At 36.3% G+C, this 144,179-nt stretch overlaps 7 protein-coding genes across 7 annotated transcripts; 4 read left to right on the top strand and 3 right to left on the bottom strand.

The window, feature by feature from the left end:
- The first annotated feature begins 43,479 nt into the window (after window positions 1-43,479).
- LOC132548622 (uncharacterized) lies at window positions 43,480-44,118 on the top strand. Its single transcript, XM_060212495.1, has one exon. The coding sequence runs from the start codon at window positions 43,480-43,482 to the stop codon at window positions 44,116-44,118; it is 639 nt and encodes a 212-aa protein (XP_060068478.1).
- A 5,177-nt stretch (window positions 44,119-49,295) lies between these two features.
- Window positions 49,296-56,805, bottom strand: LOC132548621 (uncharacterized). The gene is made up of 4 exons (XM_060212494.1): window positions 56,350-56,805; window positions 54,208-54,408; window positions 53,629-53,768; window positions 49,296-53,484 (listed from the first exon to the last, which is right to left on the bottom strand). The coding sequence occupies exons 1-4, from the start codon at window positions 56,803-56,805 to the stop codon at window positions 49,296-49,298; spliced, it is 4,986 nt and encodes a 1,661-aa protein (XP_060068477.1).
- An 8,652-nt stretch (window positions 56,806-65,457) lies between these two features.
- On the top strand, window positions 65,458-81,317 carry LOC132548630 (uracil-DNA glycosylase 2-like). The gene is made up of 8 exons (XM_060212503.1): window positions 65,458-65,573; window positions 66,484-66,729; window positions 68,281-68,376; window positions 68,914-68,968; window positions 69,983-70,025; window positions 70,812-70,900; window positions 71,404-71,582; window positions 79,920-81,317. Exons 1-8 carry the CDS (start codon window positions 65,487-65,489, stop codon window positions 80,070-80,072), a joined length of 948 nt encoding a protein of 315 aa, XP_060068486.1. The 5' UTR covers window positions 65,458-65,486; the 3' UTR covers window positions 80,073-81,317.
- Window positions 81,318-84,731: 3,414 nt separating this feature from the next.
- On the bottom strand, window positions 84,732-92,054 carry LOC132548620 (putative transcription factor SOX-15). The gene is made up of 7 exons (XM_060212493.1): window positions 91,256-92,054; window positions 89,930-90,184; window positions 88,562-89,164; window positions 87,452-87,554; window positions 87,124-87,308; window positions 86,643-86,757; window positions 84,732-85,743 (listed from the first exon to the last, which is right to left on the bottom strand). Exons 1-7 carry the CDS (start codon window positions 92,052-92,054, stop codon window positions 84,732-84,734), a joined length of 3,072 nt encoding a protein of 1,023 aa, XP_060068476.1.
- A 199-nt stretch (window positions 92,055-92,253) lies between these two features.
- On the top strand, window positions 92,254-93,230 carry LOC132548619 (uncharacterized). Its single transcript, XM_060212492.1, has 2 exons — window positions 92,254-92,625; window positions 93,075-93,230. Exons 1-2 carry the CDS (start codon window positions 92,254-92,256, stop codon window positions 93,228-93,230), a joined length of 528 nt encoding a protein of 175 aa, XP_060068475.1.
- Window positions 93,231-104,582: 11,352 nt separating this feature from the next.
- Window positions 104,583-108,772, bottom strand: LOC132548611 (protein hunchback-like). The gene is made up of 3 exons (XM_060212480.1): window positions 108,749-108,772; window positions 106,348-107,018; window positions 104,583-105,982 (listed from the first exon to the last, which is right to left on the bottom strand). Exons 2-3 carry the CDS (start codon window positions 107,000-107,002, stop codon window positions 104,583-104,585), a joined length of 2,055 nt encoding a protein of 684 aa, XP_060068463.1. The 5' UTR covers window positions 107,003-107,018; window positions 108,749-108,772.
- A 7,565-nt stretch (window positions 108,773-116,337) lies between these two features.
- Window positions 116,338-129,264, top strand: LOC132548633 (ornithine aminotransferase, mitochondrial-like). Its single transcript, XM_060212507.1, has 9 exons — window positions 116,338-116,406; window positions 119,267-119,472; window positions 121,186-121,410; window positions 123,199-123,422; window positions 124,033-124,205; window positions 124,793-124,871; window positions 125,091-125,204; window positions 126,596-126,734; window positions 127,474-129,264. Exons 2-9 carry the CDS (start codon window positions 119,283-119,285, stop codon window positions 127,635-127,637), a joined length of 1,308 nt encoding a protein of 435 aa, XP_060068490.1. The 5' UTR covers window positions 116,338-116,406; window positions 119,267-119,282; the 3' UTR covers window positions 127,638-129,264.
- Window positions 129,265-144,179: the final 14,915 nt, after the last annotated feature.

The following is a 144,179-nucleotide window of genomic DNA, read 5'->3' as shown; positions in this document are numbered from 1 at the left end:
ACACCATCACACTACACTGACAGTGTCTATAACATCGGTCACTTTATACTGACAATAACTATAACACCAGTCACACTATACTGACAATGACTATAACACAAGTCACACTATACTGACAATGAGTAAAACACCAGTCACACTATACTGACAATGACTACGACACCATCACACTACACTGACAGTGTCTATAACATCGGTCACTTTATACTGACAATAACTATAACACCAGTCACAATATACTGACAATGCGTATAACACCAGTCACACTATACTGACAATGACTACGACACCAGTCACACTACACTGACATTGTCTATTACACCAGTCACATTATACTGACAATGTCTATGACACCAGTCACACTACACTGACAATGACTATAACACAAGTCACACTATACTGACAATGTCTATAACACCAGTCTTACTATACTGACAATGTTTAACAATAGTCACGCTATACTGACAATGACTATAAAACCTGTCACACTATATTGACAATGTCTACAACACAAGTCACACTATACTGACAATGATTATAACACCAGTCACACTATACTGACAATAACTATAACGCCAGTCACACTATACTGACAATGAGTATAACGCCAGTCACACTATACTGACAATGAGTATAACGCCAGTCACACTATACTGAAAATGAGTATAACACAAGTCACACTATACTGAGAATAACTATAACACCAGTCACACTATACTGACAATGACTATAACATTAGTCACACTATACTGACAATGATTATAACACCAGTCACACTATACTGACGATAACTATAACGCCAGTCACACTATACTGACAATGACGATAACAGCAGTCGCACTATACTGACAATGTCTTTAACACCAGTCACACTATACTGACAATGACTATAACATCAGTCACACTATACTGCCATTGCCTATAACACCAGTCACACTATGATGACAATGACTATAACTCCAGTCACACTATACTGACAATGTCTATAACACCAGTCACACTATACTGACAATGTCTATAACACTAGTCACACTATACTGACAATGACGATAACAGCAGTCGCACTATACTGACAATGTCTTTAACACCAGTCACACTATACTGACAATGAGTATAACACAAGTCACGCTATACTGAGAATAACTATAACACCAGTCACACTATACTGACAATGACTATAACATCAGTCACACTATACTGCCATTGCCTATAACACCAGTCACACTATGATGACAATGACTATAACTCCAGTCACACTATACTGACAATGTCTATAACACCAGTCACACTATACTGACAATGACTATAACACCATCACACTACACTGACAGTGTCTATAACATCGGTCACTTTATACTGACAATAACTATAACACCAGTCACACTATACTGACAATGACTATAACACAAGTCACACTATACTGACAATGAGTAAAACACCAGTCACACTACACTGACAGTGTCTATAACATCGGTCACTTTATACTGACAATAACTATAACACCAGTCACAATATACTGACAATGCGTATAACACCAGTCACACTATACTGACAATGACTACGACACCAGTCACACTGCACTGACATTGTCTATTACACCAGTCACATTATACTGACAATGTCTATAACACCAGTCTTACTATACTGACAATGTTTAACAATAGTCACGCTATACTGACAATGACTATAAAACCTGTCACACTATATTGACAATGTCTACAACACAAGTCACACTATACTGAAAATGATTATAACACCAGTCACACTATACTGACAATAACTATAACGCCAGTCACACTATACTGACAATGAGTATAACGCCAGTCACACTATACTGACAATAACTATAACGCCAGTCACACTATACTGACAATGAGTATAACACAAGTCACGCTATACTGAGAATGTCTATAACACTAGTCACACTATACTGACAATGTCTATAACACTAGTCACACTATACTGACAATGACGATAACAGCAGTCGCACTATACTGACAATGTCTTTAACACCAGTCACACTATACTGACAATGATTATAACACCAGCCACACTATACTGACAATGTCTATAGCACCAGTTACACTATACTGACAATGATTTACACCTGTAACACTATACTGACAATGACTATAACTCCAGTCACAGTATACTGACAATGTCTATACCACCAATCACACTATACTGACCATGTTTTGTATCACCAGTCAAACTATACTTACAATGACTATAACACCAGTCACACTATACTGACAATGTCTAACACCAGTCACACTATACTTACAATGAGTTTAACACTAGTCACACTATACTGACAATGTCTTTAACACCAGTCACACTATACTGACAATGATTATAACACCAGCCACACTATACTGACAATGTCTATAGCACCAGTTACACTACACTGACAATGACTATATCATCAGTCACACTATACTGACATTGCCTAACATCAGTCACACTATACTGACATTGATTAACACCAGTCACACTATACTCACAATGATAAACACAAGTCACACTATACTGACAATAACTATAACGCCAGTCACACTATACTGACAATGAGTATAACGCCAGTCACACAAGTCACACTATACTGACAATGTCTATAACACTAGTCACACTATACTGACAATGTCTATAACACTAGTCACACTATACTGACAATGACGATAACACCAGTCTCACTATACTGAGAATTTCTTTAACACCAGTCACACTATACTGACAATGATTATAACACCAGCCACACTATACTGACAATGTCTATAGCACCAGTTACACTATACTGACAATGATTTACACCTGTAACACTATACTGACAATGACTATAACTCCAGTCACACTATACTGGCAATGTCTATAACACTAGTCACACTATACTGACAATGACGATAACAGCAGTCGCACTATACTGACAATGTCTTTAACACCAGTCACACTATACTGACAATGATTATAACACCAGCCACACTATACTGACAATGTCTTTAACACCAGTCACACTATACTGACAATGATTATAACACCAGCCACACTATACTGACAATGTCTATAGCACCAGTTACACTACACCAATGACTATATCATCAGTCACACTATACTGACATTGCCTAACATCAGTCACACTATACTGACATTGATTAACACCAGTCACACTATACTCACAATGATAAACACAAGTAACACTATACTGAAAATGACTATAACACCAGTCACACTACACTGACAACGACTATAACATCAGTCATACTATAGTGACAATATCTAAAACACCAGTCATACCACACTAACAATGATTAACACCAGTCATACTAGACTGACAATGTCTATATCACCAGTCAAACTATACTGACAACGACTATACCACCAATCACACTATACTGACCATGTTTTATCTCACCAGTCAAACTATACTTACAATGACTATAACAACAGTCACACTATACTGACAATGTCTAACACCAGTTACACTATACTTACAATGACTATAACACCAGTCACACTATACTGACAATGTCTATATCACCAGTCAAACTAAACTTACAATGACTATAACAACAGTCACACTATACTGACAATGTCTAACACCAGTTACACTATACTTACAATGACTATAACACCAGTCACACTATACTGCCAATGATTAACACCTGTCACACTATACTGACAATGACTATAACACTAGTCACACTATACTGACAAAGACTATAACATCAGTCACACTATACTGATCATGTTTTATATCACCAGTCAAACTATACTTACAATGACTATAACATCAGTCACACTATACTGACAATGACTATATCATCAGTCACACTATACTAACATTGCCTAACATCAGTCACACTATACTGACATTGCCTAACATCAGTCACACTATACTGACATTGACTAACACCAGTCACACTATACTGACAATGATTAACACTAGTCACACTATACTGACAATGATTAACACTAGTCACACTATACTGACAATATCTATAACACCAGTCACACTCTTCTGACAATGACTATAACACCAGTCACACTACACTGACAACGCCTATAACATCAGTCATACTATAGTGACAATATCTAAAACACCAGTCATACCACACTAACAATGATTAACACCAGTCACACTATACTGACAATGTCTATTCCACCAGTCACATAATACTGACAATGCCTGACATCAGTCACACTATACTGACGATGTCTATAACACTAGTCACACTATACTGACAACGACTATAACATCAGTCACACTATACTGACAATGTCTAAAACATCAGTCACACTATACTGACAATGTCTAAAACATCAGTCACACTATACTGACAATGTCTAAAACACCAGTCACACTACACTAACAGTGATTAACACCAGTTACACTATTCTTATAACGTCTAAAATCCTACCTTTCCAACAAACATTGGATGTTAAACGCGGAGATTCGGAAAGGACAATTTTAAAAGGTGTGAAAACCGTCATTCTGCATATTCTTTCAACAGAAACCAACAGTAGAAGGTTGTCGTTAAGGTATTAGATACATAAATATAGAAGTTACATTTTCTGTCACAGATTGTTTCCAGGTAGAGGGCACAAAGCTATGGATGGGATTCCACTGTATTCCACACTTATGGAACACAGTGAATATTTCTTTGAATTCTCGGAACTGCGGGATTGTTAATTTTGGTAAACCTACGATAATTATGTCATCACAGTAAATGTTAAGTGGACTTTCCAATGTTTGTTGGTATATAAATATTTTATATAAATATCAATGATTCAATGTTTACATTTACGTGTCATTATGAGAATGCGAAAATGATGTTTACCGTGGCCCACTGATTCCATCATAATTATAGCAGTACAGGGTATGAAGGACCACTGTCACATAGCTGACACATGACCAGCAATCCTTACGGCACATTAATCCCCTAAGTTATGCTTATGTAAACAGATAGTGACACATGTACCTAGGCACTAGCCAAATTTTCAAAGAAAAGTCAACATTGGGGTTTCGTTGAATTTATCCGTGAAACAATTTTTTTATCACTTTTGAACATCATCCTGTTCTTTGATTGGCCGCTGGGGTTTCAGGAAGTAATGATGTAATGCTAGGCAACACTAGATTTAAGGATATTACTAAAACTGTGAAATCCATCAGTTGTTGAAATTTCTCGAAATAACCCATGAGCAGTGTTAAGTCAGACTAGATACAGTGTTATGTGACCTAAAACAACATTTATTATGATCACTAACAAAGTAATGTGTCGTGATTTCTATTCCTGATTCAAGTATTCCAGAATTTGAGCGTTCTTTCTGAAAAACAACGAATATGTATATACTCCAACTAATATTTACTACCGTACTGTTTGTCTACATCATGTAACTAGAAATTTAGACGTAGGATAAAGTATGAAAGTAACAGTTTAATTTTATTCACATTTAGCTGTTAGGAAACTCCGCGACTGATCTTTTGGGACACATAATACTGTCCTCGTGATTATATAGGTCAGTAAAGTTCATTCGATCTAATATCAATATTTACAAGTTGCTGGAGGTAGACTCCAATTGTTTACCTGTGACTACAGGTGAAGGTCGTCTATTTAATATTATCTCTAGTGAAAGGCATCATTAAACAGACGTTATTCTCGGATACGACAGCCTGTTCCCATCTATCGTACGCCTTATCCAGAACAATTAACATATCGTTAATCGGTACCCTATCGCTGGGTAAATTGTTTAAACCAATACTTGGACGGTATAGCCGGGGATTAGGTGTCATCGGGGCTAACCTGTACTAGTGACACAGGTTAGGTCAGAATCAGGACCGTACCAATGGAAATTCTCTAATAGGCAGTATTACTTACACAACCATCTCAAAAATAATATTGATAAAAATACATACATCAAACAATAAGTATGATTTTTACGACTCTATTTTCATAGTTTTTTAAAGTATTCCCATTTACTCAAATATTATTTTGATGTGTTGGTTTTACCATTTCCTATTTTCTATCGGAGTTTAGTTTGGAAAAATAGCACGCGATATTGTAGGTACAATATACACTTCGGTTGAACTCTTCTGTTACATGCATTCACCGTTAAACATTTTTCTTTGGACTGCATTGACCTTCTGTCAACTCGAGAACGTTTTTATCGTAACATTATATGTCTAAAATCCCTGTTTGAAACTGTTGAGATTTGTAAAATTCTACATTAACTGAAAGATGTTGGTCTATATAATAGACTATGACGTGGCATTTTAATCTTTTGTGTTAACATACCCATTTAAGATTTTTAACATTTGTCTTTTACCTTTTGGTTTGTTTAATGTTATTTCCTTTTGGATCGTTGTGTGTTTTAGCGTTTGATGGCCCTAATGACCTTTTATGTGTTGACGGGCCGTTAAAAATGTAATAATAATAATAATAATCTTCTGTTACACATGGTTTTGTTCTCCTTATACATTTGTACAATTTCAAGGATCGAGTAACACTTTCTGCTATTCATCTTTTACTCTCGTTTCACGTCGATCTTAATTTCCAATAAACATTTTGCCAACTTGTTGGTATTTTCCTGTTCTTGTTAATGTCTAGGCCTAGCAAAGATTTCGACATAGAAGCATAATCTGTACACAGCCATTTGGATCAGGGACTGGCTGCTTTCCTGGGATGTTTCGAATCCTCTCAGAACAAATATTGATCTCGTAATTCAAACATTTCCTCGTTTAACATTTTCTGACACATGTTTAAAAGTTATGAAAATAACTCGATTTGAATACAGGTATTTTGTAAAATACATAAATCGAATCATGGGGACTGTCGATTCACACCCTGAAGAACTGATAGAGAGTTTGCACTGATCGACAAACTTGCCTTAAGATATAATTGTAGTATAGATTTCTTTTTCTAAAGCCTACATTTTATAGACTGAATATCATAATAAACATTGTACTATGAATACCATCTTTTCGTGCTTTATTCTCATCTGAGATTTTCGATCCTTTCATATATATATATATATATATATATTTTTTTTTTTTTTTCTGTTGACGCCAAGGTTTCAACAATTTAATTCCTTTACGAAAGCCGGTATTCGCCTTTTAAACGACATAAGCGTACTATAAATTTGTACACCATTTTAAACATTAAAAAAATGATCATCCGGTAAGGTATCGGTTTTGAACATTTTTTCAGGTTGGTAATATCAACGGAACAAAATAAAGCTTTGATAAGAATGAAAGTGAAGTCATCGAAAGATAATACATAATCTTCTACTGACTGTATTATAAGAACATCTAATATTCTACTGACTGTATTATATAAATACATCTTATCTTCTACTGACTGTATTATATAAATACATCTAATATTCTACTGGCTGTATTATATAAATACATCTTATCTTCTACTGACTGTATTATATAAATACATCTAATATTCTACTGACTGTATTATATAAATACATCTTATCTTCTACTGACTGTATTATATAAATACATCTTATCTTCTACTGACTGTATTATATAAATACATCTTATCTTCTACTGACTGTATTATAAATACATCTAATATTCTACTGACTGTATTATATAAATACATCTTATCTTCTACTGACTGTATTATATAAATACATCTTATCTTCTACTGACTGTATTATAAATACATTTTATCTTCTACAGACTGTATCATAAATACATCTTATTTTCTACTGGCTGTATTATATAAGTATATCTAATATTCTACTGGCTGTATTATATAAGTACATTTTATCTTCTACAGACTGTATTATAGATACATCCAATATTCTACTGGCTGTATTATATAAGTACATCTTATCTTCTACTGACTGTATTATATATTTATATCTTATCTTCTACTGCCTGTATTATAAATACATCTAATATTCTACTGGCTGTATTATAAATACATCTAATATTCTGCTGGCTGTATTATATAAATACATCTTATCTTCTACTGGCTGTGTTATAAATACATCTAATATTCTGCTGGCTGTATTATATAAGTACATCTTATCTTCTACTGGCTGTATTATAAATACATCTAATATTCTGCTGGCTGTATTATAAATACATCTAATATTCTGCTGGCTGTATTATATAAGTACATCTTATCTTCTACTGGCTGTAATATAAATACATCTATCTATTTTGATAAGCTTGAATTTCCTCAGACAACTCCTTGATTTCTACTCTGTTGGCACGGACACCACTGACCCAGACATCACTGACGAGTCCTTATACGACGAGCCCTGTAGCTATTGTTGGTAGTGTAATTAATGCCTGGCTGTGTTAAACCTATAATACAACCTTAATTCTACGCTTTCGTAGGGACCCGTGGCTTAATTAATATATGAAAGAGTAATACAGACATAATTTTGAAGGAGAAAACCCACAATTTGTAAATAAAAAAATCACTGACTTTTCGTCACGAAAAGTTTAGAAAAGAGCACGTGAAGTATGACATCGTGGCTAACGGCATCGTAACTTGTATTTTGTTCGATGTCGTAATTTTACCTCAACATCAATAAAACGAGAGAAAATACTGCAATCGTGGTCCTTTCAGAGATATTAAGAGAAATCTGGTTTTCTAGAAGTTAAGTGTCTGCCGTTTCTTTGACGATACATAGGTGTTTATTGTTATCTTTTTACATGTAGTTATAGCCAAAAACAATCAGGAGAATACCTACATCCTAGTGGAATTCTAATTAATATAAACCTCATTTATATCATCACTACAAACATAACAAAGCATTAAGAAACAAGTCTTGTTACTTATATCAAATCTGTCCCCGTAAATTCTAACTCAATCACAAAATCGATAAAAAGAGGTCAAAACTTGAAGACAAGGTCTACACAAATCCTTTTGAAAAGGGAAAAAATGGTAATACGATGAGGTGTTCCGGAAGGGTAAGCGTTATCTACGACCGCCGTTTAAATCTTGATCAATCAACTAAACAGCAGGTAGACTAACGAGCATTACACATGTCCAATATTGTCATATCAGCGTGACACCCATAAAGCACCCCTAAAATTATCATCAATCTAGATCTCTCGAAACCCGGCGTTAGGAGTTTGTCCGTCAGTTGTTTACATCTTGCATGAAAATCGTGATATTGTAAACAAGCTCTTGAATATCAAATCAACAATGATATACAACACCATATTTTGGGAAAGCAGGAAGATTGCTTTCCTGGCATGGAAAATTCACAGCAGGTACACCGAAATCATCAATGTAATCTTTCCGTTTTGTGGAAATCTGATCCGGTTAGTTTCGGTTGTTGTAAAGATATAAGCAGTTGATGTAGAAGAAGCCTTCCAGTACTTAATTTACGATTCTTGTGGGTATACACATACATGATGGACAAAGTGAAATGTTATTGTTATTTAAAGACAAGAAATCATTAAGGACTTGACAAAGTCTTTGTGACCTGTTTTGATAACCTTTGATGATTGTAGTCATGACAATCAAAACTTGTCAGTGAAATATGTTTATAGTTTGTTTCCATGGTTACGTTGTAGTGTATCGACCTAGGTATTATCAACCAGATCATTTCATATTTTATCCTCTTTATATTTTGTTCTGCTTTAGACCACTTTTTCACGAAAACGCCCCAGTATTGTTCACTAAGCAATATTTGAAAAGAAATCTTTGATACCTAGAGAACGAATCCTACTTACCTTTAAGAATGGGGTATAATAGTGCACAGAGTGAAAAAATCAAATGTTCTTATTGAAGACATGTGTATCAGGAAATGATGTTCAACCTTAGTCAAAGCTCTTGTGTGGAGTTCATTAAAACCCACATAATTAATACTACGTCGAGTCAACACTATCGCAATCAAACCAAAAATCCTGATTTGATAGTGCTTAGAATGATGGTAAGAAGATTTGATTAAGGTACGGTTGAACTGGTTGAATAAGTGATCAAAGAGCTGTACATATGGAATCTTGTAAGATGAGGAATTAAATTCAATATAAACAAGGGAGGTCGGTATCTTTATCATTAATAGGCACTCTGGATAATGAAGTGTGATTAACTAGTAATTTTTCATTGGAAAAAGAAGATATTGTGTAGGTAGAGTTTCCGTCGTTATTGAACAAGCCTGGGCCATTGCATGCAGGAAATGTAATACTTGGGATGCCAGTTAGAAATTACTATTGGAATATTCATGTGATTATGTATTCGAATATTTGTTTTCGTTTTAATTCCATATGGTGCGCAACTTTCACTATTAACAGGACAGTCGTTACACATTAGGTCAACTGTACTGTAACGATAACGTTTTACCAGTACAGAACAGAATGGCACCTACAACGATACGATGTTATCAGTAGGATGAACGTAACATATAACTTACTTTAACTGAAAATGTTAGTTGTAAGAAATGAGATAAAATTAAAAGAAATATCAGTGATACTTGCAGGAAAGGATCAAGCTATGGAATTATGAAATAACGCAGAGTGTAGCTATCATGTAAAATGGAAAGCGTGATTTTTACTTGTGTTTTGATTTCATTTAGTTTTGAAGCCGTTAATCCACTCTGGAAGTGGATCCTACGTTCTCGTCTTGTCGTCAGAGAAAAGAAGTCCTTTTCATTTTCGGTAGGAAGATAAGAGTTAAGAAAAATTTGTGCCAAGAAAATATTTATTTCAGTTGTATAAACACGAAGCACGCCTTGATGTATACTACAAAAGCTGGTATAAAAATGTTGTATTTTGTTTTCTGTGATGAATTTCAATGATAAAATTTTCCCATTCTGTTTAATCTGATTTTAGAGAGGATCTGTGGAGTGCGGTTATAAAGTGTAAAACAAATCACAACAATGATATTACAAGCATCTTACAAACAGCAGCATATACATAACGATAAAACATGTTTCTGTATAGAACGCCACAAAGTCTTACAAACAACCTAACTTATTTCGGATCAAATTTGTCTGATAGCATGACAGTTGATTTCGCAATGTAAGGCGATTTTAACAAATACTGTCTGTAAGGAAATTCGGTACACGATTTGACAAAAAAGGTATTTGATTATCCATGCGGAGTGTAATGAGGAGATCTGCCTAATTAAGCAGATAGGTAGCAGGAGTTTATCAGATTGGTGCACAGATAGTACCTATTCTGGTACCTATATCGGACAAATATGCAGCACAGTCGACGTCAGCCAATCACAACATTCTGGATCGCCATTGTCTGGGTGATAACCTTAGGTAGATAGATGACCTTTTGACCTTGTGCGACCTCTCCTTCCGAATGTTAATGATACAATCGCATTAATGTTTAAATTCAAAGATAGATATACGTTGATTTTAAATATCGATCGGATTTTATTTTTAGAAATATTAATACAACTTGATTTAAACATAACGCACGAATGTAGAAACTAGAGTGACTACTACTTAGAAGTTGTTGTCTAAAGAAAATAACAGATTCCGTTTGTAGTATCATCTGCACATGACAGATACACCAGAAAAACGACAAACCTGTACAATAAGTAAATCTCGCACTATTGTTTTAATCTATAAAAAAAAGTCTAGCATTTTTATTGATGACCTCCGGAGAGTTTGTGCTCCTCATGATGTACAACAAATGTGATATTAAATGTGATTCTTTTTAACCTAAGATTTATTGTATTGACATGTAGGTAACGGTTATAAGAGTATATCAAAATTTCTTTGTACCGAATGGAATTTTTCAACATAAGTTCTTCTATTTCCTAATTGTACGTAGTTTTGTTGACACCAACATCCCCGCATTTCCAACCTATGGTGTTTAACATGTCGTAATTCATTCGTTATGTTAGGGCTTGTTTTCAGTATTTTGTGCAGAATGTCGGTATGTGATACTCAGATTGTGGGGAAGTCTTACCGTTGTCATCATGATCTCATCGAGAAATATTCTATTTCTTTGTGTGAAAGAAAGCCGGGCGTGCTTTCCGTTAGTATGCCTAATCGTTCCGTTGTTGTTGATCTTTTTCTGATTTTGGTACGTACTTTTATTTATCTAGATTAACATCACTGGTGTCGTCGATGAAGCAGAAGACGCTTACTCTTCCAGAACACATTGTGTTAAATCCCTTGCATTTTCCAGGATTATCCGTGTATGTTTCGCTTTTTGTTCATATGCTGTCCTTGTTTCATTGAATTGATGTTATCAGTTAAGATGCTGGCGGTACTTTCTTTGTTGCTGTCTATATTGTATCTGAACCTTAACAGGGATTAGTACCATTTGAGAACTGTATAGACCTTTCGTTTGGAGGAAGTATATGATACGAAAATTGTTCCTGTGCTTCATGTAATGGTGACGTTATCCTTTGTTAGCATTTAAAACGCAAATTCATTTACTTAGACCGACCAATATATACGTAGAAAGTGGCACGTATAAAGCAAACCACGCTTGCCATTCAATGCCACTTTGTCTTATTATCCAGGTTCTTTCCAAATGGTCCAGGAAATATTATAATTCTGTCAATAGTTTGTCCTCGTCGCATGAATTAAGTGTTTGAATTGATATTTCGTTGACATATCGGTATTTTCTCGTTGCTCTTACTTGTTGAGAAGTAATATGGTCTTACTATAGCTAACTACAACTGAACATGACATGGTAAGGAGTTTGCTATTATATTTATGTTGATATTAAAAGTGACATGATTGTATGTTATCTTTGTTCATCCATCAACGTCTCCTTAATAGGAAATGAATGTGATACAATTGTTACTTGACTTTCCCGTGATCGTCACATCCGTAAATTTAAAACTGCCTGTGCTAAGTTTGTACTTCAATGGTCGTCCGTTCAGAACAGACTGTGCTAAGTTTGTACTTCAACGGTCGTCCGTTCAGAACAGACTGTGCTAAGTTTGTACTTCAACGGTCGTCCGTTCAGAACAGACTGTGCTAAGTTTGTACTTCAACGGTCGTCCGTTCAGAACAGACTGTGCTAAGTTTGTACTTCAACGGTCGTCCGTTCAGAACAGACTGTGCTAAGTTTGTACTTCAACGGTCGTCCGTTCAGAACAGACTGTGCTGTTTGTACTTCAACGGTCGTCCGTTCAGAACAGACTGTGCTACGTTTGTACTTCAACGGTCGTCCGTTCAGAACAGACTGTGCTGTTTGTACTTCAACGGTCGTCCGTTCAGAACAGACTGTGCTAAGTTTGTACTTCAACGGTCGTCCGTTCAGAACAGACTGTGCTAAGTTTGTACTTCAATGGTCGTCCGTTCAGAACAGACTGTGCTAAGTTTGTACTTCAACGGTCGTCCGTTCAGAACAGACTGTGCTACGTTTGTACTTCAACGGTCGTCCGTTCAGAACAGACTGTGCTAAGTTTGTACTTCAATGGTCGTCCGTTCAGAACAGACTGTGCTAAGTTTGTACTTCAATGGTCGTCCGTTCAGAACAGACTGTGCTACGTTTGTACTTCAATGGTCGTCCGTTCAGAACAGACTGTGATAAGTTTGTACTTCAATGGTCGTCCGTTCAGAACTGACTGTGGTGTGGTTGTACTTCAATGGTCGTCCGTTCAGAACTGACTGTGGTGTGGTTGTACTTCAATGGTCGTCCGTTCAGAACAGACTGTGCTAAGTTTGTACTTCAATGGTCGTCCGTTCAGAACAGACTGTGCTAAGTTTGTACTTCAATGGTCGTCCGTTCAGAACAGACTGTGCTAAGTTTGTACTTCAATGGTCGTCCGTTCAGAACAGACTTTGATAGTTTGTACTTCAATGGTCGTCCTTTCAGAACTGACTGTGGTGTGGTTATACCTCATTTTTCGCCTTACCAGAACTGACTTTGCTAAGGTTGTACTTCAACGATTGTCTATTCAAACCTGAATATGTTATGATGTTAATACTAATAGACTTTCGCACTTCCAGAATTGACTCTGGTATGCTTGTATCACGACTTCCGCATTTCCAGAACTGAGTGTGGTGTAGTTGTATCACGACTTCCGCATTTCCAGAACTGAGTGTGGTGTAGTTGTATCACGACTTCCGCATTTCCAGAACTGAGTGTGGTGTAGTTGTATCACGACTTCCGCATTTCCAGAACTGAGTGTGGTGTAGTTGTATCACGACTTCCGCATTTCCAGAACTGAGTGTGGTGTAGTTGTATCTCGACTTTCGCATTTCCAGAACTGACTATGGTATGCTTGTATCACGACTTCCGCATTTCCAGAACTGACTATGGTATGCTTGTATCACGACTTCCGCATTTCCAGAACTGACTATGGTATGCTTGTATCACGACTTCCGCATTTCCAGAACTGACTATGGTATGCTTGTATCACGACTTCCGCATTTCCAGAACTGAGTGTGGTGTAGTTGTATCTCGACTTTCGCATTTCTGGAACTGACTATGGTATGCTTGTATCACGACTTCCGCATTTCCAGAACTGAGTGTGGTGTAGTTGTATCACGACTTCCGCATTTCCAGAACTGACTATGGTATGCTTGTATCACGACTTCCGCATTTCCAGAACTGACTATGGTATGCTTGTATCTCGACTTTCGCATTTCTGGAACTGACTATGGTATGCTTATATCTCGACCTTCGCATTTCCAGAACTGACTACGGTATGCTTGTATCTCGACTTTCGCATTTCTGGAACTGACTATGGTATGCTTATATCTCGACCTTCGCATTTCCAGAACTGACTATGGTATGCTTGTATCTCGACTTCCGCATTTCCAGAACTGAGTGTGGTGTAGTTGTATCTCGACTTTCGCATTTCCAGAACTGACTATGGTATGCTTGTATCACGACTTCCGCATTTCCAGAACTGACTATGGTATGCTTGTATCACGACTTCCGCATTTCCAGAACTGACTATGGTATGCTTGTATCACGACTTCCGCATTTCCAGAACTGACTATGGTATGCTTGTATCACGACTTCCGCATTTCCAGAACTGAGTGTGGTGTAGTTGTATCTCGACTTTCGCATTTCTGGAACTGACTATGGTATGCTTGTATCACGACTTCCGCATTTCCAGAACTGAGTGTGGTGTAGTTGTATCACGACTTCCGCATTTCCAGAACTGACTATGGTATGCTTGTATCACGACTTCCGCATTTCCAGAACTGACTATGGTATGCTTGTATCTCGACTTTCGCATTTCTGGAACTGACTATGGTATGCTTATATCTCGACCTTCGCATTTCCAGAACTGACTACGGTATGCTTGTATCTCGACTTTCGCATTTCTGGAACTGACTATGGTATGCTTATATCTCGACCTTCGCATTTCCAGAACTGACTATGGTATGCTTGTATCTCGACTTTTCGTCTCTTCAGAACTGACTTTGGCATGATTGTAGAATACTATTTTTTTTACCTTTTCAGAACAGAACGTGGTTTGATTTTGTCTTCACTTTCACTATTCAGACTTTAATGTTCTATGTCCTTGTCACATTTACCTGGATCAAGCTTTACACCTGTTCGCTGTCTAAGGACGACCTTAGCTGTGTATAGATACCAAGGTGTGCTACCTATCACCGGAAACAAGGATTATAGGCTTAACGAGGTGTAAAGTGTCCCGTTGTTGTACCTCACACAGTTACGATACCCACTCCCAGGAAAGTCTGTTGAGCTGCAGGGATTTTCTTGTCATTTTAGATGGGTACAATACACATTTCCCCTATACAAGAATTATCTAGGGGGTATATACAACAAGTAATAAAATTCATTTCAATACAAATATAGATTTCGATTTGTAAATAAGTCAGGGCGAGTTCGTTGGCAGAGGATGACTGATGAACGAGGGGAGCATGTGAGATAAGATTTTTGATTGTTTTATAAGAAGCGCCATTGTCTCCCACACAGACTTGAGAGGGGCTTTCGGGGCAAAAGTCTTGTCTCGATAAGAGGACTCAACGAGATTAGAGCACATTGTGTATCGCGTATTTGTTTTTTCAACATGTTTTAATGGAACAAAGACTTCAATTCTTTGTCACAAAGGTAGATAATGACAGACGATAGCGGTTGTCCATCCGGTGTTTTCCTCTCGAGAATCTGTGGGGTGGAGATTACCCCGGGGGATCATATCTCCCCCACAGGGGACCTTCGCGCTTCTTTTGCTGACAAAAGATCGTTTCATAAAGGGTGTATTTCTATAGTAGTCGTTCCCGGCAACAGCCTCTTGAATCTAGATAGATCGTATGTGATCCCGGTATTGACATTTTATTGAAAACTGCGATTAGGATGTGTTTCCTCCACCTTTATTGCTGGGGTTATCGTTGGTAAATTTGTTATTGTATTTTGGAGTAGTAGATAGTGCGGGGTATTGTCATTTAAGTAATTTATTACTTCTAAAACAACTAAAGCTTATGCAAACAGAAAACTGACAAAGGCTCAGGATTGAGGAAAATGGCGGTGACGTCGATGACGACGATGAAGAGCTTCTTTTGCGTTGTGAGGACGCGAGAATCTGCTAACTAGGAGACAAACAGATATTGGATGATCTTACTTGGTGTGAGACATTGAAGCTTTCAGTTTCCTACATGACAGGTTTTAAATCATTCGAATACTGAAACGATTAAGAAATTTTGAAATTATCATATATATACGGAGATTACGAAATTTATTTTATTGTTGGGCTAGTGCATCATCCCCCTGCAATTTAGGTTGTGGTATACTTTGTTCTCATTTGAGAACGTGACATTACTCATTTGAATTGACCAAGGTTTACATGGCGCGTGTTGTCGATAAAGCAGAAAACGCTTACTCTTCCAGTACACCTGGTCATATTCTCCTAGAGTCTTCGTGTAACTCTTTGTTTTGTTCATATTTTGCCGTAGTTTTGTCGAATTTAAGTTTTGATGATGATTATGTTGACATGTTGGTATTTTCTTGGATTTTTCTTACCATTCTTTCGACCGATTTTGGTTAATCTCATGCGCCTCCTATGTTTCAAAATTAGGTCCTCAACATCGCTGACGAACTCTATAAGGACGAATTTTTAGCTCTACAGTTTTGAATCAAAATTTTATTGAAAGGTGCTATTCATATGTGTGTCTGTTGTACAAGGTTGAACCGACAATCCTATGTCAACCGTCTACATATTACCATAACAGATATGAGAGTTTAAAATTACAGTTAATGATAACGAACGCGCTGTTCGAGATGACAGACTTTATAATAATAAAACAGGATGGTGTTTCTTGGGATATTATCTAGGTAATTTATAAATGTATGTTTATGTACATGTATAAATGAAAAAAAAAAAACCTTGAGGGTAACACCCAAGGTCACCTTAGCTCGGGAGCCAAGTATTGGAGATAAATAATAAGTGTTCGGAATTACAGTCCATAATGTATCTGTCAACTAAGCAGAGGACATTATAATAAAACCGAGAATTTGAAAGGTCCACACAGTTGCAACATCATTGAGCAGAATATAGAAAATCAATTTTCCTGTTTACTTCAAAGACACCAGTAATGCTATATACATGTATATGTAACTTGGAGGGTGTATGGATGTCTATGTGCAGTGACCTCCCAGGATATATTCAATATAAAGGTGTGTTTCGTAACACAAATGATCACTGTCAGAGAGAAATGATAACTGCACAAAACTGTCAAATAATTTTAATCAAGTTTTAAAAAAAACAGGCTAGATATCCTAGCATTTCTTTCTTAAATTGAAAGAAGCCAATTTCTGAATTTATAAAAACATGCATCATTGTCGGTTTACATTCAGCTGTCAAATGGAATTTCCCGATGAAAGGTGACCATACTTTATTGTTGGTACGGCCGACCCCCTGGGGTGACGGGAACGACCCCCAGGGACAGATATGTCGAGACGTATGCAGTCTGAAGAATAGCGTTGCCAGTTCAAAGATATGTCAAACATGCAATTACAACCGTGGTAATTTTACGACCCCACGTTACGTGACCTCTGCCCCAATTATATTCTCTACCATTCCTGTCCTGTTACGGCGAAATGAAACAAAAATAGGCAGAGACCATTTAAATGTGCATCGACATAATGGCATGAATAAATCACGGGAACGATATCAAAAACGAATGTGCTGTCTAACTGTTTACGATAAATTTATTTTTTAAAATGTCATTACAATTATAACCTTTGACCTTTGTCGTCATCGCTATCATCGTGGTTTAAGTGATACCCTTTTCTTCATAGATACTTACACTCAGATCTCTGTCACAACAATCAACATAAGTTTATCTTAAACAGGCCGATGTTTTTTCTTGGTGTTTTTTTCTTCTTTCCATCAACTACCTATATCAAACATAACATAGGTTTCTGATGCCATCTTAACATTTTTTTTTAAATTCGTTTCCTAATTTATAAAAAAATGTTTTTCATTTTACATGACATTTGCAACATCTTCTTAGCACGCTTTAACTGAAACCGCCAATTTACTTAAAGATGAAAACATGTGTTCTTACTGTTGGTGGTTCGTGGAGTAGAAACTCTGTTGGTCGGCTAGTGTATGTAGGTTTCCTTACAAACATGTAACTATTGTTAATTTTGTATCTATGGACAAAGAGCAATGGTAAAGAAAAGGCAGTACGGCTGTGATATTTCACCGATATCGTCAAGTGTTTTTCCTGTAGTAGACATTTTTTTAACTGTTTTAGTCCTCGCAACAGTTAGGATCATATAGGAAATGGAGACTGGATGAATAAATAAAAAAAAAATAATTGGAGTTTATGACTAAGATAAAGTCCACTGAAGTTCCATAACAAGTTACAGCCAGCTTTCTACGGAGATATATGACTTCGTTTTTGGCGATTTTCTACACTAAATCTACTTACCAGAGTGAAACTTGTGACAAATACATTAGTGAGTCTGAAACTGGTTCTCACTTGTAACGGGATGAGCATATTGTCCACTCTGATGACGGTAAAGCAACACAACACAGAGTATTTACATTATTTACAATATTTAATTACACTATACACTATTAACAATGGTTGCACTTCATACACACTCTCTCTCGTACATTCAACAAGGTCATAGATTAAAGGCATAAGATATATACAAAGTAACAGTCACACTCTATAAATGGGCAGTATTCCATTATTTCCCAAATGTTCCTGCTACAGTGACACCGTATACTGATGGGCTGATATCCACCACGGAGTAAGTGTCAGTACACATGTGATGTGGTCACCGTCACATAAAGACTGCCGGAACACAACAACCAGAAAAGTTCCAGAGCTATACATTAGCCAAATGCTGAACACAAGGTGGACAGTCTATCCTCATCATAAGTGCTGGCTGTGTCCCTCAACAGGCAACCCAGTACCCCAGACCACTTAGTAAGACATGCGTGCACCTCTGGCAGTTATCCCTCTCTACTGGGTTAAACTACAATAGATATAAATATAACCCTACATCGGTATTAAATCATCCCCAACAATTTACAGCAATAATATGGACATATATGAATATATATAATATACAGCTAAATCAACTTCAATGTAAAGTTCACTAAAGTATGCCACACGACGCCTTAATATCTGTCATGCTGGCATGCACCCGTGCATACACGTGAGTGATATAACTGTATATAGCCAAATACAACCCTTTATTATATATTATATCTATATTTACAACTACATATATGATAATAAATAATTATAATACAACCAATGTAACCTACAGGTCATGTAATGCCCTATACACCCTAAACAATACAACACGTGCACCTGTACACACCTGTGCCACGTATCGGGTGGATATCTATAAATAGACAATAATATGAAACCTCGCTGTTTATCTACACAGCAGTTGAACAACATATATAAACATATCCACATATGGGTTTGTGTGGTCGGTACTCACCGCAAGCTGCAGTTTGCGTATATTGGTCCCATAAAGGTAATATATGCCCCGGTGAGATACCGCTACCCTCACATGCTGTTTACACCGGTAGTGTCCATTGTCTCTCTCCTCTAGTATACCATGTCGCACATCCCGTGCGCGTACAACAGTCTATGCGCGCGAAATACAAATAGGGTAGTACAAAGCTATGTAACACTAGTTCCTACATGCAGTTCTGTTTAAGAAAATCGGAAGTAGGAACCAAGAAAACACGCATATGATGACCGTGTTTCTTCATGGAACTAAGAACTAGGAACCAACTTCAGGCTCCCGTCGTCTCATTTGCTTTGCAATTTCTGGCATGTAACTTTCATTGAATCTTAACTCTTTGTAAAAGAAATGCATATTTACAAAACGGTTTTTTGAACGGAAAGTTGACAAATTATACAAAGACAAAGAAATCACTCTGAAAAGGAGATACACATCGCACCCAGAAATAGAAGAACTTATACAGCAAGTAGCAAAAATGAAAAATGTTTTGGTACCTGTAAATAAACTTAACAAAGGACAAATGAGAATAAAACAGAAATAAATGCTTTGAAATGAACAAACAACAAAATATGTACTGAGATAGAGGAAATAAATTGTGTTTGTCAGGATTTAGAAAAGAAAAAGCGATGGACTGACAATTGATTACGGCAAAAATGACATCAAACAAACTCGTGAATCTGCCTCAGACTTTTAAAACATAGCAAATGAACAGACCGTAAGACCCACAACAGGTTCAGCGTGTTTGACAAAGACAGGGCAAGTGCATCATTCGACGCTTGAAACCTGTGTGCAGCTCCAGTGCTTGAATAATAATCCGACGACGGGTATAAACGGCCCCAACATACATACACCTGTACCTCTTACTGACGACCCTAGCAATGGCGTTAATACGTCGAATCTCCTCATACGAACGCGCCAGAACACACGCATCTCGTTAACAGAACGAACCTCTGCAAGTGCTAGAGAAAGTAATGTTAAGCTACGGGAGCATCACCAATACAGTGAGGTACTGTCAAATATTAGTACCATGTCCGTACAGTTCCCTACCGCAATGTACCAGACTAATTCTGGTAATATCCGGACAAATGTCGGAAGCTCAAAAGACCCCCAACGGACGGGATCAGTTTAGCAAACAGATTCGTAGGCTACAAGACTACCGCTAGGAGGAAAGTAGGTAGATTCTATGTTCACGGAAATCCACGGCCTGTGCCCGATGTACGTGTTAACGGAGGACGTTCAAATTATATCGGCTAACCAAATAACGTAAATGATTACTGACTGTACAGTATCATGAGTTGGAATATTGTGGTTATAATGTCGGGTACTCCATACCTCTTTGAATGTCTTCGGAAACACGAAATAGACATGTGTGGTCTATCGGAACATTGGATCAGCGAATTAAATCTTTTTTGATACATTCAAACAATGTGGCATTACACCTATAGTTAAACCTGTGTACGAAATTGACCCCTTTCAGTACAAATGCAACATTAGAGGTGGTGTTACGATCCTTTTTATATCGAAGTTTTAAGGAAATAAATGCCGATAGCCCAAGGGTGCGAGTGCGTAGAAACAAACTCCAAAATAAAGAATACTTACATTGCTTTTCAGATTATATGCCCGCCTCCTCTAGACCAATTATTCATTTTCGCTGAATCCACGGAAACACTGGATCCATCCATCGCAGTCAGATTTAGAGGACATAGATTTACTTCTGAAAAACAACAAAAAGTCGTCTGTCTCCCTTTCTAGATACGCTGTATGATATCTGTGAATGCCAAATGTATTAGTCCTGTGTATTTCTTTTACCCAACAACAGAAAACTGTACCACATTTGATTATATTTCACTTCAGTCTAACAGTGAAGATCATGTTAAAATACTGTGAAGTATTAGATGGTGATCCACGTAATTTATCAGAACACCATCCAGTCATATGTTCCTTATCGTTACCGGTCTCTGCCCCCTATACCACGAGATCATATCATGTCAAATATAAATGGAAGAAGGCAAATAATACAAAAGTTGTTAAGTTTATACGAATTATCTGGAAAAGCTTTTGAATTCCATATGCAAGGTAACACAACCGATGAAGAAATTGATGTGAATTGAAGTGGTATAGCATGCTCTATCAAGGAATCAGCTGATATAGCATTTCCAAAACGTGTTTGTGAAGGTTACCTAAAACCGTATAGGAATGAAGAACTAGAACAATTGTATGATATGATGACTGCTAAAAGTAAAACCTGGATTTCAAAAGATCCCAAATCAAATGACGTCAGTTTTCTGGACCAAAAAGTAAAATTATTTTTCGTAGGAACTTACGAAAGGTGTTTCCTATATATATTTCTAATATATCTTGAGAAATTGACAGGTGTGGTCAAAAACTTTTTTGGCAAATATATAAAAGCAACGCGCACAAACGACAGCATACAGTTGCTGAAATGACACATAATTTTCACAGAACTCTTAGAAATATTAGATGCTTGAGAATCCAGTTCGAAACGATTTTCTATGATAAACCAAATAATTTTTTTTCATTGCAGATTTTCAAAATTTTATAACCCAGTGTTAAAACGACAATTTCCTTACTAATGCTATTACATCAGCAGAAATATCGATGTTGTGTAAGAAACTTAACTCCGATAGAGTTGCAGGACAGGATGGTATTGTTTATGTACATCTAAAGTATAGCAGCAATTAATTGTTTGAACATATTGCTAGTCTATTTGATATAGTAATTATGAATTGATATTCCAAAGCACTGTAAAAAAGGAATAATCACATTGTATAAAGAACAGGGAAAAGTAAAAGATGATCCTTACGGCTACAGAGGTATAACGTTATTGCCAGTTTAAATTATCCGAAATGATTGTATCACGTAGAATAACATGTTCAAACACTTTTCAGGCAGCAGTCTGAATACCAAAATAATCTTGGTAGCCTCTGTACATCAATCAACTTACCGGGATGTATTAACAACAATAGAAAAAAATTGTTCAAATGTTTAGGTCGCCTTTTTGGACAGTAATACAGCGATTTACACTGTGTGGCATAAAGGTCTGCTGTTTAAAATACATCATAGGGGGCTTAGAGGCAAAATATTTGGATTATTCTAAAAGAAATGTATAACAGTGTCAAAAGTAATATATTGTTTTATAATTTAATGTCAACGAGTGTGAAGATGGAGAGAGGGATTTTACAAAGAGGAGCTCTGTCCGCAAAAATGTACTAGATTTTCATTAACGAATTACTGGATGAAATTGAGGCGTGCGGCAAAGGGGCAATGGTAATTGATTTAAAATTAAATATACCGACTCTATCGGACGATATGTCTGTCGTTAGTACGAATTTAAACAGTGTACAAGATTTGGTCAGTGTATGTGGAAATCGTAGCCGGAAGTGGCAGTTTCCGTTTTCTTCCACTTAAAGTAAAATAGGATTGTTTTCTGATTTACATAGTGTTCAAAATACCTACCTGTATAAATGTGTTTTTACCAGTCGTTGATAAAACATGTTGGAATTTTAGTAAACTGTAAAGGTAATTAATCGGAAAGAACTACCAGAGCATGTTGTAAAGTAAAAACCGGTATTATGTCTCTCCTTTGGTCTGGTGCTCTTCCTAGTGCTCTCAACCCTGTAACAGTTGCCAAATCAATCAAAATTAAACTATATCCAGCTGCTTTATTTGGATGCGAACTTTGTTTGCGTTCTGTTACTGAGGTTATGACTTTAAAGAGACCACTAAATTTTATAGTAAAATCAAAAAAAAAGGTTTTGAAAAAAGAACTAGAACTGACATGTGTGTTTCAATGCTTGGCTAGACCAGCATTGAACCCTATATCAATCAACATCAAGAAAGTGTTGTTTCTGGGAAAGGTTTGTAACTTGGATTGAAAAATGTTAGTATAAAGAATATTTCTTGGTAAATTTTATATGCTTGATATGTACATTGAAAAACAACAGAGATTTATATCCGACATGTATCTTAAGAGATACTCATTGTATGATACTTTTGGGAAATTACAATAGAAAAAGCTTGTTTATCAGTGTATATAGCACAGAAGGAAATGCATAGATATAGTGTTTGTCATGATAACGAACTTTTTTCAAATTTCAGTTTGTCCATCTTAAGTTTAAAACACATCACTTGTGGAAATTAGCAATAACGAATCCTCGATATTACACATCTATACAGTGTATTTTAAAATATATGTGTACGCTCTCGCATGTTGAACCATGAGGAATTGTGTCACTATTGTGGTATTTTATTCAATGATTCTATATCATATATTCTTTGTCACTGCGAACAAAACAATGATACTCGAGATAATATCAAGCTATCATTTAATTAATGAGTTGGGCATAAATTTCATGGCGTGGTTACATAATTTGTCAGACTTTGACTTAACGAATACTTTGTTGTTGGGGAGGGGAGGGTACTTGAAGCTACACAATGTCGAAAAAAGATGTTGAATATTTCAGTCTAGTAACATTAGGATTTATGTATCATTTTTTCAAAACTTATGAACTACACTTTTATCATTCATTTCTTAATGTCTTTTAGCCCGTAGATTTGATATGTACATCTAAACGACTTTTGTTTGAATGCTGATTGTATTTTTATTGTATTTATTCTATGTATATTATTTTTTTTAACTTTCTCAATTAAATATATAATATTCATGTCGTTTAATAAAATTCGTTAAAGATGTCAGGAATTTGGCAATGGTAACAACATCGAAACAGACGGAAACTAGGTCACGGCGATAGTACGATTTCTTAAATAAATAGATTAAGACTTTGAAAACTGCGGAAAAGAATTGACTGTTTTACATTACAAACTGATTTTGAAAGTATACAAAAAGGTCGAATGTCACATCACGACAAATCACAGGAAATCAATAATTCAGTACTTCTGAAACTTAAACGAGGATCTGAAACACAACAAAGACATAAGAATTGACAAACAAGATGTTACTCCTGAGCATGGTAAATGTACCTGTAAACATTATTTTGGTTGGTAAGTTGTTTTAACCTGGTTCCTGTTATGAGAACGTTACATCACTGAAATTGACTAATGTCTAATAATTGTCTTTTTCTTTATGCGCAAAAGTCAGTTTTCTGGTTCCTCGATATTTTCCCATGAAAAAAATAGAACAATAAAAAATAGGGGAAAAAAACCATGTACCTCCATCCACTTGATAATGATAGGAGGACTCTGTGGCAACACACCACCTATCGGCGGGTCTGTTAATGGGTATCAGTCTACGCGCACTTATTCAGCCTGCAAATAGTTTTTTCTTCCATACCCACATGAAACTAAAAAAGGTTCCAAACTTAAATGTAGTCGATGAATCAGAAGACGCTTATTCCTCCGGAGTCCATGGTCTGGTTTTCTTTTAAATTTTTGCAGGTTTTTCATCTGAATGTTACCTTCGTAGTTTACTCCCGTTTTATCATTTCGACTTTGAACTTCGATTTTGTTGACAGATAATACTTTCTTAATGTTTTGGTGGTTAGGTGACAGGTACTCCAACAAGCCAAACAGACCTTAGTATGCTTGGTTATTCCAGAAATATGATTTTATATAATAATTTTCGGGGCTGAGCAAATAGGTTTTCTCATTTCTGCAATGATCACATTCCTTTTTTTTTCAAATAATACAACCATATGTCAACAGTGAATTACATATTGTCAATTGGTAAAGTATGATTTATACATAACATGCGTGGAATGGAAGATGCCGTTCAGTATGGAAACAAAAATAATTTTTGAAGAAGGTATTGTAACAAAGGTGGTCATGTGTTTAAATTTCTAATATCATTACAAGCGTTATGAGTGAGAGACAGACTCTACCGGTAAAACTGAATCATTATCAAATTGCCTTCCGTCCTTGGTGATGATTCAGGCTCAATCGACCTTATCTGAAGTGTAGATTATTTTCCAAAGGTTATCTGCTGACCATGACAACTTGACCAGCGACGCTGTGTCATTGACGGACTTGTAAATCGCATGGCGTATCCGAGTGTCATGTCCACTCATCAGGCTATTTTGCACCTAGAGCTGACCACAACATACCAGCTGACTAGATATCAGTATATTAACTAGTCTGTGTTGGTGGTTAGATTTTACGTGCCCTCGTACGATCAGCACAAAAAGGTTTTGGTGCAATGTGCGTTACCACAACTTTATCTTGTGACAATGGGAAGCAAACCCCCAAAAACAAAATTTGTTTCGATATGAAACCAATTGGCTGCCAGGCTAATGTATAAAGTCAAACATATCAGTCACTATTTCTCATATTTATGACGATATCACAGACACAATAACGACTTTTCATGCAGACGCCATGGTTGAAGAAATAGAACTTTTTAAATCCCGGTTCTATATTTATTTAGCGGATTAGAGCAAAATAAGAAAATTAAAAAAGAGAACGAGATGAACGGTTTACAAATGTTCACAACTAGAATCATCAAATCTATTTTATATGCATGGTATGCCTGAGTGCAGATGCAATACATTTATTACTAGTTTATACACAAGGTACCATACATATTCATGATTCTAATGTTTTTAGGATATTTGTCAGGGTTTTGTGTTCCCAGTACATGTTCCAATTTTAATTTTCATGTGATTATAACGGATGTCGAATATTACGGAGTTTTCTAAAACTTTTATTTTGATCATATTGAATTTTCCTCAGTTGCCTCCTAGGTTGCAGCATTTAGGCTCTTGGCATCAATGACGAATCCAAGAAGCTGTATGTCGTAGCTTAATTGATTTCTTTCTATAAAATTATGCTGTTCACTTGTGCATGTTTTGTACACAATATTAGGGGCATTCTATCTTTTTTTTCTGTGATGAATATTGTCTCCTTCTTTTTCTCTTGCAGACAGAAAAAAAGTCAGTGACAATAACTTTGGGATAAAAAGAGTTTTTCACAATGAAATTAAATGTAGACCTGGATAACGTTATCTCTGCAATCTATCTATGGTCCTTTTACATGAGTTTAAGCTCACTTGCTCTCCTTTCATTGCTGTTACGCCATGATTTCCAAGGTTGGGGTGACAGAACTATCTAAGTTAGAGTGGGGAAGTAATCGACCAGCTTTTCAGTATTAATGTATTTCTACACTGACTCGGTCAGCATATGATAACGTTTACTAATTGTGGTTACAGTTGTCTCGGTACACAAACTTACATACATTTCATACCCACATTTCACTACAATAGAAATAAAGCTCCTGTTGAACTACATATCTGCTGTGTGTTGGGTTGGGTTTTATAGTGTATCGCTATTTTACAAGGCGCTAACGCTTTACGCAAAATATTGAAATGAAATAACTGTTATTCGTGTACAAGTAATTGTGAACAAATAGAAGATACTTTATTTTCCCCTCACGGGGGCCCGCAAGGGATGTAGTGTATGTTCACTCTTTGTAAAATTTATTTCTCGACCGATTTTAATCAACTTCACATACTGGTCAAGTATCCTGATACCTTCAACGAGTTCATGTTTCGGCGTGCCATGGTCAACCTTAAGGTAGAACGGGGGATTTGTATCGTTTCCGATGCCTTAATCTAAACTGATTTGGCACTGCTTATATATAAATTCCAGAAAGGACAGGCTCCAGTGCGTAGACTACAAGAATGGAAGAAAGGTAAAATAACAAATCAAAACGATAACATTACCAATCCTTGTCTTTAAAGATATCTAAACAAGACTGGTTAAGTCGATGAAAGCGCTTACTCTTCTGGATCACCTTGTTTTACTCTCCTTGCACTTAAACTGTAAATCTTTTTTTTTTTTTTTTTATTTTTGTTCATAATTTGCCCTAGATTTATTCAATTTTGGTTTGGATTATGATTATGTTGACATGTTGGTATTTACTTGTTGTTTTTTTACTTCTATCTCAGTTCAATTTTTTACTGGAATCCATAATTCCCTGCTAATGTCATCACCAATTCGTCCACACCCTAAAATCCTCCCTAATTTTATCTTTGTGGGCACAATGTTCTTCCTTCTCCTTTTCTCGTCCGCAGACAATCAAGCTTTCTTCTACTCTGTGTCGCCCTCACCCCACCATAAGTTCAACTGTCCCCACTTTATCAGGCAGACAGAAAGGGGCCATACCCCGGGGTCATCGGCCACTTTAGGACACAGTGACACGGACCTGGCGAGTTCGTGCAGCTCTGTTCTCCCTAATAAACAATTGGTATGTAGGTATTTCTTTTGTACCAGTTAAGTGGCGTGTTGTTTATATTCTAATCCTCCAGGAATGCGGCCTATCATGTGCGCCCCTCCAGCTGACACTAAACGTACCCCTGGTATCGCGGGGACTGAGATGTGCAACAATTAATGCGCTCATTGCTGATAACCTTGCACTGATGGGATTGTATACGTGTAACCGAAAAGGCTAAACAATTGTAGATCATACAACAACCTGTTTTTGGTTCACAGAAAGAATGTCTTTTTATGAAAGACATTTAAACAATAATCAATCTGTTTAAACTAATATTGTTTTCGAGACAGTAATTTCTATCTTTAATTAACTTTTTGTGTAATAAGTGATTTAATTAATTTTCATTATTTGTACATCTTTCTGACATATTCATTAGTAAATCAGATGTTACAATTAACATACCAACAACTTAAAAAAGCAACTACGGGTCAATAAATCCGAATTCAAACTAAAACTCGGGAAAACGATCGAAAATGAGGTGTCAAGGGTAAGAAATACGCAAAAAAAAAACCACTATAAAAATTTATAATATTATAAGATTAGATTCTTCGATAGTGTTCTATGCTTTATTGACGATACACGGTATGTAAATCTCTGTCAATCAATGTTATGACAAAGGAACATGAAGTATAAAACAAATTACTTTCAATCAATGTAGTTTTCATTTTCTGTCATGTTTTAAGTAAACTTTTTTATAGCATAACAGGTAAATTTCCTTTAAAAGTGTTCAACCAATATATACAGAGAAGGATGCTATAATCAGGAGAATAGGTCGACCTAAATTGTAAGCCTATTCTGATTAGAAACCTAAGGAAATAGTCTCGTTTGAATATAAGCCATGTCTTTTGAAATAATTACGCCTGCGCAATGCCACATTTTTCTAATTAATTGCACAGAAGCTTGATGGGTAACACATCCAATCAACGGTCTGTATAGGTATGTTTTGTTGTACGGACCATAGTGGTTCATGATTGGTTCCTGCTAGGCGTTCCTGGCATATTCAATAATATCGCAAGTAATGAGCCAATCGGATTGTTTAACTGCGTTAAATCCTGTGAAAGTAAGATTCATTCGAAAATAGAGGCATGTGCTCAGAAAGTGCTCAAATATTAGCCTATTTTCCTTATGAGTTGAAAAAAGTTGCCTGTGCTCAGAATTAAACCAATATTTCCTTACTATTGGCAAAAAAGAAGTCTGTGTTTAGAAATAAGTCTTCATGGAGAAAATAAGCCTTAGCACAGAAATAAGCCTGTTTTTCTTTACTATTTCAGAAAATAAGTTGAGCACAGAAAAAAGCCTATATCTATTTACTAATTAGAAAAATAAGCTGCATCTTCCTTTAGAGTATTTTGATTTCCGTTGGAATTCGAAATGGAAAAAGGGATTCCTTATTTTGACAAATCACTGAAACAATATGAGTGAATTTAGAGAGGCAGATAAGACTTTTTTCTGCGGCTGAACCAAAAAAGGTACGACGGAGCTTTCAAGTGTTCACCTGCTGTCACAACTCAAATATCTGAACGGTACTTGAAGGTGCAAAAGGATATATTTCGAATTAGATAAAATTATCAATGAAACTTTATCATACATGTACATCTAATTCTGAAAAGGGTGGAAAAAGAGAAGCGATTGACGAAAATCACAATTGTACCTTGAACAATCAAACTAACCCTATACTTTAATCTCAACAGAATGACAAGTACGAGGATACGCCTTCAAAAGCTTCCGTCGATAAAGCATGTAGGAATTGTACAGACTAAATAAGATTTTTAAAAAGTCCTTACAATATTTTTGTCTAGTTTTATATGCTTACAACGGTGCTGCCCTTAATATACACAGCAAAAAGAAAGGCAATCAAAAATAAGGTCCGTTGCCGGTCAAAGTCTAGGAAGACAGTTAAGACACTATTCATGACCGGTACTCTATAGAAAGGAATCTGAGAAATGTGAACGTTGTTTTATTATAGCGTGAGGGTTCCGTGAATGCCCGATAATTGATCACCTATCTTTGACTACGTGTATTGGTCGTGTTTTGCGTGCCCCTTTACGATATGAAGCATGTTTAGATCACACGTTCATGTATGTAAATAACATACCGCTGTGTCTTGAAGTGTCGTCTGATGCCAAATGTACTCGCCATGCTCCCAGCTTATCTTAATGCTATCACATCAAGTATGCTATTTGGCCAATACCTGGAATAGTTGGAGAAGGAATCATATTTTTATCATGGATATAATGTCGCTACAATAGAAAAATTGAAAGGTGAGCTGATAACTAGCTATAAATACAGAATATTAAATAAAATTTCGGGTTTATGCTCTGATACATTGAGTAATAAAACTGACTTAACACATCAATCAAAAATATATTCCGGAATGCTTGTTTGCAAATTATGATGTTTGCCTGCAGTTTATAACATTTATAACACCTTAAATGACATGTTATGACAGTTTAATGATTAAATTCAAGTGTAACCTGATAGTGGACGAATGACTATAATCTATACTTGGGTTACTTTGACAATGTGTTCGTACGTAACATAGACCTGACATAATATCAACCGTTTTATGGCAATTTGGACAAATAAGTAAGCATGTATGAACACATACATGTAGGTTTGTATGTCCATAAACCTTTGTATGAGAATGTGTCCATATATGTCTATGTGCACATATACGTGTGTTTGACAATTCACGCATTTAGGTTTGTTTGACAATGTGTAAATATACGTTTGTATGAAAATGTGTAAATATACGTTTGTTTGCCAATGTGTAAATAAATATACGTTTGTTTGCCAATGTGTAAATATACGTTTGTTTGCCAATGTGTAAATATAAGTTTGTTTGACAATGTGTAAATATACGTTTGTTTGCCAATGTGTAAATATACGTTTGTTTAACATACGTTTGTTTGCCAATGTGTAAATATCCGTTTGTTTAACAATGTGTAAATATATGTTTGTTTGACAATGTGTAAATATACGTTTGTTTAACAATGTGTAAATATGCGTTTGGTTTAACAATGTGTAAATATACGTTTGTTTGCCAATGTGTACATTTTCGTTTGTTTGACAATGTGTAAATATACGTTTGTTTAACAATGTGTAAATATACGTTTGTTTGACAATGTGTAAATATACATTTGTTTAACAATGTGTAAATATACGTTTGTTTGACAATGTGTAAATATACATTTGTTTGCAAATGCACACATAATCGTTTGTATGAAAATGTGCACACAAGTGTTTGTATGGCATTGTGTACATATACCTTTCTGTGACAATGTTTTTATGTATTTATGACAATGGGGATATATGCGTTTCTATGACGATATGTACTTGTTTGACCTTGACCTGATAACGTACCCTGTATCGTTTTTTTATTACGCGTGCTAATAGCCTTGACATTGAAGGCTATCCGCGTTTCTTTGGCCGTTGACACACAGATTTACTATTTTCTTAAATTCCCAAACTAAATATATTAAATACTATTTCAAATAATTTTTGCAATTCACTATGACAATGAAGCAAGACTGGTGTTGTTACTTTTTTAAAAACTATCTGAAAGTTGATAGATATCCTTTAGCAGACCTAATATCGTACCAAGATTACAACGAATTTAACAAGTCATTAGAACAATCCTCTCATTCACAATGTCAGGAATATTGTATTGCTTAAACATTTAAACCAAATATCACACTTATCTTGGCCTAAGGGAGTTGGACAAACCAATTTATCTCACGAATCCAAACGTAATCCAACCACCGCTTCTCGGTGTGATATCTCTAACTCGTCCAGGTGTCGTGTTTTTCTCGTGTTCGTACAACATCAGATCTGCTCTGGATGTCACCTTTAATTGAAATCTACATGTGAATTAAGACAATATGTACTTGGCTGTAGAATCGTAGATTAAGCACACAAAATAGTTCACTTAGTGTTTAGTGTTAATCATTTGTGGTGTTACTGCAACTATTGAATTCTGCCGTTGTTTTCCGATCTCGGTGTCAATTATTGAGAAATACAAAATTTTAAATTAAATCATGTGTTTGTATTTTATCAACATCTAGAAGAACAGTCAAATTAAATTGAGGCAAAAATTAGTTAATAGAAAAGGTTTTCAATCTTACTTCTGATGGATTTTTTTATTTATTTTTTTTCATTTTTTTCCAAATGTTGTCATCGATGATCGATGAAAAATTGTCAAATTTTTAGTAGTCATTATCACATTTCGAAAAGAACATATTTCTGATAAAAGTGCGTTTCATGTGTAGACAACGTTTGCGTTTTTTGTCTACACTGGCTTTTTAAGCAGAGAAGAAGGGAAATCAAAAGAAGTTATGAAAGAGAAATGTTGTGAGGCTGACCATAACGTTACGACATTAGTGTTATGGTTGTCTGCTGAGAGAGCATATAGTGTAGTCACGTTACATTAAACTCAATATAGTAAACACGTTTATGTAATATTTTTTCATATAAGCATACAAGGAGGCAGAATAAGGACCATTAGAAGTACGGGTGACCTCAATGTGTATACTGCCTCAAAGTAGCTAGAAATAATCGACATTGCGATAATCTGTGATACAATCACAGAGAAGTAAAACTGCTACATTATTTACATGTTAATGCTGATACAGAATATCATTGCACCATTGTTGATAGGACGGAAGGGGGTAGCCAGGTTGTCTCCCTTGAATTAAAATGTTTTCTCTGATAACCAAAACATGAAGAACTTGTCCTTAAAACTTTAGAAGGTACGTCATAACTTTTGATCTTGAGTACTTAGCCATGGTCACCTGGCTGCCATTTAAACATTGCAGGGTTATTGACCCTTGCTGAGAGGATCTGTACCCTGGTAACACTATTAGCCTAAAGTCTTTGGTATTACCCAGACATAACTGTGTGTTGAGAGGAAAACTTCCCTGTCACAATGAATGTCAGGCAGACACTTACAATGGGTGGCGCTCATAACATTTCACTTTGATTCCTAATTTGAATTCATTAAAAATGAACATGGCATTTGATGAGGAGTCGCCATTTCTACTTCTGATTAAAATGTTATAAAACTAACGACTAGCATTATCCATATAAGAAAAAACAAGAAAATATCAACATGTCAACACAATCATAATCCAAACTCAAATAAAACTGAAAAATGCACTAAAGAAAAATTTATACGGAGATTCCTAAAAAGGTACAAGGAGAATAAAACCAGATGTTCCGGAAGAGTAAGCGTCTTCTGCTTCATTGACGACACCCGCCATGTAAACCTTGATCAATCTGGGTAATGTCACAATCTCAGCTTCACTTAATGATATCACTATGACGACCGTTAAACTTCCCCTTAATTTACATCAACTTACATCATTTGAAACCTTGTGATACGTATTTGCCCGTCAGTTGACGATTTCATGCATGAAGATCGTGATAATGGGAAGAAACCTTTGAATATCGAATCAACTGCGACATATTAACACCATAGGTTGGGGAAACAATAAAATAAAAATTCACAATAGGGAAATTGAAATCATCAAGCTTATCAGCTCGATGGAAACTTTTTAATGTTGGTTTCGTCGTAGAAACAGATCGTTTCCCTGATTTCCAACTTTGGTGGGTATTATACGACGTGGTTAATAGATTTCTTGTAACTTGTCAAACCATCATCAATAAATATGAAAGTGAAATTAAATGACTTTGTAAGGTCTTTGTGACCTGGTTTGATAAACTCTTCGATAAATTCAGCCTCGTATGAAAAAAACAAAGTCAGCCAACAGAGAAGTGTATTTAGTTACCGCAGTCTTACCACCAAACTCGACGAATATGCTGTTAACCAGAAGTGTATTGAGAATGAAGTAAATCCTTATTGTTGTGTGCGATTATTAAGGAAATCAAGTAAAGGAGAGCTTAAAATAGACGTGTGTTACGAGATGTCGTGTGACCAGACAGTACTAGTAACATGTGTCGATGTTGGTGGGAATGTGCTGCCCACAGAGGATGACATACAGGGACGTAAGTGTGACGTAACAGTTAAAGTGACTGTGTGCCGATTAAACGGAAGTGGAAATATTTCACTTATTTTCTTAAATGTGTCAATTTAGATGGGAAATGAAAATGACATGACTTTCAGTACACTAGAGTGTTCTGTACTTCACTAAGTAGTGTCCACTGATGACTGATACGGAACTTACATAATACTGCCAATCAAGTATTCACTACATTTTGATTAGGGTGATATCATTACAGGGAAACCATTCATATCAGTCACACTAAACTCATCGGGGCGGCAATCGTTCTAACACTGCATGAATTAGTCATGTGAACCATACTCCTAACAAACACATTGTTTCAGCAATGTTCAAGTGTTCACCAAAATACATATTTATTTCGCAGGAGGACAAGAGGAAGAAAGGTCAAGGACATACAGCGACATTTGTGATCCCAGACTCACAACTTATAACGTTAGGTCATCAGTCAACCAGCACAGATCCTCTGGAACACTTGTTGTCCGTGACCACGCTTTAACCCTACAAGAAACAGGGACAACGAAATAAAAACACGTAATTGTACAAGGCACACACGGGTGTGAACAGTGAGTCTCCGTGGTCCATGAAAACGGGGATGGCAACCACGAATCCCCCACGGTCTTTCTAAACAGGGATAGGAACAATAAATCCCACCATATACTGTCTGTTACATATGGGTGGGAACCACGAATCCCCCATGATCTGTCTAAACAGGGATAGGAACAATAAATCCCACCATACACTGTCTGTTGCATATGGATGGGAACCACGAATCCCCCACGATCTGTCTAAACAGGGATAGGAACAATAAATCCCACCATATACTGTCTGTTACCTATATCGGTGGGAACCACGAGTCTTTTATATGGTTTGGGATTTTTTGATGTTATCGCAAAGATTTGGTTCATATATCTGAAATTTACTGTTGCAAACCTATAGTAATCTTGGTACAAGTGAGCTAATTATCGGTATGAGGGGACATGAAAGATAATGACTGGGAGGAAACAGATAAACAGTCATTATATGATTTAATAACATTTAACTTAAAAAACGTTAATGTTATTTAGAGTGATGGGAAATATACCGAAACTTTGACATATATACATCTTCAATTGGTTCCTCGTTAACTATTAAAGGACCAGTGTCTGACTCATCAACGAAGGTTAAAATCTGTGTATTGTCCTTCCACATGTAACACAACTACGATACTTACTGGTTCACACAGTACACCATGTTTATAACAATAGCATACATTATGTTATATATTATTTGTCATTGCGATCTGCAGATATAATTATATTTCAACAATGGCTGTCCGAAAAATGACAATAATTGCTAAATATGCTTGGTAAAATAGGTTAGTCGATTAGAAATAGAAATCGAATGACTATTTCTGAGTCACAGTAAGGGTCAGCACTAGAGACGAGACTTTCCTACTCATCCTCTCCCACGCCTCCAGAAATTACAAACGTATTCTCGCGTGATCACGGACTCGATTCTCGGGCGCTCCCGACCATGAAGTCACGAATCGGCATGCATTGTTAGGATAGCTAATTGTCTTTTTGCTGGTTATTTGTGGATAAGCTATCATCATGCATACTAAAATAGTACACCAGTGAATGGTCTGCCAAAACAACCCAGAAAAAAAATGAGATAAGTGAGGTAACATATTGGTAAATCTATCCCCAAGTCGGGAGGGACACAAATTTCAACCCGGAAGTGATCATGTTTCTGTGTAGCATGTACGATAATTAGGCCTACTCATCCACACTGTCAAAATACTCTTAATGGGAGTAAATTGATTCCTTCAATGTTTATGCCTTTCAAATAGTCCATATCTTCCCACCTACCACATGTGTTACAATTTATGATTGCCCAACCTATACCAACCTCCTGTACATGTGTTACAATGTATGATTGCCCAACCTGTACCAACCCTCTGTACATGTGTTACAATGTATGATTGCCCAACCTGTACCAACTTCCTGTACATGTGTTACAATGTATTTTTGCCCAACCTGTACCAACCTCCTGTATATGTGTTACAATGTATGACTACCCAACCTGTACCAGCCTCCAGTACATGTGTTACAATGTATGATTGCCCAACCTGTACCAAATTCCTGTTCATGTGTTACAATGTATGACTGCCCAAACTGTACCAGCCTCCAGTACATGTGTTACAATGTATTACTGCCCAACCTGTACCAACCTTCTGTACATGTGTTACAATGTATTATTGCCCAACCTGTACCAACCTCTTATAAATGTTTTACAATGTTTTATTGCCCAACCTGTACCAACCTCCTTTACATGTATTACAATGTATGACTGCCCGACCTGTACCAATCTTGTGTATATGTGTTACAATATATAATTGCCCAACCTGTACCAAGCTTGTGTGCATGTATTACAATGTATGAATGCCCAACCTGTACCAATCCCGTGTACATATGCTAAAATGTATGACTATCCACCGGATAGCTACACTATGATTAACGGGTCAGGACCGATAACTACACTATGATTAACGAGTCAGGACGGATAACTACACTATGATTAACGATTCAGGACGGATAACTACACTATGATTAACGGGTCAGGACGGATAACTACACTATGATTAACGAGTCAGGACCGATAACTACACTATGATTAACGAGTCAGGACTGATAACTACACTATGATTAACGAGTCAGGACCGATAACTACACTATGATTAACGAGTCAGGACCGATAACTACACTAAGATTAACGAGTCATGGTGGATAACTACACTATGATTAACGAGTCAGGACCGATAACTACACTATGATTAACGGGTCATGGTGGATAGCTACACTATGATTAACGAGTCAGGACCGATAACTACACTATGATTAACGAGTCAGGACGGATAGCTACACTATGATTAACGAGTCAGGACGGATAACTACACTATGATTAACGAGTCAGGACGGATAACTACACTATGATTAACGAGTCAGGACCGATAACTACACTATGATTAACGAGTCAGGACCGATAACTACACTATGATTAACGAGTCAGGACGGATAACTACACTATGATTAACGAGTCAGGACGGATAACTACACTATGATTAACGAGTCAGGACCGATAACTACACTATGATTAACGAGTCAGGACGGATAACTACACTATGATTAACGAGTCAGGACGGATAACTACACTATGATTAACGAGTCAGGACCGATAACTACACTATGATTAACGAGTCAGGACCGATAACTACACTATGATTAACGAGTCAGGACGGATAACTACACTATAATTAAAGAGTCAGGACGGATAACTACACTATGATTAACGAATCAGGACCGATAACTACACTATGATTAACGAGTCAGGACGGATAACTACACTATGATTAACGAGTCAGGACGGATAACTACACTATGATTAACGAGTCAGGACGGATAACTACACTATGATTAACGAGTCAGGACGGATAACTACACTATGATTAACGAGTCAGGACGGATAACTACACTATGATTAACGAGTCAGGACCGATAACTACACTATGATTAACGAGTCAGGACGGATAACTACACTATGATTAACGAGTCAGGACGGATAACTACACTATGATTAACGAGTCAGGACGGATAACTACACTATGATTAACGAGTCAGGACCGATAACTACACTATGATTAACGAGTCAGGACGGATAACTACACTATGATTAACGAGTCAGGACGGATAACTACACTATGATTAACGAGTCAGGACGGATAACTACACTATGATTAACGAGTCAGGACCGATAACTACACTATGATTAACGATTCAGGACGGATAACTACACTATGATTAACGGGTCATAGTGGATAAATGGATAATTATACTGTAATTAAGTTTGAAGTCCTTTTCTCGATTATAGATTTGGATATGTTATATGTGTGTGATATAGTTTATGAAATACTTGTGTCTTGATAAATGGACAGATTGTCTCTAAATTTTGACAATTCATTTGTTCGCACTTAAGCACTTCATTGATCATATATCTCTATCCCAGTAATACGCATCCAACGAACATTTGTTTGTTAGAATCCAGTCCCAATATTGGGCCATGCCGTCGATATTACTTACTAGATTATATATGTATATCTATAAGTATATATGATAATGATATGTCTTTGTGGTCGTCTAGTCATGATTGTAAATAAAATTGTATTTAAACTTGGCCAACTTGCTCAAGCTTAACTTCTTCGTGGTCGATGTTTAATGTATGATTGTTTCTCGACATATATTGTGGTACATGTCAGCGGAAATGTTGATAACAATAGCTACAGAAAAGAATGACTGTGGTTACTTATATACAAACAACACAATACCTGATTAACTGAATGTTAGGTGTGTTGATTCCTACTTTTACACAGTAAATATTACAATACTTTCAGATATTAACAAAATTTAAATATTTTAAAGTTTATATGAATCAGGATGCACGTGTTTATTGCTAATTAGAAAAGTTGCAATGTGGAAAGTCACCATACCTAGTATTTTACCTGTCGACATGTACCCACAACTATGTCCACCGATAATATCTATCTACATGACGTGTTTGATCTAGCGGAGGTTAACATACCTGTAACTAATTACAAAAAAACAGTGTTAATAACCAGGCACTAATTTATACGGGAGAGAAGTTTTCACACGTGCTCACTGAACCAGTATATTTTTCTTCATAAATCTATGGTTGGTCTAAACACTTTATATGACAATAACGTACAGGAAGTCGGGGCTAAAAACGAGTAGACAGACCTGAAGTTCTGTATTTACTAATCTAATCATAAACAAGTGTAATCATTAGTATGATATAAACATGATGTTGCGAGCTTCCATCCCTACCTTTGTATCAGTGTGGTAACATCAATTACATAGACTTATTAACACAGCTGTTGCAACACCGATAGATGAAATCTGATTTGCTGTCGATTATCATTGTTTCAATAGAGTCACGAGGTCCCAATAATAATGTGACAGTACCAACAAAGTGTTTGGAGACAAAATGTCGGTATCGTAGATTTCAAGTCAACTTGATAACCTGTTTTCAAATATTTGCCAGAAGATATTTACTTCAGAAAATCGAATTTATAAATAAAACTAAATACATGATAAAACACAGCAATAAATGAACAAACAAATAAATAAATGAAATAAATAAATCATACATCTCTTACTTTAGGTCAGACTTGAAATTTTATGAAACACTCCCTACTCCTTTGACTGACTTCCCTGAACAACCACTATTAAAAGTCGAACGGTATCGGTTTTATTTCTCTCTCATAAAGAAATGGATAAACAAAGGGCTTTGTTGTACAAAAAGCACCGGACAAGTATGTCACCATGAATGGTGTTTTGGTATGTGGTCAAGAAGAGATAGGTTCCTTTAAACTATTTTACTAAATGTTTCGCTCTGATAACGAACAAAGGGATGAAGTGTAATCAATGATAACACGTGTATTTCGCGCCCCGAGTTCCTACAGCTGCTGCTTGCTTCCTCCTGTTAACTCCATCTTTGCACGTCCGGGACCCGTGCCTCGTTAGCCTTAGATAACCGCTAGACTACACATGTACCATACCTCGTTATAGGTAGACCCTATACCATACGTATTTATCTACAAAAGCATGTGATTCGGAGGATAAGGAATAATACAATTTCTTTCTGTTTTTCGGAAAAGATAGTTTCTCTCTTTTTTTGTTCCTTTCTCTCTTCCTTTCTTCTTCTTCTTCTTCTTCTTCTTCTATTCTTCTTGTAGAATGTAGAATTACATTTACGGGAAAGTTTAGAAAAAAGTATTGAAAGGTAAAGGCTACATTGTACATGATGAAAATTATCTAAAAACAATTTGGGTCATTCAAAATTTCAATTAACAGTTTCGCATTTTGTTGTCAACCAATCACCTGCCACCTGAAGCGTGTATACAAAGTTTATTTGTTATATAATAATTGCGAAACCAGTTATCCAATCTATATTGACCGTGATTGAAGCGCGCGAGATATCTTTCTGTGGGAGGAAACCGACTTGGGCAGGTGACCCCTTACCTTTTCACGTCGAACCTCGAACGTCTTGATGAAAGGCAAGAGTGATACCAGCATGCTACCCTTCCATCCCGACAAATAAATACTGTGAATGGTATTTTGTGGTGATGATACAGGTGTTTATAACAACAATTAATGGTGTTTTATCTTATTTTGTGGCACGTAATCGCCGTAAAATCGATTCTTTAGAAGTCGAAATGATAACGCAAAAAATGACACAGCTCGTTTTCTTTCTCCATGTGATCGAAACGTCTCACTCAAACCTTTTACTGACTGTAAGAACTTGTATTATACTCTACAACACTTTTTCATTTTGTCGACGCAGCCAATCGTATTAAAATATAAACCACGTCATTTTGGCATTGTCATCGTGTTTATAAAACAGTGTTTATTAAACCATTATCTATATATCTATTATATATTTCAGCGTGTAATACTAGCCGGAATGTGTATGTTATATACGAGGTGAGATGGCTGACCTCTACTTTATACGGACAAATGAGAAGCATTACCAAATAAGTAAATTATGTCACACAGGTGTATATGGGTAAAAACTAATTAGCTATCTATAAAGTTACAAATACCTGAGCTTAACATAACTTGAATTTGGCCCTTTTTCTTGTCACAACGTACCGCCCAGGTTGTTTTATTTGTAGACTCGCGCACGTGTCCCATACTGGCCCGAACAAAGACAGTAATTTCGGGCTTACATGGACCTAAACTCCGACAAATAGTAAGAATTTTATATGATTTAACTCCACCCACTAGACGGGGGAATTCGTGTTTCTTTGATGTCGAGTAATGACTACAGCTACAGGTAGCCTATGTTAACCCTGTTTCGGTCTATTGTGAAAACTGGGCACTAATTTCGTCAACCCTGGACCTCACGTGCGTCAGATCCACAGAAATGTGCATGAACAGATGGCGAAAATTAATGGATAATGTCATTTTATAAAACGTTTTCAAATATGACATACACAATGTAATCGTCATTTTTTTACATCCAAGAATTTTGGATACACTTGGTTTATGTTTCCACACAAACCTCTAATTAAAAATATCGTCACCCCCGTAAAAGTTTATTTAATTCTTGTATACTTCATTAAGAAATTTGATATGTTTTGTATTTCAGTAGCTATTTCAAACATCTATGTCCTACATATTTCTGGGATGTTAGAGGAGTCTGTAATAGCACAAAAAGTGAAGTCTGGATTTTAAATACAAGAGGTTATTTACATTTAAATATCATTGAAATGAAGTTGTGAATACGGAATTTTTTTTCCAAAGAAATAGGAAGTACGATAAACTATTATGATAAAGTACTGAAAACGTTGAGAAAATATACTACATATGATTATATTTTCGTAACATTGTACTGAAACAGCAAGATTTATTCTGATATGTGACTGTAAGACCCATTTCGTTCAAGTTTTACCGTATAATTGACACGTGTATGTTGTCACGACAAATTGATCACTACATACATCTGTTTGTGATCGTACCAGTGATTTCAATACTTTGCTATATTTTCATTGACAAATTACACGTACGTGAATCTATCTTGAAAACGGAAGAAACGGAAAATATGACAGCACCGCAAGGTTATTGAAATATTTACATATAAAGGGGGAAATATTTCATGAGACACATTTCAGCAATGGTAGAAATGTAGTCACATTCAAAAGGACGAGGAAATATGTTTCCTATATATAGGACTCTGTGCAAAGTCCTGGACTGTGTCCTGAGATGACCCCCTAGCTGTTTGTGATACATTGAGTAGGAGGGATAGACAACATTACACCCTTCATTCGAGTTAATAAAGTGAAAATTCATTCTCAGTAGGGAACCATCCTTGTCACGTGTTGTGAACAACAATTCTGGTCTTATGGAATTTTTTATTTAGTTTTCTTCTCGATCTCGATTCATCCTTTAGTTATCTAATTATTCAGAAATCACCGTAGCACGATATCCTGGTTTTATTTCCACGACTCGTCATTATAGTCGGTTTCACACCTGACATGTTTTAATCCAAGTTTAGGATGCCGTCGCAACCCTGCCCTAGCACGAATACCACACCTGAACTCAAGTCTCAAAAATGAAAAGGAAGAAAAATATAACTAAATGAAAACGTGGTGATGGAAAATAGCCGGTGTCTATTTCAAAAACACACACAGCTTATGTACCTACCTCTCAAGCTGTCAAACTTAGTTTGCTTGCTGTGTAAAAGTTAATTAAAGTAACATGTTAGATGCCATGGCAGGCCATTGTCGGAGTCAGCCCCAGGTGTGTTCAGGTAAGGTAAAAGGCATGTAATATTTAACTAGTTAAGCAATTGGGCGGTTTTTGGAATGAGATTCCTTCGGGGAAATTTGAAAAGGGCATATAAAAGTTGAAAAACGTTATGTACGTATCTGGTCGTGACAGTATTTGGCGAAGTGCTTACTGACACCTGCATATCTTTTGACCGACATTTTTATAAACCCCAGTCCCTACGTCAACAGGGCGTATAGTAGGCGTTGTATGGGCGGGGTCTACGCGAAGTGGTGAGGTATTTGATATAAAAAGTGTGACAAATTTGAGGACGGGGAGGATGGGCGCCTAAACGAGGAAGAATATCGTTCGGCGAAGAAGGAGGGGAGCAACGAAAGGCGTTAGACTTAATAAAGAGAACAGTGAGAGACATCAGATGTGTGTGACTGTGAGGAATGACGATTAAATGTTTTCGGGAATTGTACGACTATAATGGAGTTAGGGTCCAGTAAATCGAACAGGAAAAGAACAATTCAACCTAAAATTTAAAGTTGCGGCCACCGGAAGTCGTCCAGTCGCACGAAATTGGCGCGGGATGGCGGTGGGAGGACGTTAAGAAATATGAGAAAGTTTAATAAAGAGATCGGCTATTGGGAGGCATACGTCCTTAGGTTTTAGAAAATTATATAATGGGCGTGGCACGTGAGCGAGGTGTGTAAGTAAGTTAGTAAGTAAGTTGTTGTGGTGAAGAGGAACTATAACTGGAAGTTGCACAAGGAAAGTCAGAGAGCGTGGATGTGTTGAGAGAAACATGAGAATAGAGATGAGGAGATCAAGATATTGAAATATCAGTGAGGAGGTCAAGATGAAGGAATGTCAGAGTGCGAGGTGAAGAGATGGGAGAAGGTCAAGATGTAGGAATGTCAGAGGGCGAGGTGAAGGAGATGTGAGGAGGTCAAGATGTAGAAATGTCAGAGTGCGAGGTGAAGGAGATGTGAGAAGGTCAAGATGTAGGAATGTCAGAATGCAAGGTGAAGGAGATGGGAGAAGGTCAAGATGTAGGAATGTCAGAGGGCGAGGTGAAGGAGATGGGAGAAGGTCAAGATGTAGGAATGTCAGAGTGCGAGGTGAAGGAGATGGGAGAAGGTTAAGTCACAGGAAAGTAAGAGGGCGTGGTGAAGGGCATGTGAGAAGGTCAAGATGTAGGAATGTCAGAATGCAAGGCGAAGGAGATGGGAGAAGGTCAAGATGTAGGAATGTCAGAGGGCGAGGTGAAGGAGATGGGAGAAGGTCAAGATGTAGGAATGTCAGAGTGCGAGGTGAAGGAGATGGGAGAAGGTTAAGTCACAGGAAATTAAGAGGGCGTGGTGAAGGGCATGTGAGAAGGTCAAGACACAGGAATGTCAGAGTGCGGGGTGAAGGGGGTGTGAGGAGGTCAAGATGTAGGAATGTCAGAGGGCGAGGTGAAGGAGGTGTGAGGAGGTCAAGATGTAGTAATGTCAGAGTGCGGGGTGAAGGAGGTATACGAAGGTCAAGACACAGGAATATTAGTGAGCAAGGTGAAGGAGGTGTGAGGAGGTTAAGATGTAGGAATGTCAGAATGCAAGGTGAAGGATTGACAGAGGGCACCGTGAAGAGGTTTGAGAAGGTCAAGAATAAGTAAACTTGAGACGCATGAAGTGACATGAAGAGAATGTTAAGGACCAATTGGAATATCAGAAGGAACGAAAACAGAAATATAGAAACGAAAGAGTGGTGATGTCAAAATAGGTTACATTAACTCAAAGTGTGGAAGGTGCGGGATAGATGACTGCGTGTGATAACTCAGAGTGTGGAAGGTGCGGGATAGATGACTGCGTGTGATAACTCAGAGTGTGGAAGGTGCGGGATAGATGACTGCGTGTGATAACTCAGAGTGTGGAAGGTGCGGGATAGATGACTGCGTGTGATAACTCAGAGTGTGGAAGGTGCGGGATAGATGACTGCGTGTGATAACTCAGTGTGTGGAAGGTGCGGGATAGATGACTGCGTGTGATGTCAGAGTGTGGAAGGTGCTCAGTGTGTGTGTGTGGAAGGTGCGGGATAGATGACTGCGTGTGATAACTCAGTGTGTGGAAGGTGCGGGATAGATGACTGCGTGTGATAACTCAGTGTGTGGAAGGTGCGGGATAGATGACTGCGTGTGATAACTCAGTGTGTGGAAGGTGCGGGATAGATGACTGCGTGTGATAACTCAGTGTGTGGAAGGTGCGGGATAGATGACTGCGTGTGATAACTCAGTGTACGAAGATAGATAACTCATGCTGTTACTTTCATACGGTGGTACCAACGTATACGTACATTCATTACGAACCGTCGTAACAAGGCTGGAGTAAGAGTTATAATAAAGTAAACAGAGATGATTTGCCGAGCGCTTGGGATAATTAGTATAATAGATAATACGTTTGTCCTAAATGTACCACCGTAAAAATCACTGAGGAAAGTTAGCAAAATGTGTAAGATTCCTTATACATATCTAAATATCTGTAAACTGACCTCTCATAGAACATACATAACTCAGCCTTATAACATGTAACAATGGACTCAAATTAGTACAAGTAAGCTGACATAAACTTCCTGTATAATATTTGTCCCTATTGCATTGTCAAATAGAGATGACACATTCAAACCTAAAAATCAAAATAAACTTTTCATTGGTACAGCATTAGTAATCACATACAATCATTACCGCTAAAACTGGACACCAACCGTAATAACCTCTACACATAACCTGGTAACCAACCTTGGTAACCAACCGTAATAACCTCTACACATAACCTGGTAACCAACCTTGGTAACCAACCGTAATAACCTCTACACATCACCTGGTAACCAACCGTAATAACCTCTACACATCACCAGGTAACCAACCGTTGTAACCTCTACACATCACCTGGTAACCAACCGTTATAACCTCTACACATCACCTGGTAACCAACCGTAATAACCTCTACACATCACCTGGTAACCAACCATTATAACCTCTCCTCATTACATGGTAACCAACCGTAATATCCTCTACACATCACCTGGTAACCAACCGTTAAAACTTCTACACATCACCTGGTAACCAACCATAATAACCTCTACATATCACCAGGTAACCAACCGTAATTACCTCTACAAATCACCTGGTATCCAACCGTTATAACCTCTCCTCATTACCTGGTAACTAACCGTAATAACCTCTACACATCACCTGGTAATCAACAGTAATACCCTCTACACATCACCTGGTAACCAACCATTATAACCTCTCCTCATTACCTGGTAACCAACCGTAATAACCTCTACACATCACCTGGTAACCAACCATAATAACCTCTACATATCACCAGGTAACCACCCGTAATAACCTCTACACATCACCAGGTAACCAACCGTTGTAACCTCTACACATCACCTGGTAACCAACCGTTATAACCTCTACACATCACCTGGTAACCCACCGTTATAACCTCTGCACATCACCTGGTAACCAACCGTAATAATCTCTACACATCACCAGGTAGCCAACCGTTATAACCTCATAACCACTACACATCACCAGGTAACCAACCGTAATAACCTTTACACATCACCTGGTAACCAACCGTAATAACCTCTACATCACCAGGTAGCCAACCGTTATAACCTCTACACATCACCTAGTAACCAACCGTAATAACCTCTACACATCACCTGGTAACCAATCGTTATAACCTCTACACATAACCTGGTAACCAACCGTTATAACCTCTACACATCACCTGGTAACCAACCGTAATATCCTCTACACATCACCTGGTAACCAACCGTAATAACCTCTACACATCACCTGGTAACCAATCGTTATAACCTCTACACATAACCTGGTAACCAACCGTTATAACCTCTACACATCACCTGGTAACCAACCGTAATATCCTCTACACATCACCAGGTAGCGAACCGTTATAACCTCTACACATCACCTTGTAACCAACCGTAAAAGCCTCTACACATCATTTGGTCACCGTTGAATTACCACTACACATCACCTGGTCTCCTGTAATTACCGCTACTCAGCACCTACTTACCTGTAGTTACCAATACGCGTAACCTTGTCACCATTTAGTTACCGCTATACCTCACGTGGTCACATGTAATTTACCGTTACGGTATTACCCACACCATCGTAATTACCAGAATCCGTCACCAGGTCAAGTGTAATTACCGTTACATCATCACCTACATCAACGTAATTACCAGTATCCGTCACCTAGTCACGTGTAATTACCGTTACAGTATCACCAACACCATCGTAATTACCAGTATCCGTCACCTGGACACATGTAATTACCGTTACGGTATCACCCACACCATCGTAATTACCAGAATCCGTCACCAGGTCAAGTGTAATTACCGTTACATCATCACCTACATCAACGTAATTACCAGTATCCGTCACCTAGTCACGTGTAATTACCGTTACAGTATCACCAACACCATCGTAATTACCAGTATCCGTCACCTGGACACATGTAATTACCGTTACGGTATCACCCACACCATCGTAATTACCAGTATCCGTCACCAGGTCAAGTGTAATTACCGTTACATCATCACCTACATCAACGTAATTACCAGTATCCGTCACCTAGTCACGTGTAATTACCGTTACAGTATCACCAACACCATCGTAATTACCAGTATCCGTCACCTGGACACATGTAATTACCGTTACGGTATCACCCACACCATCGTAATTACCAGTATCCGTCACCAGGTCAAGTGTAATTACCGTTACATCATCACCTACATCAACGTAATTACCAGTATCCGTCACCTAGTCACGTGTAATTACCGTTACAGTATCACCAACACCATCGTAATTACCAGTATCCGTCACCTGGACACATGTAATTACCGTTACGGTATCACCCACACCATCGTAATTACCAGTATCCGTCACCAGGTCAAGTGTAATTACCGTTACATCATCACCTACATCAACGTAATTACCAGTATCCGTCACCTAGTCACGTGTAATTACCGTTACAGTATCACCAACACCATCGTAATTACCAGTATCCGTCACCTGGACTCATGTAATTACCGTTACGGTATCACCAACACCACCGTAATTACCAGTATCCGTCACCAGGTCAAGTGTAATTACCACATGTAATTACTGTTACAGTATCACCCACACCACCGTAATTGCCAGTATCCATCACCTTGTCACATGTAATTACCGTTACAGTATCACCAACACCACCGTCATTACCAGTATCCGTCACCTAGTCACGTGTAACAACCGTTATAATATCACCCACACCATCGTAATTACCAGTATCCGTCACCTGGTCAAGTGTAATTACCGTTACATCTGTAACGTGGGACGGGCCTCTGTGCAGTATATCAGGAAATCAACACAAGAATGCAACAAATGAACATATACACAAATTTATTAACATAGAAAACATGAAAACTACAGACACCCAGTCACACTCACAATCACTCTCCATTCATACACTTTAACAGTAAAGATGGCTACAGTCTCTTCACAGACAAGGTACAAGGTGGTCTCACAATCAACATCTCCAATGTGTCGAATAGTGCACACGGAGGGTGCACGCAAAACAGCTTCCGTGGACTGACAAAGTCCGAGTTGTAAAGGAACGACTCGCTCAGTTCCCAACACCAAGACGAATTGCTGACAAAGCAACCGTATCCTGAAACTCCCTCACTGATAGGGCGGTGACTAGCTTACATATTACAGCCGAGTCGCTACATGACAGCCTGTCCCTGGAGACAATCCTTCTTTGCAGTTGACCTAGACCCTGAGTGACTGAAATGTAACGTTGGTCGGTCCCGTTACTGCACGGCGAAGACCTGGCGCTCCAGCGGTGCTGACCTTCTGTAGGCTCTATGGTGATTTACCCATCATGTGAAGCTTAAAACAAAAACAAAAGACCACTAAACGTTCATCCTTCCACCCATGACTACAATTACATATAACTCACAAAGTTTCTTACAACTAACCAGTAAATTAACATTATTTATAATCAATACTCTATTATTTGTTTGTGTAATACAATGGGAATACACGACTACATTTTACAATTCTACGGTGCGTGATAAAATACACAATATCAAAATTCAACAAAACAACCATATCGTTACGCGAAACATACACGACGCTAACGGCCTTCTATAGAATTTATACCGTGACGCTCTCACAACGGTTCATGCGCACACGACTTCCACTCACGGCTTCCATACTTTTTTTAACACGAACGTAACCACATTTCTACGTGTACTTTACGGTTTTACAACGACTAAATAACTGACAAAATAGCCACTCTAGATGTACAATAACAATTTTCAAATGTATCCAGCCTAATTCAACGTTAAATCCTAGAAAATAAACATGCATCGTAAACACTGAAAGCTACGCATGAACGAACACGCACCGACAATAGATAGCTTGACCTATAAGAAGGACATCGTAAATATGGCAATAAACAACCACATAAAACAGCATATTACGAAAGAAAGACAGAATACTTACCCCAGTCAGATGTCTGGGCTTCATTTCCACGACTAAACAAAGTCACTCACGCCATAAAATCGGCAAACAGGTGACGAAAACAGAACAAAGGCGTGCTGGTCACCTGGACAGTCAATGTCCACTGTTCCGCTCACACTCGCATACCCGCTCACGTGACCAACTCAATAACAATGCACAGGTAAACATACAGGTGTGCGTGACATCATCCCCCTTTTTCTTAGGAAGTGGTTACCACTTTCTGCCCAAATCACGAACAATGTATGTTCCTAGATCCTGCTGAGGAAATCTGCTCCAACGTTGTCTTGGCCCTTTATGGCTCGTATTCTGAGTCTGTATGGCTGCAGAAGAAGTGCCCAACGCATCAGTCTGGCATTTGCGGTCTTGGACCGGTGCAAATAAGTGAGAGGCTGATGATCTGTCTCAAGTACGAATTCCTTTCCGTAGATGTAGGGCTCAAATTTCTGTACCGCCCACACTATTGCTAAGCATTCTTTCTCAACAATTGCGTAATTCTTCTCCCTGGGTAAAAGCTTCCTGCTTGCATAAGCCACTGGCATCGTTTGACCGTTTTCCTCTTGAAGCAGAACAGCTCCCAAAGCTGTATCTGACGCATCAGTGCGTAGAATAAACTCTTGCTCGAGGTCGGGTAACTTCAAAACTGGTTTCGTTGTAAGCAACCTTTTGAGGGTTGTATATGCCTTCTCGTGACTCATATCCCATAAGACTTTGGTAGGATTGCCTTTCTTTGTCAAGTCCGTCAATGGAACGGCAATAGCAGCAAAGTTAGGGATGAAGCGCCTGTAAAAACCTGCCAGTCCCAAGAACGAACGAACCTGTTTTTTCGTTGTTGGCCTCGGTGCGTTATCTATGGCAGAAATCTTTGACTCCTCAAGACGCAGTCTTCCGTCTCCAACAATGTGACCCAAGCAAGGTAGACTGCCAAAACCAATAGAACATTTACTTGGTCTTGCAGTAAGTCCTGCCCTGCGTAGACGTCTGAAAAGCTCCCGCAACACCTCCAAATGTTCCTCCCACGTACTAGTATAGATGAGGATATCATCGATGAAGTTATCAACATGTTCCATTCCATGCAACAACTTTCTCATCAAACGGCTGAACGTTGCCGGGGCGTTCATCAACCCGAAAGGCATTACCTTGAACTGGAAAAGTCCCTGGGGAGTCGAGAATGCCGTCATCTGTTTCGCTTCCAAAGATAGGGGAACTTGCCAATAGCCTTTGCTAAGATCTAGCTTAGAGAAAAATTTAGCTCCAGCGACTCTTGTGAAGATGTCTTCGGTGTTTGGCATAGGCTCTGCGTCGAATATGGTGACTCGATTCAATCTTCGAAAATCAATACAAAAACGGTTTGTCCCATCCTTTTTCTTGATCAGCACGACAGGTGCAGAGTATGGTGATGTAGACGGCTCAATGACGCCCATTTCAAGCATCTTCTTCACCTCTTCTCCGATGACTTCCTTGGTGTTGTACGGTAACTGATATGGCTTGACATGCACAGGATCCTTGGTGGATGTATGTATTACATGTTCCGCTAAGTTTGTCCTTCCCGGAAGATCCGTAAGAACGTCCTGAAAATCAGTCATCAGCTTCTTGACTTCAGCCGTACGTACTTCAGTCAAATCAGACGAAATTTCAACGTGTTCTATGTTCTCCGTTCTGTTGTCAATTGGAACCGTTTCGAGTTCGCACGGAAACTCCATTTCATCATCAACATCCTCCTCTGACACAACCGTATTCATCACACAGGACAAAACTCCGCCTATCTCCTCCGTAATGATGCTGAGGGGCTCCAAGTACTTCTTCAATAGGTTTATGTGGAAAGTCTTCTCTTTTCCCTGCTGGTTGATTCGATAATCGAACTGTCCCACTTTCTCCAAGACTTCGAACGGCCCTTTCCATTGCATGAGGAGCTTGTTAGCCTTAGTTGGTAGAAGGACCAGCACTTTATCTCCGGGTTTCAATTCTCTAGCCTTAGCTCTTCTATTGAAATGTTTTCTCTGCATTACCTTGGCTTCTTTCAGGTGCTCCAAGGCGATCTGACATGTATCTTCCATCCTCTCCTTCAAATCAATGACGTACTGATATGTGGTCTTAATGTCGTCGTCTGGCATCTCCTTTGTCAGTAGCTCTTTAAGAATCATCATGGGGCCTCGCACAGCTCTCCCATACAACATTTCGAATGGCGAAAACCCTAGACTTTCTTGCGGTACTTCTCTGTATGCAAAAAGGAGAGCGTTGAGATATCGATCCCAATCCTTAGGTCTTTCTGTGCTCATCCTCCTCAACATCCGTTTTAAGGTTCCATTGAACCTCTCTACGAGGCCATTACACTGAGGATGGTACGGCGTTGTTGTGAGTTGACGGATTGATAGTAACCGACTGACTTCCTTCATCAAATTGGAGGTGAATTGAGCTCCTTGGTCTGTCAACATTTCGGTAGGTACTCCAACACGACTAAATACCTCCACTAGTGCCTCGGCAACTCTCTCAGTCTCTATGCCTTTTAATGCGACCGCCTCCGGATACCTGGTGGCGTAGTCAACAATAGTCAAAATATACTTGTTTCCTCGATCAGTGGCTGGCTCAAGAGGTCCCACAAGGTCGACTGCTATCCTTTTAAATGGGGTGTCTATTAACGGCATGCTTCCCAATGGTGCCTTTGGTACTCGCCCTTTTGGAAAAGTGCGCTGACACACGTCACAAGAGCGACAGAAACGAGTCAAATCTCCCTGGATTCCCGGCCAGAAGAACTCGGAGAGTACTCGGCTCGTCGTACGCTTTGCTGCTAAATGCCCGGACATAATCGACTCATGTGCAAGTCTCATGACGGTGTGACGGTACTTCTCTGGCAGTATTAGCTGTCTGAAGACCCTTCCATTCGCCACCTTAGGGCTTTGAAACTCCCGATAAAGCAGATCTTTATGGTAGAACACAGTTGACCTTCCGCCATCATCTCGAATGTAAGGTTCTGCCTTCGAAGCCAGTTTTCTGAATTTCTCCAAGGTCACATCTTTCTGTTGTTCCTCCTTAAGTTCCTGAACACTACCAATGTCTTCAATACTCTCTGGTACATGAAGAGCTCTATACGCCCACCGCTTCTTCTTCACCTGTGCCCTCGTCTCAACAGCTTGCACGGCCCCTACCATCTTCCAGTTCTCATCCGGCTGACCAACAGGGCGTGCTTCCTTTACGTTTCCAACAATCAGGTCATAAATGGGTGAGTCCAAAACAAATGCTTCCGTGTGTCCTTTGAAGTAGGGTGTGTCCACTTCAAGATTTACCAGGGGACATTTGATGAGCGTTCCATCTGCCAAGTAATAAGACTTTGTCCTCCCAGTGATCCGCTGAGGTTCCACGAGACTCCTCTTGACTCCTATTCCATCACATCCAGAATCTCTCAGAACAGTGGCAAGCTTTCCTTCTACACGCCCAAATACCACCGGCATGGCATCTGTACCTGATAACTTCAAATTACAAGGGGCACTCAAAGTCTTCGTGGTGCTTCCGTTCTGTTCTAACTCTTCGGTGTCTTTGGATTTCACCGTGCCCTGAGGTATCCTCTTTCTGTCAAAATGACTTCCTTGCGCCCGGGATATAGAGGCAACTCTATTCTCACCAGCTTTCTTCTTACGGCAATCTCTCTCTATATGACCCATCTTCTTACAGAAGAAACACTCTTTATCTCTGTAACTACCAGATGGTTTCTTCACCGATGGAGTTTCAGAAGAAGAGTTTCCAGATGCTGAGACAGATGATGTCTTGTTTCCTCCCCCTTTCTGTCCATGACCTTTGAAAGACACCAAGTTGGCTCGAGTTCCTCGTGCTGCGACAAACTGATCGGCAAGTCTAGCCATCTCGTCAATTGATGTCGGAACTCTCTCCTTCAGGAATAACGACAGGTCCTGATTACAGCAATGGAGAAGTTGGTCCCGAAGAATCAAATCCTTGAGCCCGTTGAATGACTTTTCAGTCTTTGTTAACTCTATCCATCTCTCCAGATAATTATGAAGTCGGATGGCAAACTGTGTAAATGTTTCACCTCCTTCCGGTCTTGAAGTCCTAAAACTTTTCCGAAACCCCTCATCCGTCATTTCAAACCTTTTTAGGAGTGCCGTCTTGAGTTCATCAAAGTCCAGCGACTGCTGAACTGGTAATCGTGAAAATACATCTAATGCCTTTCCTTTCAACAATGCGCTCAAGTTCGCTCCCCAGTCTTCTCTCTTCCATTGTTGCGCTGAAGCATATCTTTCAAATCGCTGTATGTAAGCGTCCATGTTGTCTTTGCTTTCATCAAAAGCTGGTAACTTAGGACCTCTATGCACAGGCAAATCTCTAGGAGTAGAAAAGGACGACTCTTCTAGAGTACCCATTCCAGCTTGAAAGAGTTCCATCTTGCGTTCATGCTCCCTTCGTGCTCTCTCTTCAGCTCTAGCCTCTCTTTCTGCTTCTATTCTAGCCTCTTCCGCGATCAGCTTCAACTTGTTGTCTACTTCACGCCTCGCTCTGGCTTCTCTCTCTGCTTCTATCTTGGCTTGCTCAGCGAGCATAGCTGTCTTCTCTTCTTCCATCTTCAAAGCAAACTCGGCCTCTCTCCTCGCTTGGCGATCCTGTCTCTCCTGCTCACGTTCCTCTCTTTCTTTCGCCTGCTCCTCTCGTATAAACTCCTGCAACTTGGTACCTTCATACCCCAAATCCTTTCCCGTTGCGATGAGTTCACGGAGCTGAGACATGATGGCAAATAATATTACTTTGAAATAGAAAATAACAAGAATAAACTGTAAAATACAACTCTTAACTAAGCAAAATTACAACCACTATCCTTGTTTGTTCTTGACATGCAAATGACGTCCGTCCGGATTAGCAACCTACTTACCTTCAAGGCTCTCTCACAGCTACCGGATCCATGGTAAAACGAAAATACAGCAAAGACGGAGAAGAAGCAACGCGAGAAATGTCAAGCAATCTATCCTAAACTATCTCCTGTGTTTCTTTCCAGAACACTTAACGTCGGTCATCCCACCGCTGCCACCAATTTTGTAACGTGGGACGGGCCTCTGTGCAGTATATCAGGAAATCAACACAAGAATGCAACAAATGAACATATACACAAATTTATTAACATAGAAAACATGAAAACTACAGACACCCAGTCACACTCACAATCACTCTCCATTCATACACTTTAACAGTAAAGATGGCTACAGTCTCTTCACAGACAAGGTACAAGGTGGTCTCACAATCAACATCTCCAATGTGTCGAATAGTGCACACGGAGGGTGCACGCAAAACAGCTTCCGTGGACTGACAAAGTCCGAGTTGTAAAGGAACGACTCGCTCAGTTCCCAACACCAAGACGAATTGCTGACAAAGCAACCGTATCCTGAAACTCCCTCACTGATAGGGCGGTGACTAGCTTATATATTACAGCCGAGTCGCTACATGACAGCCTGTCCCTGGAGACAATCCTTCTTTGCAGTTGACCTAGATCCTGAGTGACTGAAATGTAACGTTGGTCGGTCCCGTTACTGCACGGCGAAGACCTGGCGCTCCAGCGGTGCTGACCTTCTGTAGGCTCTATGGTGATTTACCCATCATGTGAAGCTTAAAACAAAAACAAAAGACCACTAAACGTTCATCCTTCCACCCATGACTACAATTACATATAACTCACAAAGTTTCTTACAACTAACCAGTAAATTAACATTATTTATAATCAATACTCTATTATTTGTTTGTGTAATACAATGGGAATACACGACTACATTTTACAATTCTACGGTGCGTGATAAAATACACAATATCAAAATTCAACAAAACAACCATATCGTTACGCGAAACATACACGACGCTAACGGCCTTCTATAGAATTTATACCGTGACGCTCTCACAACGGTTCATGCGCACACGACTTCCACTCACGGCTTCCATACTTTTTTTAACACGAACGTAACCACATTTCTACGTGTACTTTACGGTTTTACAACGACTAAATAACTGACAAAATAGCCACTCTAGATGTACAATAACAATTTTCAAATGTATCCAGCCTAATTCAACGTTAAATCCTAGAAAATAAACATGCATCGTAAACACTGAAAGCTACGCATGAACGAACACGCACCGACAATAGATAGCTTGACCTATAAGAAGGACATCGTAAATATGGCAATAAACAACCACATAAAACAGCATATTACGAAAGAAAGACAGAATACTTACCCCAGTCAGATGTCTGGGCTTCATTTCCACGACTAAACAAAGTCACTCACGCCATAAAATCGGCAAACAGGTGACGAAAACAGAACAAAGGCGTGCTGGTCACCTGGACAGTCAATGTCCACTGTTCCGCTCACACTCGCATACCCGCTCACGTGACCAACTCAATAACAATGCACAGGTAAACATACAGGTGTGCGTGACAACATCATCACCTACACCAACGTAATTACCAGTATCCGTCACCTAGTCACGTGTAACAACCGTTACAGTATCACCCACACCATCGTAATTACCAGTATCCGTCACCAGGTCAAGTGTAATTACCACATGTTATTACCGTCACAGTATCACCCACACCACCGTAATTACCAGTATCCGTCACCTGGTCAAGTGTAATTATCGTTACAGCATCACCCACACCACCGTGATTACCAGTATCTGTCACCTGGACACATGTAATTACCGTTACAGTATCACCCACACCACCATGATTACCAGCATCCGTCACCAGGTCAAGTGTAATTACCACATGTAATTACCGTCACAGTATCACCCACACCACCGTAATTACCAGTATCCATCACTTTGTCACATGTAAATACCGTTACAGTATCACCTTCACCACCGTGATTACCAGTATCCGTCACCTAGTCACTTGTAATTACTGTTACAGTATTACCAGTATCCGCCGTAATTACCAGTATCCGTCACCTGGACACATGTAATTACCGTTACGGTATCTCCCATACCATCGTAATTACCAGCATCCGTCACCAGGTCAAGTGTAATTACCACATGTAATTACCGTTACAGTATCACCCACACCACCGTAATTGCCAGTATCCATCACCATGTCACATGTAATTACCGTTACAGTATCACCAACACCACCGTCATTACCAGTATCCGTCGCCTAGTCACGTGTAACAACCGTTACAGTATCACCTTCACCACTGTAATTACCAGTATCCGTCACCAGGTCAAGTGTAATTACCACATGTAATTACCGTTACAGTATCACCCACACCACCGTGATTACCAGTATCCGTCACCAGGTCAAGTGTAATTGCCACATGTAATTACCGTCACAGTATCACCCACACCACCGTAATTACCAGTATACGTCACCTGGTCAAGTGTAATCATCGTTACAGTATCACCCACACCACCGTGATTACCAGTATCCGTCACCTGGACACATGTAATTACCGTTACAGTATCACCCATACCACCGTAATTACCAGTATCCATCACTTTGTCACATGTAAATACCATTACAGTATCACCTTCACCACCGTGATTACCAGTATCCGTCACCTGGTCAAGTGTAATTACCGTTACAGTATCACCCACACCACCGTCATTACCAGTATCCATCATCTGGTCACTTACCGTAATCATCGCTACACGATCATGTTGCCTACCGTTATTACTGAAGCAAGTCAACCCCTTGTGTCCACCATCCTTCCAGATACTGACAAGCTTATTCGATAAAAAGTATTCGCTTTGAACAAACTGTGACGCTTTCATGATCTCCATATCGGTTAACTTATGTGAAGAACGTTTCTCGTTGTTGTTTGTGTCTTTTTTAAAACAAGCATTTGTCGTTTCATTATTACGGAAGTAGATGTTGACACGTCATTAACAATAGTGTGTTGGCGGACAAGTAGTTTTCTATGTCGCCTTATTAGTCTATAAGAGGAAAATCCGGAAAGATAAAAATACATTCTAGACTTAATTAACTGGTTGTTTGATCCCATAACATCCTACATAAGACCGGGGGAGGCGGTATTAAGGTTTCGTGTTAGAGGACGGGTTCGAGTTATAACACAGAGGGTCATATATCTGGTACTTCGCGGTGTAGGTAACGAGGATATGAAATCGGACGGACGGAATGATTGCCTGAATAGGATAGGTCCGTACATGATTTGTGTGATAATTATATTTTTGACTGTACAGCATTGTATAAACAATAGTTATGTTATGTTATTAGCGAACCATGACCATATGATATAATATAGATATGATACCGGTTCATTCTCTCCTCGAGAGGCCACACCCAATCCAGTCCCTAACTCGACCCACCCTCCATGAATCCACGACCATATTACGATAATCACCTCATCTTTTATTTACATCCACTGTCCCCATCGCATTATCCTCATACTCCAACACACTTTGTTCTCATAAGGTTTTATTAACTTTTCATACTCTAATATGATCAGATAACAAGCTATGCCTATGTATGTCATTTCCAAATGAAGAATACAATGCAGACTTTTTGCATTACATTATAGCCATCCATTAGGTAAGGGGAGGCAACTCCCATTTTTTATGGAACAAAAAGTGCATTTCAAATGACTACAGTTGCAATATGTTTAGAATGATTTTATCACAATAATGTGAACCATCACGGCCCATACATACCCTTCCACGGTTTTATCACATACTGGCCCCAACGCGGTCTCATTTTATTTCACACTCCATCCCGGCTGCATTCTCAAAATATTCCATCACATCCCACTCCGAGAGCGCCCTCCCAATGTCCCATCAGATCCCATTCCGAGAGCGCCCTCTCAATGTCCCATCACATACCATTCCGAGAGCGCCCTCTCAATTTTCCATCACATCCCATTCCGAGAGCGCCCTCCCAATGTCCCTTCAGATCCCATTCCGAGAGATCCCTCTCAATGTCCCATCACATACCAATCCGAGAGCGCTCTCTCAATGTCCCATCACATCCCATTGCGAGAGCGCCCTCCCAATGTCCCATCACATCCCACTCCGAGAGAGCCCTCCCAATGTCCCATCACATCCCATTCCGAGAGCGCTCCCCCAATGTCCCATCACATCCCGTCTCCATCACGTTCTTCCTTAGTTCTATTATATCTTCTCCAAGTGATCTATCACATCCCATTCCGAGAGCGCCCTCCCAATGTCCCATCAGATCCCATTCCGAGAGCGCCCTTTCAATGTCCCATCACATACCATTCCGAGAGCGCCCTCTCAATTTTCCATCACATCCCATCCCGAGAGCGCCCTCCCAATGTCCCTTCAGATCCCATTCCGAGAGATCCCTCTCAATGTCCCATCACATACCAATCCGAGAGCGCTCTCTCAATGTCCCATCACATCCCATTGCGAGAGCGCCCTTCCAATGTCCCATCACATCCCATTCCGAGAGCGCCCTCCCAATGTCCCATCACATCCCATTCCGAGAGCGCTCCCCCAATGTCCCATCACATCCCATCTCCATCACGTTCTTCCTTAGTTCTATTATATCTTCTCCAAGTGATCTATCACATCCCATTCCCATCGTCCTTTCCCAATATTCCACCTCAGTCGTCCCCACCGTGCTCACACAACTTTCATACCGTCCTCATCCTATGCTGTATCACATCTTCTCCGAATGTTCTATCACATCCCGTTTACATCGCGCTCTGCAACTGCTCCACCGTGTTCTCGCATTTAGGTGTTCCATCACATCTCTTATTGAAATGTTCCATCACATCTCTTATTGAAGTGTTCCATGACATCTCCTATTGAAGTGTTCCATCACATTTCCTATTTAAGTGTTCCATCACATCTCTTATTGAAGTGTTCCATCACATCTCTTATTGAAGTGTTCCATCACATCTCCTATTGAAGCGTTCCATCACATCTCCTATTGAAGCGTTCCACCACATCTTCTATTGAAGCGTTCCACCACATCTTCTATTGAAGCGTTCCATCACATCTCCTATTGAAGTGTTCCATCACATCTCCTGTTGAAGTGTTCCATCACACCCTATCCTCCCCCACCACACCCTTCTGTTAAAGTGTTCTTACCTCTTGCGTCCACACCAAACTCTCCTTTTTAAGTGTTCCATCGCACCTCATCCGTCCCCACCACATTCTCCTATTATGATGTTTTATCACACCCGATCCGCCCCGATCACACTCTCCTATTTAAAATTTTTCATCACACCCTACCCGTCCTAACCACATTTCCCTATTTATGTTTCCATCTCTCCCCATCCGTCCCCACCACACTTTCCTATTGAAGTTTTCCATCTTACCCCTTTCGTCCCCAATGCACTCTCTTATTTTACTGTTCAATACCACCCTATCCGTTTCCACCACACTCTCTTATTTTACAGTTCAATACCACCCTATCCGTTTCCACCACACTCTCTTATTTTACAGTTCAATGCCACGCTATAGGTTCCCACCAAACTCTCTTATTTTACTGTTCAATACCACCCTATCCGTTTCCACCATCACGCCCCATCTGTCCCCACAACACTCTGCTTTAGTGTCTATCACACCCTATCTGTCCCCACTACACTCTCCTTTAGTGTTCCTTCACACCCTATCTGTCCCCTCCACACTCTCCTTTGTAGTGTTCCATTACACCCCATCTGTCCCCACCACGCTCTCTTTTAGTGTTCCATCACACCCCATCTGTCCCCACCACACTCTTCTTTAGTGTTCCATCACACCCTATCTGTCCCCACCACACTCTCATTTAGTGTTCCATCACACCCTATCTGTCCCCACCACACTCTCCTTTAGTGTTCCATCACACCCCATCTGTCCTCACCACACTCCCATTTAGTGTTCCATCACACCCCATCTGTCCTCACCACACTCCCATTTAATGTTCCATCACACCCTATCTGTCCCCAACACACTCTCCTTCAGTGTTCCATTACACCCTACCTGTCCCCACCACACTCTCATTTAGTGTTCTATCACACCCCATCTGTCCTCACCACACTCCCATTTAGTGTTCCATCACATCCTATCTATCCCCACCACACTCTCCTTTAGTGTTCCATCACACCCTATCTGTCCCCACCGCACTCTCCTTTAGTGTTCCATCACACCCCATCTGTCCCAACCACACTCTCCTTTGAAGTGTTCCATTACACCCCATCTATCCCCACCACACTCTCCTTTGTAGTGTTCCATTACACTATAAAGACTATTCAACTGTGTTCAGGGCGACCTATATCAAGTACAGTAATATTTTCATCTTGTTCTTAACATTGTTTCCAAGAAGCAGCAAATTCCATGAATAAAACATACCTTGAAAAGTCATAAGTGTATCGTTATTTAATATATTTACAGTAATGAATTAATTAATTGTGTTTAGATCAATAAATGTAGCACTGGACATGCTTGGGTATCAGGAACATCTCATTTGCATTTTTCCTGAAAACATAAGACATGTTTGAGATATGCAGGTATGGTGGATCGGTCTTGGGTATCAGGAACATCTAATTTGCATTTTTCCTTAAAACATAAGACATGTTTGAGATATACAGGTATAGTGGATCGGTTATGAAAAATGCACACTTATATGTATATATATTATTTATATATAAACTACATAGTAATTGTAGTAACATTAGAGAAATAAAATTGTGTAAACAAAATATTTCCCCTTGATTTTTGACTTGTGATTGCCATGGTTACCAAATAAAAAAAATGCTAAACATGCAAAAATATCACTAATTTCAACAAAAATTACAACTTCAAATAAATTTCTGAACACCTGTCTAGAAATTAACGGCACTGTCCTGGTAACTTGTACGTTTTCGCAAATTCCAACTCAAAACGCCTTTACAACATGACTACGTGTAGACACTAGGGAAATTTCACTTTTGTACACATGTATATTAGAGTATATATGTTTTACATTGATGGGTGTTGTTAGATGTAAGTGATGTGTCGATTGTATCTATTTTCGTAGTTTGCCTACAGCGTATCACTATGCGGCCGCCGCCATATTGGTTTAATTACTGTAGAACGCGGATAGAATCCAAATTCTATATTTCGCTCACGTAAGTGTAATAGACAATTACATAACTTCACACAACGACAGATTAGATCATAGTGTCAATCACACGTTTGGTTGGTACTTGTAGTCTTGGAACGGTTGTTTTTATTACATCTTCAGTCTGTTTTATTTTACTTTTAAATATTGCTTGTAAAAGAAAATTAATAATTATGTGAATTAATACAATAGAATAAATTAATATCATTAAAAAATTGCAATGTTTATATTAGGTTTTTCTGTACATTTCCATTTTCTGACACTATCTTGCAGAGCCGGTGACAGAACACGACATATGTGAGTAATTTGGTTGTTCTTGCCTTCAAATTTACTCGTATGGGAAGCTGGAGGCACTGAGAATATAAATTCCGGCAATTGTAGCATCGGATGATGGGAGATTGGTAGCGCTTTGTCAGTAGGAGTTATTTCCCTTGTATTGGTGACACGATATTTTGACCAGTTTCCATTAATAACTTACCAAGGAAAAAATTGTTTATATAAGTCTCTAGTAATATCTAGTATATTTATAACAAGGTATTTAGATGTGATCTTGTAATAGAGAAATTGGTGCATTAATCAGTTTCCATAACTTTCTGTTATTGGAACTTCAGAAAGTAACTACAAGAGTCTAGTGATCTTTGACTTATTTATAACACGGTATTTGGATGTAATCTTGTAGAGGAGTTGGTGCATTCATCAGTTTCCATCAGTCACTAGTAAAACATAAATGTATATTTATAATTCGGTACTAGAATTTACTACATAAGAGATACCATGGGTTACGTCCCCTTAGCGTTATCGAGTCGAAGGCACGAGAGACCACATGTAGAATGGGGCCAGACATGGATGAGTAATTTTATCGAATTATACTCTTTACTAGTTCGGACTTAGTATGTACTCTTTTACTCGGAAGACCGGTACAGTCATGGTGACATAGGTATCATCTGCTAGTCCGTAATAGTTCGGTACATATCGGACTCGTTTTGAATTTAAATCCGTGATAGCATAAATATCCATGTTCAAAATCACAAACAAAAAATAACCACCTTCAATGATTATTATAAAAAATCAGAGTGTTACAACTCAGTTTAACAAGATCTTTTGAATTAAAACATCACACTTTATTATATGAGTTCATAAGGTCAGTTATTTCGAAGGACGCGCCAGTAAACCTCAGTAATTTACCTGGACAGGTACAAGTGGGCTAATCTCTTATCGTCCGACTCTATGTCCTTTGTGATTTCACAGATTCAATATACGAAGAAATCATCTGACACTCCTTACTTTAGTTAAAACAACTAAAAATGCGAGAAGATCTAGAATTTGAAAATACATTTGAACAGAACAATTAAAATTTGAAGATTAACAGTTAAAAACACTTGATCAAGGATTCGGATCGGAAAGGGTCTACAACATCTACGGTTAACTATATCTTATCGTAACCACTTACACTATCGAAAAGATGAACATTGATTAGAAATTGATTATTGAACTCGTACATTTTATTCCTCACTAATATACCGATAGAAACTTGTATTAATTTTCTCTGGGATTATCAAAAAGTAGGTACATTTATGTCAGATTATATTAAACTTATTGTAAAGCGAAGATTAAAAGATCAGTTTATTAAAAAATGGGTCAAGTAATGATATTGAAAATTCCTCTCGTGGAAATACATATTCTATAATGAAGTTGAATTTCGAGATGGAAAAAAGACTTTTCGATACTAAAACCAAGAGAAAGACAGATTATTGTTAAGTTTAGAACGTCAAATACAAATCTACCAATGGAAACTGGTAGATGGATCGGAATACCTAAGGAAAACAGAACTTGTAATATATGTTGTAGTAATAATATCGGTAATGAATTTCATTATTTATTTAAACGTGAGCATACATCGATCAAAAGAATTAGAGATATATTTATCCCTAATTATTATTGTGTGAATTCTAGACTAAATAAAATGCATGGATTATTCTTAATTTGTAAAGTTAAAGTTTTATCAATTTTTTAAAAATCTTGAAAAAGCTTGAAAAACGTCTAGATGTACGTATTTTAATGTTTCATGATACTTGTCCGCCACGTGAAGAATTGCTATCAGTTTTGGCCTCCTGTAACATACCGTTTGTATGTCTGAGTGAGAAATAAAATCTGAAATCTATAAACAGCAGTCCGTCTTAATGACTCATCGATACACGTACAGTGATGCCGTGTTTACATGTACAGCGTTGGGACTATGAACTGAAATTACATGTATGTGTTATTTTCACCTAAACAATGACACAACTAATTTTTAATTCAAGTTTGTCAAGCCATATGTCAATGTGTTGGAAAGTTACTATACTTGATAGTCAGAGGCATACATTTAGAAATTTATACACAATATTGCTTTTATCTCACACTGAAGTTGTCAAAACAGTCGTTTTGTTAAAAATTGATAAGACTATGAAAGGGATTCATGTGTAAATTTCAACTAAAAAATGACACAACTAATTTTCACCTATATATATATATATAGGGGGGTTCATATCAATGCTACATATATATCTGTTATGAAGAAAACCAATGCCTTAAGAAGGTTGGAATATTTGTTAAATAGAAACAGTCTCTTAAAAATTTACAAAACTTTTATTTTACCAATTTTAGAGTATGCGTGTGAATTTTGGGACGGTTGCACTAATACTGAATCAGATAATTAAGAGAAAGCCCAAAGAGAAGCTGCTCGTATTATAACTGGCCTTCCTTCTTATGCACGTATAGAAGATTTATATTTTGAAACTGGTTTAGATACACTTTCGAATCGTCGAAAATGAAAGAAAACTTCAACTTTTATTTAAAATGCATAACAAGCTAACTCCAGATAATTTAAACACTCTCTTGCCACCTATTGTTGCAGGTAATAAGAGATACAATCTTAGAAATAACAATGATTATAGAGTTCCTCTATTTGGGCTTTCTCTTACAAACCTCTCTTTTATACCTTCTACACTTCGTAGCTGGAATTTGTTCGATTTCTCTGTACGGTCACTGCCTTCCATAAATTTGTTTAAAACCTCACTTACTTTAAATACACAACAATCCCCACCTATCTATTTTAGTTATGGTGAACGTAAGTTAAACATAATACATACTAAACTTAGACACAGTTGTAGTTCCCTTAAATACGATCTTTATCGAGTAAATTTGCTGAAAATCCAGTTTGCTCCTGTGGACATCCTTGTGAGAATGCCTTTCACTTCTTCTTTGAGTGTCAAACTTTCAGAAATGAAAGACGCATTTGTTTCATAATTTGGCTGAATTTGAAGTAGATTTGAATTTAGAACTTCTTTTGTTTGGTAGTATTGATCTTTCTGAGGACCTAAACTATTTTGTCTTTACACATGTACAAAATTTCATTAAATCCAGCAAAAGGCTTTAAAAGATTCTTATACGATGATGTATTTATGTTTGTGTGTAAATGCTTAATATGTATAATATATGTTTAAACCTATATCTTTATAAGCATGTACTCCGTGGAGAAGGAGGGCGTATAGACTATATGTAGAAGGAGGACGGAAGGGAGTTCCCTCCCTTTGACTGTCCTCCACGGAGGGGTGTCCTTCTGTCCTCCACGACATTATCCGTAAAAGGTATCTACTTGTATTTGAAAATGTATGATGGGAGAGGGCTCCAATACGTTGCAATAACTTGTGCCCAATTCCCTTGTTCAAATTTATTTTGGCAATAAAATATGTTTAAACTCAACGATATATCTATATTTTTTTTCTGAAATGCCGTTATATAATCTCAGCGACGTATATAACACGTTACATACGTCTCTGATAATCTATTGTAAAAAAATCTTCACATGGAACGAGAAATCTACGCATGCGCGGCATGTCTTCAACAACTGTATATGGTCATTTCAAGCAGACATGAAAAGTTCGCCTAATTCTAATTTGAAGGCGTTGTTTGATCTGTATTGGCGATATTTTTTCAGCTTTCAGGAATAAAACACAAGTCATTAAATTTAATATGTTGTTAATAGAAAAAAGCAGGCTCTCGGTCATTGTTTTATGAGTAAAGCGAGTTGAAAAAACATAAACCTTTATTTGAGAATGTAGCCACTTTATCAGATACATGTAAATCATGATACACAAGTAACTATGTACTTGATACTTTCAAAAACTTATATCATAGTTTACATAGATAACATGCGGTCTTTTATGCGGAAAGAAATTGTTACTCCTCCGTGCCGTTACGACCGGAAAAATGAAAGTGCCCCAGGTTGGTAACGCGCATGTGCACAGAAAGAAGCCTCATTACCATCAAGCGCGGGAGACGAATAGCGGCGATATTTATGTTTACAAGATTACAGTCTCCATTCCATCAGACAGGAAAGTTGGCAAAAATACCAGTTATGATAGGTCAATCTAAAATTTCAGCATTTTTTAAGACTGGACCAACACCCAATAAGCGTTCAACAGAAATGACACAGGACGAACAGGTATTGATGTTTACATCAGGCACACATCAGCGGCACATTGGGTCGTCGAAGTAAACACACAATAGTCAAAATAAAATCAACTTTATAATCAAACTAAGTACTGCACACACTCAAAATCGTGACTAGTTCATTCATTTGTAATATGCATTCGAAATTAGATCTATGTATTTTGTGACATAATTATTTTGCAAGTATTCTTGAAACATTTAATTGGACTGATATAAATATAATTATGTATTCTGAATTTCCTTGGTGACAACACCGTGTAGATAACTCCATGTCGCCATGACGTCATGTGTGATAACACAAAAGGATATATATATATATATGTAATAACAATATAACAGAGACGGATTCAAAATGTTGGTGTTTTCTTGGATCTTTGAAAAATAACTAGTATTTTTGCCTTACCCATATCCAAGTCCATGCCGATCACTTTCAAATTGACCAGCTTCCCTCAAACTTCCTATTTGCTTTCTTAGAAATATTTTCATACATTTCAGAGCTGCACAATAGAAAAAAAGTGACTCTAGGGCCAAAAACTCCAGGAATAAATATCAATATGACTTTAAAGGCATCTTCTATTGAAGTGGGAATGCTTCTGACCTGTCATTGATATGATTGCAGACTCCAATGGTTTAAAGAGACACTGTCCAAACATGACTCCTTTGGTGCTATGTATTCCTTTTCCATACCTTTCCTCCTCCGCAGTACTTAATTGACTTCCCTTGTCAAAGTGATCATTACTACATATAGTGGTTATTTGACAGAGTTGTCTTATAAAACAGTTGTTCATCTTTAACTTACTATAATGGCTGTTACTTCAACAAAATTTGTAAATATTTACTATATTACTTAAAATTGGATGGTTAGGTTTCTTTTGTTTGTCAATATCTTGTTCAAATTGTAGAATATTACACCATCTAAGAAGACCAAAACAGAGAAGCAAGAATTGACTCCAGAAACAAAGTCAAGTGCAGATGGTACATCCACAGCTTTGTCACCAGAACAGAAGGCCCGAATGGAACAGAATAGAATAAAAGCCATAGCAAAGCTTCATTCTAAAACTGCCAACTCTAAAGGTCTTGTCGTCAACTTTGGGGAGACCTGGAAAAATGCATTGGAGAAAGAATTTTCAAAGAATTATTTCCTAGAGGTAATACTTAATCATTTAATATCTTTTATATCTGGATGAATTAAATTTCAAGCAAATGTTACGCATGATCCTAATACAACTGTGCTGCAGATACAGTGCATACCTGATATATCTTAATGAATTAATTCCATGGCTTTCCAGATTTTTGTATGGCTTTTCAACTCTCTGAGAAAAATGAAAAATAATTATTAGCTTACCTGGTTTGTCAGCTTTTTTTTTAAACAAATTGCTACTTGTCTTGAAAAACTTAGCAGTTGTTGCCTAAATTTGACCTGAAGCATTCTTGAGGAAGGGAAGCAATTTTGTATATACGATGGGTTTCAGCCCCCTCTCGGCCAAGCGGGGCAAGTCTAAAAGGGGAAATAGAACAATTTCTGTAAGATATTACTTCTGCTATAGGAATGATTTGATTTGGCCCATATTTAGTCTAAACCATTCCTGTGTGAAGGGAATCAAATTTACATAAACGATTGGTCTTGGCCCCCTGGGGCAGGATTTTTGAGGCATTATTGGGTAAGTAGGTGCAAATTCTTTAAAATCCTTATTTTGTCTATAAGAATATCAGGTTTCTGTCCCAGTTATATCTGAAGAATTCTTTGGTGAAGGAAACTTGTATCAGTGGTTTTGTTGACACTCTGGGGTATAGGTATTGGACCCAATTAAGAAATCAATATAAACCTTAAAAAAATCCTTTTTCTTTGGATTGAATGAATTAATTTCAGTCGAACAAAGCTAGATGAGTGATAAAGGACCTGTATTTAATTGGTTGTCTGTTATTGTCTGAAAATAGTTTGAAATTCTATCAAAGGTCTGTAAACCAAAATGTATCTAAGTCAATGCACCAGCTCCAGTAATAAACATTAGTGATCTGTGTCAAGGTCAGCTGCAGAAATAAACTCTAGTGAGCTGTCCATTTCAGTTACAGTAGATAGACTCTCGGTATCAAGGTAGGCACCACAACATAAACCTTATAGTGATCAGTGTCAGGGTCAGTTCCAGTACATAGACCTCTGTGACCAGTGTCAAGGTCATCTCCAGTAATGAAACTACTACACATCCCATAGTGATCAGTTTCAAGGTCAGTTCCTGTACATTGACCCTCCTTGGAAGAATATTAATGCGTCAAATTACCTAAATTCTTTATCTGTTTCTTGTAAATTGTTGCAAAGTAGTGATAGTTTTTTCAGTTTCCTGTATTGTTTTGTCTTTTATATAAATAGAACTTTGAATTTGAAGTAACACCAGCATCATCTTGTCCCTACTAGCTTTATATGGTTATACCCTCTGTTACCTCATTAGTAAATAAAAGGCGAGTGAAGTAATCCATTTCTTGATCATTTTGGTATCAGGAGATGGATTTGACTGTTTGATGATGTATAAGTACCATACTCTAGGATAACCATCACCAAATGGGTCTGATGCATCATTTAAATCGTAACACTTTGATATTCTATGAGTTTTTTTAAGGACAATGATTGTTTAGAAAAAGTGAAACTATTCTGATACAATTTAAGTGTTTGGAACATGAATAATGAATGTGTTATATTTTAGCTGACAAAGTTTGTGGAGGCAGAGAGAGCTAAACACACAATATATCCACCTGCTAACCAAGTGTTCTCCTGGACACAGTATTGCACATTGGACTCAGTAAGTTTACATAGACGTAGAATTAGATGTCTAGGTATATTGGTGGGTTAGATATGACTTAATCTGTAAGTTTACATAGATGTAGAATTAGATGTCTAGGTATATTGGTGACTGTAAGTTTACATAGATGTAGAATTAGATGTCTAGGTATATTGGTGGGTTATATATGACTTAATCTGTAAGTTTACATAGATGTAGAATTAGATGTCTAGGTATATTTGTGGGTTAGATATGACTTAATCTGTAAGTTTACATAGATGTAGAATTAGATGTCTAGGTATATTGGTGGGTTAGATATGACTTAGTCTGTAAGTTTACATAGATGTAGAAAGAATTAGTGTATTGGTGTATTACTGGGTTATTGCTGGGTATATATGACTCATTCAGCGTTGATATTAACTTAAACTTTGGAAAACTTTTAACACATTGTTTGAAGCGAATTATCATAATCATACGTTGCCTTGTGAGCATTTCTTGGTTCAGCCATTATATGCATTGTCTGACTCTGTTTTGTCTAACACAATGTCTATATTATAGGTGAAGGTTGTGATATTGGGACAGGATCCATACCATGGACCAAAACAAGCTCATGGTAAGTCTACAGACCCACCAGACCTGATCAAAACAAGCTCATGGTAAGTCTACAGACCTCACCAAACCTGATCAAACAAGCTCATGGTAAGTCTATAGACCCCACCAGACCTAATCAAATCAAGCTCATTGTAAGTCTACAGACCAGACCTGATCAAAACAAGCTCATGGTAAGTCTATAGACCCCACCAGACCTGACAGATCAGACCTGATCAAAACAAGCTCATGGTAAGTCTACAGACCTGACAGATCAGACCTGACCAGAACATGCTCATGGTAAGTATACAGACCAGACCAGATCAGACCTGACCAGAACAAGCTCATGGTATGTCTACAGACCTAATCAGACCAGATTTGACCGGAACAAGCTCATGGTAAGTCTATAGACCTGACCCCTGACCAGACCAAACTTGACCAAAGCAAGCTCATGATTGGTCTACAGACTAGACCAGACCTGACCAAAGCAAGCTCATGATAGGTCTACAGACCCAACCCCAATAAGCTCCAAGTAAGCTATAGCTCCAACCCCAATAAGCTCACAGTAAGTTATAGATCCAACCCCAATAAGCTCACAGTAAGTTATAGATCCAACCACAATAAGCTCACAGTAAGTTATAGATTAAATCAATAAATATTTGATTTCAAATGGTTCAAATTTTTGCAGTCATACCAAAACCTTGAAGTGGTAAGAACATGTTAGGTCACCTGACTATAGGTATGTCATTGGGCATCTTGCTTTTCTTGTTAACATGACCTTAAGTTGAGTAAATAAGGATAGATTTTGATGAAACTTTAGTATGCAGCCTTCTATCAATAAGATCTCGTGTGTTTTACACAATGGGACAGATTCAATTTTAAGTTACTGAGGTATGGCCCTTCGCAATTGCCTTACTATTTGACCTTGTGAACATGAAAGTAGATAGGAAAAGATTTATATGAAACATTTTGAGCAGCTCAGTATCAATATTTCGTCAATGAAGAGTGATTTCATTCTGACATTTGTGTTATTTTACAGGTCTGTGTTTCAGTGTACAGAAAGGAGTGAAACCACCACCAAGGTGAGATAGTAGAAATTACCTCTATATATGTACAACCCTACTGACTGTAAATACCATGGTCATTCTAGGTGCCAAACCTGTGGCTTAGTAGATTTAAATACTAAAACACAGCTAAAGAGAAATTCTCTGTAATGGCTAGAATTTGATTCAATACTTCCCAAGTTCCTCCATTATATAAAAGGGAGGTAATTGATTTTCTGTGTCTTTCCTAGGTATCAGACTCTGGACCACTGCAGATTTACTAATCTTACACTCTACTGACTGGGATCAGAGCCTAGACTTTTTCAGTTCTTGCACTCTACAAATTTTGCATGAAAATTCTCTTTAGTCTCAGTAAGAAGGTTAAGTCCTTTTTATTGGTGCATTGTGTTATCCTACGACTGTGACAAAGTTTTTAAGGGATGATAAAGGACTCTACTGATTGGGATCAGACTGTGGACCACTGCAGATTTACTAATCTTACACTCTACTGATTGGGATCAGACTGTGGACCACTGCAGATTTACTAATCTTACACTCTACTGATTGGGATCAGACTGTGGACCACTGCAGGTTTACTAATCTTACACTCTACTGATTGGGATCAGACTGTGGACCACTGCAGATTTACTAATCTTACACTCTACTGATTGGGATCAGACTGTGGACCACTGCAGATTTACTATACTTACACTCTACTGATTGGGATCAGACTGTGGACCACTGCAGAACTCAACAGAACACAAACTATCCTCCCTAAGACATAGCCATCCAATCAAACTGGATAGTTTATCTTGTTTGTTACAGCTTAGAGAACATGTATAAGGAGCTAATATCTGATATAGAGGGATTCCAGCACCCTGGTCATGGTACACTGATAGGCTGGGCTGAACAAGGTAGGTGAAACAAAAGGATTCCACCAGCATGGTCACAGTACACTGATCAGGTTTTTTGCTCATCTTCTCGAATGGCAAGTGAGCTTAAGTATAAAGGAGCAGTGTCTGTCTGGTGTCAACTTTTCCCTTCAAACAACTATATCTTAATAAACATAAGGTCCTTGGTCATGATATAGGGCCCTTATCCTGCTGCAATGAAGAATTCTTAAGACTGTTAAAAGGAGCAACTTAGACTTTTCAAAGTCACAGGGGTCAAATTGTCTTTTTCATGGCTTTTTAATAACCAAGAGTTCAGAGTTCTTACTATTGGAGCAAAAGCATGCCTGGATAATGGGTACCAAGGTTGTTCACATGAATGACCTTGACCTATATACATGGTCAAAGCTGGGTCTAGGTTGCTAAAATTTTAAATATTTATATTGCTTTTCTCTTTAATCAAGAGACCCAGTTCTGGATATAACATCACTTTCTGGTACATCTGTTGTTTTGTGATTCTATTTAAGGTGTGCTTCTACTGAATTCCTGTCTGACGGTGCGTGAACACCAGGCCAACTCTCACAAAGATAAAGGCTGGGAGAAATTCACTGATGCTGTCATATCATGGCTCAACAAAAGTCAAACAGAGCTGGTGTTTATTTTGTGGGGGTCATATGCACAGAAAAAGGGAGCTTGTATAGACCAGGTAAAACCTTCATACCAAAACAGTGTTATGGCCCTTTGCAGTTTTATTACCATGGAATCTTGTAAACACAATAAATTAAATAAATATCAACAGATTTTGATGACTTTGTATACAGCCCTATATATACGAGATCTGAGGAAGAATTTGAATAAATGGAACAGATTTGATCGTAACTGACAGTTGTGACCCTTTATAATTCATTCCCAGTGGAACTTGTGAACACAATAGTTTTGAGTAAAGATGAACAGATTTTGATGAAATACGATATGCAGCCTTGTATCAATAAATTCTTGGTTGAGATCCGGTCCTAAGGGATTGATAGGTTGGGCCAAAAAGAGTTAGACTGACCCATATTTCAAGAAACTTCTCAATACCTAGATGTGGTATGATCAAATATTCTACATGGATGGAATACAGGGAAAATGTTTATCAGAAGAAACCGTTTTAATAATGATTAAAAAAAATCAGGAATGATAATTTATTTTTGCAATAATAATATTCATGTGAAATTGGAATTATATTTAATTTTATTTTTGTTATAATATTGATGTGAATTTTGTTCCATTGATTTGTTGTCTTATATTATGACATTGTACTAAACTTAGGAAATCAACATTGAACTGAAACCTAGCTAAAAACATTGAACTGAAAAATAGCAGATCAACATTGAACTAAAACCTTGCAGATCAATGTTTAACTAAAACCTTACAGATCAACATTAAATTGAAATCCTGTAACCTATCAGATCAACATTGAACTGAATAAAAATCTTAGATTGACAATGAACTGAAACATGAAACCTAACAGATCAACATTGAACTGAAACCAGAATCCTAAAATATCAACATTTAACTGAAACCAGAAACCAAAAATATCAACATTTAATTGAAACCTGAAGCCTAAAATATCAACATTTAACTGAAATCTTAAGCCTAACAGATCAACCACTCCAAGTGAACTGACCAATGATAAAAGGCTGTTGTGATAATATAAATTATTGTGGCAAGTCAGGCTTATAATGATATCATATAAATACGTTTTAGATGTGAAATAAATAATCTAGGATGTTATATTTTGCCATATACATACAAGTTAAAAGGTACTTTCACTTTGATTTGTACTTATTGAAAAACTTTTGTAAGTATATTTCATCCTCAATTACCATTTGTAACATCAGCTCTCATTTAAGAAACCAATGATACATGTGTATGCCATTAAACAGTTGCTGTTCAGGTTTTTCATCAAGTTAGAAATCTTCATTATCAATGTTTCTGGTCTATTGAAATCATGATTTGTTATCATTACTAGTGTATATGATGGGAAGGATAACATGTATATACACAACATCAACATCATCAACATCATGCAAATGGATAAGTCTTCAAATGTTTAGTCACATTTTCCTTGGTTTGACATAAACTTAATGATTATATCTAAATTAAGAAACTCCAAAAAGGGTAATTGTAATTTATCAAAAAAGTCATTAAATCTTTTTCCAATTACAAACTTCCAGAAGCAAGCTAAATTGATTAAAACTACACTGCTGTTGTGCAGTATCGAATGATAATACAATTTATACTGCTTTTTTCATAAGTTTTCCCATATAAATCCTCTTTTCACATTTTTTTACTTCTAGTTAAACATAGGTTATGAGTTAGTACCTTACAATGGATATTATCACCAATGTCAAGTTTTAGAACCTTAAGCCCGTGTTTTATAATAAAAGACACGAAAACATTTTGGTCAAATTGATAATGCAAAGGTCATTTAATCAGGCAGCCAACTCCATGTTAAGAATTCCTTATCGGAGAGTAAATGTATTGGAGATTTGATACGCTACAATGATTCTTATATTAGATCTGATGGACAATGGATACAAGTGGATGTTGAATTTGACATCAACAGGTTCAACCACATCCTTAAAAGTCCCATAATACACAATGTCTCCATCACAGTAACTTATTACACATTGAGAGGAGCTAAGAGTGTCATCAAAATCACGAAATATCAAAAATAAAGTGCCAATCGGTAATGTTCCTTCTTGAACATGCCTAACATAATCTGACGAGTATAACTAGCAGTCAGTGGTCACTAACAATACAGTGTGCTAGCTAGGCATCTACCGAGGATAATTTATTCTGCTATCAGGTGTCTGACCTCTGTAGAGCCTCAATTCTCTGTAGTGGTCAGTGGTCACTAACAGTATGCTGGCTAGCTAGACATCAAATCTATTCTGCTATCCAGTGTCCGACCTCTGTAGAGTCTCAGTTATCTACAGTGTGCTAGCTTGTTAGCTAGACATCTAGTTTTTTTTCTGCTATCCAGTGTCTAACCTCTGTAGAGCCTCTATTCTCTCTGGGGCAGGATTGAAGTCATGGTATCTTGTCTTTGTTTGTGCTGACTCCATGTAAGCTCGGACAGCTCGTGTATGGTCATCCAAAGTTTCATAGCAGAGTCCCAGGAGTGTGTGAACTATCCAGTGTCTGTGTGCTCCCTGTAGATCATCATATTTCACTACAATCAGACTGTGTAGAGCGGCTTCATATCCTTTGATGTCTCCTAGTTCCTTACAGCAGAGGAAGGATAGAAAGATGGTGTAGGGTAGTGGGGGTATGTACAGGCCCGATGGACACTTTACAACCTCTGGTTGAAGACAAGGAAGAAACAGACTTTCTTTTCCAAAACCAATTGATTTTGTCAGTGTTTTTTTAAGTTTGTATATTAATGTGTAACCTTTTCCACAGTATTCCTGTAAATATGATATTCTTTGTTTTGGTGGTAGATCTGTGGTTCCCTCTGTGTAATAAGAAGGCTGTGACAAGACATTTCTACATATCTCTAGAGACTTAGAATAGTTGCCTGTCAGGAAATAAAATGTTGCTAAGTACAAGAGTTCAGTACATGTTCCCATAGCAGCACAAAGTATTATCTGGTGTCTACATTTTCTTGTCCTTTTGTATCTGGTCTTGTTGTGTGAAGATCCAGCTATGTGGTGACAATAATCATGCTGTGCAAATAAAGAGATGTTCCTTAGTGTATATCCATATGCAATGGCTTCCTCCACCTCTGACTGTGATTTCATGAGTAAACTCATCGCTGGTCTCATAGAGGTGCACTGATTTGAGACAGACACTGATCCGAAAAAGATGCTTGCATCGTCTTGATACTCGACTTCGCTTACATGTTGTGAACACTTCAGTTCCTTTTGTGTTTTTGAATTACAAATCCTTTCCAATAAAGGTGGTTGAAAAAATTTTCCGAATGATAAACAAAGTAACTTATTCTTATGGAAATAATTTAGAATATGAAAGAGTTTCTTTCTGTTTTGATGATTTACCTTTCCCAGGAACATGTTGTTGGCTGGAATGAAATAGTTGGGCAAGTGTCCTGTCTTGACAAATGATAGCAGAATATTAAAGCAAAACCAGAAACAGTAAAATAGATTTTGTTCTTGCCACACATTTTGATGAGCATTTTCTAATGCAAAAAACATGACTGTTTTTAAGGAATCAGATGGTAGGATACTGTCTTCTCCAGTTATTTTTGTCAGGGTATCTCTAATTTCTTCAAAAAAATATTTCATTAAACAATAAACTTTCAACTGAACATTGCTGAAGGAATGAATTAAAAATCTTTCTGCAGATGCAAATGATATCTTCCATTGCGACGTTTTATCCATAAAAAATCTTTCCCTTATCGGGACAAGATGACAACCTTTTTGAACAATTCTGTCAATCAAAGTTTGTGATGGCCATCCAGACAGACGTATACGCCTTTCCCATTCTTTTGCCCTCTTAGGCCAACTGTTACATTGAAAGCTGTGCAGGTAGTCTGTTTTAATCTGGGTACTTCTTGGTACATTTGATTTACCTGGCAAACCCATGTCACTGTGATGGATGGTGGTTTGTTCCTGAAAGATGTCGCTTGACACAAATACAGCGTTCCCAACATGAACAAATGAGTTTTGTAGCACTGTACTACACATCTTTCCTGTTTGTGTTAGTTGTAGAGCTACGTACCCAGGTCGACTGTCATCTTCGTTTATGGTGAGTGTCGTTTTATCTGTCGGAGGAACGTTGTGTTCAGGAGACAAAACCATCACATCATTGTAAACAATCAAGATATCACTATTCAAGCCTGGTACATTGGTGCCATCAGATGCGTCCCCACACAGAAATGTGCTGATGTTTTGGCCTTTATTATGTATTGTTTCTTCAATAGCCATGACCTTTCTCCTATTGTTGATATTCCTCTGTGTTCCGATCACTCTCCTGTCCAGGTACGTTGATAGCAGTATGGAGAGCTCCCTACAGGAACATGCCATGGCCTTAGTCAGGTCTGTAACAAAACAGGATTAGGATGTAAACAATAGTTCAGACTATGTCACAGGTTTCTCTATAAGTAACCTTTATCAGGTTGCATGTTTTCATGGACAATTATCTAGTAATCTGATGGTCAGGTGTGTCACTCATATCTGTTGTGAATGCCATTGCCCAACATCCTACATTGCATGTTCTAAGTAAATTATTTTGTACCTCAAAAACTTTTATGATGGTGCTGTTGGGTCATTACCAGCTTACAGTGAGGATCAAAACCTAGCCACAGCAAATGGCTCATATTCAGAGGGAAGACATATGGGGTTGCTGAATACAAAACATCCGTATTGCTTCTCATTTATTTAGAAATTGTCTAAAACAGTTTATTTACCCTCCAAACCCCAACCTCCAACCCCTGGATGCTAAAGGAAGGGACTACATTATAAAAAAAAGTCTATTTGCAATGGTCAGTCTTGAGCCCCTATCCAAACAAAGCTGAGAATATCAAGTTTTGATATATATTTGATACATTTTGTAATTCAGAAAGTCTATCTTTGTATAGTAGTGATACACTCCTGAGGATTTTAACAGACCTTAAGCATTCCTTTGGGTCTACTGAAGTAGTAAAAGCCTTTTTTGTTTAACACTGATAAAGTCCTGAGGATTTTAACAGACCCTGAGAGTTTCTACTGGTCTACGAAAGTAGTAAAAGCAGATTTTGTTTAACACTGATACAGTCCTGAGGATTTTAACTGACCCTGAGAGTTTCTACTGGTCTACGAAAGTAGTAAAAGCAGATTTTGTTTAACACTGATACAGTCCTGAGGATTTTGTTTAACACTGATACAGTCCTGAGGATTTTGTTTAACACTGACGCTGAGTGTTTCTACTGGTCTACGAAAGTAGTAAAAGCAGATTTTGTTTAACACTGATACAGTCCTGGGGATTTTAACAGACCCTGAGAGTTTCTACTGGTCTACGAAAGTAGTAAAAGCAGATTTTGTTTAACACTGATACAGTCCTGGGGATTTTAACAGACCCTGAGAGTTTCTACTGGTCTACGAAAGTAGTAAAAGCAGATTTTGTTTAACACTGATACAGTCCTGGGGATTTTATTTAACACTGATACAGTCCTGGGGATTTTAACAGACCTTGACAGTTTCTACAGGTCTTCCCAAATGCCTCATACCTACATTTATGTGTACTTAAAGTCGGAGCTCCACCACCGACAATTGGTGTCAGCATACACCAATAACAATAACCAATAACATGACCTACATACATGTTACTGAAACCTGTACAAACTACACAGATAGTATATACTCTAGACATCAATTTGTCCTTATAAATACTGATATGCAATGGCATTTAGTTGTACTTAGATTGTGCCAGTCTGATGGAAACATTGCAAAATAATGATAAAATACTGATAATATATGTACCTGTAAGTTGCTTGGGAAGGGAAATATACCAGTCCGGTAGATTTCCAAGCCTTATAGCAGACTAACTGCATACATTCAGGCTCACTTTCAGTTTGTGTACATAGTTTACAGTTAAAGTGAGTAAGCCCTAGGTATGTTCATCTACCGTAACCAGAATTCTACTTCACATAGTAAACATACATGTATATACCTAGGTAAACAAGGCCATACCCGTGTAGTATGTGGAATTGATCTGGTCTCCTGGTGGTGTACAACTAGTTATGACTTTCATAAGCTGGGACAATTAAATCCGGATCTACGTGTCAATTGTTTCATCGTTTTTATTCTAGATAGTTTCAGCTGTTACGGGTTTAGGGGAGCTTAGACAATTTTTATTTATTTATTTTTTATTTGTTTTCTTTTTTTTTTTCATATTTATAGAGGGGGATTGAAAATGCCTCATCATTTTAATCTTGTGCCAAGGGATGTCATTCAAATAGTGAATATTTTCAGTTGTCTAAAAACTTTTGTTACTTTATCATATCTTTTTATTCTCCCTGAAATTTGGGCTGTCCTCATGAATTGAACGTTCTGAAGAATTGTAGATTTAATATTTGTAGAGTTCATTTTCAAAGCTTGACACCTATAAAAAAGTATGTGTACACCTTAAAAAATGTATGTGTGAACACCTATAAAATGTATGTGTGAACACCTATAAAAATGTATATGTGAACACCTATAAAAATGTATATGTGAACATCTATAAAAATGTATGTGTGAACACCTATAAAATGTATGTGTGAACACCTATAAAATGTTTGTGTGAACACCTATAAAATGTATGTGTGAACACCTATAAATGTATATGTGAACATCTATAAAATGTATATGTGAACACCTATAAAATGTATGTGTGAACATCTATAAAAATGTATATGTGAACACCTATAAAATGTATGTGTGAACACCTATAAAAATGTATATGTGAACACCTATAAAAATGTATGTGTGAACACCTATAAAATGTATGTGTGAACACCTATAAAAATGTATATGTGAACATCTATAAAATGTATATGTGAACACCTATAAAAATGTATATGTGAACACCTATAAAAATGTATGTGTGAACACCTATAAAATGTATGTGTGAACACCTATAAAAATGTATATGTGAACATCTATAAAATGTATATGTGAACATCTATAAAAATGTATGTGTGAACACCTATAAAAATGTATATGTGAACACTTATAAAATGTATGTGTGAACACCTATAAAAATGTATGTGTGAACACCTATAAAAATGTATGTGTGAACACCTATAAAATGTATGTGTGAACACCTATAAAAATGTATATGTGAACATCTATAAAATGTATATGTGAACACCTATAAAATGTATGTGCGAACACCTATAAAAATGTATATGTGAACACCTATGAAAATGTATGTGTGAACACCTATAAAATGTATGTGTGAACACCTATAAAAATGTATATGTGAACATCTATAAAAATGTATGTGTGAACACCTATAAAAATGTATATGTGAACACCTATAAAAATGTATGTGTGAACATCTATAAAATGTATATATGAACACCTATAAAAATGTATATTTGAACACCTATGAAATGTATATGTGAACATCTATAAAAATGTATGTGTGACATCTATAAAAATGTATGTGTGAACATCTATAAAATGTATATGTGAACATCTATAAAATGTATGTGTGAACATCTATAAAAATGTATGTGTGAACATCTATAAAAATGTATATGTGAACATCTATAAAATGTATATGTGAACATCTATAAAATGTATGTGTGAACATCAATAAAATGTATGTGTGAACATCTATAAAAATGTATGTGTGAACATCTATAAAAATGTATATGTGAACATCTATAAAATGTATATGTGAACATCTATAAAAATGTATATGTGAACACCTATAAAAATGTATGTGTGACATCTATAAAAATGTATGTGTGAACATCTATAAAAATGTATTTGTGAACATCTATAAAAATGTAAGTGTAAATCTATAAAATATATTTGTGAACATCTATAAAAATGTAAGTGTAAATCTATAAAATATATTTGTGAACATCTATAAAAATGTATGTGTGTGCGGTTGAAATTTATATATTGAAAACTCAGGGGAAAGATATTTGCAAAATATTAAATAAGTCTACCTTCACAACCTCAGACTTGTATCTGTGTGTTTCTAATCTGTCTACATGTACATCAGGCAGATTTAATGGTTTAAAATTATTTATACCTCAAAGAAAAAATTTGTTTAGCTCAAAATGAAAATGATTTGTTGAAATAGTATGTACCTGGGCACATTAGAATTATTCATACCCCAAAGTTGAAGTGATTTGAGCATCAAAGTTAAAAGATTTGTACATCAGAATTGAAATAATTTGTACCTCAGATTTAAATTGATTTGTACCTTGAGGTAAAATAATTTGAACCTCAAAGTTTAAATGTTTCATGCCCCAAAGTTCAAATAATTTGTACCTCAAAGTTGAAATATTTTGTACCTCGATATTAAACCTCAAAGATATCACCACTTCTTGTCATTTCAGAAAAAGCACTGTGTTCTGAAGGGTGTCCACCCATCACCTCTTTCTGCTCACCGAGGCTTCATGGGCTGCAAACACTTTTCCAAATGTAACACATACCTGAAGGGTAAAGGCAAGACTCCTATTGACTGGACACAGCTGCCCCCACAGGACTAGCCATGCTTATTCCAGAAGAAGCCATGGCAAGATGCTACCAACCAGGGAAATTTTTCCATAAGGAAGTATAATAGGATACTGACATTATTGTATCTTTCTGAACAGTTCCTGAAAACCAAAGAAGTTGTTATAAACATCAGAAATATTTCAAAGCTGATGTTTGCTCGCATTCTTGCAACAAGGAGTTGCTTTTGTTTACAAGTTTTTTAGTTTGATTTCACATTGAGTGCAAAATGTGATAAATTTTTCTGTTTCATGTATGAGAATTATTCTTTTTACATCAAATTTTAGTCAGACATACAAACACATGTATACTCCTGGGTGTGTTAACTGGGTTCAGATCCTGCATTTCAGAAGTGTTTACATGCAGTAGAATGATACACTACGCAATCCTACTTTCCAGATATCAGAAATAGGGCACTACCACCGTACTTCACTACTGAGTCAGTATTTCTACCATAAAACCTGGTTATACTACCACCGTACTTCACTACTGAGTCAGTATTTCTACCATAAAACCTGGTTATACTACCACCGTACTTCACTACTGAGTCTGTATTTCTACCATAAAACCTGGTTATACTACCACCGTACTTCACTACTAAGTCAGTATTTCTACCATAAAACCTGGTTATACTACCACCGTACTTCACTACTGAGTCAGTATTTCTACCATAAAACCTGGTTTTACTACCACCGTACTTCACTACTAAGTCTGTCTTTTTACAGTAAAACCTGGTTATACTACTACCGTACTTGACTACCAAGTCAGTATTTCTTCAGTTAATGAACCATATTTTACTTCTACATTCTTTTTTTGGAGAGATAACTTTGCTTAATATGACTCGTCTGTGATTACCAGTTGTGTTGTGATGAGTTGACGTGACTTCTAGATAACAATCTTTATCTAAGGTTTATGATATGATCTCTTGGTATTAATTATGATGAATATTGATAATGATACAGCAATGTATTTAAAATGCTTTGATATTTCCTGGCATTTGATTCTTGATCAGTTAACTGCAGACACTTTTACAAGAAAACAGAATTGTATCATTATATGGCCACTGAAAGATTGTACTGTGTCACATCCACTTGTGAAAGTATAGTGCAACTGATGACTTGTTTTTAAGGACTGCAGTGTCAGGAATAATTGTTTGTGGTATGTTGTATTCTACACCTATATTCTCAAATGATATGATTGGTGGTCAAATAATTGTGCTATTAAACCAGTAATACAGTAAATCTTTAATGCTTTGTTTTCATTTAAGAATGATTTTCCCTGTTGATGATCTCTGTTCATATTACTTGTTAGAATGAAATCTTGAAGAATTTTCAACTAATGTACATTGTTTTTATCTTTTTGCATCTCATCAATAGCATACCGAGCGAGAGCTGAGATCACAGAGGGATCTTGGTACTCACCATGATCATTACATACTCTTAAAAAGTTGCATCTTTTCTCTACGTTTCTTAAATTTGCTTTTAATTGTAAGAAATTTTACAGAACCTCTGAATAAATAGCAACAATGGTCGCCTGTCAACCATTTTGTTTCCATGCTATTTTCTGATAAAGTACAACTATGATAGGGACAAAGTTGAACGATGAATGAATTTGAGATTTGAGAAGTTCTTAAGAGATAGTGATTACAATTTAACTCTTTCAGAATCCTTGATGATTGTGTTTTCCAGCCATTTTGCTTTTTCTGATTAGTCTCGAAATTACAAGAGGTCTTGATTGGCCAATTGGCAAGGGCCTTTACCACTGATCTGAGGTTGCTCACGGAAAAGAAATTCTAAAGATTAATATCTTTCCCCCTTGGGCTGTACCGTCTGTTTCCCGGAGGGACAGCCAAATTATTTTCTTTAAAATCTTCTTCACCCAAGAGTACTTTAGATCAAATTGGAATTAAATCCTGATATTCTTCCAGCAGAGGAAGGACTACATAAACATTAGAAAGATTTTCCTGGTGGACCCCGCCCCAAACGGCCAAGTCCTACAATTTACAAACAGTTGATTCCCTTTCACCAATGGATGCTTCAGACAAAATTGGGACAGAAGCCAAGCTTTTCTATAGAGGGATTTAAAAGAAATTCCTCTATTTCCTCTATTGGACTCTGGCCAAGGTTTGGCAAAATGCCGTGAGCCACAATTTATGCAATATTGAGTTCGCTTTACCTAATGTTTCAGACCAAATTGGGACAGAATTCCTGCTGAAGAAGGATATGTTATTAAAGTATTTGTTCTATGGGGCCCTGCCCTTCCAGCCTCAGGGGACAGATTGATTCTCTTTACCAAATCAGGCATCTGACCAAATTAGGACAGAATGCAGGCATTTTTACAGATTTTTAAAAAAAATCCTCTATTTCCCCTATGGGAGCCACGCCATTTATACAAATTTGATTCCTCTTAAGCCAAGGATGCTTCAGACTAAATGAAGACATAATCCATGATCCATGCATGCATTCCTACAGAAGAAGGGTTGTGAAGATTGAAATTAAAAGCAGTACAAGATATAGAGAATTCTAGACATTGTTTATGAGTCGAGAAAAAACATCCAGTTACTGTCAAGAAATAGTGATTATAGGTCGCTAATGGTAATAGAGAATAGCGATAACTAATTTTCATTGTCAAAATCAAACATGGCCCCCTGTCAGCCATTTTGTTGTTATGATCAGCCCCACTGTCAACTAGCGATGATAAGAATTATTTAAAAGACGGATAACAGATATAGGGCGATTTTAACAGACTCGTTGCTTGAAATTGCAATTCGGTAAGCCATCTCCAGAGAGGAATGTGGAAGTTTGGCGACTGAGGCGATGCTCGCAAGGTACGACTGGTACTTTTTTACACTCGCCTAATTTAAAGTGCGACTCCTAAAACAAAGTCGTAGTGGTGTCTTGACTTTTGGACCGGTCGATGAGTAGCAGGCGAGTAATAAATGGCATTAGTGTTTCGTTAAGCGGCGTGTCAAAGACACGCTATCCTACCCGAAACGTATAACAAATGGGAAGGATATGGAAAGGCCAACAAATGATCACATCAGAAATATTAGTTTGTCTCAGCGATTAACCGTCAAAAAACTTACATGGTGTAATCTGTATCCTGAAACTAGGTGGTTATTTAATTGAACATCATGCAGCGTCGTGTCGTGTGCTATCCAGAGCAATTTCAGTGAAATATTTGGTCTAAGGACACAGTCATGACTGAAGAGGAAACTCCGTTATCTTGAGAAACAAATATATTTCTTTGACCCTAATTAACAGTTAGCAAGCAATGTTACCGTTCAAGCTGTCATGTCTAGATTATATGTGACCACGGATGATAAATAGCGTCTTTTCTCGTTGACAAATGATTGTAAAATGATATCATAGAACCTTTATGCACAGAACTAGATACAGTAGTACTAAACAATGATCACAATTAAACTGCATAATAAAGCTGATTCGTCCTTTTAGATCTCGGCGGTGATGCTAGGGACCCAAAGCTTTGAAACTTAACAGGCGAGTCAGGGTCGAAAGGTCACAAGAAATATTAAAATGTAGATGAGGAGTTGCACTAGCCTCAAAATTCAATGGATTTAATCCTTTTTAAATATTTAATTATTTTTAAAAAGTTGGAAAGAACATGATGTACGTATGTATATTCTGAACCGTGTCATCATTCTAATTAATTAAAACATGGCAAGCATCAGGCTTTGGCAAAGCTTCTGAGACTTAAGTCTACTAGTTATATCTACCACCTCTAACCTGAAAACTTGGAACAAAAACACATACGATAATAGCCAGTGCAGCCTTTACTCCGTCCTTCTCGAACTTTAGTTCATCAATTTCAGTAGAACGAAATAGTTTTCACTGGCTCAGTTCATTCACAAATTCTTCCATACGAAGTTTCCATACAAACTTGGAAGAATTACGTTTCTTGTTCGCCAATCGAAAGGAGCGATGATGGGAAACATTACTTAATAGCTTTCTAGGTCTTACAAAATCAAAATAGAGATATCAAAGTGAAAATACATATATCACCGTGAAAATAAAGATATTAACTTGAAAATACAGATATCAACGTGAAAATACAGATATCAACTTGAAAATACAGATATCAATGTGAAAATACAGATATTAACTTGAAAATACAGATATCAACGTGAAAATACAGATATCAACGTGAAAATACAGATATGAACGGGTGATTTGATGACTACGTGTCTACGTACCTTGACGTGCACAATTAATCTGAAAACGTCGCCGGTATTATTAAGATGAGTATTCTCAATTTAATTTCATTGGATGGCGAACTCAAGTGAGCACTGAGAAACTTTAACATAATGTTTGTGAGGGAGATCACTTGACTTTTAGCTTCTCAGAGGCAACCGGAGGAAAAAAAACGCGGTAAATTGTTTTTAAGTTGATTGTTCGATTACAGGTAAGGGACTGTGGCACTCGAAACATTTATTGAAACATAGAATGAAAACAAAGAAATGTGAATTCCAGAAACGGGTGTAATATTGAAACAATCTAATGACAGGTGACGTCATAAGGTTACAACGGTAAAGTTACAAGTTATGTAAAATGACACAAAGATCCATGCATGTTACTAGCACGGAAACGGTGTCAATAAATGTCTAACACTTCTGAATAAACCGTCACTGAGCAAATTTAGTGATCACCCAACACTTCTTCCTTTATATTGACTTTACAAGGTTCAGTGTAATTCACAACTTCTAAACCTTTTTCGGTATCTCTCATTCTTTCTGTACTGTTGTCTCGGTTCTGGTTTGTTGCACGTTCAACAGCTTTGGCATCAATATGGATTGACTTCACGTTTGTCATATTTACGGGAGTAAGATCGGTGATAACTGCGCCCGATTTAAGCGATTTGACAAAGTCATGTGCTACATCTATTACGATCCCTTGAGAGGTGATAGGGTCTCTAGTTGGATCGGTGGAGGTATACCCATTTGCATGCCTTGACAAGTTACCAGACAAAACCTCTTCTTCTGCTGCCTTCTCTGGGGATGTAAGGAACACCACATCTTCGAGATAAGTTCCCGTCGGAACATCACCTGCTGTGACATAAGGCCTTCCGTTGATGAATTCCTTCCTGTATCGCTCTATTCTCTTCTTCAATGGTCTCGAATCTTCAGATTTACCTGGTGGACTTCCCGCCTCCATAGGAATAGATCCGACACCATCGCCAGACCCTATATGAGCGGTTTCCTGTCCTAGGTAAACAATATTTGACGCACTTGTTTGTGCTCGAGTACCCGAACTGAGATCTAAAGCTTGAAGAGTATTGTTTTGATACTGCAGATCTGCGACGTCTGCTGATGGCTGTGATGTGTTGCTCTGCTGGTAACCACGGTGATTTCCGTCGGCGTAGTCGACGGTGCTATTACTGACGTCATCAAGTACGTTTATAGCACTAGTCAGAGAAGACGCAAAACAAGATTCGGAGGATGTGCGGCGTGGTTCGTGGTCCGATCCATTTCCAGTCTGTTTAGGACGAGTGACTTCTTGCTGGACACTATGGTCAGTAATAGTGGGAATCTGGTCACACCAGCTGCTGCTGCTATTGCTAAGCGGTGGCGGCGTAGGAAAGTACTTGGTCAGATTTGTCTTGTCCTCCGATTCGCTTTGCATCTTTGTGTAGTTCAAATATTTCTGCCAACTGAGAAAAAAATATCTTGTAAGTCTACATGGAAAATGCACAGAACTTATCTATTAGTCCCAGATTACATGGAAACTCGTTAAATTTCCAAACAGACATTTTGAAAATTTCAACAAGCATTGTGAAGAAAGCGAGAACGATGATAATGACATTATGCTGAGAAGGAGGAGGAACGTATTATAAAATAATTGCTAATTTTTTTCTGTGATATGTTTACAATAGCTTTGAAACACTATTCTGTGAGTAAACATATTTAAATGGTTGTGACATTGTTCTAGAAGTGGACGTCTTGGAGTAAACTTATCTAAATGGTTGTGACACTGAACCCATTCACTGTACAAATGTTGATGCTACTAGCTGTTTACACATTAAATGAATGCTGATACTTTGGCTAAACAAGGCAGATATTAATAAATTTCAATAACAAGTGATGAAACAAAACGCTAACGCCACATGCTCTCTTAATACGTTTATGAAAAAAAATCTCTTCACAAATGAAGAGGGTCTTGGGAAGACTTCCCGTACGTGAGATTACGCGCCACTACCACACATCGAATCAGAAAATTCCAGGAAACTATTCGAGAACGTCCTATCTCTACTACGACTTGTACGGGAGAGAAATGCGTGGATGCTCACTGACCCATGGTCAGTCTTATCTAAAAACAGATATGACCTACGACCCTTGACAAATAGGCCTATATATAGGTACTATCGTTAAAAATACACGAGATAACCACTTCAGTCCCTTCGATTTAAAAATAACACAGTTTTAAAAGTATAATATTGACATGTAATTCACCATCACAATGTCACTAAATAATGACACCGTTTCAAAACCAATACAATAATCAATAGCATAAGCAAACGACCAATAATATTCGGGTAAACACGTGACTCACCTGTTTACGTCGACCTGTAACCCTGACCTTGTTTCGTCATAACTGCCGTCGTAATAAAACGGGTTGTAGGGATCAATGAATCCCGTGCCACTGTCGCGCTCATAACGGAGATGATCTAAAAATAGACCACATCAGTCATCACAAATAGAGGTGTGCTTGACATTAAGAAGCTGCTTCAAAGATGTGGTACTTTGTTTAGACTCTGACCGCTGACTATGGCCTGATTTGATGCCATTCAACCATAGGATGAATATTGTCTAAAAACACTTTCTCACGAATATGGGATTTGCTTCAAGATGGCAAAGTTTCATATAGTTGTTTATGAACTTTTATCAAATGCTATAGAAGCAGGAAACATACGGAAAATATTGACCTTGATATTCTTTCTTCCACAGGGGCTTGGCTCCTGGACTCTCTCATGAAAGCATACACTCTTAAAACATTGCTACGCCACTGATCGTTATAGTGGTTAACGTCTTACCATCATATAGCACATCCACGTGATGCGTCTGTTCTACTGAGGGGAGAGGGAACGGCCACAACTCGTCAACGGGATCCGCGCTACCCCTATGTGATCCCGTCACTCTGACGTCGCTGGTCGTTGTCAGAGGCGTGACGTTTGCTTTCTGTAGCATCGTGTCCGAAGTGGAAGTACTCAAAATGGGTCTGTAAACAGCTTTATATAATAAATCTTAAATTGAAAATGAAAACAAAGTATCGCAGAACTTATGTTTTCTTATCAAAATGATTGGGAACCTGAGTGGTATTTTTTTAACGAGAGTATTTCGGAATAGTTCACTATGGCTTACCCAGAGGAAACAGACTTGGTTTTGGGTGGACTAATGGAATTGCTCTTGGTGAAGATCGCTTCCCTGTAGGACCGTTGTGTGGAAATCAGCATCTCTGGTGCATCTAAAAAAACAGATAATTCAGTGTGTTCATACAGTTATATTGCAAAAAAAAACTTAGCTGTGGTTAAAATCAGGAAGAGGATAGATCGGTGAATATTGATTTTATGTTGTCTGTTTGTCTATTTGTTTGTCTGTAGTCAACTTTAACCTTCTCCAAACATATTTCACCGTAAGAGGTAGGGCTTTCCTTTTTGGCATGTGTGTTCCTTGTGACAAAACTTTTCTGATAGTACCATAAGTTTTCACCATATGAACTTGATCGTGGCCTTTGACCTACATTTGAAAAAAAGTTAAACATTGACCATAACTATTGCAACATCAGAGGTGTGGCTTTCATATTTGGCAAGTGTGTTCCTTGTCACAAGACCTTTCTGGTGGTACCGATTGTTTTGACCGTGACCTTTGGCCTACATAAGTGTTTCACTAAATGTGCATGCAATTAGCACGTGCCTTACATTGTGCAGTTTTAATGTCCCACTTCAAAATTTTGTTGCAACCGCATGCATAGTTTTTCATAAACACACTCTATTTATATTAGGTAAACTTGGCTACCATTTGATATAAGATTAATTTTACTATTTGAAACTAAATTGAGTACCATCGATATAATATTAACTATCATTTAATACTGATACAATGTGACTTTTGCGGTACGAGGAAAGTTTGTATATATATACTTTTAAATGTCAATTTTCGGTAACTAATGTTGTGAGCTATATGTGTATCGACATGACTAATCTATTTACGTTTATTACACTCGTAAAACAAATCAGTCACTGATCTGGAGACGAATATCAATCCATCTGAACATGTTCGATGGTAAAATCTTATTTCTGTGCGACGTAGACAGAAATATTTCAAGCAAAGAATAAGATTTTTTGCAACTAAGCACATGACAAAGAATCATACTAGATTTCAGATATTGTTTTAGCAGGTTTTATCAATCCTATCTCCAAAGCTCTTTTACGTCCTTACCATAGGTTTATATATCATATTCATATGACTTACGAGGAATTCTACGGGAAATACTTGGCGGTCGACCTTTAGGGGAGGGACATCCCGTCACTGCACTGGACAGTGACCTAACATTCCCGCTAGCAGGACTTCCTCTAGTTGTCAAAGAAGAAGCTGTCATCTTCAGTGGAGATTGGCATACTGCAGATGATGTTAACTGAAGTGTTGGGCCATGTTCCTTCTTGGATAGAACTTGTCTAGTAACGACCGGTGTTTGACTGCTGCTCACTGACTTGAAGGCTGTTGGCCTCCCGATCGATTCTTTGTCAAATGACTCCCTGCCTCTAGTCCCCGACGTCTGATGTCCTTCTGTCTCCATGGATAATATTGGTTTGGGACCAGTAACTGTCTGTGTCAGCTGGGAAAAGGAAGGAAGTGGAGACGTCACGCATACATTGGATGTGTTGACAATGGAAGTTTTTGGGTACACGGTCACTGGAGTAGGGGTGACAATTTGATGAGTTGCTACTTCATGTGGAGGATTGGTTGCCATTTCTGTCGGATGTTCCTTGCATGAGTTTGATCCAAATCTCGCCCAAAGGCGGTCATGCTGGGTCTCAATTTGGACTTTCTTCTGTTTGGGTTGGTATACCCAACCTGGAGTATGGAAATTAAAAATAAATAGTGTTTTACTGAGCATTTCAAAACGCTACATATATCTTTAAAAGACAACTTGCCTATGATATAGCATAATTAATATATATAAACGCCATCTTGTTCCTAGATGTTCAGTCACTTCGACTCAAAGAGAGAAACAATATTCAGGTTTCCTAACCCATAGCAATTTTGTACATCAGGAAAAGATTTAATTTTATACGTATGTATACATGTGTATCCTTAATTTTGAATCAATGAAAACTATAAAAAATTGAGGATTTGTTTAATAAGACTCGCACAACTCTGACCAAGTGTTAAACAAAGGGTAGTCGAATTGACTACAGTACATTGTTACCATCTTGTGTATTTGTTTGGTCTATAATCTGTTAACCATCTCGTCACACTATTTTCAACCTCGGTGTACATTGGATTATAGTGCAACCTAAAAAGTTTGTCGATTCTGTACCATCTCGTACACAACGTACATCAGTGCTAGTACGCTCCACACTGGTCATTTGTCTGATGAAGGTGACCGTGTAATCATCGAAACATCAAACTATAATCTGCTTCTGGTTGTGTTATAAGAACTTCGATTCTATCGACATTACCAACCTGAAGAAAATGTTCCAAAAAATGCAGCATTGTCTTCAATGTTACACTATCTAGTTTTCGGAACAAAGTCTCAGAATGTCTGGTGGGTATGAGACCTTTGAACTTTAAACCATCCGAGTCTTTGACATATATAAGGATAAATAAGCTATTTACCTGGAAAATCTCGGTTGTGTTGCAGCTTGATGCGTTCCGCTTCCCTGAAGAACTTTTCCTTCTCGGCAAGCGACATACTTCCCCATATCTCTCCGAGTCGCACGCTGATTTGTGCATTAGAAGCTTGTGGCATTTCCTCAGAGAGACGACTCCGGTAGTTCCGCGCCCAAACCATGAACGCGTTCATCGGGCGTTTGACTTTGCCATGTCGGTTTCTGAAAGTTGCGCCTGGGGTTTTGTACATCATTGATGTGCCTGGTATTGTGGAAAACATAGCATTTCATTCATACGATGTGTTTAATCATGGACAGTTTTAGATATACTGCTGCTGGTTCTGACATTTCAAACACTTGGCAAAGCATTGGAAGTAGTAGGAAACTAAGGTCATAAATCCTCCAGTATCCCGGTATCCCAGTTTGTGGTACCAGGTACCCCTTTCTCCTACCGCCATGGGGGTAAAACTGACACCTATCCCCACCAGCACCCGTATGTGATACAACGTTCCGCTATCCCCACCCGCCCCGGTATGACGAACCATGTTCCGTTATCCCCACCCACCCCGGTATGTGATACCAGGTCCCATTATCCCAGCCAGCACCTGTATGTGATACCAGGTTCCGCTATCACTACCCGCCCCGGTAAGTGATACCAGGTTCCGTTATCACCACACGCCCCCGTAAGTGATACCAGGTTCCGTTATCCCCACCCACCCCGGTTTGACGAACCAGGTTCCGTTATCCCCATCCCACCCCTTCACCTTTATCTCAATATGTGAACGTTTATTTTTTACTGTTTCACATTTTCTGACGCCTGTATCAAAAACGTAGTGCAACAATATAATGCTTTTGCTTCTACTTTTCTTTTCAAATCCAACCTTTCCAAAAATTATCACCAGAAAAAATGATAACTTATTTACTTTTTTTTTTTTACTTCTCAAAAAAGTTTATCCTTAAGAACGTTTTCGATTTCAGATATTATTATCATAGTTTCTAAATTTAAAACCAAAATCGTGAGTCCACTATGTGTCTTATTTCCGATGCTGGTAAAGCTACACATACAAATTCTTAAATCAAGCTTTACAACAGTTACTGTACACGTGACTTGTGACATGTACTCCACCAAGCTCGAGACAGAAAGACAAAAGTCGCTTGCCAGAGGCTCACCACTTCTGTCTTTCTTTACTCTCGCCAAAACACAGCTTATATTTAAGACACTGACCATACATTTTCGATATCTTGCGTTCACTTTCCAATGAATGCTTAAAGTAATATGTGTTTACAGTAATGTATGAGATATACATATCATCAATGTCATGTTTGTACTTACCAGGCATAACCTGAACAGTAGTTTTAATCGCCGGGCTAGTAATATTGCTGAAGTATTCATTACTTGGCAAACTAGGATCATTTATCGACGTCATGGTTCCTGTTGATTGGGTGGCTGTTCCAGTTGACGTTGGAATAACTGTTGGCAATGCCCCGCATGTCGGTAGCAAAGTTCTCGTAACTGAAGACACCGGTGGAATTGGCTGGACCATCGTTTTTCCCGGCTGTTGAACCATTCTTGGCATACCAACCTGAGCAGGTAGTGATGCCAGATTTCCGACCGTAGTAGCGTTGTGTCTCACGAATTGTGGATAAACGTTGCTCTGGACAGGAAGATAGCGTATTGGTGCTATTGGGCGTGAGAATGGAATTTTGCATGTCAACGGTACCATGGGTTGATAATTATGTTGCTGAACTCCTTGAAAAGCTGATGTTGAATGTTCTTGTGAATCAGATATTCTATCATTCATCTTTTCCATCACTATATTTTTTAGTATGGTTGATGCTTTTTGTGCCTCATCGTCAAAATTTCTGTCCTTGTGATTCTCGCTAACAACAATTCTATATGGAGTCGGATCAGTACCAGTAACTTTTGGATGTTTGTTGCATTCAGAAACATTTACCTTTACTTTCACAGGACAGTTGCTGTTGTTTCGGTCCTCATTGTGTTGTTGCTTAGCAGTCTGTTCAGTGCCTTCATCTGAGTTCACTTTCAGTTTTTTCGAACGAAACATATCCTCATGGTATGACACATCACGGTCCACGCTTCCAATGGTCCTCTTTGTCATCTGTTCTGTCATTTTAGTTCCGCTAACAATGCACAATAAGCTATGTTGCATGCGTCATGGAACGACAATCAACGGTTTGATTGTTCTAGGAATAATGACGCCAGATAGTGACGTCACAATTAAAACGTACATTATGACGTCATTAAATTGTCAGTAAACGTCATCAATTAGTTGTGTAATTATTTCGCGTACAGACGGTTTACAGTTGAAAATGGACGTTGACGAAAGTGCCAGTGGAGTACTACTTCCGTTACGCGTTAAGAGAAGTCTACACGAAGAGAAAATCGTATCAGCTGACGATACTGTTAAGGAGGCCGATATGATACTAATTCCGGATGAACAAATACCAATAGAAAATGAAATTTCGATAACAGATGATTCTGAACACAATACTGAAGACGCGACGGTCTCTGATATTTTCGATGAAATAGGACATTCACCATTTGAAACTGTAAAAGAATGCAAACCTAATGAACTGTATCTTTTAGAAGATGAAGATGTCGATTTAGCAAGGCGAGTAGGGTTAATTCGAGGATCTAAAGTTGACAGAATACCGATCATACCTGACAGAAAAGCTATGAGGGTATGTTAACAATATGCTTGATATGTTTTAAACGTCAGAGAGCAACCAACTGACTGTTTGCATTTTACACTTGAACGGTATTAGAATCAATGTTATCTATGAAAAATGTTTAGTATCCTCTAAATCACATGATTAATGCATATAACAAATCATTTATTATAAATACGGTGCTATATTTCTTTATTGTTATTGGTATATTGGTCAGAATCAAACGACGTCTCATCGAATAAGTAGTATTTGCCTTAGTTTTTCAGTCAGCTATTACCATGCGTAATGCTGAACAGTGATTCTGCACGCCCAGTGAGAGTGCGCTCCTTAAATCGACTGCTTCATAAGACACTTTGTAAAATTTTATCATTTGTCATAAACCGCACGCGCAGAATCACCGGATAACGATCCGACTGTTCACAGGCACCGCTAAGAGCTGTTTCTTTCATTTTCTTCTTTAGGTACTTCTACGTCATATATATGACGTCAGTGGAGAAGTGTACGACGACATTCCAGCAAAGTATCGTACGTCCCACATCAGTCTAGCACTTTACCTCAAATTATGTATACGATCCCCATGGAGCAGAATGAAATCCATTGGCCAAGGCCAGCTGTAATAAAGGTGATCTTCGCGCAATTAAAAAGGAGACAAGAAAAGCCTTCACGATGACCTTGGCTGTTCCAGGAACAACTTGTATGTCGGTGACTACAGATGTACTGTCTTGTGCACGTGCTTAGATCTGTTCCGGTATGCCGTGATCTCCTCACTTAATTAACCACATGACAAGGTCACTGTTGTGTTGTTTATCACGTGGTACATCACATGATGTGCTATTACACACAATTAACCACATGACAAGGTCTCTGTCGAGGTGTTTACCATATGGTATGTCACATTGTGTGATATCTTCACATAATAAAACACATGACGAAATCTCTGTTTAGATGTTATCATAATACATCGCAGGAAGTGTTCTGTCCATGACAATAAAGTTGACTTCATGTTAAATATGAGATCATTATTTCCCAACGACTCTGCTTAGAATCCTGAGATATTTAGTTGATATACTGATCATACTGGTTGCACTGAAGAGATATTTTCGTGACTATCCTACATATCATACGGACCACAGGATTTGAAATAAGATATGTGCAGAATCCCTCGGCACATGACGGTATTTGAAAGTTTTAAATAATAAGCTGAACTGGTTTCTGTTTCCTAAATACAATTGATGGGGTTCAGGTGTGGTCTTGACAATCAAAATTCTGTTAGTCATCTAAGCCTTCATAACTAGTCTCCTGTGGTCCATATTTCACTTTTCTACCATATCCAACCGATTTTAGACCAACACCATATAGTTATGGTGGCCAAAGCATTGACAACAGATATGGAGATGACAAACGTAGCTACAGTTAACTCTAACAAACAAGGACACAGAATAAATGTAAAAAAAGACATATAGTTTATTATATAAAAAATGCATAAAATATCTACAATAAATTACCAGTCTAGACAACTTACACTGGACACAAGCTAAAATATAAATCTATGGTTGTACAGCGTAGACTGTAACGTCATACAGAACGGTAAACACATATAATCGAGTGAAGCAAAATATCCCACATGTTAATTAAACCGCACGTGTAGGCCAAACAAAAGAGAAAGTTTTGGCCTATTTAATCGGAGACACAACATGCCAACATTAATAATTGCTGGCATTAGTCAGTACTTGTGACATGAAATGGATGTAGTTTAGAGTGAGATTTAACTCAAGAACCAGAAGGTTTCATGTCATGTTTGCACTCATACAGATCATACAGCCTCCTGTAAACAACGGAACCATGGTAGAATTCAATGTATTTATCATTTTTTAATTACAGAATCAAGTATTTCTAAAATTCCTTTACCAGAACAGTAAACAGGAAGAAATTTTGGTAAGAACTTAAGAAATGTGAACTCATACTACATATATATAAATTATAGTCATCAAGTTGCACATTAATATTGAATAACTACCAATCAAATCCTCTGGTTTGCTATACACTTGACTAAATTTTCAACTATTTTCTTTTGTACTGCAAAATTGGATCTGAGATAATAATTTAAAAAAACTACCAAATAAACATAATGTTATGTAATAACAGTCCCCTTCCCTCAAAAGACATACTCTGTCATAACAGTTCCCTCCCTACAATAGATAGTGTTCTGTCATAACAGTTCCCTCCCTACAATAGATAGTGTTCTGTCATAACAGTTCCCTCCCTACAATGGATAGTGTTCTGTCATAACAGTTCCCTCAGTAGACAGTGTTCTGTCATAACAGTTCCCTCAGTAGACAGTGTTCTGTCATAACAGTTCCCTCCCTACAATAGATAGTGTTCTGTCATGACAGTTCCCTCCCTACAATAGACATACTCTGTCATAACAGTTCCCACAATAGATAATGTTCTGTCATAACAGTTCGCTCCCCAAAATAAACAGTGTTCTGTCATAACAGTTCCCTCCCCACAATAGACAATGTTCTGTCATAACAGTTCCCACCCCACAATAGACAATGTTCTGTTATAAAAGTTCCCTCCCACAATAGAAAATGTTCTGTCATAATGGTCCCCTCCCCACAATAGACAGTGTTCTGTCATAATGGTCCCCTCCCCACAATAGACAGTGTTCTGACATAATGGTCCCCTCCCCACAATAGACAGTGTTCTGTCATAACGGTTCCCTCCCCACAATAGACAGTGTTCTGTCATAACAGTTCCCACAATAGACAGTGTTCTGTCATAACAGTTCCCACAATAGACATTGTTCTGTCATAACAGTTCCCTCTCCACAATAGACAATGTTCTGTCATAACAGTCCCCTCAATAGACATACTTTGTCATAACAGTTCCCTCCCCACAATAGACAATTGTCTGTCATAATGGTTCCCTCCCCTCAATAGACAGTGTTCTGTCATAACGGTTCCCTCCCCACAATGGACAGTGCTCTGTCATAATGGTTCCCTCCCCTCAATAGACAGTGTTCTGTCATAACAGTTCCCTCCCTACAATAGATAATATTCTGTCATAATGGTTCCCTCCCCTATATAGACAATGTTCTGTCATAACAGTTCCCTCCCTACAATAGATAATGTTCTGTCATAATGGTTCCCTCCCCTATATAGACAATGTTCTGTCATAACAGTTACCTCCCTACAATAGATAATGTTCTGTCATAACGGTTCCCTCCCCTATATAGACAATGTTCTGTCATAACTGTTCCCTCCCCTCAATAGACAGTGTTCTGTCATAACGGTTCCCTCCCCACAATGGACAGTATTCTGTCATAACTGTTCCCTCCCCTCAATAGACAGTGTTCTGTCATAACGGTTCCCTCCCCATAATAGACAGTGTTCTGTCATAATGGTTCCCTCCCCTATATAGACAATGTTCGGTCATAACAGTTCCCTCCCTACAATTGATAATGTTCTGTCATAACGGTTCCCTCCCCTATATAAACAATGTTCTGTCATAACAGTTCCCTCCCCACAATAGACAATGTTCTGTCATAACAGTTCCCTCCCCTATATAGACAATGTTCTGTCATAACAGTTCCCTCCCTACAATAGATAATGTTCTGTCATAATAGTTCTCTCCCCTTGACAGACAGAGGACAATTATCTCCTCTTGACAGACACTACTGCCAGAAAAGCATCCTGTCCATAAAAAGTTGCAAACTACCCAAACACATATTGCAGACATTTTTTTTCAAAAATTGCAGATTGGTTTACATACAAAGCACTAGAATGATATGGCACACATCGAGGAATTCTATCTAGATACATTTACCAGTGGAACAATTATTTAAAACATGAGAACATTTGTAGTGAAAAAAAAAAAAAATGATGCGTATAAAATTAATGAAATTTGTTTTTTTTAAGTGATGGACTAGCTACCAATAAATTTTTAAACATATCAATCAGAACAAAAGAAAGGTTATTAACATGATCATATGATGAAAATCTTCTGAGTTGAAAAGAAAATGGCTGTGAATGGCAATGCTCATGATTCTGTACAAAGTATTAAATGCTGCATCAAATTCCATAATCTACTTGAACTAGTCATTTTCTTTATTGAGATCAAAGAGGATACATCAATTAGACTAATTATCACCATTGACCAATAATATACACCAATGTGTCTAACTATGAAGACAAAACCACTCTCAACAAGGTGTCAATGCACTTTGATTTCATTTGCCAAACTAAAATGATTTAAAAAATGAGTTTCCAACCCTCGAAAGTCCCTTTTGTTCAAACCCGGGACCCAGTGATCCATTCTAAGGGTATACCACTCTCATTATAAGTATTACAAAATTGAAATATTATCAGAGAAATAAGAATGTCAGGAGACTCATTTTCTTAGTTGAGATACTTATTACAAGCTATAAAATGTATCAGATCAAACATGACAAACTGTTAGAGATTTCATGTAAAGTCAGTAAGTTAACATTTATAAAGCATGCCTTTTTTTGTTTTGTGCAATATCTACTGCTCATATAGGAGTAAACAATTTTTAAGAGAAAATAATCCATATACTTTTTAAATATGGGGACTAAGTGGTTTTATATTGAAAATAATCCATGGTTTATAAAGAACAAAATCCATAATGTATCTGTGGTGTCACATAGAAGGATAATCCATGGTTTGATAGCACTGAATGTTACAAATAGGTCATACTTCCACCATTTTAGATGTTAGATACCAGGACAATCCTAATTGTTGTATACCAGGATAATCCACATTGTTATATCAAATGGAAATCCACATTGTTATATACCAGGATAATCCACAATGTTATATCAAATGAAAATCCACATAGTTATATACCAGGATAATCCATATTGTTATATACCAGGATAATCCACATTGTTGTATACCAGGATAATCCACAATGTAATATACCAGGATAATCCACAATGTAATATACCAGGATAATCCACATAGTTATATACCAGGATAATCCACATTGTTGTATACCAGGATAATCCACAATATTACATACCAGGATAGTCCACAATGTAATATACCAGGATAATCCACATTGTTATATACCAGGATAATCCACAATATTACATACCAGGATAATCCACAATGTAATATACCAGGATAATCCACATTGTTATATACCAGGATAATCCACAATGTAATATACCAGGATAATCTACATTGTTATATAACAGGATAATCCACAATGTAATATACCAGGATAATCCACAATGTAATATACCAGGATAATCCACATTGTTATATACCAGGATAATTCACAATATTACATACCAGAATAATCAAAAATTTTGTATTATCTGGATATCCAAAAGTTTCATATATGATAATTTGTAATTTTATAGAGAAGGTAATACACCCAATTATGCATATATCTATATTTTTAAGTGGGATATGAAAATTGTATATAAACCAGGGGCATTATACAGTGACATTATTGTGTATACACCAGGGGTATTATACACCAAGTTAATTGTGTATAAAATTCGGGCATGATATAGTGATATAATTGTATATAATCATGGGCATTATACAGCGAGTTAATTATGTATAAACCAGGCAGATATCAATGAACAGCAGTCTAACCACAATGAATCTGTGTCCAAACCCTTTCGTTTGGGTTCTCTTCATGAGATATGATAAATTTATGTTTTGTCTTTTCAAACCTCAACTGGACATTTCTGGTGGTTTGCTGAAATTACAAGGATATCTGGATTATGAGTCAAATGACAGATTTGGGTTTTATTTGTTTGGGGTTTTATGTACTGGTATGTGTATTAGCAAAGACCATATGAATATGGTGCTCATGGTTGATGGGATGAATGGCATGTGCTTTATAGTGTCATCACACTGAAATGTCACAATCTGGACATAAAATCCAGTCACTGTATACCTACAACAGGTTAGGAAATGAAAATTGTGAACCTGGTTGGAATGTTCACTGTTTGGTTAAAAGATCACTCTTGTAGATTGCCATAGACAATTTCTACACAAAGTATTTCAGTACATAACACATGGCTAACAGGAGAAAAAATCAACCTTCATACCATCTAAAGATAATGAATAACCATTGATGCAAGAGTTCATTTCAAAAAACCTTGAACACTACAATATTTAGTAAACTATGAAGAACAAACAGATGTATCAATGGTAGGAAGACTTAGTATAGATATTTGGTATTTTTATACTAATGTAATACTTTGGTTGAAGGAGCTGCAGCATGGAACCATTAATACTAGATTTCAGCAGTAATATCATGAAAAGGTCTTTCAATAACAAAACAATACCCAGCAGTCATAATAGCTGGTATTTTTATGATAAAATTCTTGGGACTTGTACTTTTATATCTGTAAAGTTTACTGACAACAAAAAAGCTGTTAAGTCTAGGGACAACAGAAATTGTTGTCTACTGACAACAGAAACTACTACATCTATTGAGAATATAATCTGTAAAGTCTACTGACAACAGAAACTATTACATCTATTGAGAACATAATCTGTAAAGTCTACTGACAACAGAAACTATTACATCTATTGAGAACATAATCTGTAAAGTCTACTGACAACAGAAACTATTAAATCTATTGAGAACATAATCTGTAAAGTCTACTGACAACAGAAACTGTAAAGTCTACTGACAACAGAAACTATTACATCTATTGAGAACATAATCTGTAAAGTCTACTGACAACAGAAACTGTAAAGTCTACTGACAACAGAAACTATTAAATCTATTGAGAACATAATCTGTAAAGTCCACTGACAACAGAAACTGTTAAGTTTACTGACAACAGAAACTATTAAATCTATTGAGAACATAATCTGTAAAGTCTACTGACAATAGAAACTATTACATCTATTGAGAACATAATCTGTAAAGTCTACTGACAACAGAAACTGTAAAGTCTACTGACAACAGAAACTGTAAAGTCTACTGACAACAGAAACTGTAAAGTCTACTGACAAGTATAGGATTTTGACTTGCCATTGCTTTTACAGGAAAAATAATTCATAAAATAAGAGAAATACAAAAGAGACTTTATTTTGGCCTGTTTTCTCTAGTAAATATCAAAGAACCTGTAGAGTTTCTGTTTCCAGAACACCTTGCAGTATCTATAATCAAAAGACTTAATATACTTAGAAAAAAACTTTCATCATTTCTTATATTGATATAAGAAAATAAAGTGAAGTACATTAATTGATGATTTTTACCTTTCATTGAAATAAAGTAATCACAGACATGCTTGTTAGTTTCTAGCGGAGATAATGTGTCTGTTTATCAGACAATAAAACAAGACTGAGGAACCCTCCATTTCCTGATACAATTTGTACAGTACTGTACTAACTTTAACTTTAATGTGTTGTAAAACTGTATTACATCCCCAGTAAATGTATTACATCTCCAGTAAATGTATTACATCTCCAGTAAATGTATTACATCTCCAGTAAATGTATTACACATCCAGAAACTGTATTACATCCCTAGTGACTGTATTACATCCCTAGTAACTGTATTACATCCCTAGTGACTGTATTACATCCCTAGTAACTGTATTACATCCCTAGTGACTGTATTACATCCCAGTGACTGTATTACATCCCTAGTAACTGTATTACATCCCTAGTGACTGTATTACATCCCTAGTGATTGTATTACATCCCTAGTGACTGTATTACATCCCTAGTAACTGTATTACATCCCTAGTGACTATTACATCCATAGTGACTGTATTACATCCCTAGTAACTGTATTACATCCCTAGTGACTGTATTACATCCCTAGTGACTGTATTACATCCCTAGTGACTGTATTACTTACATCCCTAGTGACTGTATTACTTACATCCCTAGTGACTGTATTACATCCCTAGTGACTGTACTACATCCCTGGTGACTGTATTACATCCCTAGTAACTGTATTACATCCCTAGTGACTGTATTACATCCCTAGTAACTGTATTACATCCCTAGTGACTGTATTACATCCCAGTGACTGTATTACATCCCTAGTAACTGTATTACATCCCTAGTGACTGTATTACATCCCTAGTGATTGTATTACATCCCTAGTGACTGTATTACATCCCTAGTAACTGTATTACATCCCTAGTGACTATTACATCCATAGTGACTGTATTACATCCCTAGTGACTGTATTACATCCCTAGTGACTGTATTACATCCCTAGTGACTGTATTACTTACATCCCTAGTGACTGTATTACATCCCTAGTGACTGTATTACATCCCTAGTGACTGTACTACATCCCTGGTGACTGTATTACATCCCTAGTAACTGTATTACATCCCTAGTGACTGTATTACATCCCAGTGACTGTATTACATCCCTAGTAACTGTATTACATCCCTAGTGACTGTATTACATCCCTAGTGACTGTATTACATCCCTAGTGACTGTATTACATCCCTAGTGAGTGTATTACATCCCTAGTAATTGTATTACATCCCTAGTGATTGTATTACATCCCTAGTGACTGTATTATTTACATCCCTAGTGACTGTATTACATCCCTAGTGACTGTATTACATCCCTAGTGACTGTATTACATCCCAGTGACTGTATTACATCCCTAGTAACTGTATTACATCCCTAGTGACTGTATTACATCCCTAGTGATTGTATTACATCCCTAGTGACTGTATTATATCCCTAGTAACTGTATTACATCCCTAGTGACTGTATTACATCCCTAGTGACTGTATTACATCCCTAGTGATTGTATTACATCCCTAGTGACTGTATTACATCCCTAGTGACTGTATTACATCCCTAGTGACTGTATTACATCCCTAGTGAGTGTATTACATCCCTAGTAATTGTATTACATCCCTAGTGATTGTATTACATCCCTAGTGACTGTATTACATCCCTAGTGACTGTATTACATCCCTAGTGACTGTATTACATCCCTAGTGACTGTATTACATCCCAGTGACTGTATTACATCCCTAGTAACTGTATTATTTACATCCCTAGTGACTGTATTACATCCCTAGTGACTGTACTACATTCCTAGTGACTGTATTACATCCCTAGTGACTGTATTACATCCCTAGTGACTGTATTACATCCCAGTGACTGTATTACATCCCTAGTAACTGTATTACATCCCTAGTGACTGTATTACATCCCTAGTGATTGTATTACATCCCTAGTGACTGTATTATATCCCTAGTAACTGTATTACATCCCTAGTGACTGTATTACATCCCTAGTGACTGTATTACATCCCTAGTGACTGTATTACATCCCTAGTGACTGTATTACATCCCTAGTAATTGTATTACATCCCTAGTGATTGTATTACATCCCTAGTGACTGTATTATTTACATCCCTAGTGACTGTATTACATCCCTAGTGACTGTATTACATCCCTAGTGACTGTACTACATTCCTAGTGACTGTATTACATCCCTAGTGACTGTATTACATCCCTAGTGACTGTATTACATCCCAGTGACTGTATTACATCCCTAGTAACTGTATTACATCCCTAGTGACTGTATTACATCCCTAGTGATTGTATTACATCCCTAGTGACTGTATTATATCCCTAGTAACTGTATTACATCCCTAGTGACTGTATTACATCCCAGTGACTGTATTACATCCCTAGTAACTGTATTACATCCCTAGTGACTGTATTACATCCCTAGTGATTGTATTACATCCCTAGTGACTGTATTATATCCCTAGTAACTGTATTACATCCCTAGTGACTGTATTACATCCCTAGTGACTGTATTACATCCCTAGTGATTGTATTACATCCCTAGTGACTGTATTACATCCCTAGTAATTGTATTACATCCCTAGTGATTGTATTACATCCCTAGTGACTGTAATACATCCCTAGTAATTTTATTACATCCCTAGTGACTGTATTACATCCCTAGTGACTGTATTACATCCCTAGTGATTGTATTACATCCCTAGTGACTGTATTACATCCCTAGTAATTTTATTACATCTCCAGTAATTATATTATGCACCAAGTGATTTTATCCTTTGTAAAAGTAATGTATCTAATGAGCTCTGAAGTATAAATAGGAAATCAGTGTAACAAAACTTTTAGTTACAAGTTGATTAATGTACTGAGGTATTAGCTGTGTGTTATGTTTAAGTGCTTTGTGCCTTGTTTGAGCAGCAAAAGTCTTATTTTTATTTCTGGAAATTATATCATTTTTACAGTTTCATTGAGCACATCACTGTGTTTTACAAGATCATGGTAACAGACTCCAATACTTTTGTTCAACAACTTCATATTGTCATAATTGATAACATGTGAAAACCCTTAAAGCAAAATATAATTCATAAATGTACAATCCTGAAAAAGTCCTATTCCATTTTTTCAACAATTTTGGTAAAAAGTATGTCAAAAGAAGATCCATGAAAAAGTTAAAAAAAAATAAAGCTCACCTGCAATATATATAGGAATAATATAATGAACAAAAGATTATGTTGAAATCACAACATTTAAGAAAAAAAGAGAGAGAACTTAAATAAATTCAATGTAAATCTTAAACACTTGCCACTTTCAGAGCCATATTTGTACAGGTATAGGGTCATTTAATTAGATGATACACCTGCTATTTGTATGTACATCTTCGTATACACAGCATAAATCTATTACTTTAAAATCTTCAAGCAATTATCTGGTCTAACAGATTTAGAACTCCAGCAACACATTTGTTCTAAATTATTATAAGACTCAACTCAAGCAATATCAAATCCCCTTCCCTGTAACTACAAATAGAAGCAAAATGCAAACGTTCTTGTGATACAGAAGAATCAAGGTTATGATATGAATAGAAGAAAACCTATGTTGTGTGTAAAACATCACAATAAATCTATATAAATTCATTAATTCAAAACTCATACAAATACACTGCCATTTTGTAAATTTTGATGAGTCTCATTATTTAGAGACATTGAGGATTCCCAAAACAGGAAAGTGTATTGACACAGGAAACGCATGCATCCAAGATCTATCATACAAGTCCCAAATATCACTGGAACAGTTTCAACAAAACAAGCACTTAAAATTGTATTAAGTATATTAGAATAGATTCTCAATTTGCATTTAAAGCTATAGAAATGAAGATATATGTGTATACATGTTTAGTTTCATTAGTTTCTATCATGGAAATAACTGAATTACAATTATTATATACAGAAGAATACATCTTAGAGTCTCGGCAGCCATTCTCTTCCTCTAACAGTGTTGGAGTTTCCAGAAAGAAAGTTTGAATACATGTGTTAACAAAGAAACATTAATCAATAACAACACAATTTGGCTGATATCATAATATGCAACAAAAGAATAATTATGGGTATGTAATTATTTTATGTATCGGTGTTGTGAAAATTCCTTCATGTTCACCTTTAAGTATAACTGATATGTTTGTAAAGCATTTCTGAAGTTTCTTTGTATGAATGCCAACTCAACACATTGTAACATAATGAAAAACAGTTATTGAAATTAAAAGGATTCATGGCAAACACCTGCATGCTGTTGTTCAAAGCTACAAATTTGAAATGGAACATTTTATATAAATATGTACAATGTCAAACTTCTATCTAGAATATTCAAAATAACAATGAAAATAAGAACTTCAATCATTAGTACATTCAAGTTGATCATCAATGACATAAAAATACATAAAAAAAGCAAAAAAGATATACAAAATATCAAATATTTTGAAACTTTCAATAACAACTTAATTAAGCTCATCGATTTCACCTATATTGGCAGTGTAAAAAGCACAGCATTCAATGAGATCACAAACAAGTAAATACAACTGTAAGATTGAGTAGCAACTACATAACACATATACAGATACAGATTCCCATTTGATGAGAACATTTCCTGGACCAGTGAAGTCACAGACCAGTAGCTACTGTCAGTAGTGATGGCCCCTCATTATATGAGAGTAAAAGCCATACTTGTTGCCACAATGTTTGCCACAGACATTACAGACAAATGGATCTGTGTGACTGTGGCATCCGATGTGAATTGAAAAGAGAACCTCATCATCAAACGTGATACCACAGTGATTGCATCTGTTCTCTGTAAGTTGAAAGTTTTGCTGCTCTGTAAAGCTTGCCTCTCCTGGCAGCGAACGAGATCTTTGATTCAAACACCGACCTGATGTCATGATCTCACACTGTACTCCACGCTCAACACAACTTGCTGACAATGTTTGTGGGGTGTCACTAACAATGCTTGACTCTGTTTTGATGATAGGTATAGAACATTGAATGCCTACACTGGACATTTCCATTTTAACAGTGGTGTTTACAGTGTCGTCCACACTGGCTGTTGTCCTTACTTCTATACTTGCCCTGTCCCCTCTTTGTGAGTGGCCAGAGTCAGCAGACAATGTTTGTCTTATTTCAGCAGATGTTGCCACCTCATTACATTCCATAACCATGCTACCATCTTCCACCTCTGAGTAACTTCGAGAGAAGGGATGCAGCTCTAACCGACGTTCTTGGTCTGACAAAAACTGATGTCGTGGAGGAGGTGCAGTACTGGACACATCTGCAGTCTCAGGAGTGTCCGGGTGATCAGGGGGCTCAACTTTCACCTTGACATGACCTTGAAGTGTCTGCATGCCCACTTGTATAGGAGAATGTGCTACACGTATGTGTTGCTGCTGCTGTTGTTGATGCTGCTGTTGTTGTTGTTGTTGTTGATGCTGCTGTGAGGGATCAGCTGCCATGTAAAAGCCTGATGAGGATATGGTGCTGCTTGGTGTTGGCATGGAAACGGTCTGAGGATTGTTCATAATGGAGGATACAATGGATCGAAGGTAATTAGAAGCCATGTGAGATTCATCAACTGTTCGTCTAACTGGGGCAGCATAGCTTGGGTACTGTCCTAAACACTGACCTTGAAGGGGTTGGGCAGGTTGATGAGTGTAGTGTACTGGTGTTGAATGAATTCCTCTTAGAAGTGAGTGGAGAGCTGTGGTTGCAGCCATACTTTGAGGGGCAGTGGATGTGGGGATGTGACCAGGATTCAAGTCAACATGGCCTAGCCTGTACTTAAATTGAGCAGTGTCGTAGCCAGAGGGTCTGTATGGACTGGTCTGAAATTGGTAGTTTGGACCAATCTGTTCATTGTGTACTTGGCTGTAGTGCTCACGGAACTTTCGAGGAAGTATTGTAGAGTAGGTACATTTCTCACACTTGAGTACGCTGACTGGGTTGTTGCCGATATGCAGTCTTCTATGTCTACGAAAGTTGCTCTTGTCATTAGTTGAATAGTCACAAAGAGGACATTTCAGTGCCTTTACACCTGAAAGTCAAATTACATCTAAAATTACAGGGTAAATAAAATCATGTTAAGTTCCAAACCTTGTTTTACTGATGTCGTCAGATTAACCTACAACTGTTACATCTCAAATAGTGGTTACAAATAATCATAAGGAAATGATAATGAAAATTCACAAAATTTAGCAAAATACAATGAACCTAAGCATTACCAGTCATCTCCCTACAACATACTGGGATGCCTGACTTCAATAGTGTCAAAATTTGAGGTTTCAATAAATAACATGTTGTAAAAATGATGTCAATAATTTTTGGTGGTCTTTGTATAGAAATGGCCTTTAACACAAGTTTGAATGTATATCTAAACTTGTGTCAGTTTGAATACTGTACCTCCATGTCTGGGCATGTGGAGCTGCAGTTGTGTATAGGTGGTAGCTGTGAAATTACAAAGCCGACATTTATAAGTCTTGTACTGTGTCTTTGTCCCGTTGTCATAGGCAATCATCTCCGGTGAGGAGTCTGGTAGGGTATATGTGGCATCCTCACCATGGTCTGTTGTGTCAATGTTAATGGGTTCATACTTTCTTGGGTCATCCATATCACCAGTGATTATGTAGGAGCTGCCATCTTCGCTGTGTGAGAATTCTCGATCAGACATAATGATTGGAGGAGGAGAGGAGCTATGGGTTGACAGAGACAGGGAGGGAGAGGTGGCAAAACGTGACTGGAGTGGGGACTGGCCAGGGGACTGAGAAACTGGCTGTCGCTCCACAGAAATCATTGGGTCAGAGTGACGCCGTATTTGAGGGGGAACTGCTGCCATTGCAGATGTTGAACTGGCCATGTGTTGTGCATGAATATTATCAGCTAGTGAGACTTGGGGGTCATCAATGTTTGTAACATCGATATCTGAGTTACCAGTGGACACATCTCGAGACACTATTGCACTGGCCATGATGAGATGAGAAATGGAATTAGGCCCATTGGAGGCATGCAGGTTTCCATCATTTTGCATTCTTTGTTCTCCCTCTGGGGCACCATCCATCGTGTCAGTTTAAAATCTGAAATTTTAGATGGTTTAAGTCATGAAAATGTGCAAAAGCAAGTATATGTATATCAGCAGTTAAAATATTAATGAATACGTATTCACCTACAAATAACAGATTTTTATGACTAGAAATCTGTCTTTCTCACCATTTTACATCTTACATTAGTGTATAGTGCTTTATTACCTGGCATTTTTCTCGTAATGACAACAGAAATAGACAGTATACACATATGTACCTGAAATACATTCAATTTAGTATCTTTGAATTACTAATTATCACTTACGTCACAGATAAATATACTTCCACTGATATTGCTTTAATATTAATACTACAATTATATATTCATAAGTTTCAAAATAAATGTCTTTCAAGTTACTTACACCTTTTAATAAGTCTCACTCACCCTGTACAGTGTACGCATAACTTTCATGATTTTTTGTTTATATCAATATACACAAATATCGTAAATTTTCAATTAACAGGATTCAATCTCACTGCCAACAAAGTACAACATTCTTTGTATTCAGTTTCATGGTTCTAAAATCATTAGATAAAAACAACAATTTAAATTTGGTCAAAATCGACTCTTGTTTTCGTGGATAGAGTTTCACCAGGCCCCAACACCAAACACTCTGATGGATTCTTAAACATATATATCTTGTCCATGAAAATGTCTACCTCTGGTGTTGAAGCCTGACGAAACCCAGGCAACCACTCTATTTCATAACTTACCTTTACAATATATACTAGAACATAGGAATAGAATTATAATTGAAATTACTCATTATATTTACTTGATATAATAAGTTTGTTGTCTGAGTTAAGGCACTACAAGTTCTCAATTGAGTGATGGCCTATAATGTTATCAGTGTCAGCGCCTACCCAAGGTAATGAAATGTGATATATTATTTTAACTAGACCTTTATTGTATTATTTGACATTAAAACTAGATAAGCTACATTTGCACAACAGGTGTTATTAACTTGGCAGCACCATACATATTTTATACATGTTTTAAACATTTGCAACAAAAAAAAAGGGTGTCATCTATCTATCAATGGATGTGACACTGTATATATTTACATAACAAATATTCATTTCTGTTAACTTAATATGGGATAAAATGGCAATTTATACCACTGCATTTGTTCTACATCAACCGGTGTATAGACATAGCGACTATTTAGTGCAAAATGTGAGCACACATTTATCTCTGTGCTATTTTTTGCCACACTATAAGCAAGGAAGGTGATAGGTTGTGATTTCCTTTTTGTGTAAAAATATACAATGTTGCATCGGGTACATGTCAAAAAATTGATGCCCTTTTTTGTTTTAAATGGTTAGTGTATTTTTATTTCAAGGCATCCAGCATTTATTAACTAACTGATTACTGAAAGCAGGGTGTAACTATCCCTCAAACTGCATGACCTATGCCTTGGCATGTTGTGCCAAACCTGCGGCATATATTGTGCATGTGTTTGTTAATAATCTTAATCGATCCTTAAGATTGGATATGACAGCCGGCAAAGACATTCTGGTTATGAAATGATGTATCATGTCTACCTTGCACACCATCAATTTAAACTGGTCAACACTGCCGGTATAACAGACGGGTACAGTACTGCATCACTCTTTCAACATGACATTAACAATAACGACTGCTTTTATTTGCACAATTCAACGGAAACCAAGGGGAAACTATTTATATCAACCACTTCATATAATTCTCTAAATCTAATTACCAATTATAAACGACAGTATATCCACAGAGACTCCATCAGTGATTCAAAATGATCAAATTTGTATCTTGATCCGTCGAATTTCCTTGTATCGTCGGCCATTTTGACAAATGGTGTGATTATCTATCTTCTCATCTGAAGAGTTTTTGTGTGAATTTCTGATTTACCTCCCTTTATGTTTCAATATTTTGCATAGCAGACACGTATTACATTACTTGCCATCATTACGCATTCGTAATGTTTTAGACCTGTTATACATAAAAATTCGCAACATATATGTAGTTTATTTCTCTTTTTTTAAATAGATATATCACCAATTTATTACAAATATATCACCATATCACCAATTTATTATAGATTTATCACCAATTCATTATCGATACATCACCAATTTGTGATAGATACGTCACCATTTTATTATAGATATATGACCAATCTATTATTGATATATCACCAATCTATTATAGATATATCACCAATTTATTATAGATGTATCATCAATTTTTCTAGATATATCACCAATATATTATCTATACATTACCAATTTGTCACCAATTTATTATAGATATATCACCAATTTATTATAGATACAAAACCAAATTTATTATAGATAAATCACCAATTTATTATAGATATATCACCAATTTATAATAGATAAATCACCAAATTTATTATAGATAAATAACCAATTTATTATAGATAAGTCACCAATTTATCATAGGTATATCACAAATTTGTAATAGATAAATCACCTATTTATTATAGATATATCACCAATTTATTATAAATACAACACCAAATTTATTAGATAAATCACCAAATTTATTATAGATAAATCACCTATTTACAATAGATATATCACCAATTTATTATAGATACAACAAATCACCAATTTATTATAGATATATCACCAATTTATTATAATAACACCAAATTTATTAGATAAATCACCAATTTATTATAGATACAACAAATCACCACTTTATTATAGATATATCACCAATTTATTATAAATACAACACCAAATTTATTAGATAAATCACCAAATTTATTATAGATAAATCACCAATTTATTATAGATAAATCACCAAATTTATTATAGATAAATCACCAATTTATTATAGATATATCACCAATTTATTATAATAACAACACCAAATTTATTAGATAAATCACCAATTTATTATAGATACAACAAATCACCACTTTATTATAGATATATCACCAATTTATTATAAATACAAAACCAAATTTATTAGATAAATCACCAAATTTATTATAGATAAATCACCAATTTATAATAGATAAATCACCAAATCTATTATAGATAAATCACCCATTTACTATAGATAAATCACCAATTTATTATAGATACAACAAATCACCACTTTATTATAGATATATCACCAATTTATTATAAATACAAAACCAAATTTATTATAGATAAATCTCCAATTTATAATAGATAAATCACCAAATCTATTATTATACCCATTTACTATAGATAAATCACCAATTTATAATAGATAAATCACCAAATTTATTATAGATAAATCACCCATTTATTATAGATATATCACCAATTTATTATAGATAAATCACCAAATTTATTATAGAATTTTTCTAATATCACCAATATATATTATACATTACCAATTTGTTATATATCACCAATTTATTATAGTCATTTATTAATCACCAATTTATTATAGATAAATCACCAATTTATTCTAGATATATCACCAATATATTAAATCACCAATTTATAATACATTCACCAATTTATTATAGATAAATCACCTATTTACAATAGATAAATCACCAATTATAATAGATAAATCACCAATTTATTATAGATATATCACCAATTTATTATAGATAAATCACCAATTTATTATAGATATATCACCAATTTATTATAGATAAATCACCAATTTATAATAGATAAATCACCAAATTTATTATAGATAAATCACCTATTTACAATAGATAAATCACCAATCTATAATAGATAAATCACCAATTTATTATAGATATATCACCAATTTATTATAGATACAACAAATCACCAATTTATTATAGATATATCACCAATTTATTATAAATACAAAACCAAATTTATTAGATAAATCACCAAATTTATTATAGAAGAATCACCCATTTACTATAGATAAATCACCAATTTATTATAGATAAATATCAAATTTACTATAGATAAATCACCAATTTATTATAGATATATCACCAATTTATTATAGATACAACAAATCACCAATTTATTATAGATATATCACCAATTTATTAGATTAACAACACCAAATTTATAAGATAAATCACCAAATTTATTATAGATAAATCACCAATTTATTATAGATACAACAAATCACCAATTTATAATAGATAAATCACCAATTCCTTAGATTAATATCACCAGTTCGGTATAATGATATCTCAAATTTACTACAATGATATCACCTATTCATTATAGTGATATCACCTATTCATTACAGTGATATCACCTATTCATTACAGTGAGATCACCTAGTCGGTATAGTGATATCACCTATTCATTACAGTGATATCACCTATTCATTACAGTTATATCACCTATACATTACAGTGACATCACCTATTCACTATAGTGATATCTCCTATTCATTATAGTGACATCTCCTATTCATTACAGTGAGATCACCTAGTCGGTATAGTGATATCACCTATTCATTACAGTGATATCACCTATTCATTATATAGAGGTTTTACAACGAGTGGCAGTTGATTATCATCGTTATCTAACTCGAGTTAGTTAATTAACTATCGAGAGTTTGATAACGATGATAATCAACTCTCACGAGTTGTAGAACTTCTTTCTACCATAACCTTTTAACGTAAAAATATATGTATAGTGTGTACAACATTGTTTCGCACCCATTGACACTTTCGCGTAAGAATACATCGTATGTTGTCTGATTGGGTCATTAATATGCAAAAAGAGACAAAATCGCTATTATTGATGCAAAAGACTTATTTATTCAGTAATATTGTTTGGAAACATCCCGTAACATTAGTTCATTGAAATACGTTATAAAATTACACAAATTGTTTATCTTTCAAAAAAAAATAATTTGGAACTAGATTTTATTGCGGATAAGACTAGTGCTTCTTCGCGGGAAAATGTGAATGCAGACACGATTAAGAAGGCGTGTAATTTCGAGAACTTCTGATCACTTTCATCAGAACTGTACATCACAATATCAAAGGTTGGGAAACCAAAATTACTGCATTTAGCAATTACTATCCCCCTTCCCCCTCCACACAGTTTTGCCGCATCACCGATCTTGACCGCCGGCAAGAATGACAGATCGTCACTGTCAGCCATGTTGATGATGGACAGCAGACGATGAAAACAATCGCACGTGGCGAAAGTAGTTCGGCGTCACAGATCATTGTTGGGTCAAATGTCAATGCCTCGTCCAATAGATTTGGCTGTCACCAATAATACACGTGTGTATTATGCGTATGAATAAACAATGGATATGGCGTTTAATGAATAGTCTGGGCGTGAGATAACATACGCAGGTTATGGTAGAAAATGATATCACCTATTCATTACAGTGATATCACCTATTCATTACAGTGATATCGCCTATTCATTATAATTATATCACCTATTCGTTATAGTGATATCACCTGTTCATTATAGTGACATCACCTATTCATTAGTTATATCACCTCTTCATTACAGTGATATCACCTATTCATTATAGTTTGATCACCTATTCATTATAGTGACATCACCTATTCATTACAGTGACATCACCTATTCATTATAGTGATATCAGTTATAATCGCGATATTACCTATCAAAACCTTGAGTATATAACGTGTACGTCTCTGATCAGTCTAGGTCTATTTGGTAGCGTGCTACAATAGGAGTACTCACATGTCTTAAGTCACCATATGCTACTGGTTCCATATTATGCAGCTAGACAAACTGTGACATTGAAAGTTTGACATAAATGTAACTTCTTAAACTTGCAAAGATCATCCGTTTGCCTAAGATTTATTACATTAAAAACTGGCTCAAGTTAACGATAGTAACAAACAGCAAACTAAAGCAATATTATGAAATTCTACAGTAAACTTTAATCGCTAACTGGAAAAGAAAAACGATGTCTAGACTCACAAGCTAAGAAAAATATCAAAGAGAAATATACGTCTAGTCAAAGAAACAAAATAAGATTGCTATTTACAAAATTCCAGATTTAGGAACATATCTGTAATCTTGAACTACATTCCTGATGTAGCTTCAAGAAGACTGTGAAAATTCCCAGAATTTCACGAGGAAGAGAACTGGAAAAGTCACCTCTCCTACGGCAAGCAGCGCATGGAGAAGGATTAATTTGTATGTAAGAAGGCTGATTGTACCTATGCAACAAGCAAAAAGTCTGACCTAATGAGACACCGGAAGCGAAATCACCAAGCTTTTGTTGAGGAAAGTGAGGAGGAATGGGAGCAAACAGGACCCTGGCACTTTGTCTGATGTTGTGAAGGAAGAACCGTCTAAGGCTAAGAGTAGCAAAGGCTCATAGGCGGCTGCTTCAGACATCGTTAGGCGCATAATCAGAAAAAAGCACCCTTGGACGTCCCCTGATCGACACGACATCTAGTGTGCCTAAGACCACGGACATTCTTTAAGCGTTGCATGTTGTAACTCTTCTCCTATTGGTTGTACATAAGCAACCTGGGCAGCTTCAGTCAGTATCAGGTCCATTTCGCCATCGTTTATTCTAAGTGCAGGCAGCCGACGTCCGGAAGAATTCGGGAATACCAGTACTCAGACAGAGGTACTGATGTGCCGACGCTTCCGTAGGACCAAAATAACAAAGGATGGCTGCACAACAGTTGAGGACGTCTCAGAAGAGGAATCCTGGGAATGACTGTTTCTTCAAAACGTTGTTGTGTGGTTCTGAGTCTGCTCAGGTGGCAGTTCATCGTATAAGAAAAACTTTGCTGTGTAGACAACTGATCATTATCTTATGCGAGACGCATAAGACTAAAGGGAAAGGCAATCTAACGCTATTTTGATTTCGATTCGATCTTCGTGTACCTCAATAAAGTTTAGATCATGGTAGTTTGCGTGTTTGTCATTTATATGTTGAATAGGACAGTCAAGCACACTCCCGATCTAGATTTAGGGAAATGGAACGACCCGATTTACCTTGAGGTGGCACCTTCAATTTGTATATAAACGACGACGGGCCATCATCCGGGGTGTTTCGTTTATGGTTCTCTGAGAGGAGGCATCAGTAGAAAAGCGACAACAAAGGTAATTATAATACTAAATCCGTGTTAGGGTAGAAACAGCAAATAGATAGGGAGAGCCTGAACAAGGCTCTGATATTCCGGCTATTTGCTTCAGTTTAATAAAGCACTGAACAAGTGTAAGTGTTTGGCACTGTATCTGTACAAGTGCCGATGCGCGCTACGAACCAGTGCTCGGTTAGGAGCAACTGCTCTGCGCATTGTACACGTGCCGTTGCGCTGCGTTGACAACTGCGCGGGTGGGCGCCGTTGTTATAATTATAGCACATCCCAAGTATATCCTTAGGACGAACCCAGGGTTAATAGGACACCCTGCACGTTACAAAATTTGGTGGCAGCGATGGGATACAGTGTCTTGTACATTTTATGCTGGTTGCGTATCATACATTATTGTAAATTATGGACATGGAGGAGGAAATTAGCCGTATTAAGGGGCAGATAACCTCTCTGAGGCTCCAGAGATCGGGCAAAGGCTGGAAGATGGGCAATTCGACGTCTTTGTTAACACCGCGAGACACCAGAACAAGGGATTCAGGTATCGCCAGTGTACAACAAACTGGCCACGACAATCTTCCACCCTCAGATGAAGCCGAAGAGATACAGTTATCTCATAAACAGATGTGTTCTAGCTCAGGTTGGACGTTTAAAGTTTGAACCTTTTACCGCAACTATATCTATTGTATCTATTCGAGATACAAGTACACATCCCCAGCACCACATGCAGGGTAAGTTGCTGTGAATTATCTGTAAACGATTAATTACCCATGAATAGTTAATATTGCTGTACAAGTTCAGTCTTTCGTATTTTACACATACACGTATATTATCTCTTACTTCAGATGTCCAGTTGTTCGCATTGTGTATTGTGAAGTAATTGTGCAGTGCGTTCGATAACGTTTTGTAAAAGTAGTTTTATGTGCTCGTATTGTATAGTCGTGTTTTTGTCTTTTTAGGGATTTTTTGTGCTCGAAATAAATTTGAAGCAGACAACCTCGAGTCAGTCGGTTTTTTTTCTAAAAGAACACTAATTTCACACAAAGCCAGTGCACCGTTGTTATAATTATAGTACAACACATCCCAAGTATGTCCTTAGGACGAACCCAGGGTTAATAGGACACCCTGCAAGTTACAGGAGCATCTCTTTCTTCGGTGCGTATTTCATGCACAATTAGACCTGATTATACAACATTGATAATTAATTAATTTCTGATCCTACATAACAATATTCGATACTTTTAGGTCCCATCTATACCCTTCTACGCCCCTGCCACGTCCCTGTCATGCATGAACTCGCAAAACTGACTCCTGTTGACACTATTACAAAGTCGTTATGAGACTCAGTTGACCCAGAAACTCGGTGAAGTTTGTTCTTTTATAAACGGCAATCTATATATAATCTCTGCTTCTAAAATAACCCTTTTAAACTAAACAAGAGGCCTTTCACCTCAAATTTATTTTAATAACTTGCATTATATTGTTTGCACCATTGAACGCGTAGTGTAAAATTGCAGTCCCATCCTATTTTCACTAAGTTAGAGAAATTAGTTCCAGTCAAAGATTGTAAAAAAACAATGGCAAAAATGTAATTGAACCGAATACAAACTACAGTGAACTACATTCTATCACCATAGGACGATTAAGGTAGAACCTTGAAGTAATGAAATTCACAATTTTGGATAGTACCTTGTGGTCATTCCATTCATGTAAAGTGTTTGATTATGTCATATCTGAGACTTGAGATGAAGAATTTAGACATTTCAGAAAACTTGACCTCATTTGGATCCGCACCTCAGGCCTCGTACATAGATATTGCATATACACTGTCTTGGACCGTGATATGTCTATAAATAGGTAGGATGGACACTGCAGCATCAGGTGACCTGTTCAAAATGCAAATAAAGATGGAATAGAAATAAATGTTAGAACGTATATTTCAAATACTTATTTAGACTATAGATATAAATGAAAAGGATGTTGCTTGCGTGAGGAATTGGGTTTTGTTTCATAGCTTTTTATGCAAAGTGTAAGGTCTGTCCCATTAGTGACATTTACGATCATGGGCAATGTAGATATAGTGTAAACAGTCTTGTTCCAATATGGCTTCCTTGATTTGCTTATCTCTTAAATGACATTTCGTAGTAGGCACAACTTTTTAATATAATGGACAATCAATGATTTGACAAGTTAAAACACTGACGGTTTGAAAAATAATTCAATTTTGGTCTCATATCGGTATTCGAGTTATCTCCCTTCTTCTGCCACACGTGTAAGAAACCTGCTTACAGTGGTGGAGTTCGGTGTACAAGTTGGGAGGAAATTGATCTTAACATTACTAGGTATCGTATGGAATATTCGTATGTTGATGCACTAGTGGATTTCCGAGCTGAATCGAGATTGAACTGGTTACTTTTGGGTCGGGTTTTGTTCGCGAGGCGATTCTTTCTACTACGTAATTAACCCATATTGGTTATAAAGCGAGAGACGTATAGATTCTATATAGGTCTCTGATAACGCAGTATAAATATTGACAGGGAACAATGACATGGTGTTATGATGCATGCTTATTGTTATACTTTACATAAACACTGGCTACGACTGTGTTTCAGATTTTGGCAACAAATATTGATATTAGGTTTTAGTGGTAACCAACGGCACTTTTAGTTAATCACAACCTGTAATGTATAATATGTTGGTCAATTACCCCGAAAGGAGCCTCACAAAATGGAGGTGTGTCAGTTTAAACCAATAGCAATACCTTTGTTTTGCCACTTTGAAGGTTAAATTAGGATAGCGATAATCACCAGTAAGTATTCACACTAACTTGGTGTAAATTATTGGTAATCAGGAGAGGAATAAATTTATTGAAATTCACTTTTGTCATGTTGCAATTATTTTGTGTATATAAATAATATATGTGTATACAGCTGTTTATTACACTGAGGCATTAAATTATTATGTGTATGAACAGATACATGTTCCTCCTGATAAGGGGCTACCACTACTAATATTCAGACTAATCAGAGACGTATATATTGTATATATATGTGTGATATATACGTCTCTTGACTATTACAACAAGTTTGTAAAGTTGTTAGAGCTACAACAAAGCTATATAAAGGTGCATGTACAGTATACTCTTTCAAGTTTTGGATGCCAATACTCAAAATTGTAGGTGTCCATGTGTCTATTGAGTATGATGTAATAAAGCAGGGAATGATGAAACCGAAGGACCACCATTATATATTCAGAGATTTTTTTTATGAAACTCAGTCATATCTGATCCCCTCAAACTCTACACAAAACAACTCCATGTAACTTAGTAGGCTTTACTTATCAGAATGGTAAGGGTTTATTTTTCCTGAACAGCATTGGACTCTTTTGTTTGTTTTTTGTTTCTGTATTCAAATCTTGACCAGAGATCCTGTTTAAATGTTGTTTAAAGTCATGCAGTCTCTACGAAACTTTTGAAGCTTTTTAACCCTAGCTGACAAATTTTTTTATTTTCTTAAACAACACTTTGATTCTGCTGTGAGTGTGAGGAAGAATTATATATATATATATATATTTTTTTTTTTTTTGCAGTATTTGTTTTTGTCCGGAAATCTCCTTATCATTGCCTTTTCATCATATGTAGCATTCTGTTTTCCTGAACATGAGTATTTTGTTATGAAAATTGCTTTGAAGAGTTAGACCAATTTGTTATTTTTCATTTCAACCTTTTTCTGGGATCCCTTAAGTTAGTAGATTTCAATTAGTGTATCTTTGAAAAATATTTTGATATAATGACAGGAGTTGGTAGTTCACAGTAAAATTTTGACTTGACATCAGACCTTTTACTATAGTTTTACTTCAACTGGTTTGAAGGACTGGTAAGACTGAGGCCTGAGGGGTGGGCCTAAAAAGGGAAATTTTTCTGGTACATTGAAATTCTACTTCGCCTTTAGAATTTTTTTTATTTATCCATATTTGGAGTAAAGCATCCTTGGGTAAAGGAGATTCAATTTTGTGGAAACAGTGGGTCTCCCCTCCACCCCCACCCCACCACCCCAACCCCCCTTAAGGAGGGAGGAGGGGCAGGGCCCAATAGATGAAACAGAGTAAATGTTTTAAGATCCCATTTTATCCTGAAGAAATGACTAGATATTGCCCAAATTTGGTCTGAAGTATCTTTTGGGGAAGGGAAATCACTTTTGTATGAACAGTGAGCAAATTGTTTAAAACTCTACTCCTCCTGAGGAATGATTGGATTTTATCCCATTAGAAGCGTCAAATTTTTGTATAAACAGCGGGTCTTAGCTTGGACCCTAGGGGCAGGAGAGGGGCTGAGTGAAGTCCAATGTGGGAAATAGAATTAATTCTTTGAAATCCTACTCTTCCTGTAGAAATGATTGGATTTTGCCTAAATTTGATGTGAAGCATTTGTTGTTGTTGAAGGGGAACAAGTTTTGTATAAAAGTTGGTTATTAGTCCCCTGGAATGGGAGGGGTGGGGCCCAATATGCAATACACATATAATTCATTTTCATTTAGTTTTGGTTAAGCAATTACAGCAAAATAAACCAGGTGAGTGATAAAGACCCTATGGGCCTCTTGTTCATTTTGACTTAGTAATGTGGCAATAGTAAATAATAGTAATAGTTTTTTTATGTTGGCTAGCATGGGAACTCCTACTAATCACTACAGTCCTAATACGGTATATATATATCTTTTTGGTCCTGTGGTACTTTGTCTATCAACATGAACATATAACAGATGAAAAATAACCATTAGCGAGATAATCTTGTAATTCTTCATACGACTGGCTTTCTTTCATCTATAATTACCCTGTGTTGAATATCATAACTATAAATATGAGTTTTATTTATTTGACAACAAGTGCGAAACAAGCTTGAATTAATCACTCTTGTTGGCCAGGATAGAAAATAGTGGTCGGGTAGGTGATCCAAAATGTTTTCATGTCTGTTTCAGGAATTGAAACCCAGAGAACTAGGTGAAAAGTTCATATGCATATCTGTTGGGCAGCTATTTTTTTTAAAGGCAGAGATCATTTGTTTTTATTTCAACATTGCATGAAATATAGACAGGGCTTGTAACTAGACTCCTTGCTGGATGAACACAATCTAATTTTTAATATATTGCAAATAACACAGCATTGTCATACTTTTTGTGATATAAATTTGATAATTTTTTTTAACAGAAATTACTTTCTCAACATGATGAATGTAGTCAGGAAGTCTATTTCTTCGGCAATAAGAAGTACAGCCAGGAGAGCTACTCTTGCAACAAGTACAGCTACCAAGGATATTAAGACTGGTGAAAAATCAGAGGCGATATATGCAAAAGAGCAGAAGTATGGAGCCCACAACTATGGTCCTATTCCTGTGGCCTTGAGTCGTGGAGAAGGTCAGGTTACACTCTTTTTGACCTTTGTCATATACCTGTTTCACAGAGACATTTAACAGTTAATTTTTGTGTCACAGATAAAATGATCAGTTGTATACTCTGTTTTGGAGAATATTATTGTATAATTCGCTATAGCTCCACAATAGAGAAAACAAGAAAAAACATTCAGTAGATTTTAACCTGAAATATTTATTGAAAATTTACAAACAGAAATTGATTTTACACTCTGAAGTAGGCCAGTTGACGTTTACCCAAATAATTGTTTACCACCACATGTAGTTCTGAATTATCTCTTTGCTGAAGAGATATTGAACTGAAATTGACTTGAGGAGATGCAGGTAAAGTTTGAATTTGGTTTTTTATTTAACTAAGATTGTTTTACTGGTTCATTAGGAGATGCATAGGAGTCCATTATCTAATCAGACAGTGTTTTCTGCTAAGAGATGAACCTGAACCTCGGGTATTTTATTCTTACACGCAACTAATCAAGCTTAAGAGAAGATCTTTCTTGCTAAGTGGAATATTGTGGCTAGTATTTCCTGGGGTTACTCATACAGATATCATATGTTGTTACTGTGAAAATGGCCTATTATAATTAACTGCATTTTATGTGGATTGTCTTGACAAATATCTTATATGTGTAAAAATATTCAACTGAAAAAAATAAAAATAAAACATTATATTAAAGTGACAGCTGCTTTGGTAACTTGAATATATCATGAAGGAGACAAAGATTGTTCCCTATCACAAAATTTGACAGAACAAGTGCTCTTATAGTCAATGGCTAATAAAGTCAATTCAGATATGATAAAGCAATCATTGTAGTGTTTTTATCTCACTATCAGCTGATGATTGTCTGTTCAAAATAGTTAAAGTAAATAATAAGGTGATGGTTGTCTTATCAAAATAGATAACAAAGCAAGCACTTGGATTAACTCAAGCTCTTCCACAATACAGAGTTTTTACATATATAATAAACAAATTATCTTCGGTATGATATGTCCTACACTTATTAAAATCAAGGTTGCAGTAACTATAGATGAAGTGTTCACATAGCTATACCTTATGCATAAGCAACATATAAAAATCTTGATCTAAACAAACACTGTGTTATGCTCTACAACAAACTGCTGTATTGTCTTTTGAGGCTTTATTTACAAGGGGTTGTCTCCCTTGCACTGTAAGGTTCTGGTAAAACTCACTTGGATTTGACTCTCCTCTGTGTGTTGAATTTAAGCGATTAGCACACTGGCCCCAATGACCAATCCAATACGTCTTTCCTAGCAGCATCTATTAACACTCTATGTTGCCATAGCTGTATGTATTTCTGGTTACATGTTACCCATTGTATTGTCAAATCTCTTAATGACTATCCAAGCATATTCCTGTCTATACATATATATATGTAGGTTGATACACTGGTTGTTTAACTGGCTATGGGGAAATTTGATATCTAGATCATCTGACACGAAGGAAGAGCAAAAATCTGCCTAAAACTTCTTGGTGCAATTCCACCAGTTGGATTTAGCTCAAACTTTTTTGAAATGACCCTGAGATTGTCTGGGTCAAGTTTTGTTATTTTTTGGGGTTGATCCAAAATCCAATATGCCACCATGCCTCCCATATTGAAAATACGCAGATCTTTAAGGCCCATGGGCCTGTTGTGTTCTTTTCTGTAATCCTTATGTTTCTGTGTGCTCATGTGTATTACAGGTGTGTTTTTGTGGGATGTGGAAGGCAACCGTTACTACGACTTCCTCAGTGCATATAGTGCTGTTAACCAGGGTCACTGCCACCCTAAGATTGTTGGAGCACTCAAAGAGCAGGCTGATATCCTCACACTCACCTCTCGTGCTTTCTACAACAACGTTCTGGGAGAGTATGAGGAGTATGTGCACAACTTGTTTGGATACGACAAAGTGCTTCCCATGAATACAGGTAAGAATATCATTTTACATACAACAAAATGCTGCCAATTAATACAGGTAATTATCTCTTTGTAAACTATGAATCAGTATTAGTGCTTGCATATGAATGAAGTTTTCCATGCATGTTTTCCAGTTGAGTATGTTTACATTTACAATCTCTGTGTCTTTCTTTGTTATAACATGAAGGATTCAGGGACATGTAGGGATATATTTAAACAGCCTACAGTGTTACCTGAATACTGATAAACATCAGTGAAAGTAGACATTCAACATGTAAAACAACCATCCCTTAAAAATAAAGGATTGCTGAATGTAGGTTTTGTTAATTTCTTTTAAAGGGACTAAATGGCTAGATTTTTTCCCCTGCATTTGATTTTGTGGCAAGCATTGTAATACTTAAAATTAGACTCTTTATAAAATTATAACACTCTCTGAGAGATATTGATAAAGATTATCAGCTTCAAACTAATGCTAGTCAACACTAACTGTTATGTCTACCATCCATTACTGATTTGATCGGAGGTAGCTGAGTTCATCATGTGACCGTTCGGAGCCTCATTTTAACCTGCTGTTTTGATATGATTTCTTACTATGTATAATTAGGTAATTAGACAAATTTTGATTTGACAACTATGTTTCAATTCTTAGTTTGTAAAATGGCCTCATGTTTCACACTATATGCATGACAAAGTGAAATAAAGAGATTTGCATTAATCTGAATCTAAAATTACATCCTCAAAGACATTGTTTACACTCTTTAAACAATAATGATATGAATAAGCGCTTGGTTGCTCCTATTTTGTCTTAATTTTTTGACATTGATAAATGGTTATGCAAACTTTAAAATATCATCATTAAGAGGAAGTACACAAGTATTAACATATAACTAAATGTTATGATGCTTTTTATCAGGTATGAAATGAATATCTAACCATTTAGTCCCTTTAATGTGTGGAGGAAGTTGAGAATGTCTGATTGGGTTATTTGTCATGGTTATTTGTTGTAGGGATGGAGGGAGGTGAGAATGTCTGATTGGGATATTTGTTGTGGTTTGTTGTTGTAGGGATGGAGGGAGGTGAGAATGTCTGATTGGGTTATTTGTCATGGTTATTTGTTGTAGGGATGGAGGGAGGTGAGAATGTCTGATTGGGATATTTGTTGTGGTTTGTTGTTGTAGGGATGGAGGGAGGTGAGAATGTCTGATTGGGTTATTTGTCGTGGTTTGTTGTTGTAGGGATGGAGGGAGGTGAGAATGTCTGATTGGGTTATTTGTTGGGTTTGTTGTTGTAGGGATGGAGGAAGGTGAGAATGTCTGATTGGGTTATTTGTCGTGGTTTGTTGTTGTAGGGATGGAGGGAGGTGAGAATGTCTGATTGGGTTATTTGTCGTGGTTTGTTGTTGTAGGGATGGAGGGAGGTGAGAATGTCTGATTGGGTTATTTGTTGGGTTTGTTGTTGTAGGGATGGAGGAAGGTGAGAATGTCTGATTGGGTTATTTGTTGGGTTTGATGTTGTAGGGATGGAGGGAGGTGAGAATGTCTGATTGGGTTATTTGTCGTGGTTTGTTGTTGTAGGGATGGAGGAAGGTGAGAATGTCTGATTGGGTTATTTGTTGTGGTTTGTTGTTGTAGGGATGGAGGGAGGTGAGAATGTCTGATTGGGATATTTGTTGTGGTTTGTTGTTGTAGGGATGGAGGGAGGTGAGAATGTCTGATTGGGATATTTGTTGTGGTTTGTTGTTGTAGGGATGGAGGAAGGTGAGAATGTCTGATTGGGTTATTTGTTGTTATTTGTTGTAGGGGTTGAGGGAGGTGAGACTGCCTGTAAGTTGGCTAGGAGGTGGGGATACGATGTGAAAAAGGTGCCAAAAGATCAGGCAAGGATAATTTTTGCCGATGGAAACTTCTGGGGTCGCACGTTGGCAGCTATCTCGAGCTCGACAGATCCATCCAGCTTTGCTGGCTATGGCCCCTACATGCCAGGTTTTGGAACCGTCCCTTACAACGATATAGATGCACTAGAGGTGAGAACATTAATTCCTTTTAATTACTGATAGTTCAGTCACAAACTGCTTCAGCATGTGAATGAGGTTAAACTTGAAATCTGTTCCAGGACAGTTAAGTCTCACTTGGTTCCTGGCCTTCTGTTCTTGTGGGCTAACAGTCACAAGGCAATGTCTGCTGTCTGTAGCTCCAATAGATAACTCTGATGATTCTGATGCAGTTAAACCTGCCCTAAGTATCACCCTTGTACATGTATAATAACATCTAATTCTGTAAGTCCCTTGTTTGAGTTTCCAATGTTATACTGTTGAAGGAACCTCTATTATAAGACCACCTGCTTATAAATACCACCTGCTTATAAAGGCCGGCTTTTTGTTGCTCCCTCAGTTCATTGGAATTTGAAGGAAAAAGTGACTGTATGTTAAATTAGCCTAAATTCTATGGTGTGTGCAAATAAGGAAACTAATAGTGATATTGGAGGAGTTTGTATCCTGGAATGGATGTGAAATGGTGTGAGGCCACCCACCTAACTACATGGGTTTTAGGCTGTGATACTCAGAGGGATCCAGCCAAACCCAGTGGTTACTGGTTTAACAATTTTCGTTAGATAAATAATGACTTGCATTGTAGAAAGAACTGCAGAACCCAAACACATGTGCCTTCATGGTGGAGCCAATTCAAGGAGAGGCAGGTGTTGTCGTCCCTGATGATGGCTACCTTACCAAGGTCAGACAGCTTTGTGACAAATACAATGTCCTCTGGATTGCTGATGAGGTCCAGACTGGACTCGCTCGGACTGGCAGGTAAGGCTGATCCATCTATGTGCACTTGAAAGGATTTGTAATGAAAAATTTTGAAGTAATGTTAATAATTTCATAATGTAAGGACATGTTGAAGACCTGAGTTCGAATCTCATTTGGGCACTCTGTAGTAACTGCTCTTAATCTTTGGTTGTGGTTTCAAGTCTCACATTGTACTCAGTTCATCATACCCTGGTCTCTGTTGTGATGATGTGAGGATCTACCAACCAAGCCAAAGAAGCATGCCCTTTCAGACATGTGACACAGATCATATTCTAACATTATATATTTAAAAGCGATACTGACTTACTTATTTACACTTATGTTTTGAAATTGGTCGTGTTTATAAGGCAGTGTCACATTTATGTCATTAGATACCCTGTACGTACTGCCCTTAAATAATAACTCTCTAATTTCAATCTTTGTATCATATTTATGTAGCAATTATTATCGATGTACAAATTCATATGTATGGTGATATTCCAAAATGTGATTTTGCAAAAATATTGATTTCACCAAAACTGTAAGTCCATCTGCAGTAGAGGTCTATAAAATCTTGGTTTCATGATGATACATCCTGATGTTTTCAGACGTCTGTGTGTAGACCACGACAACGTACGTCCTGACATTGTGGTGCTTGGGAAGGCTTTATCAGGAGGTGTCTTACCAGTATGTATCATTGTAGCACTGAACTTTATTTAGAGAAAAATCTTTTTAAGATTGCCATCATTTAAAAACTAAATGTGTTCAAAATTAAGTTTTGTCTTTCCAATCAAATTGACTTCTAATTACCATAATTTTTGCTATCTGTAATCAGAATTTTGTCATTATTTTTGTCCCTTAAGAATTGACTTTGAGAATATTCCACTGAAAGCTTTGACCTTCCAGGTGTCTGCCATCTTGGCTGACGACCCTGTCATGTTGACTATCAAGCCCGGAGAGCATGGCTCCACCTATGGTGGGAACCCTCTTGCCTGTAAAGTTGCTATAGCAGCCCTTGAGGTAAGCCAGATATGGAACTCTACTGCTGTTCTGCCTATGAAGCTATTCCTGTACATGAGAGCAGGGCTCACCAGTGAACATTTCAAAACCAAACTGTTATTTTTAAAGATTTACATGAAGAAGTTGTCCTAAAATGAGCCCTGTTTGTAATAATTAACTTCCAAATTAATGAAAATAATTATAAAAATGAAAAGTTTGTTATTTAAGACGAAGATTTTAATTAACAACTCAATATGTAGTTATATGAGTTTTTATACTTTTTAAGTGTAGAGTTATTGCCCCTTATGATGTCTGTGTCTATGTGTTCATAATTTATAATCAGGGTAGTGAAGTACATGTATTAATAAGTAGTTGTACCTGTTTGAAAAGAGTAATACCTTCTTTATGGACATTTCCAAATGGATAAAGTTAAAGATTACTTTGTGAACACTGATAGCTTTTATATTAGATCCCAGTGTATTTCAAACTTTGTATGAATATCGGGTACAATTTAGGACAAAGGATTTGTATTGGACCGTTGGACCCCTATAGATTTTCATATCAGATTGTCAACATTTTAATCAGAAAATGTGTTTATGTTACTTAAGATTTCATAGCAAACCCTTTGGTAGTGAGGGGTTAGTTTTCATCAAAACAATTCCTGTATATCCACAGCAATACTTCCACACTGTCAATGTTAACTTCTACAAAACTGGTATACTTTCCTTGACCTTTTTATAACCTCACAGCCAAAATGTATTCAGTTATAATGAATTTAAAATCGTTCACACTGAACATTTGTTATTAATGGGTAAAAGGCAAAGTCGGAAAAAAATTAAAATAGCATTTGTCAGCTATTAACATATATTGAAAAATAATTTGTAATACTCACCTTAACTGAATTAATTGATGCTTACTAAAAGATAAAGTAAGTAAGATAGCAAAAACTATACCATGTTGAATAACAGTACCAGGTTTTTTCATTCCCCATTACAATCTATTATCAAAGCTGACTTGGATTTTGCAATATATGATATGTCAAGTTTTTCTGTTTCGGTAGAAGGTTGCAGATACAAATTTAGTTTTGATTGATATAGCCCATGTACATGTATGTTCATGATAATTTTGAGTGTTGTTGAATTAAAATTTGTTACAAATGATAACATTGAAATTTGTTACAAATGATAACATTGAAATTTGTTACAAAAGATAACATTGAAATTTGTTACAAATGATAACATTGAAATTTGTTACAAAATAATTTTATCAGTTTTATTCATTATTATGATTATGATGTGAGAAAAGTCGTGGAATTTTATGTGTGAAGTATATAGCTTTAGCTGATTTCAATTAGGAAATACTGAAAATCACAGTTTGTTGCCAGTCTATATTATGTGTATGTCCACCTGCAGGTGTTGGAGGAGGAAAAGCTGGCTGAGAGGGCAGATCGTCTGGGAAAAGTTCTTCGCAAAGAGCTTAGTGAACTTCCCAAGGATATGGTGAAGACAGTGAGGGGGAAAGGTCTTCTTAATGCCATTGTTATCAATGAAAGTGAGTCAATAAACAAAACAAAGTTTCAGCACAAAAGTACTTATTTATGGTAACAACTCCATAAAACTTGTAAATGTTGGTAATACCTTTAAAAAGTAATATTTACATCCAAAAATCTATTCAGCAATGTTGGTGAACACCTTTGCAGTATCATTTTACCAATTATTAAATTTGTAAAAGTTGATTGCTACTTTTTATAGTTTCGGTATAACCGCTGACAAATGTTTTATCATTTTCACATAATAAGCTCATGGCTACTGTAAAACTGCACTACTCAAAGTCACAGAGGGAAAGCAATGACTGTGTTTATGTAGGATATTGATAGTAGTTTTTATCATCATCATCTAAGCAGGAAAGGCATTTATCTGATCGACACTGATTTCTAACTTTCTTTATCTCGTTATCAACTGTTGATATCTTTTCAATAAGAAAAAAATTAAGTAAATACATTAAATAAAAGAAATTACCAACATATGGAACTGTGATTAAGTACCTCAAGTATTTTTGTATATAAGTAGCTGATTAAGATTAAGACCATGTATCTTAAGATGCTTCTCACTTCAGTGGTGTTACCTATATGTCATAAAAACAAACAAATTTCAGATCAATCCAATTCATTTTTTAATGGACACCAATTTATGGAAAAAAAAGTGCTCCCAAAAAAACTTATATTAATTAGTGATGTTTTAAGTGTTTTTCTTAGTCATGCTGTAACATATATGTTTAACTTCTTTTTCAGAAGTGGACGCCATGGACATCTGTTTACGTCTCCGTGACAACGGCCTGCTTTCCAAGCCTACCCATGGTGACATCATCAGATTTGCCCCACCTTTGATTATGACAGATGAACAGATGCAGGAGTGTATCAGTATTATTAAGAACACCATCATGGAGTTTGTGTAAATAATGTCTGGTCATAGGACCACTCATCTATAGAGTGGGGAGTACACTGTTACGTGCCTGTATTGAACATTTTACATTTGTACTGCTTTATCTAGGCATTGTTTGCCAAATGTCTAAGACTTAAACAGCTTATCAGTCTTCTACTGATAACTTCATTCTAACAGACATCTTAACTTTCCAGGTTTGAAATGAGGAGAAAACACCTATTGGAAATATAATATTTTCACAATCTATTGACATATAATGTATCATTCGATATGATGCTGCATTATTGCTAACTTTATTTGTCTTACAATTACTTAATATGAATTGGATTTCAACAATTAATTATGATTAAGGGCAATTAAGATCCACAATTAACAATTCTTTAATGACATTTCCAAAAATAGCAATGGAGAATGAATTTTGTGAGACTTTCCCAGTAAGGAGGGTTAATAACAGGAAGTTTATAAATACGATGAAATGTCTTATATAATTACCATAGGAGATTCCTTTTTAAACAGCAATAGTAAACATTTAACCTTTTTATGACCTGTGTCAATTGATATGAAAATTTTCTATCATGTAAATCTTGTGATTCAGAAAATTGTTGGTAAAAACACAAGAAAATATGTCAGTATCAATCAGCCTCATTAATTATGACCATATATAGATATCAAACAGTTACCTAATTAATAAGGTTATAATTTACTATTATATTGTGTGGTGTGGTTCAGAGAAGTAATGGGTTTTATCAACTAATCCTGAAGATCAGAGGTCAAAAGCCAAGCATTTATTCAAAATTAAATTTTATTTTTTTATTTTGCACCAAATTCTCTATCACTTGTAACTTACAGATTGTTTATGTAAATGCAGGAGACAGGATGGTATTCAATGAACCAGGATTCACATGTTTTTAGGAAAAGATTAAAAACTTCAGGTAGAATCTTTTCCTTTTTATGAAATTATTTCTAAATGTCATAATAAGTGAAGTTTGGATAGTTGTTTTTTATACATCATTATTTGAAAGTTACTTTTAATGAAATGCATAATGTGTTTTGCTTTCTGTTAATTATGATAGCTAGAAATTCCTGATGTGTATATTTTTAGTCACATTAATTTACATTTGAATCATGAAAATCATGATTATTTTATATTCCACTATCAAAGGGTGGAATGGTTGAGGGAATACTCATGTTTGTTAATCACTTCTACTTTTATCATTCTGCTGCCTTAAACTTGACAATATTGTTGCCAGGTTTTTTTGGTGTGTTATACTCATCGTTGTCTTTGGTCAATATTAAATATACATTATGTGTATTTCTCTCCCCTTAGATCATTTATGAAGTCAGTACAATTGTTTATCAATGTAGTACACTGTGAAATGTAATCAGGTTTTATATATTCCATAATAAAAACTTTCATGTCATATTGTTATAGATAAAATGTAGGTTGTCTTTTCAACAGCTATTGTAACTATTTTGTCATAAATCAAACCAATGAAACGAAATCAGATTCTTTGTCACCTAACATATTAAATTTTGTCAAAACAAATCACATGACGTATATAACACATCACATGTATTAAACAAATCATGTGACTTGAAACAAATCTAATGCAGATATCAAATTACTTCATATATTTAAAGAAAAATATTGGGTGTAAAATACAGTGTTTGGTTTCATCATAGAGAAATAATACATGTTATGTATCTGACATCTGATTTATGTTTTGTGACAGACAAAAGGGGTACAATTGATCTCTGCCTTTATAGGGTGATCTAATTTTTAGTTTATATAGAAAGAAAACTGAATGGAGGAAAACCTGTTGATACATAAATATTCTGAAATTCCCAAAAGCATTTATAGGTTTTATTTGTTTTGGCAATAAAAAAGTGATGAAATATTTCAAGTTGTGCCCGTTTGATTTTAGACTGATAAGAAAAACAAAATGGCTGACAGGTGACTATCATGAATTTTGACAATGAAAGTTCATGATCGTCATTTCTTGAGAAGTACAAGATGGATCTTTCTCAAATTTCATTTGCAGATTTTTCTTGGTTCTTAGTTACCTTCTGGTTTTGGGATTTATCAGAAAGCAAAATGCAATCTTCTGTCAAATATTTATAATTTGAGTTGAATTCTTATCCTTATCATTGAAATCCAATACTAATATCAAAGGTATAGTTATAACAGAAAGTCAATTCCTTCTTGGTCAATATGCTGATAATGCCTACCCTCTACTTGACGGCAATAGTCAATCTTTGTACAATGCAGTTGAGTTATTGGAAGATTTTGTCATAGTATCTGGACTAACATTTATAAATATCTACTCTGTATTGGACAGTTAAAATTTCTAAATGAAAGAATACTGGGGTATGTCTTTATTTGACGATAACCTGGTCAGATACAGACTTCAAGTTGTTGGTTAGTACATGTATGTTTTCATTTTATAGACAATTTGGAACATATCGGTTATGGAAAACAACAAAGTAGATACCATCATATTGTCATAATTTAAACTGAAATACAATCAAACCAGGGCAAAATATGAACAAAAGAAAGATTTACATAAAAAAATTCTAAAAAAAGCACAAGGAGAATAAGACCAGGTGTCCTGGAAGAGTAAGCGTCTACTGCTACATTGACGACACCCACCACGTAAATCTTGGTCAATCCAAGTAAGTAATGTCACGTTCTCAAATGAGAACAAGGTGTACAACAGTGGAACTAACAGGCAAACTAAGGAGTATGTATAATATAAAATGTATTTATATGTTATAAATTAGGAAGTAAACAGAGGTACTGGACCTATTGCATGTCAGGAAGAGGAGGGACAGGAAAATGAAATGGACCAAAATAATTCTGTGAAAGCTGGTAAATCAAATTTTATCCTTTAAAACTGAACTGTTATATATATAGCAAAAACTGAAGAGGCTGGAAAAACATTGAAAATGTACCTTTTCAGGAAACAAACATACAGAAAAGGAACAGAGTATAATGATGTTATAATACCCACTAGGATGGAGGAAAGTGTATCACTTTTGTTGAGGAAACCTGATTGCAAATTCATTATTTGAAATTTGTTCAACATTTTGGAATAAAACCTCTGAAGAGTCAAGAGAAATGACAATTTGTTACAGAAATTCATAGATACCTGGCGTGATGTCGACACCAATAAATTATACAAGGGAGACAAAATATAAACTTTTCAAATTAAAACCAATACTAGAATTCATAATAAAGTTTAAAATTTATTTATTTTACGACAATTGCGAAACAAGTTGTAATGGCCCGGATGTAAGCGCGCAAGGGGTCTTATTGTGGGAGGAAGCCAGCACTTCTTCCTACATTCTTTTTTTAGCACATATTTTTGACATAATACAACGAAACACATTAACTCCCATACACAATTCCACACAAACTCGGCATGTATGGTCCTTTTTATCATTTTGAAATTCTCTTGTATATCAATCCATAAAAACACAAAATGTACTGAAGACTGGCATCAGTGTACATCAATAATACCATTTCTTTATAAATTACAGTCCAATGATTATATAAAATAACGGACATATATCGGAATGGTCTTAAAAATCTATTGACTCTCGTATGCTGAAAGGCCGTAACAGTTAAAGTAAATCCTGTTACGTAAACAGACTCTTGTTTAATTAGGTCTCCGGTCGGCATCCTATGTACATTAATATTTCAAAAACTAAAAATTCTGAAAAGTACCTAAGAACAGATAACCTTCTAGTGTAGTAGACATATACAGAAACATTGTATCCGATTACACCTCCAACAGTAAATCATAGAGTGTCTGTTATTTGAACATATTTTGGTCCCCGTTTATGACTATTGTGTGTTTATGTTTCTCACTTTACATATATGTTTCTGATTTATAAAATGTTATTATGTCTTCTTGCGTCTACTAGTGACCTTAGGTGGAACACGCAGTTTATAGATATATTGTTTTTAGAATATTGATTTATATTGTAGATTTGTCACAGATCCAGTTTTCAAATCCCCAGCCTCTTTACACGCTCAAATTTGTACATTGTGTAACAGGGAAACAAAAACATTGGAACATATCTTTGTTTACTGCTATTACGTATGGAGGAGATCATATGAAGACTGCATTCTAAACGTGATGATAGACACCCCTATAACAACATAGGTAGATCAAAGTATGAAGAGCTAGTAAATCAATTTCTGATTTTGATATTGATGAAAACGATCATTTTTTTTTTTTTTTTTTCAAAAACTATTAAATTCACCAGGAAGAGAAAATGAATCGTGGCTAGTCTTCCATAATTAATGAGACTTTTTCTGAAAAAAAAATTCGAATAACACAGACCCTTAAGGAAAACGACAGGAAACTATATCTTTCAGTATTATAAGGTCTTCAATGAATTACACCAGGAGAGGGACACTGTAAAACTTAAACATTCTCCCTTTTTCTGATATAGCTTACGATATTTCCACTTTCAATGTCCTACCATACAACCTTCCAATCTAAAGAATGCCTGAATTCCCTGTTATGACAGTCTTCTTTACAAAGTAAGGTGAAAGGCGGAAAAGTTGTGTACTACACTTAAGACATTTTGTGAACAAAACTAACCAAAATTTTTATCTTTTCCCTGTATAGTCATGACATATCACAGTCATTTGCATCAGTGTTAAATTCCCCTTCGACACACGGCACCATCACGGCTTCAATCTGAATAAATGTTATGGCAGCCGTCATAGCAAGTCTGTGTTATCATCCTTTTAAAGCCTGTTGACGACTGAATTGATCGTGTTTTCATCTTTACTGTTTGGTTAACGACGGAATTGATCGTGTTTTCATGTTTTACTGTTTGGTTAACGACGGAATTGATCGTGTTTTCATCTTTTAATGTTTGGTTAACGACGGAATTGATCGTGTTTTCATCTTTTAATGTTTGGTTAACGACGGAATTGATCGTGTTTTCATCTTTTAATGTTTGGTTAACGACGGAATTGATCGTGTTTTCATCTTTTAATGTTTGGTTAAAAACGGAATTGATCGTAGTTTCATCTTTAATGTTTGATTAACGACGGAATTGATCGTGGTTTCATCTTTTAATGATTGGTTAACAACAGAATTGGTCGTGTTTTCATCTTTTACTGTTTGGTTAACAACGGAATTGATCGTGGTTTCATCTTTAATGTTTGATTAACGACGGAATTGATCGTGTTTTCATCTTTAATGTTTGGTTAATGACGGAATTGATCTTGTTTTCATCTTTAATGATTCATTAACGACGGAATTGATCGTGTTTTCATCTTTAATGATTGATTAACGACGGAATTGATCGTGTTTTCATCTTTAATGATTGATTAACGACGAAATTGATCGTGTTTTCATCTTTAATGATTGATTAACGACGGAATTGATCGTGCTTTCATCTTTAATGATTGATTAACGACGGAATTGATCGTGCTTTCATCTTATACTGTTTGGTTAACGATGGAATTGATCGTTTTCTTATTTTCTATTGTGTGGTTATTGACGGAATTGGCCGTATTTTTGTTTTTTACTATTTAATTATGGATGCAACCAACTTGTGTTTGGAATTAAATGCTTAAAGGCAATCGAGACTTTACTAACTTTATCGATACAAACTTATTTTTGTAAATTGCAAAATCTTAGTTCAATATCAAATTTCTCCTACTCGGCGTTGAGAAGTATTACCGACAACGTTTCATCAAATATGCTTTGATGAAGAAAGGTACTATTTTTTTTGCTCATTGGAAAGACGAGATTATGCTAGTATCTTGACCGATATTTGTTTTCCTTGTAGTTATAAGAATGAAAATGTCATCAATCCATCCCATTTATCACTGTTGGCCTTTAATTCTGTTCTGATAAGGTTTCATAACTTGATAAAAGTTTAAGTTTATTAATTGATTGCGGTTTATGTCTTATTAACAGACATGATTATGTAAGGGCCAGGTTTGGTTTAATAATCTATCATAACAACATAACGATAGATGTCATCATTTTTCGTTTCTTCGCCTCTCATTACTTCTGTAAAGGGGAGTGTCATTGCTACAAAGATTTTACAATAAACACAAATAAATAACATTTTAAAGTATGAATTTAGAATTTAAAATAGCCAATCGACGAGTTCAACTTCATCATGTTTCGCTCTTCGATGACCTGATAATCATTCTATGTAAATATTGCAACACCTAACATACAGGAAATGAGCATCATCAAAGGAAGCAATTATAGCACGTACAATTCTAGAAATAATAGCAGACACGACTGTTTGGGTGGTTCTGACTGCACTGCCAGTTCACCTGTCTTACTGGAACTATGGAGATGTAGGTTACATTTTTGTTTGTATACTATAAATATCTCGACTGATTTGTTTGAAGTTCTATATTTTAGTTTGTATACTATAAATATCTCGACTGATTTGTTTGAAGTTCTATATTTTAGTTTGTATACTATAAATATCTCGACTATATTTTAGTTTGTATACTATAAATATCTCGACTGATTTGTTTGAAGTTCTGTATTTTAGTTTGTATACTATAAATATCTCGACTGATTTGTTTGAAGTTCTATATTTTAGTTTGTATACTATAAATATCTCGACTGATTTGTTTGAAGTTCTGTATTTTAGTTTGTATACTATAAATATCTCGACTGATTTGTTTGAAGTTCTGTATTTTAGTTTGTATACTATAAATATCTCGACTGATTTGTTTGAAGTTCTATATTTTAGTTTGTATACTATAAATATCTCGACTGATTTGTTTGAAGTTCTATATTTTAGTTTGTATACTATAAATATCTCGACTGATTTGTTTGAAGTTCTGTATTTTAGTTTGTATACTATAAATATCTCGACTGATTTGTTTGAAGTTCTGTATTTTAGTTTGTATACTATAAATATCTCGACTGATTTGTTTGAAGTTCTATATTTTAGTTTGTATACTATAAATATCTCGACTGATTTGTTTGAAGTTCTGTATTTTAGTTTGTATACTATAAATATCTCGACTGATTTGTTTGAAGTTCTATATTTTAGTTTGTATACTATAAATATCTCGACTGATTTGTTTGAAGTTCTATATTTTAGTTTGTATACTATAAATATCTCGACTGATTTGTTTGAAGTTCTGTATTTTAGTTTGTATACTATAAATATCTCGACTGATTTGTTTGAAGTTCTGTATTTTAGTTTGTATACTATAAATATCTCGACTGATTTGTTTGAAGTTCTGTATTTTAGTTTGTATACTATAAATATCTCGACTGATTTGTTTGAAGTTCTATATTTTAGTTTGTATACTATAAATATCTCGTTTGATTTGTTTGAAGTTCTGTATTTTAGTTTGTATACTATAAATATCTCGACTGATTTGTTTGAAGTTCTATATTTTAGTTTGTATACTATAAATATCTCGACTGATTTGTTTGAAGTTCTGTATTTTAGTTTGTATACTATAGATATCTCGACTGATTTGTCTGGAGTTCTGTTTTTTAGCCTGTATACTATAGATATCTCGAGTGATTTGTTTGCAGTTCTGTTTTTGCAATAGTTTATTAGTTACTAGATAAATCCACTATATACATTTGATATCTTCCATCATTTTAATAAACAGAATGATTCTCTCTATCATATATATTGTAATGAGGATGCTAAGCCTTATCTATGTACTAACAGTATAGTTATTTTCACATTAGTATATTTCATTATTACCATATAGATAAGTATAACATTAATATTAATTCCTGATATATTAAAATAAAGAAATTTATCTAATCATGAGGCTAGTGTACCTTCGGACACTTTGTATTTTCCTCAGTCGCTTCCTGGCCTTCATGATTTACGCCCTTAACATAGCATCAATGATGAGTCCTAGAAGGACAATAAAGCTGTATTGTGTAGTGTAATTCATTGATTGGCTCTAACTCTTTTAATGTCTTTTATACAGTCAAGTATATGCGCAATGGTTTACGAATATTATAATAAAAAATGAAACATAAATTTAAGGTTCTATACGGAGTGTGTCATATTTACAACATGGAAAACCTTAAGGTAAGTTTCAGGGATCGAGGATAAGTAACAGAAAGCTGAAAAAAATCATTGGTCGAGTGAGTTCTGACTTAAACTATGTATATATCTAGTATATCATCTAATGAAATATTTTTCGTCATTGTTATGTCAATAATTTCTTAAAACGAAACAAAATACACATATGTTGTTCACTAATATCTAAAGGAATAATGTTATTATATATGTATAACGCTACAATGTATTATGTGAAAATTTCTGGTCAATACGTGCCTCTTCAAAACAATTAATGTGACATTGTATCGGTTACATGTATCTACACTATATTACTTTATACCAGTGACACTGAAACAAAGTATTACATGTATCAACAGTATATTACTTAATACCACTGACACTGACGTAAAGTATATCAATTTGTATAATTAACACTAGAAATTAGATTATATTTATCCACACTGTATTACTTTGTGTCATTAAGATTAAATTTTAATTACACGTTTTTAAATTACATGTACCCACTAACAAACATTTGAAGCGTCCGTAGTACAATATACTAATACAAACAACTGGCTCTGACAGAAAGCAGTCGGACACGTATCACATGATATAAATAAGATTATGGTGATATACATAACAAGTATGAGATGTTATAGTAGCATTATTAAAAGTTAGGTAAAAACGAAAATGTATGAAACCTGTGAAATAACACTTGAGATTCATTGATTCTGCTGCCGTCAGTAATTACGATTGTCAAACTTAGTGCCTTTATGACAGGTTTGAAAACATCATCTCCACGTAAGAAAAAAATAGAAACTGATCAGCCAAACCTTAAAAGTAGAATCTTCCTCGAGCTATCAGCGAAACCATTTTTCTGAGCGAATCCTACCATTTGTAGGTATTCTTATAATTTCCTCCAGAAAGCTACAATCCCTATTGATGCTGGAAAGCGACCTTCAAAGGTTTCATCAGATTCCCAAGCCTGATTAGACTTGCAGCACTGGGTCTTCCCTCAGCGTATTCATTTGGAGACTAGAGACAGACCTGGTTCAAACTAGCATCATCTGGCTTCCCTGTTTGGTGAGATATAAAACCGGTTACATCTTATCCTGAGTTATCATTTTTAGCCTAGCCTCTATATTCTTTGATCACCTTTTGGATTATAAACGCTGGCGTTATTTAAACGAAATAACTCGCCAACTGAATGTTAGTAAACGATGGTGTAACTTATAAAAAACAGCGAAGTGAAAGGTCAATAAGTAAAAGGTTAATAAGTGAAAGGTCAATGCGGCATGTACGCATAATTCGTTTATGGTGTATTTCTGTTTGTTTTTCTTTAACTTCCTTTCTTGTTTCGTTCAGGTTTGATGTAGTATTTGAAGTGTCTTTTGGATTATAAACGCTGGCGTTATTTAAACGAAATAACTCGCCAACTGAATGTTAGTAAACGATGGTGTAACTTATAAAAAACAGCGAAGTGAAAGGTCAATAAGTAAAAGGTTAATAAGTGAAAGGTCAATGCGGCATGTACGCATAATTCGTTTATGGTGTATTTCTGTTTGTTTTTCTTTAACTTCCTTTCTTGTTTCGTTCAGGTTTGATGTAGTATTTGAAGTGTCTTTTTGGTCTTATTTTTGTCTGTTTTGACCTTCTGTTTGTTCATACTTTAATTTTTTTGTCGACCAGTATACTATTTAAAACGTTTTCGAGTGAATTCCTCTGTCGTTCATATTTTGCCCTAGTTTAATTGTTTTTGGATTTTATTAACGATACTGACATGTCAATATTGTTGTTTTATTATTATTATTTCTCCAGTGTCCATATTTATAATGTAATTTTCATGTTTTCGTGTAGATTTCCAATTGCACATGGAATATTTGTATATATTTATCATTATCATTTTTATCATTTTGTCTTATGACACCCTCCTTTTCCTGGAAATACGGAGTCAAGATTCAACTTTAGCTGACCGCAACCAATAAAATAGTTATCGTATTTGAAGCAATGCATAACTTGCATATTGTCTAATGTAAAGCAGGAGCTTAGTTGTATCATGATAAAAAGGAGTCATAATAACTCTGATTGATATAACATTGCTTTAGACTCTTAAACATAACTAACAAAAACGAAAAAAATAACGCGAAAAACATTTACTTAACATTGACTTTCCCTTCAGAATTGTTGACAGATGGTATTTAATTAAGAGTGCTGCCTAAGTTTACCGACTTTCATTGAACTGTATATTTTAACACTTCATGTGTAGTTTACTGTATAAGTTTTGGTTTGTAGTATTATTACATTTCACTAGACCATAATTTTGATTCATTATTAATCATGAACAGTGTCTTATTTAGTAGTAACACGAACACTGTGTTTAAGCGACCAGTAAACCTTAACGAAGAACGAGTTTTTCATCTTCGTTCATAATCAATCATTTTCACTAACTATGTCAATCAATAAATTTCGTAAGTTTCAGAATATACACATGAAGCTGGCGCTGTTTTAGAATTTCTGACATATGAAAATGACGAAATGTATTTAATTATAGGGCTGCTGCACCTACCTGTCTAGACTGTGACTTTTTATTCGATCACTTTGGATTTTCCTCACTCACCTCATAGGAGGCGTTGACAATCAGGAACAACAACACGTCCACCAGCAGTATCAGGTTTAGTACATTTATTACTTCACATGACACAGATCAATTGTTTATATTGATTATTATTGTCTGTCGTAGGCTGCAATGCAGTTTTTGTAAATAGTATTACCCATCATAAACATAGTCATTTTAGATCAGTAAAGCTTATAATATCAAACGACATATGTTACAAAAATTCAATAAACATTCTGTTAATTATGTCACTGCTTATTGTGATTTTTTTATTGAAATAAATAATAAATATGTTTGTGGTAATAATTTTATTTGAGTTTATTTTCCTTGTTAAGTATTTGAAATTTACAATAAGGGATGGGAATTTTGTATATTTTGGACCTTGGAAATTTAATCATTATAGGTGGTATATAGAATATTTACCGGGGACCAAAATACAGAGGGAAACTGTCTATAACTACTGTTAACTATATAACAAAGAAATTTGAATTAACTAGCCTTGCTGTTTTCATAAACTAGTTTTCCCTAAAGTACAAAATTAATCTTCAAAATAATGAGTGGAAGAAAGCTTTATTATTTTTTTATTGATCGTGCTATTGTGTGTTGTGTGCTTTAGTAGACTGGCAAATTGTCGAAGTATTATCGATTCTTCTGTGATGTGATTTTTAAATGAAAATGATTTTGTTGCTAATTTTAAGCATTGTTTGTAGCCACTGTAATTGATATATTATCATTATGTTTTATCAATTGAGCTGGGTATATCTGATTATAATGTGTTTTGTTGATTGTACAAGTTAAGGTTTAATTATGGATTGTCTTATTGTTACGCTCTTCGATGACTGAAAAAATACACAAAAACATGTATTGACGTTAAAAATATATTGTTGTAGATCATCAACTGTTGTATTGTTCCGGAACATAAATCAGTTTAACCGTTTATGTACCGACATAGTGTTAGATAATGTTAGATAAAATGACCGATTTGTAAGTTCAAGGTCAAACTAACCTTCCCAGATAATATAATACTAGTTGTATGATGCAGTTCAAATCATTGTTTGGATCTAATGTATCTAACTCTAAATTTGTATTGAAATATGTTGTTCACACGCGTCTGTTGTAATCCTAAGTAACGATATATGGTGTAAAGTGACATATACATCACATTTTTCGAAGTGACTTAGTGTTAGTTAACATAAGCGTTACTGTTAGAATATTCCAAATGAGATGTGTTAATAATTTTGTCCTATCTACAGAGACAACGTGTCTATAACGACCATTAAACTGCCTACTTTTACAGAAGGTTTTTAATTTTTTACGTTGACGAAATAGTGAGGCTACAAATTTCTGTTACTTTGCTTTTTGAATCTCGGGGGGTTTCCTTGTATTAATTTAAAACTCTGTTACACACCACTAAGTTAAAACTCTGTTACGCACTACTAATTTAAAACTCTGTTACGCACTACTAATTTAAAACTCTGTTACGCACCACTAATTTAAAACTCTGTTACGCACCACTAATTTAAAACTCTGTTACGCACCACTAATTTAAAACTCTGTTACGCACCACTAATTTAAAACTCTGTTACGCACCACTAATTTAAAACTCTGTTACGCACCACTAATTTAAAACTCTGTTACGCACCACTAATTTAAAACTCTGTTACGCACTACTAATTTAAAACTCTGTTACGCACTGCTAATTTAAAACTCAGTTATGCACTACCGATTTAAAACTCTGTTACGCACCACTAATTTAAAACTCTGTTACGCACCACTAATTTAAAACTCTGTTACGCACTACTAATTTAAAACTCTGTTACGCACCACTAATTTAAAACTCTGTTACGCACCACTAATTTAAAACTCTGTTACGCACTACTAATTTAAAACTCTGTTACGCACCACTAATTTAAAACTCTGTTACGCACTACTAATTTAAAACTCTGTTATGCACTACTAATTTAAAACTCTGTTACGCACCACTAATTTAAAACTCTGTTATGCACTACCGATTTAAAACTCTGTTACGCACTGCTAATTTAAAACAAACAAACGTTCTCACTACTTGTAATAACTTGTGATGGCATTGTTCTCATTATTTGATTATAACTCATTATTTTAAAGTTGAACCAAATATGTATAATTTATAGTTGTGACAAATATTAATTGAAAGTAATAACACACCAAGGATTAATGTCACTGTGACCTTCGTCACGTCATGGAACTGCTTTGAAACTAAAATAAAGTGAGAAAAGAAAAAAAGTAATGCCATCCACCAAAAAGAATTACAACTGGCCATAAATAAACCTACGATCAAACAATGGTTTTAAAGAAAAGAGGAATTGCCAAAAGAAAATAAATGTTTCACGAAATTCATCGACATGTGTTTATTTTAATAAAACCTGTTTACCCTAATCCGAAGACCTACGGAGTAGACCAATAAGGCGCTGTAGAAGATTGTAGGCTATCCGGAGATCCAGATAAATTATACACTGTAGTGTGCAATTATACTGACTTAAAACACCAAATACAGCTTACGTTACAGTTTCAGTCCACTCGCTTCTTGCAGTGTACCTTTGCTTGCTAGGTCCACCCTCTGTGCGACCAACGCTCGCTTCTAGTGCTGTTTTTTACGACTTTGTACGCATGCGTTAGTTTTTCAAAGTGACGCTTGGTAGCACGGTTGGAGTTCTGCTGTCAATGTAGCTAATTGGGTCTTCGAATAACATTATGCTTTAACCATAAAACTAGTAAACAGTAAACACCTTAAAACGCATCAAGATAATTTGTGTTAGGAAGCGACGAGTTACGCATTTTTGTCACATGTCAGATCCACGGGAAAACATTACTAGTGGAAAAGCGATTGACAAATGTAATATTTGACGGTCTGATTGGACAGAGCAGGTTTTGTTTTATGGGGTTTTAAAAACTAGTTCCACAAAATACCTATTATTATTTCGCGATTTTACAAAACAGGTAATTGGTAATTTCGGAATAAATTACAGAGACAGGGAGTTGATACCTATGGATGGTATCAACACTAATTATCTCGCAGGTGAGATGCACTAATTGATAACAGATCCTATCCTAATTAAAGAAGATTGGATGTAATCGGCTCCCTTATGAATTTAATCTTTCAGGAAGGATTTTCCTAGTATAGTGTAATACAAGCACATTCAATTCTTTTAGTAATGAAATTGATTTAAATCTTAATTATTTATTTGAAACAAACGTTCCATTATTTGTCCCTTTCTGTAATTTCCCTTTTCATCTTCATAAATCGAATCTGTCAGTCGGAACCAGACAGCGATCATTTTAATTATATATCTGAACCACGATACTGTCTGTTTCGTTGATTTTTCGTTTTCGATATATTTCATACACACTTCAGATGTGAAGGTTGTAAACATCGTGTTAGTGATTTGTTTGTTTTTCCAAATCTTTTCAGTTGTCCGTGAATTTTCTGTGTAGCATGACTACCGAAATTGAGTACAGAAATTATATCTAATCTACGAACTATTATTTTATCTTCAGCCATTACGACAGTGCTAAATTCTATTTTTTTACTTGACTGTCAATAATTCGAATGGTTTTCTTTTAATAATTTTGATTAACCTTGAGATTTGATCAGCTATGAAAGAAAACGACAGCGTAAGGTTGATATGTCCTCCTCCTATCTCCTTCTGTGTATTTTCAATTCGTTTTCTGTGAACGAAAATAAACGATTCAATTGTGGCCTGTGTGCGATCAAACGCTTGAGTGGGCTCTGGATAGGTTACAGCGGTTTCAATTAATATCAAGTGATCAGGGTCGCGCGCAGTGTGGCTGTTACCATTCTATTACATTATACTTCAAAACATTGATATGATGTTTCAGCAGTCAGGGTCCATGTGCCTCTTTAAATCGTCCTTTACCTGGTAATAGTCCCACAGAAGCCTGTCATACGGGTAGACGTTCACCCTGAGGCTGAAGTAAAGGAACGCTGTCTGAGTAATTCACAAAACTTACAAATATAATCACAGAAATATAAATACGATTACAATAATTTCTTTATTAAATAAAAATAAATTATTTTAAATGCGGAAATACAAATCAGATATATCAAATACATTAAGAGTATGTGTTCTTACAGAGATGCATGTTTTACATCCATGGTTCATAATTGTAAATCATTGACACGTACAAGTGCGCGTTAATTTGAGTTGATATTTTAAACTCATTTTATTTACGATTGGAAAATTATAACTGCAATAAGTGATCTTAACATGATGTTATTTGATAAATGAATAAATACATAAATAAATAATATGCTGTATATGTTAAATCAGTGAGATAACGAGACAAAACTTTATACTGCTATCAATTAATCACAGAATGATATATTAACACATTTCAATTAATAATGTTAATTACATGTAATTCTGTCAGATAGGAGATCAATTTCGAGCTGCAAATTGTTTGTTGAACAAAACAACAACGAGAGATAATTTGAATGCAAGCAAACCTAGATAATATTGACAGCCATCATATATTGACAACCAGATGAATCATTCTTTATGTCTAACCCTGAGAGTCGATAAAGCAGAAGACGATTACCATTACAAAACAATTTATTTATTCTCCTCATACCTTTTCACGGCTTACCGTATAAAACTTTTTCCTATTTTGTTTTACTTTAATCAGAATTGAGTTTGAATGGATTTACTTAAAGCTTGATTTCATTATTATGTATTGCAGTGGTAAGTGGTATACTTACAAACACATACAAAATAACCAATACCACACAGATTTAACTCTGTTGTCTGTATACTTACATACAAAATAATCAATATCACACAGATTTAACCCTGTTGTCTGTATACTTACATACAAAATAACCAATATCACACAGATTTAACAGTGAAAGGATCTACACTTGGATGATGCTGAGTCTTCATAACTGCATTTCTGGGACATACGCGCGATATAAACAGCTTGAATATATTAATTAGCATGTTGGTATTTTCATTCCTGTTTTATATGCATGTCAAAAGCAAATTCTATGAAAGTATTTATATCAGAAGAGTGCAATAATACACATACAAAATAACCAATACCACACAGATTTAACACTGTTGTCTGTATACTTACATACAAAATAACCAATACCACACAGATTTAACTCTGTTGTCTGTATACTTACAAACACATACAAAATAACCAATACCACACAGATTTAACTCTGTTGTCTGTATACTTACATACATACACAGTAACCAATATCACACAGATTTAACTCTGTTGTCAGTATACTTACAAACACATACAAAATAACCAATATCACACAGATGTAACTCTGTTGTCTATATACATACATACAAAATAATCAATATCACACAGATTTAACTCTGTTGTCAGTATACTTACATACAAAATAATTAATACCACACAGATTTAACTCTGTTGTCTGTATACTTACATACAAAATAATCAATATCACACAGATTTAACCCTGTTGTCTGTATACTTACATACAAAATAATCAATACCACACAGATTTAACTCTGTTGTTTGTATACTTACATACAAAATAACCAATATCATACAGATTTAACTCTGTTGTCTGTATACTTACATACAAAATAACCAATACCACACAGATTTAACCCTGTTGTCTGTATACTTACATACAAAATAACCAATACCACACAGATTTAACCCTGTTGTCTGTATACTTACATACATATACAGTAACCAATACCACACAGATTTAACTCTGTTGTCTGTATACTTACATACATACACAGTAACCAATATCACACAGATTTAACTCTGTTGTCAGTATACTTACATACATACACAGAAACCAATATCACACAGATTTAACTCTGTTGCCTATATACTTACATACATACACAT

The sequence above is a fragment of the Ylistrum balloti genome, unplaced genomic scaffold (assembly GCF_031769215.1).
Source record: "Ylistrum balloti isolate Yb309-2 unplaced genomic scaffold, AGI_CSIRO_Ybal_v1 Utg370020, whole genome shotgun sequence".
In the NCBI taxonomy this organism is placed as follows: Eukaryota; Metazoa; Mollusca; class Bivalvia; order Pectinida; family Pectinidae; genus Ylistrum; species Ylistrum balloti.
The sequence above is the reverse complement of the archived record's forward strand: the minus strand, read 5'-3'. Positions and strand labels throughout refer to the sequence as shown.

Bases quoted from the DNA above. Each gene is read 5' to 3' on its own strand.
- LOC132548622 (XM_060212495.1), top strand. From the start codon at position 43,480: ATGCAAGGTGAAGGAGATGGGAGAAGGTCAAGATGTAGGAATGTCAGA.
- LOC132548620 (XM_060212493.1), bottom strand. From the start codon at position 92,054: ATGACAGAACAGATGACAAAGAGGACCATTGGAAGCGTGGACCGTGAT. The intron at 89,165-89,929 runs GTAAATAGCTTA...TCCATACTCCAG, and splicing joins ACACAACCGAGATTTTCCAG to GTTGGGTATACCAACCCAAA. The intron at 86,758-87,123 runs GTAAGACGTTAA...GTCTATTTTTAG, and splicing joins CGTGGATGTGCTATATGATG to ATCATCTCCGTTATGAGCGC.
- LOC132548633 (XM_060212507.1), top strand. From the start codon at position 119,283: ATGATGAATGTAGTCAGGAAGTCTATTTCTTCGGCAATAAGAAGTACA. The intron at 124,206-124,792 runs GTAAGGCTGATC...TGATGTTTTCAG, and splicing joins GGACTCGCTCGGACTGGCAG to ACGTCTGTGTGTAGACCACG. The intron at 126,735-127,473 runs GTGAGTCAATAA...CTTCTTTTTCAG, and splicing joins TGCCATTGTTATCAATGAAA to AAGTGGACGCCATGGACATC.
- LOC132548619 (XM_060212492.1), top strand. From the start codon at position 92,254: ATGGACGTTGACGAAAGTGCCAGTGGAGTACTACTTCCGTTACGCGTT. The intron at 92,626-93,074 runs GTATGTTAACAA...TTTCTTCTTTAG, and splicing joins CTGACAGAAAAGCTATGAGG to GTACTTCTACGTCATATATA.
- LOC132548630 (XM_060212503.1), top strand. From the start codon at position 65,487: ATGATAGGTCAATCTAAAATTTCAGCATTTTTTAAGACTGGACCAACA. The intron at 68,377-68,913 runs GTAAGTTTACAT...TCTATATTATAG, and splicing joins AGTATTGCACATTGGACTCA to GTGAAGGTTGTGATATTGGG. The intron at 68,969-69,982 runs GTAAGTCTACAG...GTTATTTTACAG, and splicing joins TGGACCAAAACAAGCTCATG to GTCTGTGTTTCAGTGTACAG.
- LOC132548621 (XM_060212494.1), bottom strand. From the start codon at position 56,805: ATGGAGATCATGAAAGCGTCACAGTTTGTTCAAAGCGAATACTTTTTA. The intron at 54,409-56,349 runs GTAATTACATGT...TTGCTTTGTCAG, and splicing joins GTGTGGGTGATACTGTGACG to CAATTCGTCTTGGTGTTGGG. The intron at 53,485-53,628 runs GTTTGCTTTGAA...AGAAGCAGAAAG, and splicing joins CAAGCGAGGAGAGAGGCCGA to AGAGGCTAGAGCTGAAGAGA.
- LOC132548611 (XM_060212480.1), bottom strand. From the start codon at position 107,002: ATGGATGGTGCCCCAGAGGGAGAACAAAGAATGCAAAATGATGGAAAC. The intron at 105,983-106,347 runs GTACAGTATTCA...TTTGACTTTCAG, and splicing joins CCACATGCCCAGACATGGAG to GTGTAAAGGCACTGAAATGT.